This window comes from Tenrec ecaudatus, chromosome 5, assembly GCF_050624435.1.
Source record: "Tenrec ecaudatus isolate mTenEca1 chromosome 5, mTenEca1.hap1, whole genome shotgun sequence".
Taxonomy (NCBI): domain Eukaryota; kingdom Metazoa; phylum Chordata; class Mammalia; order Afrosoricida; family Tenrecidae; genus Tenrec; species Tenrec ecaudatus.
The window spans coordinates 19,437,868-19,582,046 of NC_134534.1; the positions used below are offsets into that span (position 1 = coordinate 19,437,868).

General features: G+C 44.4%; 1 protein-coding gene across 2 annotated transcripts; it reads left to right on the forward strand.

Annotated features, from left to right (window-relative positions):
• The first annotated feature begins 15,780 nt into the window (after nucleotides 1-15,780).
• ENPP2 (ectonucleotide pyrophosphatase/phosphodiesterase 2) lies at nucleotides 15,781-103,406 on the forward strand. Of its 2 annotated transcripts, XM_075549332.1 has the most exons (26): nucleotides 15,781-15,898; nucleotides 16,353-16,455; nucleotides 29,813-29,968; nucleotides 31,857-31,982; nucleotides 35,580-35,640; nucleotides 38,151-38,248; nucleotides 38,471-38,550; nucleotides 39,635-39,754; nucleotides 50,596-50,651; nucleotides 56,665-56,730; nucleotides 57,405-57,477; nucleotides 62,047-62,202; nucleotides 64,340-64,448; nucleotides 67,625-67,750; nucleotides 73,702-73,733; nucleotides 74,352-74,479; nucleotides 76,123-76,210; nucleotides 76,350-76,437; nucleotides 77,497-77,669; nucleotides 83,335-83,386; nucleotides 92,351-92,487; nucleotides 93,340-93,475; nucleotides 94,623-94,700; nucleotides 97,748-97,880; nucleotides 99,549-99,705; nucleotides 102,823-103,406. In XM_075549332.1, exons 1-26 carry the CDS (start codon nucleotides 15,866-15,868, stop codon nucleotides 102,991-102,993), a joined length of 2,736 nt encoding a protein of 911 aa, XP_075405447.1. In that variant the 5' UTR covers nucleotides 15,781-15,865; the 3' UTR covers nucleotides 102,994-103,406. The 2 variants fall into 2 exon arrangements, with proteins under 2 accessions (XP_075405447.1, XP_075405448.1); XM_075549333.1 differs by lacking the exon at nucleotides 62,047-62,202.
• Nucleotides 103,407-144,179: the final 40,773 nt, after the last annotated feature.

A 144,179-nucleotide genomic window follows, 5' to 3' on the forward strand; every position in this document is an offset into this window, starting at 1 on the left:
ACCAGAATGTTGGCTAAAGTAGGTATCCCATTTAAAAATCTTAACAGTGATATGAAGGCAAGATTACCTCCACTAACCATGCCACGGCTTGGTGGGTTCATGCTGCTAACCTGTCCCTGAGGGTTTCTTGTCCCTGAGGGTTTCCTCCATGTGGGCACTGCAGGCTTAATTCCTCTCCAGTGTACATTGTGTGCAGCCAATGTCCCTCTCCCAGGGGAGGCCGCTGTGTTACCAGTCTTGATGTTGATCAGATTTCAGTGGAACGTGTAGACCAAGATGGATCGGAAGAACGGCCTAGGGATCTACTTCCAAAAACTGCCCAATAAAAACCGTATGAAGCATTAGAGACCAATCTAGAATGGATCGTGGGGAGGGTGCCGGGTTGGGCAGGGGTTTGTTCCTTTGCTCCGTTCTCTATGAGACACAGGTCAATTCAACACCAGCTAACGATAACAATAGCGAGCGACCTAAGATCTCCTTGTCGGTTTTTGACTTGCATTTGTTGAGCATCTTTCACAGCTTATTGTGTGTATTCTTTGGAGATATGGCTGCTCATATTTTTTGTTCTTCTTTAAGTTCGGCTGTCTTTTCACTGTTGAATTGTAATAATTCTTTATGTATTCTGGATATGAGAGTATATATGATTTTCTCATATTTCTTCCATTCCACAGTACTTTGTACTTTCTTACCAACTTAAAAATACCATCTTCTGATCTATGAACATGTGATATGTTTTTATTTATTTAGGTCAATTATGTTTTCTTGCTTCTGGTATACATTTTACATGCTCCTATTGTTCAATTATTTTAAAGTATTTATTCTTTTTGACAAAATTGATTTTTTTTCCCCTAATTCTGCATTGGCGGAATACAGAAATCCAATGAATATTTGTTTATTTGTCTTGTTTCACACAACCTTACTTAACTGGTTTATTAGTTATAATACTTCTTTGTTAGAATCTTTAGGATGTTCTCAATGACAGATTTTGTTATCTCTGAATAGAGTTCATTTTACTTCTTCCTTTCCATTTTCAAGGCTTTTTCCTCTGACTTGTTTCAACACTATAGCTAAAAGCTAGGTCAGTGCCATTTACCAGATCTTAGAGGAAAAGCATTCAGTCTCTCACCATTAAGAGTGCTAGCTTGGGAGTTTTGCATTGAAGATTTTACCAGGCTCTTATGCAGGTTCTTATGCAGGCCTAGCACTGCCATTGTTTAATTTCCAAGAGAAGCAGTAGGAATGGTAGTTTTGCTTCCTCCCTGAGAGTGTATCACAGCACTTCTGAGCATGGGACTATCCCTTTTCCAGAACAAGCATAAACTTTCTTCTAGGTTTGAATTCAAATGAATTTCATGAGTTGTTTCTCAACTTCTTGGGGGCTTTCCAATGCAAACAGAGGCTTTTCATGACTGTAGCTGAAACCTCTAGGTCTGCTACCACCCCTCCCCCCTTCACTCTGCTCATGTTCTCTTGAGTCTGTGCACAGAGGGTGATTTGTAGCAATTTCAGCTCTGCTCCCTGTAGGATCTCTGCATAGATACAGGACATTTCCCCAGAGCCTATGCGACTACTGAGCACCTACTATGTGCCCAGAACTTTGTTAGACGCAGGTGACGTGATAGCAGATAATACCATCGTCTTTCTCTTCTGGATGTAGTAGTGGCTAGTAATGGTGCATTTTCATGTTTCAGACATCCTGCTATTTGATTAGTATGCCCTTGTTTATTTCATCTGCTTGAGAAAACTTTGATAGCAACTAGTGTGTGTGTGTAAAAAGAAATTTGAGTTTTAGATATATTTCAAAATGTCTTTTTGATAGTAGCAGGCAGTGGTAGAGCTTGACCAAGGGCAATGTAACCGAGAGAAATTACTGAAACCTAAATGAAGGATGAACGTGATAGTGGGACAAGAGGAAAGTAAAAGGAAATAGAGGAAAAACTAGGAGGCAAGGGGCATTTATAGAGGTCTAAATACAGGCATGTACATATGCAAATATATTTATATATGATTTTGGGAAAATAGCTCTATGGGCATATATTTATGGGTTTAGTATTAAGGTGGCAGATGGACATTGGGCCTCTACTCAAGTGCTCCCTCAATGCAAGAACACTTTATTCTATTAAACTGTTATTCCATGATGCTCACATTCCCAACACATTTGCTGAAGACAAAGCAGGTGCATAAGCAAATGTGGTGAAGAAAGCTGATGGTGCCCAGCTAGCAAAAGATATAGTGTCTGGGGTCTTAAAACAAAGCCCACATGGAAGAAGCACATCACCCTGTGTGATCACGAGGTGTCGATGGGATCAAGTATCAGGCATCAAAGAACAAAAAAATCATATCATTGTGAATGAGGGGGAGTGCATGGCAGAGACCCAAAACCCATCTGTAGGCAACTGGACATCCCCTTATAGAAGGGTCATGGGGAAGAGACGAGCCAGTCACAGTGCAGTATAGCAACAATAGAACATACAGCTTTCCTCTAGTTCTTTAATGCTTGTCCCCCTACCCCTACTATCATGATCCCAATTCTACCCTACAAATCCAGCTGGACCAGAAGATGTACACTGGTACAGATCAGAGCTGGAAACACAGGGAATCCAGGAGAGATAACCCCCTCAGGACCAATAATGAGAGTAGCAGTACCAAGAGGGGAAGGGCAAGGTGCGGGAGACAGGGAAAACCGATCACAAGGATCTACATATAACCCCCTCCCTGGGGGATGGACAAATGATAATAATTGATATATAATTATATATTAATATAGAATAATAATTTATAAGTTATCAAGGATCTGTGAAAGCGGGAAGGTGGGGGAGGGAGGGAGAAATGAGGAGCTGATACCAAGGGCTCAAGTAATGATGAGGGCAACAAATGTACATATGTGCTTGACACACAATGGATGGATATATGGATTGTGATAAAAGTTGTACAATCCCCCAATAAAATGATTTAAAAAAAGAAAGCAGCAGGCAGATCCAGATCTGGCAACTTTAGAATTCAGACACGAAGATGCTACACTATGCGATTCCTTTCTCTTGTCCAAAGAAGCTAATTCCTATTATTCTATTGAATTTTATTGCTATTATGACTTCTCACTGAGAAAAGAAATATTCAAATAAGACAAGGAACCCTAGAAAGACAAGAGATAAGTGTCTTGTTAGACTCGGTGGACGCTTGTATTGAGGGTGGTGACGTGGTAGCTGGTGACTGGTAGATAAGTGAATCCCTGGGAAGATGCTGAGTCCTGAGGGCAGGCTGTGGATGGAGTACGTGTGGCTAAACAGAATGAACGAGGGGAACTTCTGGGCTAAGGAAATAGCATAGCAGAAGTGTGGAGGCCGACATGAGTGGGAATCTTTGGGGAAGAGTTTGGAGTGAGACCTGCTGCTCATAAATGAAAGATCTGCTTCCTCCCCCCAACTACCATGATCCGAATTCTACCTTGCAGGACTGGATGGGGCAGAGGTTGTACACTGGTACATATGGGAGCTGGAGGCACAGGGAATCCAGGGTGGACGATACCTTCAGGACCAGGGGTGTGAGGGGCGAGGCTGGCAGAGTGGAGGGTGAGTGGGTTGGAAAGGGGGAACTGATTAAAAGGATCCACATACGACCTCCTCCCTGGGAGATGGACGACAGAGAAGGGGGTGGGGGAAGGGAGACTCCGTATAGGGCAAGATATGACAAAATAACAATCTGTGGATTACCAAGGGCACATGAGGGAGGGTAGAGCGGGGAGGGAGGGGAAAAAAAAGAGGACCTGATGCAGAGGGCTTAAGTGGAGAGCAAATGCTTTGACAGTGATTAGGGCAAAGAATGTGTGGATGTGCTTTATACAATTGATGTATGTATATGCATGGATTGTGATAAGAGTTGTATGAGCCCCTAATAAAATGTTAAATAAATAAATAAATGAAAGATCTGACTTGCAGACAATTTGGGTCAGATTTTAGGGCCTCTGCATGGTACAGGAGAACGCTTAGATTTCAGACAGTATTTAACAAAGGCACTGACTTAGTAATTTTCGTGTGTCTTTACAACTTGTATCCACTGAATTTCTTGGTTTCTGAGGAGGTGTTGAAGAAGAAAGAGGTAGCTAGCTGGTTGGATAGCATTCTGGATGTGCAGCTCCACCTTAAATGGAATATTGGGATTCGTTTAAGATTTTACTTTAAAAAAAAGGTTTTCATATTGAAAATCAAGTTAAAGATATTCGGTTCTCTCAATAACCTTACTGGACTGATGAAAAGACATGGGTTTGAAGTCTCTTAATGCCAAGTCCTCCAATCAAGCAAACTTTATGGGTGATCTGTTGTCCCCAGTGAGGCACTAGTGGTACAATGGTAGATTCTCTTCTCCCTCATGGGAGAACCAAAACCAGTTCCTGGCTAATGACATCACCGGAGCCATCTCTGTCAGTGAAGCCTTAGGTGTTGATCTGATGATGAACAGGTTGCCTGCAGAGTTTTTAAACTAAGACAGACTAGAAAGGAAAGCTCGCTTATCTATTTCTGAAAGCCAAACAGGGGAAAAACCCTTTGGATGACCTTGATTTGATCTGTAACTGATCATGGCAACCTTTTGTTGTGATGCCCAGACTTCCCATGAGACAGAGCCTGACTCGATGATAGATAACAACAACAACAACAACAACAACCAAGACACCATGTCTCAGAGGGGATACAAACTCTTTGAAGTATAAAGATGAATGGCCCCTACTTTCAGCAAAATTCTAAGGGATATAGTTACCTGGGAAAAGATTACAAACAAGATGGGAATGGAGGGGAGGCAATCCCTCCCTCCACATGGACAGAGCAAAATCAGGAAGGCTTCACAGAGGGAGGATGCCTGGCCTGGGGTTTGCCAGGGAGATTAGGTAGAAAAGGGCATTTGAGGCAAGAAAAACACCACATATTAAGGTTTGGAGATATGAGAGAGTACAAATCCAGAAACAGCCGATACTTTCCCAAGAAAATCTACCATTTATTAAACATGATTTTGTGCCAGGCCTCATGCTAAATGATTTGCACGGATTATTTTAGGTAATACTTTCAAGAATCCTAAGAGATGGAACAGAAGAGAAAATTGAAGCTTAGGGTGGAGAAATAATTTGCCTAAGGGTCATGTAAGGTCTCATAGTTGAGGATTTACAGAGAAAATCGGGCAGCTTAATTCCAGATTTGGGGTCCTCTGTGTCCTGTTTAAAGAGCCTGCGTGGCACAGTGGTTACCAGTTTGGCTCCTGACTGCAAGGGCAGCCGTTCAAAACCACCAGCCGCTTTGGGGGTGAAAGATGAGACTTACTACTCTCGTGAGGGGTTACAGTGTCAGAAACCCACCGGGGCGGTTCTATCCTGTGCTATAAGGTCGCTAGGCATCGGCCATGACTTGATGGCAGTGAACGTGGTTTTGGTTCGGAGCCTTGTTAAAGGAGCCCTGCTAGCACAGTAATTAAGTGCGAACAGGTGAGGGGTGTGACCCCCCTGGCCACGTTGTGTGAGAAAGACGAGGCAGTCTGTGACCACAAAGATTGCAGACTTGCAACCGTGGGGGAGCAACGCTGCTCTGTCCTGCAGGACTGCTTCCAGTTGGAATATACCAGACAGCCATGGGTTGGGTTCGGTGCCTTGCTAAGGAATTTGGATGTTTATCTCTCGGCCAGTGGTTCATAACCTTGCCTCCAAGTCGTTTCTGGCCTCATTAAAACCCACCTTTGGGGCTGGGGCTGAGATAGGCTCTCAGGAATTTGCCTTGCTGGCGACTCCCCAGGTCATTCTGAGGCTGCAGGTCCGGAACTACCACTTTCAGAACCTTGATGACATGGTTCTCAACCTTCCCAACGGCGCGACCTTTACATGCAGCTCCTCATGGTGTGGGGACCCCCAAGCATAACATTATTTTCACTGCTACCTCATGACTGTCATTTTGCTACTGTTATGAATCATCATGTAAATATCTGATATGCAGGATGTATTTTCATTGTTACAAATTGCACACGAGTGAACATAATTAAAGCTGAGTGGTTAGCCACAAAACAACATGTAATTATATATTGTGAATTATTTATGTTTTTTTAAAATTATTTATGTTTTACGATGGTTTAGGTGACCCCTGTGAAAGGGTCGTTCAACCCCCCAGTGGGGTCGCGACCCGCAGGTTGAGAACCACTGCTTTATGACAATGAGTCCCTGAAAGGTTTTACATTTGAGAGGAAAATATGTCAGTAGATATGAATTTTATGCAAGGCTCTTTGGGCAACGAATGGGAATGAGTTACGGGTTGGAGACGAGTGGGATTATTGAAACGTTGTTTGGAGAGGGGGTAACCATGAGACAACCTTCTAGAACAATGATGACCACAGGAACCACTTCAAGTAAGAAGGACATAAGATCGTTTCCATGGCTCCTAGCACTCATCCTCACCAAGCTCTGAGAAATACCGGTCACAGTTCTAATTAACCACCCTCCCCCTAACTAATAATGAACAGACGTGGCATTCGTTTAGAAACCAGAGACGAAAGGATCGCATTTGAACACAAAGAAGGTTGAAGGTTTCCGTGACCAGAAAGGGAGGTGGGCGGATGAAGGCTTGTCCCGGTGGCAGATTTGGTGAGAGGAGGCTCTCATGTGGGGTTGTGGAAAGAAATGATTCTGGGGTGGAAAGAAGACGATGTTTGCTTCAGGGGACTTACTTTCTAGACACGGTCCCATCTCTTTGTCTGTCATGTTGGAAACATCCCATATTCCTGGAGGTTTCATCACTTCATCTTCAAGCGGCATTCTCAGTAGCTTCCCTGCCTGCCTCTGTGAGATTGGGAGCAAAGAATGAGAGTCTTCAACCTGAAGGTTAAAAAACGAACACTTCTCCGGTCATGTCCCCACCTTACTCCTGCTTACTGACTGATGCAGTCACGTGCTAACGCTGACTTAGAGATGCAGGTTTTCTTGGAGTCCACATGTGTTCTGCTGAGCCCGAGCTGTGACAGTCCCTCTCCACTCATCAGGAACATTAGAACGCAGTTTCATAATAGCCGGGGGGTGGGTGGGGGGGAAGAGGGTTAGTTAAATTGAGTTTTAAAATGTTTTATGATAAGCTGGAATTAAGCACAAGAAATACTAATTCCTGAGACTAATTACAAAAAAAAATCAAAGGATTATGCATTTTTAAAGTTAAAGTTCAATATAATGTAACTTTAAATCACTTGCTATAGTGAAAATTTAAAACTACTGAAAAGTACTTTCCAAGCTATTAGCCATATCTGATTCTAGCTATTTAAGTCCGCAATTCTGGAGCGTTAGCAAATGGGTATGCATCTGTATATCTTTGCTATAATCCAACGAGGAGGAAGAGGCTTAGCAGGCACATCTGCCTTCCTTTCGCTGCCCAAGGGGGCGAGTCCATCTGCACACCAGCTGACCGCCACAAGGCCGCCACCCGCCACCCTTCTCTTTCCTATTCTGACACCAACTGTTCTTCCCACGCCGCTTGTTTCCCTGCTGGGCTCTCACGTCTGTTCCAGTGGTCACACGGAACTCATAGGCTCACAGATTTGAGGGCTTATTAGGGAAGTTAGCAGGTTACCACAAGCCAAGAACAGAAAGCGTTAGGATACAGTCATTGGCCCACAGCAACACCTCTCCTCAGCCAGCTGTCAAGTCCCTCTCTCTGGTCCTCAGCTTCTGTCACAGTGCCCTTGGCCTCTGCCCCTGTAGGTCAGGGAACCAGCCCACTGCTCTGCCTCACAGTCTCAAAGCCTCAGTGCCGCTCCTCGGCTCTGCCTCGTGATCTCGTGGCCTCAGTGTAGCGTGGCCTCTGCTGTCCTGCCCCTTCAAGCAGGGATTTTGAATGCGCTGCCCCGTGGGTCCTCTGCCATGATAGTCCCGGGAATTCTTTCCTCCTCCTTCTCAGATGCTCAGTTCTTATAGCCAGGGCACGCAACCCTGGCCAATCCCTGAGCGAGAGCCCTCTACACCTCATTTGAATGGTCCAATCTAATCATGGTGGTGGGGTATAAAGGAATGGAGAAAATAGTCATATTAAGAAATCGCCTTTCATCATAAATGAAAATGTAAGGAGTGAGTTTACTGAGTACATAGTTGGCCGCCCTAATTATTAAATAGTCATTAACCCAGAGGGAGTATAGCCAGAATGCTCCTTAGAGTTGAGAATGGCGAGACTTTGTCTCTTGTACGTTGGACATGTTCTCAAGAGGGAGCAGTCCCTGGAGAAGGACCTAATCCTTGGCAAAGTACAGGGTCAGCCAAAAAGGGGACATCCCTCGATGCCATGGAGTGACACGGTGGCTGCACCAATGGATCCCAACCTAACAACCCTTGTGAAGACCTCATGGAATCCAGCCATGCTTGGTTCCGCTGTACGGAGGGCTGCTCAGAGTCAGAGCCAACTGAAAGGTCCCCAACAGCGACAGCCATCAAGGAGTCACCCTGCACGCCTCAACCTCCATAGCCAATTCACGGCCAAGCCTTTCATTTTCAAACTCACTCCCAAGTTCTCCTTCTCCGCCCTCACCCCAACTTCCTTATGGCAAGCTGCTTTTATCTTTGGTCTAAACCAGGGGTTCTCAGCCTTCCTCATGCCGCGACCCTTTCATACAGTTCCTCATGTTGTGGTGACAACCCCCAGCTCCAACCATGCAATTATTTTTGTTGATACTTCATCACTGTCATGTTGCTACCATTATGAATCAGGTGGCCCCTGTCAAAGGGTTGTTTGACCCCCAAAGGGGTCGCGACCCACAGGTTGAGAACCACAGGTCCAGATCATTGCCCTGGTTTCCTCGCTGACCTGCTGGGGTCATTTGTGGCTCCCTGCAATTCCTAGCCACACAGTAAAGAGATTAATGCTTCCAAATCTGATTATCCCTTTAGGCATTTGAAAGACTTTCCACTGATTTTACAATACAGAGAACACAGCGACCTGATCTGCAAGCCCCCCCACCCCCCACCCCCTGAGCTGGCCTCTCCTCACCTCTGCAGCCTCATTTCCCACCACACTCCTTTTCCCTCTCCCTGCGCCAGTCCAAGGATCACTTGGATGCATGCCGGCCGCCACCCTGCTCCATTCCTCATCTAGAACGCCTCTCTGCCTCCTCCTCTTAATCGAATGATTTCAGCCTGGCTTCCAGATCACTGCTGACTGAAGCTTACTGCAGCGTCTTTCTTGCCTTCCCCACCCAGTCGACTCAGCTCAGCTCTGAATTAATGCATTCTCAGGACACCTTGCGCTTCTTTCTGCACTTACACAGTTGCAATTTTGTATTTATCTCAGTGTGTCTCCCATCAGCATATTAAAAAATATATCAAACTCAATGCCACAGTGTCCATTCTGGCTCAGAGCGGCCCAACAGGACAGGGTAAAATTGCCCCCGTGAGTTTCTAAGACTGTATGTAACTCTTTACAGGAATTGGAAAGCCCCGTCTTTCTCCTAAGGAGCAGCTGGTGGTTTCGAACTGCTGATCTTGTGGTTTGTGGCTGGATGTGTAATCTGTTCTATCACCAGGGCTCCTGTCCTGTCAATGTACAGGGCCTCCTTTGGCTCCCTTGTTAGTATGGATGCTTAGAGCAGTGAATGAATACATGTGCAGTACCCAAATAGCTGCCATGGGCGGAGAGCGTGTGGATGAGTTCCTCCTCCCAGTCCACTCGGAGTCAACGAGAGGCATGGCAACGTGTCACATGACATGATGTCATAGAACCGCATGATTGCAGGCTTCAATCTGGGCATAACGGGTGGCACCGATCCTGTTTGCATTGGACCAGTCCCCAAAGTCACTATGGGGATTCCGTTCCCACTCACAGCATCTCTGAGTGCAGGAACAGCACCCGCTGATAGTCTTCCTGGTCTCTGCTTTCTGTGAGACCGTGGATTCTCTTCATCGAGGCTTGGGGACAAGGAGTCGGAGAATCGCTTTTTGAAAAGACAGGCTTTCGATGACAAAGCCGAACTGCCCCCATGGCTTGCCAAGGCTGGCAGTCTTTGTGGAAGCAGGCTGACTGGCACATCTTTGTCTCATGGAGCGCAGCTAGTTGGTTCCAACTGCCACCTTTCTGGTTAGCGGCTGAGCACTTTAGTGACTGCTTCACCCTGCATTTGACTAGGTCTGCTCTCCTAAAAATTGACGGCCTCTGAAATTCTCCAAGGGGTGGCTATGAATTGGAACACACTGGGTGACAATGGACGTGGGTGTGGATGGTACCCCTCTGCTGGAGTACACCCCCCCACCCCTGGAGTCATCCATTAGCAATATTTTTTTTGTGTGTGATTTAGATGTTTACATGTTGGGTTGTCTCAAACAAACCTGTCTACAGCCCTGTTCTGCTGGCGTAAAGACCAAGTTACGTGTCTGCGGCTTTTGAGCCAGCTTGTTCCTATTAACAGTCATGGTTTTCTTCTCAGTGTGGACTGGTCAATCCCTTTAACAAAGAACAGTGCCCACTTTAAAAAAAATTAGTTGGTATTTAATACATATGTCATATCATCCCAAATTTCAATCACATCAAGAGCCCAATTTTTAAGAGCGCATTTTTAAATTCTGAATTTTCTTATAGTCAGGAGAGAACTAGCAGACAAGACCTAACTCTGAGAATTTTACAACAGAATAGGAAGAATATATGTAGTACTGTGTTCTTGCTCTCAGTGGGCACATGGCGAGTCAATCCCCAGTCCCGGAGACTCCATGTGCACAGAGCAGAAGTGCTTCCAGATTTCAGGAAGCGGATTGCCAGGTCTGTATTCCAAAGAACCACTGGGCAGGATCTGATGACCCACCTTTCGGCTAGTGGTTGACTGCTCTTCTCTTTGTGCTACTTGAAGGCTGATAATGGATATTGCTGAGAATCAGGAGGCCCATAATGGTCTAACAGCGTGGTCTTTGATGTGTTCTGGGAATTGTGTAGCCCTGCTAATTCTGCATAATGCGAAATGGAGGCTGGTCAAGTTTTGATCAATTTGGGAAAATTTGTCATTGCTGAGGAGGGGGCTAGCCAGCAAGACAACCCTCAGTCATTTCAAATCTCCCCGTTAGAGCTTGGGGTCCCTTATCTTCATCAAGGCTTATGAACAAGGAATCATAGAGTCATGTTATGAAAAGATAGACTGTGCATTTGTATAAAGGCATCTACTGTACTGCAATTAAGCAAGGCACACACTGCGGTTTTGTACCACCAGCAAAGTAAATAAAATACTGTTCTGCTGCCTACAGTTTGAATGTGTTTCCCATACAGGCACAGGCGTAGTGTGTCATTAAGAGACCTCAACTTTAGTGCCCAATTAATAGCGACGGCTATTAATAATAGCGCAAAATTATATTACGAATCAGGCCAAGCAACTCAACATCCCTGGCACAAACAAATGGATCCAGAATATTTAATGTTCTGTTTCAACAAATGGGTGCTCATGTTTCTTGCATCATCCAGCTCTCGTCTCTCCTTTTTCTCTCCAACCTCCAAGACCAGAGGAATCTAAATCTTGTGAGACGACACATACAAACCAACATTTTAAACAAGCTCCCCACCAAGCTTGGGGATCACGGAGTGTGTGCTGGGGCTGAGCCTGTTGAAAGATTTGTTTATAGTTCTCAGTTTTCTTCTGCCAGGGGGCAGTGTTCACTGAGACAAAGCTGGATTAAGAAACCAGGCTGCATGTTAATTTCTTCAGTCTCTCGTGAGGGTTCCTTCTAAAAACCGTTTACATCTGATTTCGATGACATTTTACTGAAGAAATTGGGTTTGCATGCAAGAATTCATATAAATTTGGTTCATGAACTTGATTGCAATCTTCAGTGTGACAACACCTTTCTGCTCTCCTCTCTTTGTTTCCATTTCCATTCTTTCCTCCCTGTCTTCTAAACTTTTTCCCTGGGCAAATGCTGTCCTTTTAATCTCCAGGAATTGATTGTTCTCAGGAGCAGTGTACCTCTCTGGTAAACCTATGGTTGTTTTTTATTTTTTGCCTGAAAGTTGAGCCAAAGGGTGAGTTCGGTTCCAGGGTTAAAGGCTGTCTGAAGGCCATGGTCTTGGGGGCTCTATCAGTCCCTATCAGACCAATAAGCATGGCCTTTTTAGTATTTGGCGTTTTGTCCCACATTTTCTCCCCTACCACTCTATCCAAGACCTTCCAAAGTGATCGTTTTCAGAGCGGTCAGTGCAGTAACTGGGCACCATCTAGTTCTTCTGGTCTCAGGATCACGGTGGCTGGAGTTCACATGGACCATTAGTCCTTTAGATCAATTGTTTCCGTCAGTCTTTGATTGTCTTCACCCTTCTCCGCTCCAGACACAAGAGACCTTAGCTTGCTGCTCACTAGCTTTTAAGATGTCAGTCACAACTCACCAAGGTCGAGTGTAGAACATTGTTTTTGTGGACATTATTATGGCAATTGGTCTTGACGTCCCTAGCGTTATGGTCCCGAGCCGAGCCGACAGCCTTGCTGAATTCACTCCTTCAAGGTGTTTGGGTATGGCTAAGTGGTTTCCATCATTTTGCCCTTTGTTTGATCTGCATAAATATCCTCTGATGTAGAAATATTCTTTGTCAAACACCTCATACAGTTCCCTGTTTAATAACCCATCTACACAGGGCCTTCTGTTAAAATCTTAAACACCGCAGCAGGTGAACTTGCTTGTTGATTTCGTAATAGAAGGCTTTGGACGGTATTTCAGTGCTTCTCTGCTTCACCCGTTTCCTTTCTTTCTTTCTGTGGTACAAATATATATGCTACAAAACATCTGTCATCTCAACATTTTCTATGTGTACAATTCACTGACATTAATTATTCTCCTCATGCAGTGCATTCCTCTCATTAGTACTTGAGTTTCAAGACCTATTGTAAAATCCAGGGGACTTCTTGGTTTTCGCAGGTCTACATACTGTGGTTGTTTGCCTTCAAACTTAGGTTCAACTTCTATCGACCTGATGTGACGAAGGAGAACTGCTCAGTCTCTTTATGGGAGCAGCTCGCCAGGGCTTTTCTACAGGTGGGTTTGAACTGCTGACCGTTTAGTTAGCAGCCACGACCTTGTAAACCCTGTCTTTCCAGTGCTCCTTCAGCTCTACATAATTAGGGGTAACCCTGTTTTGTAAAGGGGCTCTAGTGCCACTGTTGGGTGAGCATTCGATTGCTAACAACAAGGTTGGCTGTTTAAGACCACCGGCCTCTCAGTGGGAGAAAGATGAGCCTGTCTGCTCCCAGAAGGATTTGCAACCTTGGAACCCTTAATAGGGTGGCTATGAGTCAGAATGGCCTGATGGCAGTGGATGCTTTATTAGGAACCCTGGTGGCACCGTGGGTTAAGCATTGGGCTGCTAACCACAAAGTCAGTGGCTCAAATCCGGTAGCCAGCCCTTGGAAGAAAAATGAGGCTGCTTATTTCCATAAGGATTTATAGCCTGGAAACGAAGGGAGCAGTTCTACTCTGTCCTATACCGTTGCTACGAGTTGGAATCGACTCAATGGCAGCTTTTCTGTTATTTTGTAGTTTATTTAATGCCCAGGTTAAAGTCTTAAGTCAATCTCTTGACAGTTAGTGTCTGATATCTTGTAGTAACATTCTGCATAAGCCTGCCTATGCTTCGGTGGGGTGTGCGGAACAAGCTCCTGATGTACAATGACCTGGATGAAAATAAGCGTTTGGCAGTGCAGGTAACATAAACAGCGACTGGACTCAATCTTCCAAGATCATGGAGAACACGTTGTGTTCAGGAGTCAATTGTAGATCAAAATGCCGATTACATTCAAGGGCCCGTCTCCCCATTCCCCTCAGCCCTGCCTACACACACACACACACACACACACACACACACACACACACACACACACACACACCCTAATGTGGATGGTGTTCAGCTTCTGAACTCCTTTTTTTTGGCCTTGGTTTTCTCAAGAGACGCTTCTGTGTTCTCCAGCTGGGTTTCTAAGATCAAATCTCTGACTGAATCTGAAGTTGCTGGGCGCGGAGGGAGGGGGAGGGGGTGGTGGGGGGATGGGGAGAAAGAAAAGCTGCCTTTCCTGCACCTTTGAGGAATGGTGGCCTAAAATGACACCAGAAAGTGGCCTTCATACCGTGCTCTCTGGGTTTGCATTTTTCCTCTCTCTACAATGGTAGACCTGTCTCTTGAAGTACTACAGAAATCGTAGAAATATCTTCCGCGGAGTTAACATCTTTTACAAGCCTTGCTAAACACCCAGCCCCAAATCATTTCAGTATGGCCCGAAGACTTCAGCAAGAGACTTCAGTCTTAGCCGAACAAGAAATAAAGCAAACCCACCCAGCAAGCCTGCCAGGCTGTTAGAGCGCAGCACTAACAGGCTTTCAGACAGCGACTGCATGTTGGCCCGCGTGTTTCCTTTCTTCAATTAGCTGTTGCTAAACGCGAGAATCCATAATGAAACCCAGGCCTAGTGTGCAGCCCACTGTAAACAAGCCCTTGCTTTTGTGCCCTGCATTCTGTGCCGAGCTGCTGCTCCCTAAGTGATTTGTTGCATCCTGTATCTGTTTATGCGCGCGCGTGCGCGCGCGCGCACACACACACACACACACACACACACACACACACACACACACACACACACACACACACACACACCCTGCGGCTAAGAAAGGGGGCCACCAGGCCATGGGGGTGGAGGTGGGGACCACAAATAAACCTTCTTCCCTCAGGCCTCTTACTCCTAAAGGGCCCAGGCGATTGAAACAGTGTTCAGAGTTAGAGACCACAGTTCTCCTTTACAAAGTATCAAGAGTTGATAAACTGCTCAGTGAGGGGACTTAAAAACTCACAAAAGCCTCAAAAGTCCCGGGCCCTTCCGCGGGTGGATGATAATTTAATTGGGGAATCGGACCCAGAGAGATCGTCGTTAGAATCGGAATTCGCACTGCCATTGTGAGTTCCTTCCTACATTCAATTGCTAATCGAGCTTCCCCGTTGTTCCCCATCAAGTGGCACTCCCCCCCCCCCCCCCGGGGCTTTGGGGGTGGGGGGTGGGGAAGAGGCAGACCCTAAGCTGTTGGTGTTCTTTCTCCTCACCCCTACCCCTCTCCCCACCGCCCAGCCTATAGAGCTGGCCTTTCTGCTGCTTAGTTGGCATTCCCAGCAATTTGATAAAAGTTACTTCTCTAAACTGGGGCGGGGGTTGGGGGGTGGAGAAAGAAATAATGTATCTTTTGCCTTCGTTACAATCCCGGGCGATTTCAAGTTGAGAAAACACTTGAGGAGTCCGAGGTGCTGAGGATGTGTCCCAGAGGGCCAGGGAGGTTTTTAAGCTGGCAAATAAAGAAATACACGGGAGAGACAGGGATCGTTGTTAAAGTTTATGAATTTTACAGCTTCCTTGGTTGAAGAAGGGAGAAAAGATGAGGCGTGGGGGCGCGATTGGTTCTGAGCATGGGACTACTGTCTTTGTCAACTTTGGAAGCATCAATCAGCGACTTGGCTGGCTCCGCGGCTGGGCTTCATTTTGCTCGGGTCAAAGGCATTTGGTTTCTGTTTGGAAGCTCCTGTTTTTGCAAAGCGAAGGCGAACGGGCGCGCACGGACGGCCTGGCCACAGCTCCGTGAGAGCCCCATGTCGCCAGCGGAAACCACATGAAAGAGTCTGTGTGTTGGGGCGGGCCCGATAAGGGGGAGGCAGGGGGAGGGGGTGCTGCAGCCCCTTCGGCTCCGCGCTGCGATTGGGGGACCGGCTCTGATGACATCAAGCCGCGGACCAATCAGAGGAGCCTGTCAACCTCCCAGGTGGGATTACTTGTAGTTAACAGTCTGGACCCACAGCCCCAAAGCAGTACGTACATTCAGTGGAGGGCAGCGCAGCCGACCGGGACGCACTTTGCAAGAATCCGCTTCACCATGGCCGGGAGAAGCGCTTTCCCATCGCCCCAGGTAGGGCTGCCACGGCCGGGGACGTGCTTGACCGTCAGGGTCGCTTTCGGAACGACTTTGGGTTTCGTGATTTTAATTTTAAACATAATTTTAAACGAAGACAGCGTTTTTGGATGCCTTTGGGAAGTTGTAGGGCTAGGTGGTGATGGAAGTCATTTGATTCGTCTTCATACCATTTTATGAATACTAAAGTGTGGATCCAATCAAGTGCTATGAAGGCGATCCATGTGATTTCAACATCACCCCTTAATCCTACAATTTCTCAAATGCAGCAAAATGTGCTGCCTTCGTGTTTTGTTATTTTTTAGAAAACCAACAAACAAAATCCCTAAAAAATGTCCATGGGGGTCACTTCTACTCTGTCATACGGAGTCGCGCTTAGTCAGAATGAACTGCAGGGCGCCAACCTGCAACAAAAGCTGCGTTTGACCACCTGATTCCTCTGTTCCCTTAGCTGACCTCCCTGTTCACTTTTGTCATTGGAGTTCACCTCTGTTTGGGGCACACACTGAATCGGATGAAGCGCACAGAAGGATGGGACGAAGGACCCCCTACAGGTAAGTGCATACGCACGTTAAGAAATCCGTCCGTCGTTGCGCTAGTCTTGCAGTTTAAACTCATTTAGTCCTAGATTTTTGTGGCATAAGATGAGCTTCGCGGATCCTCCAGGTGAGAGAATGGTTTTCTTGAAAGAACAGATACGATTGTTTCACGATCGCTGCCTCTTTAGCTTTTCCACACTCTGAAAAATGTATAAACGTTCGGAGAAAGTCTAAGCCCTTCCTTGTTGATAGACATCTAAGGTCAAGATGGGAGCGATCAAACCAGGTATTGGTTTAACATTGGAGATACCCAAGCGGCCGGTTTGTTGCCATGTGTCAGGGCGCACTATTTGCCCCCAGAAAGTTCGATGTGGGAAACAGAAACAACGAAATGAAAAGGGCATTCTGACATTTCAGAAACTCGGGCTCCGTCAGATTCAGGTTCTCCCTGAGCATGAAGCACACGCGGTCTGGAGCGGTGCTCATGGCAGGGCTGACTTGCTCCCATCTTTCTGTTGGCAAAGGGGGTAACCTTGATTAAATGCCGGGAATGAAAGAGTTGCCTTTTACCATCGGCAGAGTGGGGGTTCTCCGGAAGGAGCGCCTGTGCGCAAAAGTGAGGGGGATTTGCTCACCAGCTCTGCAGTAGTGAGTTGATTAATTTCCTGGACATTGGAGCTGCTGATGGTTTTATGAAGAAAACTTTACCTCTTCAGTAATGGCCACTCGTGTGTGTGTGTGTGTGTGTGTGTGTGTGTGTAGTGGCCACTCTAGTGCTATATACACACACACATATGCATATCTACACATATAAATGTATATATACGCACTCATATACACATCCCTATTCATATATACATCTCCATACTTTTTCCGACGTCCCGGCCTGCTCGTCCACCTCTCTGTACACTTTGTGTTTCTCAGCATTGCTCGACTTGAGTGCTAAGAGAGATTACTCCTCTTTTCAGCCAGCACCAGCTTTTATGATTAACCAAGTTACGATACACTGGTGGGTGGAATACTATGTCTTCCTCACATCAAGTGCGCAGCTTTTGAGTCAGGCTGGTGTGTTGGAAGAATCCTGTTCGAAGCCGGTTTAGGGAGGTGATGTGGGGTGTGGAGTGAGAAAATAAATCATAAAAAATGGAAGCCCCAGGTAGCCAACTGGACAAAATGAATCATTGTCTTCTTCTTTAAAAAACTAAACCCCAAACAAGCGTTTTTGGTTGTGTGTTCCGTGAAAATTTACATGGTATATTAAGCTCTCTGATACAATTAAAAAAAAAGTAGTTCCATGCCACGGCTTGCCATTTTTACAGCATGTCAGCGCTCCCATGATTCCGCTGTTCCCGTGGATCAAGCTTCTCTTCCTCTCCTTGCTGTCTCATCTTTGTTTCTCTTGCTAATTGTTCAAGAAAGCAAATCATTCCTGGGTCTTATTGTTTACTTTATAAGCCAGTCTAATAATAGTTGGCTGAAAGGTGACCTGCAGAAATAGCCATAATTCCAGGTTCAAAGGGTACTTTTGGGTATAAAGGTTACCATATATACTCGAGGATAAGCCAACCCAAATATCAGCTGAGGCACCTAATTTTACCACAAGAACTGCATAAAAATGTGCTGAAAAACTTGGCTTATGCACAAGTACATACGGTATCATGCCTCCAATCTCTGTTTGCCCGGTAGGTTATGCCCTTTTTTTAGGAGTTTGAATTTTCTGCTTCTTGATTTCACCCTATCCAGGACTTTCAACTCTATCCCTGGTCAGAACAGTCGGCAGTGGTAGCAGAGCACCATCTAGTACTTCTGGTTTCAGAGTAGAAGAGGCTGTGCATTGTGTGGGACATTCTTCTTTGTACCTTTGATTTCTCTGTTTCTTGCTCTTAGAATTGTATCTTGGATGACCATCTTTCAAGCTCTTACAACCCCCTGTATTGCTCATCAAACTGTATTGCTCATCGTGCTCTGCCAGCACGAGGAGTCTGCATTCTCCGCTGAGATTATGGTCTCAAGCCTTTTAGCCCAGAAAAGCAATCCTGTGAAATGTTTGGTTATGTCTACTAAGCCCCTGGGCTCCCTATATCTGCGTATATTGATGGATGTAAAGCGGAGGAGCTCAAAGAGTTGGAAAAATTGTATGACTTTTCAACTCCATCTTTCCTTGAACTTTCTTAAGCCCCTTCATAGATGCAGCGCACATCAATGTGTCTCGACATATACCTACAGATGCATTTGCACATGTACATAAATTGTCTCACATATGCCTCTTTATGCCTATATATGCATCCATAACTACCTTCGTAACCACACACCCATTTTTGCTTGTTTTTCTGCGTTTGGTGTTGTGAAAGTATCTATGTTACAGCACTCACTGAAACTGTCCTTTTTCCTCAAGTCCTTCTGAGTGTCTATTTATCTTGGTCAAGTTGTGCTGACTTCAACCACAGTTGGGGTTGTCTTTCCATCACCCAATGTGACAAGTGTCTACTATGTAGAAAGTGACTCCTCCTCCCTGTCCCTCCCTGGTACCTTGGACACCATCAAAGAACTCTGTTTTCTGTGTATCTCTTCATGACTTTGTTATAATAGGGGGTCCATGCGATCTGTGTCTTTTTATGAGTGATTTATTTCACTGAGCATAGTGTCCTCTGGATTTCTCCATGTTATGTCTCTCGCAGACTCCTCCTTCTAATGTATCATTTTGATGAATTTCATTGTACATGTATGTTTATTCATTCACAGTGTGTTTATTCATCCACCGAGGGGCACTTCGTTTGTTTCCTTCTCTTTGGCTCTTGTGAGTGAGAACACAAGGAACATTGGTGTGCACACGGCGATTCATATTGACTCCCTTATGTTTCTGGTACCTATGCCCATATTTCCAGGACATGTGCCCATGAGTGAGTTTGCTGGGCCCTATGGGATCTTTGTCTTGTTTCTGAGGCCACCCCAATCTGTTTATCATGCCATCTTATAGCCCTGCCAGCAGTGAATGAGAGATCTCACACACAGAGTTTTGAAATATTAAAACATGCAAATCATTCCCATTTTTGCTAGGGCATCTCATGATAGTTTTGATGGAATATGAATTGTCGGGGTGAGGCGGGGAGCCCTGGTGGTGCAGTGGGTGAGCTGCTCCATTGGAGGAGATGAGGCTTTCTGTTCTCATCAAGAGTTACAGTCTCTGAAACCCAGAGTGGCAGGTCTACCCTGACCTATAAGGCTGCCATGCGGTTATTGTTGATTTGGAGTTTATCTGGGGTAAGGGGAGCCCGTCTTCTGCTCTGGAAAGAATGCTTCCCAGGGCCAGAGAATCCTGTTTGGATGGGTAGCACTGGCTGCCTTCAACGCCTCTTCCTGGTGAAGATAAGCATAACTCCCATTGATACTGACCAGGGCTGCGCAGACCAGGAATCGGATCCTTAGTACGTCATGTAGGAAAGATAGCAGCACAGAGGCCACTGGGCGGGCTTTTTTGTGCACCGTTGAAGGGGCTGTTTTGTTCGCTGTGTTAGATTTTGTGGTGGTTGTTTGTCACTGTAGAATCAGCCCTGGCTCGTGAGGCCCCTGTGTGTGCAGTAGAGCTGCCCTCCGTCGGACCTCCTTCCATTCCACCTCAGCCTGGCTTTGAACAGCCAACCTTTTGGCAAGTAGCGGAGAACTTAACTGCTTGTGCCACGCAGGGTCAGTCTTCCTAGATGGCTTCAGGGGCGTGAAACGTGGTGTAATGATTGTTCAGTTGTTCTCAACCAGCTGAGTCACTAGTTGTTTTCTAAGTTAACAACATCAGAAAGCAGTCAGAACGTTCCAGACTGGCATCTTGGTGAATCGTGGCCTCATTTTGGATTCACGTACTTGCTGGGAAAGAGCCTGGTGGCCTAATGGGTTCTGAGTTGGGCTGCTAACCGCAAGGTCAGCAGTTTGAAACCGTCAGCAGGGCCACAGGAGAGAGGGGAGCCTTCCCTCTCTGTTAAAGAGTTACAGTTTTGGAAACTCACCGCCGCAGTTCACAAAGGGTCATGGGGTCACTATGAGTCACCATGGACGAGATGGCAGTGAGTTTGGTTTTGTGGTATTTTCACATGATAAACAGTTATTAAGGGAATTCAGGACAGGTGATCCCTTCAGGACCAGTGGTGAGCGTGGTGATACCTGCGAGGGTGGAAGGAGGGTGGGGTGGAAAGGGGGAACCGATTACAAGGATCTACATATGACCTCCCTGGGGAATGGACAACAGAAAAGTGGGTGAAGGGAGACATCGGACAGTGTAAGATATGACAAAATAATAATTTATAAATTATCAAGGGCTCATGAGGAGTGAGTAGTAGGGAGGGAGGGGGAAATGAGGAGCTGATCTCAAGGACTCAAGTAGAAAGAAAACGTTTTGAGAATCATGAGGGCAACAAATGCACAAATGTGCTTGACACAATGGATGTATGTATGGATTGTGATAAGAGTTGTACGAGCTCCCAATAAAATGATTTAAAAAAAAGAAACAGTTATTTGAAGGGATGAATCCATGCCACTTTTGGAAAAAACTATATTGATATTATTATAAAATCTCAGTGGTCAGGAATATATTAGAAAACACTGACTTCTGGAAATGCCATTTAATCAGGTCATTCATTAGTTTGGCCTTTGCGGTAACTTTAACACTATCATAAACTTATACCTAAGGGAGCTTGCACTTGCCAGCTGACAGGTGTGGAGTCTGAGCTTTAAGGGTCTCCATCAGCAGGCATGACCTTTTAAAATTTGCTGTTTTTTCTTTGGATGTCACTGACCTGCTGTTTCAGGTGCCCAGCTTGGTTTCTCCTGAATAAGCCCCGCCACCCCCACCCCGCAAGGTATTTTGAAAACTGGGTAAAAGCCAAGAATGGAGTTTTCAGCACTTCATGTTTTGTAAGGATGCAAAGCCTAGAAAGGTTTTCCTGAAAGCGCCACCTTTGGTTGTTCAGCCGAGTGGTGGGCAAAGCCTTCACACCAGAGAAACGGGGTTAACTTTTTAAGAGGCCACTGGGAGGGCAAGGGGCCCTGGTCATTTTCAACAACATTATCAGGCTCCTGAGAAATTTTCAGAAGCCCAGTGCTTCAAGGGTGTTTACCCAAGTGGAGGACACAAAAAAGACCTCCATCAGTGGCCAGCTCCAGACTGATGGCAAGGGGACCTTCATTTAAAAGCCTGCTGCTCCGTCCGTCCGTGCCACTGCGTGGCGTTCTCCGCAGGGCCCGAGGATATTTGGCACATCTCTCTGTACGCTGTCCTAGGGACTGGGCTGGCGGTTTCAAGGCCGCGGTACTGCAAGCAAATGGTTCTAATCAATGAACTGGCACACTTGTTAGCGGATGTCTTGGTGGTGCCTAGGAGGGATCTGTTGGGAGGGCTTCTGGGATAAGATTGTGTTTCTACCTGATGCTGAACAACCTGCAGATGTGAGAAGGACCTTTGAAAGAAGCCTAGCGCGTGAGAGTTTGGGGGATAAAAGGCCTGGGCACAGAGGTACATACATTGGATGGCTGGGAGACTCTTTCACAGGGAGTGCAAGTAAGAAGTGTCATGCATATGTCTAATGTGGCCGATTCAGTCTGCCTTTACCTCTGTGGGCGTGCTCGTGAGTGCACACTCATGTGTGTTTATGGGGCGGCGGGGTGTGTATTTGACTGAAGGTGGATGGTCTTCAGGCTCCTCCCTCTTCAAGGGAAAATCCCTCTTTGATTTCTAGGCGGTCTCTTACTTGAAAGACCAGGGGACATTTGTGAGCTTGTGAGCAGGTGGTTGTTAATGGCGACTTGAAAGCTCATCTTCGTCATCTTCACTTTTAGTAACTTGAAAGGGAAGTGTCAAAGCGGGTGTGTGAAATTCATGCATCCATCTGAAATGAAGAGTGTCCGCCTGAGTCAGGCGTTTTCTTTGTGAATCACAGAGGACACAGACCATGGAACCGGGGTAAGGTAGAAGGCTTCCTTTTACCTGCTGCCTTTACTAGTCTCCTTGTGCAATGCAAACTGCAGCAGAGGGACAGCAGGCTAGAGAAGACTGCAGTGACCGATGGATAAGCCTTCACACTCGGAACCAGTCTCTGGACTTTATGCTAACTCTTGAGGCAGAAACCAAGGGGGCATTGAACTCAATGGAAGGAAATGATTGGAGTTTAAGTTAATGGAAAGGATCAGAATTTGAGATAAATGATCTGGATTTACATGATCTGTCATATTTTTATGGACTATATAAGATCACTACATTATAAGAGAAAAGTGGTTTACACATCAAAAGAGGGAGGGGAGGGGAGACAGAAAATGAAATCCATTAAATAATAAATTAATAAATCCATTAAAAACAGAGAGACACCTAGGTGGGTCAGTGGTACAAGGGATGACTTGTCTGGCTATGGGTCAGAAAAAGAGAGAGACACAGATACACAATTGCCAAATACACTTTTTTCCCGTGATCATAAATACATAAATGTGTATGTTCTTAGACATAGAAGAAGAAAAGGAAGACATCATCTCGATTTAAGTCTAAGGACTTACGTCCCAGATGTTCCTCATTCCTTGAGAACTCCACAGCTACCGGGGTTTTGAAGTAGCGGGTTTTCGTGCATCTTAAAAACCGTATGGTCCCTTTTCTCATTCTTGTACCCAGACAGCTCAGCCTTCAATAGGGTTTCATGAGGAATCTGGAATCAACAAAAATTCACCAGTCTTCCCCTTGCTGTAAACAAACTTCTAACCTTTGGAACCTGTGAACCCCAAAGAGGAAACAGGTTAATGGAAAAGATGTTGTAATTTGGGCCGATGGCCTTTTAGCCAGGCCTTTGCTAGCTAGGGTTAGGTCTGGCTGGTAAACGATTGTTCCTGCCACAGGATGCTGCCACATTGCCACGTGCTTCCGAGTCGGACTGTGGTCCCAGGGCTGTCTGTGGCTGCTTGTTTAGGACGGAGATCGCCAGGGATTTTTAAAATCTGAGATGTTTCTGTGTGGACTTGAATTTTAGTGGCTGAGCATGTTAACCAGCACCACCAGGCAGAGACTTCAAACTGAAACTGAGAGCCCTGATTTTCCCATTTGGGAAATAAGAATAAAGTCGCCTTTATGTTTTAAAAAAAAGTGTGAAAGAGAAATGCCATATTAAGACTGATGAGAATGAGGAGATATAAATGATAGATTGATAGGGTTGACTTACTTTCCATTATGTTGGGAAGTCTGTGGTGTCTGAATCGATATCCTGTCAAGTTAACCAGACCTGCAGTTTGAAATGGTAACTTTACTGTGTTTGGCAGCAGATCTGCAAACCATTCAGATGTAGATCACGGATTACCATCATAGATGGTCTTTGAGTTGAATTAAGAATTGTACTGATTTTTTTTAAGTCACATTGAAATCTGTTTCATTTTTTGTTTGTTTGAGAGGATGTTGCATTTATGAATTTCTCTCCCTGCCATGGAATTGACTCTGAGTCCCAGTGACCCTGAAATACAGAGAAGAGCTGCCGTCCCTGGGGGTTTCTGGGGCTGAAAATGTTGACAGAAGTAGAGAATCTCCTCGTTCTCCCTCAGATGGGCTCTTGGTTTCGAACTGCTAGCTTTATGATTAGCAGTCCAACCCATAGCCCACTGTGACACACACACACACACACACACACATACACACACACACACACATACACACTTCCACCTAGAGGGAAATGTATATGTATATATATATATATATACACATACATATATGTATATGATATTTTTCAGATATATATGTATATGCACTTCATAGATTTCCTTCTATTTCACAGAGTATATCTATGAATTCTGAGCCAGCAGTGAAGAGAAGGTGACAATAGCGATGGCATGGTAGTGAGTATTTATAGAAAGTGATGCCATGTGTTCAGGGAGAAGAGACATTGACATGTAAGTGTGGATCTAAGTCCCACTTGGCTGAAGGATGAGGCTAAAGTATCAAAAAAAATTTACAAGGAAGTAGGATCAGAAAGCATGAGTCATGTACCTAAGGTGAGGCATGATGTAGAATTATGTCAATCTTTTTAAAAGTATGACCAGAAAACAAGCGGCCATCTAGCTGAGAAGCAACAAAGCCCACATGAAAGAAGCACAGCAGCCTGTGTGATCATGAGGAGTCAATGGAATCAGATATCAGGCATCAAAGACACAGAACAAAAGTCATATCATTGTGAATGAGGGGGAGTGCAAAGTGGAGACCCAAAGCCCATGTGTAGGCAATTGGATAATCCCCTTACAGAAGGGCCGTGGGGAGAAGATGAGCCAGTCAGGGTGCAGTGTAGCACTGATGAAACATACAACTTTCCTCTTACAAATCTGGCTAGACCAGAGCACATACACTGGTACAGAGTAAAGCTGGAAACACAGGGAATCCAGGACAGATAATCCCCTGAGGACCAATATTGAGCGTAGCCATACCAGGAGGGTAAGGGTAAGGTGGGAAGAGAAAGGGGAAATGAATCACAATGATGTATATATAACCCTCTCCCAAGGGATGGACAACAGAAAAGTGGGTGAAGGGTAGCATTGGTCAGTGTAAGACATGGAATAATAATAAGAATTTATTAATGGTCAAGGGTTCATGAGGGAGTGGGTGAGGGAAGGAAAGGGAAAAAAGCAAGGAGCTGATACCAAGGGCTCAGGTAGAAAGAAAATACTTTGAAAATGATGATGGCCAACACATGTACAAATGTGCTTGACACAATGATGGATAAATGGATTGTGATGAGTTGTATGAGCCCCCAATAAAATGATTAAAAATATATAACCAGAAAAAGATGAATCATATTCTTAAGCAAAGGCATAAAACAGCATTACATCCTCAAGTTGGACAGAATCATCATCTCTAAACCTCCCCTCCCCGTAGCAAGTACTTCCCGCAGGGCAGGCGGACCCAGAGAAAAATGGCAAACCGGTTGCCCGGTTGCTGTTGAGTTGCCCCCTAGAGACTCCATGCGACTCAGAGCAGAACTGTCCCCCATGGGTTGTCTGAAGCAGCTCGCCAGACCTTTCTTCCAAGGCATCTCTTGGTGGGTAGCCAAGTTCTTAGCCATTTGTACCATGTATGGACACTTGATAGAGGAGAATCAGTCCTTTAAAGAAAGTGACAAGACCACAATCTTTAACCCCTTTGAGGCTTTATACTTACATTCTGGAAACATTTGGGCCCCAATCCAAGAAAACAGGAGGAACAGGTAAGGAGGGGGATCTTAGACCCTGAAAACAGGAACAGACAAAACTTAAAAGAAAGTGCCAGTCAGCTTTTGACTAAGAGAGGTGCTTTCAATTTTAAATAGTGTTTCCTCTTTGGCCAACAGCCAAATCTAAATCTCTGGTAGGTGAGGGATTTCACGGGAAACATGGTTGGAAGCCTAGAATGAAATAACTCTTTTCCTGAATTGGGTTCTTTCTGATAGTTGAGTGGGAGGATTGTTTGCTTCCTGGGATAGATGTCTTCAGAGTCTTACAGTCCTACCTCTCACGATGATGGGTAAGAGGGAAGATTGTAGAAATAAGGTTTTACTTACATAAGTAGAACCATCTTCACCACAGGGGCGATTTCTCCCTACGTCATGAATCTGAGAGAAATCAATGCTCAGTGTATGGAGTTGTGTTTCATACACATGTGCACACATACACACATACACAGGAGTGGGCTTTAAAAAGTTTGTGTCAAAAATGGAATTTAGGGATAATAGATTTTCCCCACAATTTTTTACGCATATATATATATATATACTGTTGTCAGGTGCTGCCTAGTTGGCTCCGACTCATAGTAATCCCAATTCCAAGAAAACCAAACATTCCCGTGCCAGCCTCACAATTGTTATGTTGGAGTCCATTGGTGGAGCCATGTGTCCATCCATCTTGTTGAGGGCCTTGCTCTTTTTCGCTGTCCTCCGCTTTACCAAGCGTCTTCTCCAGGGACTGGTCTTTCCCAATCACAACATATCCAAAATATGTGAGACAGCATCTCACTGTTCGTGCATTCTGGCTGTACCTCTCCTCAACCAGATCTGTTTACTTGGCAGTCCGTGGTACTTTTCAGTATTTGTCTCCACTATTATAATTCAAAGGCATCGATTCTTCAGTCTCCTTATTCACTGTCCAACTTTCACATGCATTGAAGGCAATTGAAAAGACCATGGCTTGGTCAGGTGCATCGGAGTCCTCAACCCTTTAAAGAGACCTTGTGCCGCAGAGTTGCCCAACGCAATAGGTCGCTTGATCTCTTGACTGCTGCTTCCATGAGCATTGACTGTGGGTACAAAGAAGATGAAATCCTTGACAATTTCCATCGCTTCTCTCATCTTTTCTTTATTAAATCATGGAATCATATTTCTGTGAAAAATAAGCAGTGCATAGAATTGTGTGGCACACACACACACCCATACACAATAGGAAATTTTTAAAAGTTTGTGGAAAATGGAATTTACAGCAATGGGACTTCCCCATGAATTTTTCTAAGCCTCCTCACATATACCCTTAAACACACACACACACACACACACACACACACACGCATGCACACCCACCCACTGTCATTGTGATACCTCTGTCTCAGAATGGCCCTATAGGACAAGGAGGAACTGCCCCTGTGGGGTTTCTGAGACATTAAGTCTTTATGAGAATCGAAAGCCTTGTCTTTCCACTCAGAGTGGCTGGTGACTTCAAACTTCTGACCTTGTGGTTAACAGCCCAACTTGTAACCCACTATGCCACCAGGGCGCCTCCTATATACCCAAACTCATGTTTTAATTGACGTCCTCTCATGGAAAAAAGTGCCTTTCGCTTTTATGATCTCAGTTATGAGCATAGAAAAGCAGATCACATCTGCAGCTGAGGGGAAGGCGTGCTATTCAAAGCGTATTGAAGGACTTTGGAATAAGTCTATCTCTGCAGGACCCCGAATAAAAAGAATCATTCAATGATTCAGTTTTCCCCTTGATCTTGCTGTCCCCCTGCTCTCCACCACCCCCCTGCTCTCCACCACCCCCCTGCTACTTCTCTCCCTCTCCTCCGCAGTTTCTTACCGTTGGTATGTTGGCCAAAGTCAACAGAGCCATGTGGTTTTCAGATCAGAGGCAAGGCACCACATTGAAAACCTGGTGTTATTTCCTAAACTGAACTGGTGCGGTTTGTATGTATTTCCACATCCCAGAGTCAACCATGCAAAAACGTTTCACGTCTCATGGTCTAGTGACTGTTTGCTTTAGTTGAACTGATCTGTCGTCATCACAGCTAGGGCTAGGTGCTTCTCAAAGGACGGAGGACTCAGGGGGAATCAGGATATCCAGATAAATGGCTTGGCTGAACCTAGAAATTCCACTTACCATCTGTTTTCCCCATGCCTTTTTTTGGGTCCTCCTGGACTGTAAAGAGAATAACATTCATGGTAAAGAATACATGTGTAGATCCACGAGAAAATGCCCATCGCGTGTCATCAAGAATATAGGTTAGGACATTTATTTATAATACACGTGAACATTTATTTATTTCCGTCAAAGGGAGAAGGCACCCTGGGTGCACAATAGTTACATGCTTGGCTGCCCACTACAAAAGTTCCTGGGTCAAAGCTGCTGTGGGAAAGACCTCTCTGCTTGTGGAAAGATTACAACTTGGAACATGCTGGGGGGTCAAACTGCTGAGTCAGAAATTGACTTGCTGACACCTAACAACTACACAACGAAGAGAGTGAGAGAGATCGCGAGACAGAGAGCAACGGACTCGCAAAGAAATGGAAACATGAGCCAATTTGCAGTGACTAGTGGATCGAGTAACACATGTGAAAGTTGGAGACTTAAACGACACAAAGGCCCCTTTCTTACTGTCGTTTCCCCCGTGAACATGCCTGAAAGCAGGCTCTTAGGGGTGAAAACAGGCGTATATCACACCTGGACCTTTAAAAATGACACACACTTGCCCCCTTTCTCAACCTTTCTACCTCTCCTTCCCCTCCTTCCTTCCTTCCTTCCTTCCTTCCTCATCTCTAGCGGTCATTTCATTTAAATTCCATCTTTATCTCTGTCCTTGTTATAGTCTTTACCTCTATTTTAAACACAAAACATAATATTTACTACTCTAACCTGATTCTGCACTTTGTTCTTATAAAAAAACACCACAAGCCCCTTTTATATATTTTGTTCCGGCTTCCATCGTCGACTTCTGGATCTAGTGATTCTTTCTGGATGGGAGCATATAGATTTGGCTAATTTCACATAGTTTCCCCATTCCTTACAAAAAGATGGCAATGACCACATTTTGTAGATATAGCTTAGAAACCTTTTTAGAAATATGCATGAGAGCCAAATTTCTAGCAATGGAATTCCTGGGTCAATAATCTAAGTCTTTTGAAATACTGATGTACATCCTACAATACAAACAAATATCACGCCGAAACCTAATTTTATTGTCATTGCATTACGTCTTTAGACTTAGTTATGAGTGAACATTTTTATCTCCTTGATAGATTAACTTCCAAGATGGTGTGCTATTTAATTCATCCTTTTGGAGTATTCTTTTAGAGGATTATTTTCCTTTATTTTAGAGAGTTTTAATGTGTTCTTCACATAGGTCATACACGTCTTACAAATTTATACCAAGATATTTACCTTTGAGGCGGGGGGTACTGTGAAGGAAACGTGAATTTCATTTTGTACTGCTATTTACTTGTGAAATTTTCATCTCTCTGAATTCGTTTTAAAATGTTTTAGTTGAATGTTGGCCTGTGTCGATATGCAAGTTCTAGGCCCTGAAGGTAATCGCAGAAGCATTGCTTCGGACAGGTCGAGTCTGGGCATTGTGTCTGAGGAACTCTAGCTTTATATGTAGGTTTTACACTTGGAAGGGAACTTATGTCTTCCATTCCATTCTCATAGGCTCAGTCTCTTCTCAGGACACGTGGGTTCAATTTCCCTTCTAAGTAAACTGTGGATTTTAAAGAGGCAAATGAGCTCTTGTTTCTAAGTGTTGGGCCAAAGTGCTATTCCTCTGGGCGTCCTTAGCCACCATGCACAACTGTACAATTACAATCATTGTTCATAGTAATAAAGCCAAGAGCCAACATGGGTCTGCTTTCTAGAACTCTGACATTCTGCTAAGTGTTTTTCATGGGTTGTTTGAGTTCATTGTCATTACAACTTCGTCTTACTTTTGTAAATCCTCCACTTTACAAATGTGGAAGCTTCAAGATATTAAGTAACCTGTCCAGCATCCATTGCTGCTGGGTGCTGGGATGAAGCCAGACCTTTAATCTAGAGTTGGATCACCTCACCACACTGCACTCCTTGCTAGCCCCTTACCTCATGACGACAAGACTCCCCTCTCTGATTCCCATCTCCTATCATCTTATTCCCGGCAGTGCTATCAGATTCCCCTTGGGTCAGCACCTCTGGATCCTGCAAGGGCAGATGCTACGAACTTCAAGAGATGGAACCCCCTGATTGTCGGTGTGACAACCTGTGTAAGAGCTACAGCAGCTGCTGCCATGACTTTGATGAACATTGCTTGAAGACAGGTATGGACTCTTTCTGTTCTCCCGACTCTCAAATAAATGATGCGTAGACCCCCGCTGCCCTGCACTTGGCGTTGCCCCTCTGTCCTGGCCTGTATCGCCTGTGGGTGTTGACCTTTCCTGGAGGATCATCCATCCTCTGCTGAGCACACTCGGGAAGATGAATGAAGACTCCTGCACCAGTCAGTGTTTGCTTCTTTTTTATCTTCTTGCGTCGACTCTCTCTCCGCCACCTCATCATTCTGTCAGTGCCATCCTGCTAGTTCCTGTACAGCGCTCAGCACAGTCTGGAATGACCTGGTTTGCAGGCCCTTTACTTGCTGATGGTCTGTCTTTTACAACAGGAATGAAGCTCCCTGGAGACAGGAAACTTGTCTGTGCCATCCTTTGATACACCCCGTCAACCTAGACCATGGGAGACCCGGCATAAATATTTATTAAATGACTCACCATATGGGGCTTCTCAATTCAGCAATCTTAAGTTTAAGGAACCATATTCTGTTTTCCTGGGATTGCCAGTGACATTTACTAAATATTAATGGAGTACCTAGAATGCATGGGACACAATCTGACGCTGAGATACAATGTTGAAAAGAGAGATTTGTTTTTTTTTGTTTGTGTGTCATGGAGCTCATTGTTGAGTCCAGCAAATGGAAAACAAACAAGACTAAAATTGCAGTACTTTAAAAAAAAACGAGACTATTACTTTTCTGAACCTGTCTTCTTGGAGGGCCGAGTTATGAGCTCTCTGCTAGACATGTTCCCATAGAAATCAGTAAACCCACACACCTGCCTCCTGGAATTGTCAGATCTCGGACTTGCATTGACAGGTTTGTCACTGGTTGGCATTTGAGTATTGTTTTTTGTTTCTTAAAAAATTTTTTCTTGTGATTTAGGTGAATGTTTAAAGAGCAGGCCACCAGTTTTATCGTAAGCAATGTGCAGCCTTTTTGTTTCAGCTCTTCCATTCCAATGCCCTCAGTGTATCCTGCCTTCTCCTGCCTCCTCCCAGGGGTTCATGTCCCTCTTTTCCTAACCCTCTGTCCTGGGTAAACACTGCCCTTTGGATCTTAAATGGTTGATTGTACTAACCCACGGGTGAGTTCTGATCCAGACCTGATGGATGACTTAGGTCAATAGTCTTGGGTGGTCCCACCAACCGCTAACTGACAAAAAGCCAGTTTTTTAAAAATAAATCATTTTATTGGGGGGCTCTTACAACAATCCATTGTACTTCAATTCTATCAAGCACATTTGTACACATGTTGTCAGGATCATTCTCAAAACGTTTTCTTTCTACTTGAGCCCTTGGTATCAGCTCCTTATTTCCCCCCCCTCCCTCCCTCACCCTCTCACTCTGGTGAACCTTTGGTAAATGGTAAATAATTCTTATTTTCATATCTTATGCCATCCACTGTCTCCCTTCACCTGTGTTTCTGTTGTTCGTCCCCCTTGGGGGTGGAGTTATGCATTGATCATTGCGAGCAATTTCCCCTTTCTCCCTCTTCTCCCCACCACCTCCCTCCTTACTCTCATGGCATCTCTACTTCCAATATTAGCCTGGTCTTTTTAAGGCCTTCTCTAGCCTCATGACATACGTCAGATTGGTTGAGGACTTTACCCACTATGTAGACATCTGACAGTAGGTAGAGGCCATTTCACTGTTCCATCAGTCGTATTTAAATTAAAGCTGATTAAAGGTAAGTAAAGCGATTCCCGGTCTTTGTAAATCCCCCAAATTGTATCTAGGCCTCCGGGCAACTCACAATTCCCAAGCAGATTCAAGGACTTGAGAGGCAAGCTCTGGCCATTGGCAGCATCTGCAAGCAGTTGTGGCCTCTCTCATTTGGTTTGTGCGTGGCAGTGACAGTGGTCCATTGGATGCTTTCAGCTCGCGGCTGGGAGTGCACTAAGGACAGATGTGGAGAAGTACGAAATGAAGACAACGCTTGTCACTGCTCGGAGGACTGCTTGGCCAGAGGAGACTGCTGCACTAATTACCAGGTGGTTTGCAAAGGTATGCGTTTTCTCAGAATGGCTTTGAAAGATGAAAAGATGGAGATGCTTCCAGAGACCCCGGATATCACAGTGATCGCAGCTTAGCTGGGAGGAGGGACTGCGGTTCACGATCCCCAACGATAAGAAAAGAACCCCCCATTCCATAATTTGATAGAACCAAAAAACTGATGAGATTTCAAAAGATCTCCTCCTATCAGTCTCTGGGTGGGTTCCCTAGATGCAGAGCTTGAGACAGGGGTTCTGGGCACGTCGTTTATTGAGGAGCGTTCTGCAGGAAGACCTTAGTAGGAAGCAAAGGAAGTTCAGAAGTTGACCTGGGGTGTGTGAGCTGGGTCAGAAAGAAGGACCTGGTTTCAGGTAGAGTCTCCACTTGGCCTGCTCTCCCCTGGCTTCTGGAAAGCTGTGATTCTGAAGCCAGGGCGCACAGCCTTTGTGTGTGTGTGTGTGTGTGTGTAGGGGGGGTGTCAGCCGTGAGTGGAGACCTTGGCTGTAACTTAGGGTTAGAGGGAAAACATGTTAGTGTACGGAATCAGGCCCCCAGCAGCTCCGCTTATACCCCAAAGCCAGACATGCATATGTACTGACCTCCTGCCGTTGAGTATAGATTATGATGCCTTTATTGGAGGCCTGGCGCCACTCTGGGGAATGTGTTGGACTGTCAATTCTAGGTCAGGATTGAAACTCACTAGCTGCTCCCTGGGAGAACAATGGGGCCGTCTGCTCCCATAAAGACTTAAAGTCCTGGAAACCCTGTATGGGGGCCCTGTGATTCAGGCTGGACTCAACCGTAAGGGGTTTAAATGGGCTTTAGATAGTCTTCTAATTAATAAGAGTCAGTAATATGCAGGAAACCAAAAGATGTAATTCCCACCTTTAAGGAATTTGCTGCGGCACCTACTTCATAGAAGGTGGACCTTCATAGAAGGAAGACTCAGGAATCCTGATATAATGCTCGCAAGTCCCTTGTAATCTTGGAAGCAAGCCCTTCTTCCTTTCCGCTCGCTGCAAAGTGCTGCGGAAAGTACTAGAAGGGGGTTCTGTTACAAGACTTCAGGAAAGAGCAACTCACCTGTGAATTCCAGGTAGTGCCCAGTCTTGGCCAGAGGGTGTGATATGAATCCTGAATTTGAAAATTCCCCAAAACCAAAACCAAAACCAAAACCCACAGTTATAATTGTTGACAAAACATAGTGTTGACTTAGAATTTGCTTTCTGCCTTTTCTTATCTCCTTGTGTAGAAGTGCCCAGCAGCCACAATGGCTAATTTAAAAATAAACTATTATGAATTGGCTTTTAGTTTTTGGCTTTAAAGTCTAGTTCCGATACTCTGTTGGAGCTAATCTTTGTGCTCTGGGTTATTACAAAGTCTGACACCAGCTTTCCCCTTTTGCTCCCTGCCGTAGAGTTGATTCCAGCTCAGCAGAATAGGACAGGGCAGGACTGTTCTGCAGGAGTTTCAAGCCTATAAATAGTCACCGAAGCAGAGTGTCACACCTTCCTCCCGTGTGACTGGTGGGTTTAAACTTAAGCCTGTTAGTTAGCAGTGGAGTGCTTTAGCCGCGGGGTTTCTTCTCCCTCTTTTTAGGAGCATGGTCGTTGCGCACACAGTCATCAGTCATTAGAGTCCAATGAACCGGGGCAAGTTCCCAGGGGTCTTTGCGCTGGTGTACTTTCTCCAGAGTGTGGGGCCCAAAGTTTTCTTCCACTTAAGAATCTACTTTTCCTTCACCTAAGGGCAAGTTAGGGCAACTATTGCTATTATTATTGTTCACAAGTTTATTTTTTTTCTCCATAGGCAGTCTTATTTTAAAACGATAGCCCTTTTCTCTATCTAAAAAGAAGTAACTTACAGAACACTTAGATTTATTCTCTGGGTATTGGTGGAAGATCAGTTTAGATGAGAGCGTTGGCTTTTACTTCAAAGTTCAAGTACTGTACGTAGGGTTCATTGAAAAGTGATTCTCTAGTCCAGCCGCCCACCTCCCATCCCTGCTTGTTCTAAGTCTCCTTTTCCGTCTAGAGGAAAGTCTTGTCGGGGTTTCCCTGACTCTTAGCTGCTCTGTGGCAGGAACGGATATTCCAAGCAATGATCAGTTTGTTTCTGGAGGGAGACAAACATTATATAGGGCTCACTCACGCCACGGTGGCGTTTGTTTTTGACGACTCTGCTATTGGGCTTTAGGTGAACATTTACACAGCAAATTAGGTTTCTCTTGGACAATTTCTATACCAGTTGTTCTGTGACATGGGTGTCAAGTTTTATGATGTTCTCAGCCTTTGCACGATTTCCCTTCCCTGGGCTCTGTTTCCCCTGCTCTCACTTCCCGTTCTTTTCTGACCGTCTCATCTTTGCTTTGGGGAAACTACTCACCATTTGCTCCCACGAGTTTTAAAGGAGCCCATGCCTCACGGGAGATTTTGTTTATTTTATCAGCCCATCGAATGTCTGGCTGAAGTCACTTCCAGCTCCAGACATAGCTTCAATTCCAAGTCCAGAGAGTGTCTGAGGCCAACAGTTTCCAGTTCTCCCTCCCACCCCCCGGTTTTTGTTGATCTAGTAGATCTAGGCTTTTTTTTTTTAAGGAATTTGAGTTTTCTCCTGTCCCACACTTTCTGTTGTGCCACTGATCAGAATGGGTGGTCGTGGCCATTCTCCTGGTTTCAGGTTTGAAGACCTGGTCCTTGTGAATGGTCAGTCGGATGCACCAGTTTCTTCTTTGAGCCGTTGATGTTTTTCATTCCCTTGCTCCACGGGAGTACAGACCAGTAGATGTAGCTTAAGCGGCTGCTTGCAAGCGTTTAAGACCGCAGCCCCTACTGGAACATTATCCCGTGGACTGTGAAGGCTTGCAGAACCAGCACTTGAATTATTGTGGTGGTGTCAGGGGTCACCGCGTCTGTTCTGATTCACAGTGGCCCCATGTCCACAGCACCGTAACACCACCTGGTCCTGCACCAGCCTCACGGCGGTCCTTATGTGGGAGCCCACGCTTGCAGCCACGGTGCCGCCTTTCTTGTCCAGGCCTTCCTCTTTTAGGGTGTTCCTTTCCCTCTCTAGGGACTGGTCTTTCCCCACAAAATGTCCAAAGTACAAAAGAGGAAGTTTCACCCCTTTGCCTCCAAGGCAGCGGTTCTCAACCTGTGGGTCGCGACCCCTTTGGGGGTTGAGCGACCCTTCCACAGGGGTCACCCTGTGAGCAGTAGCAAAATTGTAGTTAGGAAGTAGAAATGAAAATAGTAATATAGTTGAGGGGTCACCACCACATGAGGAACTGTTTGAAAGGAAAGGGTCCCAACATTAGCAAGGTTGAGAACCACTGTTCTAAGGAGCATTCTGTCTGTACCTCTTCCAAGACAGATCTGTTTGTCCGGGGTTTTTTTTGGCAGTCTGCAGGACTCTCAGTATTCTTTGCCTTGATGTAGGTGTGTGTTTAGACAATCAAAGATGTTGCTAGGTTTTATTTCAGAATTTCTTTTTAGATAATGTCCCATAAGCAATAAAATCCAGATTATTGGTCCCAGAAGCTGCTATACCAGGCTCGGAGTGGCATTTACAAGTCGTCTTACCAATGCATTTACTCTCTTTTCTGTATAGGAGAGTCACATTGGGTAGATGATGATTGTGAAGAAATAAAGGCCCCAGAATGCCCTGCAGGGTAAGTGTATTTTGTGAGTACCAGGAAGTGTTCTGTATGTATCGATAAACAGGAAATTGGTGGGTACATGGTGACAAACACAGCTCTGCCAACATGGTCACAGTTTGGTGATCGACTTCAGAAAAACAAACTATTGGAAAACCCGTGTGGAGCACAGTTCACTCTCACACCTCCGAGGTCAGCGTGAACTCCGAGTTGACTTCCTGGCAATCTGCATATTCCGTGTATCCCACCTCCGCTGGCTCTTCCACAAAGCACGCCTCCTAGCACTGGAGAGGAAGGAAACACACATCCCCTTGACTTTTATTTGCCTTCTTGCTTTCTGGAGTGCTGCTGTTTTGCCTTTTGTGGGACTAGATCCCTTCTGAAACATCATCCAACATGCGAACACCTGTCAGATGCTGCAGAAACTTGACGGTACACAAGGCACCTCTTTGCTGGGTGCCAGTTGATGTTGAGTGACATCCCACCCAGCCCAAGTGGGACAATCCAAGGTACTGAGGACGCCTACCAGGCAGCTGACAAAAATGCACGGAACCATAAAATACCTGGCAGGAAATTTTTTCAACTAATGTGTTTTTAGTAATGCACTTGTTTTTTCATGTTTTTTTTTTAAACAGTGCAGTCCTGGACACAAAACCCAAATATTTCGATATTCTCTTTATTTTTGCCTCCTGTTTGAGTCAGTGCACCACTGAGTCTTTGGACTTGTATCTGAAGAGTGAAATGTCAAGTTTATGGCTGTTTAAAAATGTACTCAGCTTTCTTTTTTAAAGGAAAATATAGTCTGCATAGTAGAATTTCTTCCAAATGATAATAATGCCTTCTTACATTTTCTTGGTATTCTCAAGTCTGATTGAACACTTGAGAATGAGCTAAGGGGCCCATTTCATCAGATCCTGGCCTGGCTACATGGCAGCCTTGCCTTTTATTGATTATGCTTTTTAGTGATTGTCAATAAGTTTAATTATTTAAAACAATCTTTTTCAGTAAATAGCAGGAGGATGAAGTAGGGGATATGCATATCTGACCTCCTATGGCTTCCCTATTGCTACAAGGTGGGGGCCAGACATGTTTCCATTCTCTGTCTTTCTGTACCCCGTGTGCATACCAACTCTTCTTCCCCCGACACTCCATGTCTGGGCTGGCTTTGATAATTCACTGCAGTGGTCACATAGACAGTACTCACAAGTCAGGAACCCTGGTCCTGGAGTGGTTCCATGTTGGACTGTGATCCACATGGTTGGCAGTTCGAAACCACCAGCAGCTCCGAGAGAGAAAGACGGCTCTTTGCTCCCATAAACAGTTCCAGTCTCAGAAACCCATGGGGTTCACTCTGAGTCAGCATTGGCAGTCACGGCAGTGAACATTTTTTTTTAAATGAGGGGAGTTAACAGATTATCACAAGCTGGGATAAGCAGATGGTAAGGATACAATCATTGGCCCACAGCAGCTCCTCTCCTCCGCCTCTGTAGTCCTCAGCCTCTCAGCCACGTCACCCATTGGCTTCTGCCTGAGCAGGCCGGGAAGCCAGCCTGCCGCTCTGCCTCACTGACCCACAGTCTTGGTGCTACTGCTTGGTTCTGTCTCCTTGCCCTGAGTCTGGGGCCTCTGGACTTTGCCTTGGCGACTTCAGTAGCAGCCAGAGGTCTCGAACATGCCACACCAGCGGCTGGTCTTCCATTGCTCCTGAGACTTTTCTCTCGTCCCCTGCTTCAAAGATAGCTAATCCTGATCGCCAGGGAGGTGGCAGCTACAACTGCCCAAACCTCGTTTGTTATTCAGGGATGACTTGCACAGCCCCAGCCAATCATTTGGTGGGGCTTCCAGAGCTGTTTGTAGAAGAGCCATGTTAAGAAATTTCACTCGACCACAATTTTGTAAACACATTTAGAGGAGTTTCATTTTGCGTACTTAGATCTCGTGATAAGATTGTGACTGCTATTAATTTCATATCCATCTGTTCCCAGCCATTCATTTATTAAAGTATTTCATATTTATTGAGCTCATACTAGCGGTCCCCAACATTGAAGGACGAATAAGATATCAACTCTGTTGTGAAACGCATGGGGAAGAGAAACATGCTAACTGATCATTGCAGCAGCATTATGTAATATAGATCATACAAGAGGTATGAATTAATATCTAGAGGCGTTCTGAAGAGGATACCTCGGGCTGAGCTATAAAAGAGGTGTAGGTTTACCAGGTGTTAGTTGGGCGAATTCCAGGTAACACTACATTGTGAAGAACTTTGTTTAAAACGTGACAGGCAACAGTGGTGGACGTGTGTAGAGTCAAGTCGCTTCCATGGACCATTGGATGACTTTGGCCTTGTAACCCTTACACTTCGATAGCCTCAAATGCCCTGTGGCTAGATACTCAGCATCCTACAGATGGCCTTGCTTGAAACTGCAGCTTAGAAATGACTGGCCCAATTACTGAGGCTAACTGGGAGCGATGGCAACTCTGCCGTAATCACTTCCTGAAGCTGAATGTTGTTCTTGTTGAAGGTTTGTCCGTCCTCCATTAATCATCTTTTCTGTGGATGGTTTCCGTGCCTCCTACATGAAGAAGGGCAGCAAGGTCATGCCTAACATTGAAAAACTAAGTAAGTAATTTTCTCATTCAGTGTTCTCACCTGTCACTCGTGATCTATGTATGCACTAACGACTGTGACGGGCGTGGAGGTCTATGGGCACGTCCTTGTCAAGGTGCTTTATCATCTGACACAGGAAGGCGCTGCCTGTCTGGTAGTTTGTAAAGTAGTTCTCCACACCTGAGTGGATCTTGTTGGTTCTCCTGATTCTAATACTTGGAATTCTGTCCCCAGGATCTTGTGGCACGCATTCTCCCTACATGAGACCAGTGTACCCGACCAAAACCTTCCCCAACTTATACACCTTGGCCACCGTAAGTAGTTTTTCCACATGACAGATACTCAGAGGACTGCCCGCATTCTGGAATGATGTAACATGGAGAATTTGTAAAACTGGATCCTTAGTGTTCAAAGAACAATCTCTGCGTTAGCCGTCTTCTGCAAATGCTTTCTACAACTCTACGGCTTGCAGCTATACTTCTTTGCAACTTCAAAACTGAAATCTTCTTTCAGATGCAGTCTGTCCCCTTTCAAGGACCAACAGGTCTGTCCATTACTTGTGTTCAGAGGATGCCAACAAAAATGCTGCCTTTCGAACCGCTGTGCTTTAGTGTTTGCATTCCCCCAGTTCCACCTCTTTTTTCTTCTTTTAAAGGAGCCCCGGTGGCATAGTAGTTATGTGTTGGGCTGCTATATGCAAGGTCAGCAGTTCGAAAACACCAGCTTCTCAAGGGAGAAAAAGGAGGTTTTCTATTCCTGTGTAGAGTGTCAGTCTCGGAAGCCCACAGGGGCAGTTCTCCGAGGCCCTAGAGGGTCACTAGGAACCCAGTTGACTTGATGACAGTGAGTTTCGTTGGTTTCCTTATTTTTTCCATGATTCCAATAAATTGTTTAATAAAAATAGTAAGAGATTGCTCGTTACTGTCCTTTCTCTTCAGAAGAGACAGTTTAGTGATGCTAGGTTTCTAAACATTTATTAAATCACAACATAATTTCAGGAAAATTTGAAATAAAATCCTGTACATACTATTCAGAAAATGACTACACAAACAAGACATTGTATATAAATATCTGTGTCAATTTGGAAAGAAATGGATTCTGAATTCAGGCAGGTTTTCTTCTTTAAGAAAAATGTGTCATTTATTATCATGACAATTTTGATACTTTTTTACAGAAGAGTAGAATTTAGATAGGTAAGTGCCTTTAGAAATACTTCTTTAAAAGTAAAAATGTGAATTTCAAACTAAAAGTGGTTCATTGTACTGAAAGTTATGGCCATCTTCTTAAATTACAACAGTTAAAAACAGAAACAATCATACCTAGTTTATTATTAGTGCCATAGATAACATTTATGTTTGCTCAGGCGGACACTCACAATGACTTTGTTTTTCCACCAAGGGGCTCTATCCGGAGTCACATGGAATTGTTGGGAATTCTATGTATGATCCTGTCTTTGATGCCAATTTCCATCTTCGAGGACGAGAGAAATTTAATCATAGATGGTGGGGAGGCCAACCGGTAAGTTCTATTCTGTGTATGTGAGCTTTGAAACTTTAATCCCCAAATGGAACTTTTGGGGAGTCTATACGTGAGGGACTTTCAAAAATTTGTGGAAAATGGAATGAAAAGAGAATTGAATTTTTCCATGAAGTTTTTCAAGCCCCCTCTTACATGCATAAGGAGCCCTGGTGATGCAGTGCTTAAAGCACTCCGTTGTCACCTACAGGGTTAGGGGCTTGACCTCCCCAGCCATCTCATGGTACAAAGCCGTCATTAGCTACCTGTCCTTATCAAGCTTACCGTCTTGGAAGCCCTATGGAGGAGTCCTACGCGATTGCTATGAGTTAAATGGACTCAACAGAAAGTTTTACAATATAGATGTATATAGGATATGAATAATTGCATGAATATGTCTGTGCAGGTAATGTTTTTGCCTATGCAGGTATGTATAAACAGCTATCACTGTATATGTCTAACATAACCGTGTACATGTTTATATATGCATTTATATGTCTGTCTATGGACGTATGAGATTATGACTACAAAAATGTGAGATGTTTATCCTAGGGTGTTTATTGGTGAAATGGTGACATAGTGGTGAGTTTCAGAAACGTTTTGAGGATGAAATAGTTAGGCCTCACTGATTCTGCTGTACCGAAAAAGAAGCCGATGACTTCCTTACGCGTTAGGCTGCTGTGTCCCAATGAACGGAAACAAGGAAACCTGCTGATCACAGCGGTGCATGGGCAGCAGTAGTGAGCCAATGGCTTTTTCCTGTTTAATCAATTCTTGAAAAATCGTGGAGGTTAAATAGAACCAACAGAGTCCGGCCTTCCTCTGGAGTAGCAAAGTAGACTTGAGAAGAAATTAGTCCTGATTCCTTCAGACCAACGACTGAGCAGAAAACAAAGAGAGACGTGTCTGCTTTTTACAATGGTGGGTTTCCCGGTGTTTGCCTGTGTGGTGGGTAGCCTCCTTTGGTCCGGTCTGGGCGAAGCAGCGCTACAAAGCCGCGGCGATTGAGTGGACAGAGCTGCCTGGCATGCCCAGCGGAAGATACCCCGGAGCGCACACTCAGAACCCAGGAGAAGAAAGATGGCGATGGCGCCATCGTCTATCAGCTCCACTTTAACATGGTGGCTCCGGGAGCCCTGGCCTGGAAGGGGGCTCTGATTCTTCTGTGCTCCCTGCCATGCCAGGAGGCTCGTGGAGTGTGCCTCTAACCCCCCGCCTCCCATCCCTCCAAGATCTCAGAACCGGATGTACTTGCTGCTGGCAACGGGGAGAAGAGAGACTATAAAGTAGGAAGAAGGAGAAGAGAAACTATTTTCTTCCGAAGGCTCTTTTGCTCTTTGTGAAAATGTCATTTATGATTAGAAATTCCTATTGCATAATAGGGAACTCAGTGTGCAGGGGCCCAAAGGGGCAGTTCATTAAAAAATAAAATAAAACCATAACATGGGAAGGCTTTGGGGTGTCTGCAGAAATGCTTCCTTAAAGGGGAGGTGCCCACACTGCTGGCTTCTTCCCGAGGACTGTGGTGAGCCAGCTTCTGATCACAGTGCGTTTGTTTACAGGGCAGATTTCCCCAACTGAGTTCATGACAGAAGAACCTTCTATGAATAACTAAAAAGGATTGAAATGAGAGCTTTGGGAAGCCGCCGTCATTTGGCCATTTATGTTAATCTTATCATGGGGGTCCATTGGCCTGGAGAACCACAAAGTATATGGAGAGACAGTAATTTTATCAAATTGGATCACCTTATTCCATTTCCTCTAGGGTAGCATGACTCAGAGGGTGAGTCCACCTATTCATTAACCTCTGCAGAAACAGGGGGTGCAAGGGGGTGGGGTGCTGTTAACCAGCCCGATGAACTGACCTCTGTTTCACGCTGTTGGACTGCTCCTTGTTAACTCCCAAATTCGGGCGCACTCGACCAAACCCAGGCTTCCCCTAATCCACAGAGATTCATAGAAGAACCGATTTGTGTCTCTGTCTGTCATCTCCAATAACGTGTTCATCGTAAGAATTCCAAGTCATCAGGGAAGCCATCGTTTAAAAACCCCTTTTATGGAAATTTGGCATCGAGGAAGAGCAGATGAATCAAAATGTCTACACAAAAAGATGGGTCTTAATACGAGCCACTTAGAGGGTTATGTCTCATAAAGCCACCAGTGGAGGGGGAAAAAATGGAGGGAGTAGAGAAAAATATTTACAAAAGCTTAGACCAGTAATTAAATGAAACTCAACTTATTTTGACCGGCTACTTAACTTAAACCATGCGAGACATGAGACCAAGTGGTACAGAGGATCGAGTAAACAGGGAATGAGAATCACTTCTTGTCTTCACCGGAAGTCTCATCAGTGAGCTAGGGCATCTGAAAATAGACACTTACTAAGCTGAATCTCCTGATCGACTTGCAAGAACATTTTTCTATATAATTTGATTTCATTGTTCTTTTCTCCAGACTTAAATGGAGTCTGCTCTTACTTGGGGCTACAAATAAAGGCATTGCCAGAAGGGATAATCCTTCTCAGCAAGGCCCTGCCTTGCCTATCTATATCATCATGGAATTCCTTAAGGGGGGCTGTTTCTTTGAAAAATTCTCTGGGTCATCATCTTGCTGTCTTGAATAGAGGGAGGTTCCCTGCTCAGTCTGAACATGCGCCCCTGCAAGCTGGAGGACAAGTGGGACTCTCAGAGAGCAGAGAAGTGTGGGATTAGAGAAGCCAGGCCAACACCCACAGGATTTGAATCCTCTACAGCAAGCATTTCCTTGGCCAGGCATTCACAGGAGAAGCAGATGTGTCCTTAAGACTCACCCTAGAGGCCATTCTCCCTGCCGGTTATGGTGGTGGGCTGCCAGACCCTGCCTAGTGAATTGCTGCAGTGTAGACACCCGGGTGGGGGGGGGGGGAGAGAGCTGAGGATTGTTAGAGGAGGGGCGAGCTTCTGGTCGAAGGGGCTTGCTTTGAAGGGAAGGGAGAGTTGGTGATTCTACCTGCAGCCCTCCTCAAGGCACTGCAGTACAGAGTGGAACTGCTGCAGGACTCCCAGGACGGTATGGCTTTTCTGCTGGAGCAGACGGCCTCATCTTTGTCCTGTGGAAGATGAGGTGGGTTTGAACTGCTGACTGTGGCTAACAGCCAACAACCCTGTCACTGGGGCTCCTTAGGCACGGGCTAGTGCCTCTTTTGTTATTCTGGTAGATGAAGCCTTTTCTCTCTCTTCCCATTCTTTTTCCTGTTGATCTTCTCTACCCACTATGATGGATCTGTAGGAATTTTCTCTTCCTGCTGTGTCTCTCTCCAGGGAGGATGGATGGGCTTTGCTCACCGGTCCCTGGCTCCATTGCCACCAGGACACGATGCTGACACGCCAACGCCGGGTGTGCCAGGGTGAAACTATGTTCCATAGGGCTCTCAAAGGCTGATTCTTTTGAAAGCAGCTGGTCAGGCCTTTCTTTCCAGGTATCTCTGGGTGGATCTGAAACCTTAAGATTTCCACTAAACTGTTGGTACCACCTCAAGCAGTGGTTCTCAACCTGTGGGTGGTGACCCCTTTTGGGGTCGAACAACCCTTTCACAGGGCTGCCAATTCATAACAGTAGCAAAATGATAGTTATGAAGTAGCAACGAAAATACATTTTTTTGGAGGGAGGGGAAAAAAAAAAGAGGACCTGATTGCAAGGGGCTTAAGTGGAGAGCAAATGCCTTGAGAATGATTGGGGCAGGGAATGTATGGATGTGCTTTATACAATTGATGTATGTATATGTATGGATGGTGATAAGAGTTGTATGAGTCTCTAATAAAATGTAAAAAAAGAAAAGAGGAGAAAAAAATGATTAGGGCAAAGACTGTACAGATGTGCTTTATACAATTGATGTATGTATATGTATGAACTGTGATAAGAATTGTATGAGCCCCAATAAATTGTTAAAAAAAAAAAAAGAAAATACATTTTTTTACAGTTACTGAATAGTTTATTATAGATTTGAGGTCAAAACCATTTTTCTGAAAAGGTCCAGATATTAAATATGTTCAGTTTTGCAGGTCACAAGATCTCTGTCATAACAGCTCAAATCTGCCATTAGAGCTTTCGATCGGCCAAAACCAGATCAATTGCCATTATGTCAAGTATGACTCACCGTGACCTTATAGGACACAGGAGAACTCTTCCCCAGGTTTTCCAAGAATTTAAATCTTTTATTTAAATTTTTAAAAATCATTTTACTGGGGGCTTGTATAACTCTTATCACAATCCATCCATCCATCCATCCATCCATCCATCCATCCATCCATCCATCCATCCATCCATTGTGTCAAGCATTTGTACATTTGTTGTCATCATCATTCTCAAAACATTTGCTTTCTGCTTGAGCCCTTGGTATCAGCTCCTCATTTTTCCCCTCCTTCCCTGCTGCCCCCTTCCCTCATGAGCCCTTGATAATTTATAAATTATTATTATTTTGTCATATCTTACACTACTTGATGTCTCCCTTCACCCACTTTTCTGTTGTCCATCCCCCAGGGAGGAGGTTATATGTAGAACCTTGTAATTGGTTCCCCCTTTCTACCCTCCCTTCTTCTACCCTCCTGGTATTGCCACTCTCACCACTGGTCCTAAGGGGATCTTCTGTCCTGGGTTCTCTGTGTTTCCAGTTCATTTCTGTACCAATGTACATCCTCTGGTCTAGTCAGATTTTTAAGGTAGAATTGGGTTCACAATAGTGGGGGTGGGTGAGTGGGGGCATTTGGAAACTAGAGGAAAGTTGTATGTTTAATCGTTGCTACACAGCACCCCGACTAGCTCGTCTCCCCCCTGTGACCCTTATGTAATGGCATGTCCAGTTGCCTACAGATGGGTCTTGGGTCCCCAATCTGCACTCCCCCTCATTCACAATGATATGATTTTTTTTGTTCTTTGATGCCTGATACCCGATCCCTTCGACACCTCATGATCACAAAGGCTGATGTGCTTCTTCTATGTGGGATTTGTTGCTTCTGAGCTAGATGGCCGCTTATTTACCTTCAAGTCCTTAAAACCCCAGATGATATATCTTTGCAACAAAAATAATTTTAGGGTTGGGGGGTCACCACAATATGAAGAACTGTATAAAGGATAGGGTCGTGGCATTAGGAAGGTTGAGAACCACTGACCTAGAGAATCCACTCCTCTTTGCCAAACAAACAAACAAACAACAGAATCACTCCCAAGTATATGCTGACTCATAGCAACCCTATAGAACGGGGTAAAATTGTCCCCTGGGAACTTCCAAGACTGTACCTTTTAATGGAAATATAAACCTCCTTCTTTCCCCTGAAGAGAGGCTGGTGGTTTTGAACTCCCGACCTTGCAGTTAGCAGCCCAATGCATAACCATTATGCCACCAGGGCTCCTCTTTGTTGCCTACTAGCTGGTTACTTCCCAAGCGCATCTTTTGAAACTTTCTGTTCCTAGGGAGCCTAGGCTAAGCTTCGTGAGCCTCCACTGGACTTCTGCACTATTTCTGTTGTCATCTGCCCACCACCTCTGACATCGGTAGTTCCCATGAGTGCTTTCGATTGGGAGCCCCATGCATGTGGAGACTTGATCTATGCACTCTGTCTCCAGGGCCGGGCACATATGGGTTCTTGTTTGACCAGAGCTGCATCCGTTTCCGAGGTGTGTTCTGCCTGTGCTTCTGATAGGGTGTCTGATCCTGTAGGATAGGGCTCTATCTTCTCAGTCTTTCAGCTCCGGGCCGCATGTGAGTAGCTCCCTCCTGCGTCTCCCCTGGCCCAGACCACCCTGACTAGCTGTGCCGGTCCAGTCCAATCTGCCTCATCCCTGACCCTCCCATCTCCTGTCTTCTGACTCTGAGACTTGTAGTCAACTTGTTTCTGCTGATGTAGGGCCCCAACCATCCCTCTGGACTCCCAGAATCCCCTTGGTTTTGCTCTAGGCTTTTGAATGAAAAGGAGCCATTTTTCCCGTAAAGAACCTATTGCAAAGACTACAACAACAGGGCTTGTTTTTAAAGGAATACTTTTGTTTGTTTTTTCAAAATGCCTCTCCGTCTCCTGTCGGTGCACACTTCCCAGGATTCGGGGAAGCTCCAGTCTCCTCGTTAGGCGCTGGCGCTTGCAGCAGCGGGAGAGCTTTGCCACGTGCCTTCATTTGTTTATTGTGCTTACTCCACAAGGGCTCCAATTACATCTGGGCTGGGAGTCCACACGCAGGGATGAAAGCACTGGGCTGAGTGGCGTTATGTGAGGAGCGTTTCCGGGAAGAGGGCATTATTCTCAGTCAGCCATCAGGAAGGAGCAGGCTGTTTTTAACTTGCCTTCTTTGCCAAAGGTAGACTTGGGCGCAGACACGTTGACCACTGTCCCTGCAAGCTGCGCAGTCAGAGAGGAAATAATGGAGATTAAAGGCAGGAAGCTCAAAACCAGCATCACTGCCGTTTTGTTTTTGTTTTGTTTTTAAGCTGGGCTGTTTTGCCTGTTTCTGAGGATGTTTGTCTTGCATTCAAATTCAGAGAAATCATAATTCTCATTTCTGTGAATCAGCAGGAAAAAGGGGAACCTCCCTGCCCCCTACCACCACCCCAAGGCCTTCATTGTGTGGTTTCTTATTTTGTAGAAATAATCCAGCCAATGTTTAGCGCTTCACCCTCTCCCCTTAGCAATGACGAGGTTTAACTTCCAAGCCCTGAATAGGAAAGCGGCAGCTCTATAGGGGTCCAGCTCCCACATGCCTGGGCTGATTCCACCCAAGCCGTGTTTAGACGTGCCTACGACGTCAGCGGACAACGGCAGACAGTTCTCTCTGTCACGGGCTTGTCTTTGTCCCATCGGAGTGCGCGCAAACACGACACTGAACCAGACCCGTGGCTTCCAAGGGAAATCTAAGTCAGCCACGTCAGCCCGGAGAATGACGGTGACTGTTCTTTGAGATGCTGAAGGGATCACTTGGATAGATTTTTCCTGAAGGACACAGAAAAATCACAGGCTCTTATTAAGAAGACACTTGAAGAAAATGGAAACGGAATTAATCATTAAAAAAGAGAAACCATAGGAATGATGCACCAAGGAATTTTCTTCCAACCACAGCAGTGAGACTTGCTCCTTACTCTAGGTCGTGGGCATACTCCCTGTGAGCGTTTGGTTAGGAATCTCACTCTACCCACCTTCTGGCCTGGATCCTGCCCCTTCAGACTTCTTTTTGGTCCCCAAACTCGGAGAACATTTTCATGGAACAAAATGTACATCCTTCAACGGTTGCCAAAAACTGCCATGTTGCTGTGTGGTGCGAGTCGCCGACCAGCACCACACTCATATCAAGGTGGGATGAGAGACAGAAACGCCACCTTCAGAAGCTCACAGACCTAGAGAGAGGACGTGGTGGACAGGATGAGAGATAATACACATGTAACATTTTTGTATTTCTAATCACGACTTCTATGATTTTCTAGCAATAATTTGTACTTATGCCCATGGGGCCGTGACACCTGCCCAGGGGCCAGCTAGCTCTTCACTCTATGGTTTCAGGGTGCCCCAGTCTTGAAACGTTTGCTTTACACGGAGACAGGCTAGCTTCTTCACTGCTAGGATTCTGTGGTTGGAGATTTTGTGATGTGGTCTCGTTTCCAATATTTTCTCTTATTTGTCACATATACTTTTCTGACCATGCTTCCAACTATCTTTGAGAAAATATGGCCAACATGATTTTTAAAAAAAATTAAAAGTTCATTTTGTTGTGGGCTCTTACAGCTCTTATAACAATCCATACATCAATTGTACCAAGCATATTTGTACCTGTGTGGCCACCATTTTCTAAACATGTGCTTTCTATTGAGCCTATGGTATCAGCTACCCTCTCCCCACCATGATCCCTTGATAAATGATAAATGATTATTATTTTCATATCTTACACTGACTGCTGTTTCCCTTCTCCCATGGTTTCTGTTCTTCGCCCCCTGCAGGTGTAGTGTGGTTATGTGTTAATCATTGTGATCCGTTCCCACTTCCTCTCTTCCTCTTCCCACCTTCCCCCTACCCTTCTGTTATCGCTACTCCCATTTCTGTTCCTGGTTCCCTTATAAATTTCAGATTGACCTTACATTTCCTAGACTCTACATCCTGCCTAGTACAACTCCCTTGAAAATAACGAGATGCTGAATTTTCTAGGACATGTGAATCTATGCAGTTTGTGTCAGTACAATTGAAATAAACATAAAGATAGCTCATGACCTGTAACACTGGCACTCTCGTGACCGGGCCTGGTTCGGAACCACTGCAGGTTGTCCAGGACTCCGCTTGAGGTCGTCTTCTTGCGGGCAGAGGAGCTGGAACAAGACGGAATCAAACTCACATGGAAACAATTAGTTCCAAAGACAAATGGATCATGTAACCCTTGTCCTGAGACCAGAAGAGCTAGAGGGTGCCAGACAACCACGACTGACAGCTCAGAAAGTGGGAGAAAAATGTAGAGCCAAAGTCAAGGTCATAGAAAACACCAAGTACTTCCTGGTTGGATTGGGGCGGCTGGAACCTCGGTGGAACCCTTACTCACTCTTCAAGCCTTGAAGTGAACTTTGCACCGGTGGTTCAACTTTTAGCCAAATAATAGGCCTATAGGATGGCCAATAATACCTGGGAGGTATGCCCTCCTTAGACCAAGCAGAAGGCAGGAAGGAGGAGTGGTGCGGTGACCACAGGTGGGTAGTGGGAAGAGTGCCGGGACCTGGGGAGGATGGCCAGCAGTGCCATACCCCAAGATGTGTACGAATGAACCGAATGGGAAGACCAATCTTCTCTTTAAACCTCCACTCAAGTCATAATGAAAAAACATTAAAACAAAACAAACAGAAAACTATACCCCCTTCTACCCCACCAGGGGAAAACCACAAAAGAAAACTCCCCAAAAGGAAGGATTTGAACTGCAGGACATTTTTGTAACCACTTGGGCCGGGGACACCACAGCTGGCCAGAGCTTGCCCTTGAAGCATAAGGATGTGTTAGACCATGCCAAGTGGAGTGTGCTCAGAACGACGAGTCCGTTCTCTCTCTAATGCATTGCAGAGATTCTGGTAAGCCAGCTCCAGTCCATCACCACACACCGGTGAAGTCCACCAGCCGCCTGGATCTGAATGGGTCTGCCAAGGCTGCGCTCCCGCCCCATTCCTGCTGACCCTTGACAGCAGCTGCGATTCTTGGCTCTGGGAACTTCCAGAGGCACAACAATGACACGTTTGCCTAGTAACTGAACACTGGACTGTCTGAAACACCAGGCGGCTCCATGGGCCAAAGACTTGGTGGTCTGCTCGCATAACAACTGTTGTTGTTAGGTGCTGTGGTTAGATTGTGGGCCGATGCACAGCTGAATGAGACACTGCGCTGTCCTGCGCCGTCTTACCAATGGTTACTCCGTGCGAGCTCATTGCTAAAGCTGCTGCATCATCCGTCCCATGACGAACGTGCCACTCACCAACTCATGGACATTTTCAATCACTCATGAAGAGAACAGCTTGGAAGACCCCACGAGTCAGTTCTACTCTGTCCCATGGGGATCAGCGTGCACCGAAACGGACATAAGGATCAGCAGTTACAACCACACAGCGCTTGCTCCTTAGACTCTTACCGAGCTCTCCCAGGCTCGATGCCCCAGGCCCTTCTGCAGCCATGGCCAGATTCCTGGGTGCAGCAGATCTCTAAGTTACCCCCTTACACAACTCACAGCACCAAGACAGTCTCAAAATCTAAGAACACTGAACTGGAAAGAGATAACCGGCCGATCTTGGACCCTTTTTGTTTGGATCTTAGAACAAATCAGCTACCATCCTCTCGTGTTTGCCTGCGTTCTCTTCCTTAATGTGAATGAAGTTCTCTTTTGCACGTTTCTGTGTGAGGAGACACTGGCTTTTCTAGAAATCGTTTTTCATGTTCCTAGAACAACTAGATTATTTTTATTTTTGTTCCTGTGTAATAATACGACTAAAATCGATTGAGTGTTTAATGAACACTGAGAGACTGTGGTAAGCACTTGATATGTCAGAGCTCATTAAAGTTTCCAATAATCTTATGTGCTGGCTGGTGTGATCTGTTTGAAAAGAAAGTGACGGACAGATTATCCAACTTGTGGGAGGAACATGTGGCTAGCCAGGCACCGGGATAAGACTCAGCATCCAGCCTCTCTGGATGCAGAAGCCAGGTTCTTCACCAACGTATCCTTTGCCTCCCCATAGAATACACCATAACAAAGACAATTTCAAAAGGCTTCGTGAAATAGTTGTTTTGCCCAATTTATTGGATCCATCCATTTGTAAAATGTCATTTGCTGGAAGATCCAGGGAAAATCCAGATTCAGGATGGACCCTGTCTCCTTTTTCCTCATAGGTGCAAAACCAAACAAGAAAGCGAGGTCCAGGCTCCGAGGGTGCTGGTCTTGCTGTGCAAATCGAGGTCGCCTCTGAAGACATTAGTTATCTTGTGGTCCCCTCCTGGATGCCTTCATGAGCAGCCTTTGGTTACACAAACGAAATCTAAAACAATGATGAGAAAAGTCAGGGGTAGAAGAGAGAGATGCTCCAGGTGAATTAAGATTCGAACCATATATGCCATTGGAATCCCAGGGAGTCTTTTGAGAACGCTGGCATAAAACATAATGAGTAATGGTTATGGAGATGCTGATTCTGGTTTCCAGATGTGGGAATAAAAGAGGTCGCAAATGAGGTGACATGTGTGATTGGGGCGTAGGTACGATGTAAGTGAGCTGATCTAGTGCATTTTAAAGCCCTTTTCTCTTTTGACCAAAACACAGATGTAAATAGTTTCAAAACATGTATTCTAAGCTTCTTCTGTTTTCCTCCTTAGCTATGGATTACAGCCACTAAGCAAGGGGTGAAAGCTGGGACATTCTTCTGGCCTGTGTAAGTTACCTTCATTTTACGACTGTTCGCGAATTTATGACACATCCGTTGAAGGTCGGTTTCCTTTTTGGTGAAATGTAAAAGTGTCAGGATTTTGGGAGATCATACATCGAAAATAATGTTCCAGGTGCTTTTTCAAGGGCCCTTCCTCTTCTCCTTTCTTCCAAGTCCTCCTCTTTCCTGACCCGCACCCCCGACCCCCCCACCCCACTTTGCCATTTCAGTTTAGCAGCGTGTAAGTCAGGAAGAATCGGCTGCTCTTCTTGTCATCCTTTAGACTTTCTGTGACTAGGTTTTTTTTTTTGGTAACCTGCCACCCAGGCCATGTGTATCTCTTCTAGAGTCTCTGTTTATTGCTGTAGTTTGCATCTTCATTTCCTAGAAACACGTTCACCAAGGCCACCCAGCCAGTTCACCCTGACACTGAAAGCCCCCGTGGGACTGTAAATCTTTACTAAAGGGAGCGGTCGGCCTGATCCTTCTCTTGTGGCCTGGCTGGTGGGTTTGAACGGCCGACCTTGTGGTTAGCAGCCCACCACCTACCCAGAGTGCCGCCGGGGATTTTTATAAATAGATTTCTTTACAGCATGGTTGATTTATTTGGGTTCATAGCTTTCAAAAGCCAGTGTGGTTGCAGGAGGCAGGATGGTTGAGGGAGTGGTATAGAGATTGGACCTTCTTGGCAGTGGGGATGGGGCAGCCTCTGATTTCCCACCACTTGCCTGCCGAACTCTGGACTGTTCGTAAAACAGCCTAAAGACGAAGTTTACCTACTGAAAGTGTCAGCACGTTGGTAATTTTTAAGGTTTTTTCATAAGAACGGGGATCTCTTTCAATTTTCATGAGGAATTTCTTCCCACCAACATGTTCTTGCCATCCTTTGTTATTTTTAACAACTAAAGCTGTTTTCATATTTGCCTCTTATTCCTTAGACACCTGACCGTGTGTTGCTGTTAAAAGAAGTAGCTTGGCGGGGAGGAGGCGAGCCAGTCAGGGTGCGATGTAGCAACGATGAAACATACAACTTTCCTCTAGTTCCTAAATGCTTCCTCCCCACCCACTATCATGATCCCAATTCTACATTACAAATCTGGCTAGACCAGAGGATGTACACGGGCACAGATAGGCACTGGAAACACAGGGAATTCAGGGCGGATGATCCCTTCAGGACCAGTGGTGTGAGTGGCAATACCGGGAGGGCGGAGGGAGGGTGGGTTGGAAAGAGGGAACCGATAATAAGGGTCTACATGTGACCTCCTCCCTGGTCATGGACAACAGAAAGTGGGTGAAGGGAGATGTCGGCAAGTATGACAAAATAATAATTTATAAATTATCAAGGGTTCATGAGGGAGCGGGGAATGGGTAGGGGGAAAAACAAGGAGCTGATGCCAGGGGCTTAGGTGGAGAGCAAATGTTTTGAGAATGATGAGGGCAATGAATGCACAAATGGGCTTTACACAATTGATGTATGTATGGATTGTGATAAGAGTTGTATGAACCCCTAATCAAATGATTAAAAAAAGAGAAAGAAATAGCATGGCTTGTTTACAAAAATACCTCCCTGCGGGTGGGAGTGGCTGGTGAACAAATGCCAAAGATGCGCGTGATTTGAGTGAAGCTCTGGCAGTGTGTCATGGAGTGATGGGAGTGAGTGCACATTCCCGTGCTCTGGAACAGCACGAGTGCCCTCAGCATCCTCTGGGTAAGAAAGGAAAGTCGCCGTTTCGGATTTGAAGAGCTCAGTTGCCATTGGGTTTTATGACTTGAAGCTAAGGCACAGCTTTAGTTTTCTTTGAAGAGGTTTTAGGGGGTCGAGGGACAGATATGTTAGCAAGAACACTGCGTACCATCAATGGCATGTTGACTTACCAATTTAAATGTATGCATTCATCTATATAATCTATACACATGTATTTTAACCCCTGTCTGCCAAAGCTGCTTATAGAGGCAATTTCTTCTGCTCTCCACACATCATTTGGCTAGCAAAATGGAGAGAAGCCAACAACATAATTAATACTTAGTGCCTGCCCTTACCCCCCTGAAACTGCAAAGCTTCGTTGAAAAGGCACAGTGTTCTCGTTTGAATGGCAATTTCTCCACCCATTTCAGACGCCTGCAAGAAGGTGGCTTTTGTGCTCTCCCAAGACGCCTCCGGCATTGCTGTACTTCTCAGGATTTTCTCTCTATATTTTGGAAGTGACTTGGATCCCTTTTTTGTTTTGAAGCTCCTTTTAATTAAAAAAAATCTTACAATACTTCCAGTTGTTTCATCGAATATAGAACAAGCAAATCCACACGGAATACCTTTGGAAAATATTTAAATTTAAAATCAGATCCAAACTACAAACCTAGACTTTGAAGACCATCTCTCCCCACTCCCCCTCTCCCCCTTTCTTTTTTAAAGGGCAGTTGTCCTTCTGCCTTGGAATTATTCTGTGTAGATGATGGCCATTCTTTCTAAAAATCATCCTTAGCCGATGTTCCATTATAGCCTCTCATGTTAATTCCTGCTTAAAGGCAAAAATTCCCACTAGGTCGCAGTGTTTGGTGGTCTGGTGGTTATGTGTTAGGCTGATAACCAGAAGGTCAGCAGTTCAAAACCACCAGCAGCTCTGCAGGAGAAAGAGGAGGCTGTCTACTCCCATAAAGATTTAGTCTCAGAAACCCACAGGGGCTTTAAGTGGATCACGCCCTCTTGTGCAATCTCCTTTACTCTTTCCAACAATCTTAGGAGGTTATGGTAATTAAGCGTCTCAATTTACAGAGGCATTAGAAGGGACCTATGGGGTTGTGTGAGTCAGCATTGACAAGATGGAAGGGAGGCTTATTAGAGTGTTCAGATGAATTCTGATGCCAGCCCTTCAGCTCATTAGCTGGATGACCTTGGCAGAGACTTAATCTCCCAATGCACCAATGTTCTCATCCTTAAATTAGAACGATAGCATTTGCATTATAGAATATTGGGAAGAGTGAATGAATGAATATATTGAAAATGTTCACTGGGGTACCTGGTACACGGAACAATTAATAAGTGGTATTTGTCTTCTTACTCGTTATCTCTTTCAATATTGACTAGACAGTGTCTCTGTATGTGCCCTGGATTATGTTCTTTCCTGTTACCACTAAGTAGTTCATCGAGCTTTCCATTTTCCTCTTAACCCCCCAGCTCCACCCTCATGCCTAATGCACTTGGGAAGAGCCCTGGGAGAACCAATAGCAAGGATCTCAGCTGCTAACCGGAACCCACCCAGTGGCTCTAAGGATCTGCTCCCATAGGGATTGTAGTCAAGGAACCCTGTGGAGTAGCTCTACTCTGTCACGTGGGTCTCTTTGAGTTAAAATCAACCCGGTGGCCCCAGTGTACTTGGTTTCATGACAACTTCTGTCAATCTACAATGGAAAGTCCAACAACAGGGGCCCCATTCCTGTTTCCGTTTGGACACACACTCTTCCTTGGACAGACGTGCTTATGCTCTACCTGTATTGTATTTCAGATATTAGCAGCTAAGGGTTGTGGAGTTTTGGTCTTGGAAGCCATTCTTAATGATAATATAGAATTTCCAGGGAACTTAGAGATCACCTCCGAACAGGGAGATCAGGAGTGGTTCGGTGCACCCAAGGACTGGCAGGGTTCACAATCCTCATCTTCGGTTCTTACCATTCTCCTGTTCAGCCCACAAATGATAGTTGCCTCCTTATCATTCCAAGAAAAAGAAAGCAATTCCGCCATCCTATTTTTCTGGGGGAAGCAGGGTGTAGGAGTATCTTGTATCGTTATTCATACAAATGCCTTGAACATAATATGCTTTGAACATGGATATTTTATGAACGAGTTATCTTGGTGGGCGAATCTCGAATGTAGTGAAGAAAACAAGCATTTTTTAATAGCTTAAAGCATATCAAGCCCAGTTATGTCTCCTTTAATCTTTAATCTTTTTGACAATCTTATGAGATCATCATCATTATTCTGCTCATTTTATAGAGACACTAGAAGGGTAAGGGGCTTGCCAAAGCCTCATTACAAGCACATGGTGGGGTAAGGATTCAAATCTGGCGATTTTGACCTTGGAGATGCTACTCTTTTATTTTCTACCCTCTACCGATCAAATACCCCCATCCTATACAGAGCTTGATTCAAATTCTGTTAGCTTGTATTTCCCACTGACATGACGTGGGTTTATCACAGTCTCACCTTTGAAACTTAACACCAATTACTTTAAAAAGAAACTTTTACGTCGGTAGTGAAATAATGCAAAATAAAAGTGCAACTGTGTTTGAATTTTTTAAGTTAGGAAAGAATTTAAAATATCTAATTATTTTATTCAGATGCAGAGGCTTTCTAAGGCTGAAGAATGAAATAGCTTCAATGATTAACGTGGCTTTGTTATGCCTCCTTATAATTCAGTTAGACATGACAATAAGCAGGACCCCCCCCTTATTCAGTGGAATCTGACTGCATTTAAATTAGGACTAATTTTATGCTACACCTGATTTTCCTGGTTATTACAGTTCTAGATAGGGAAGGGGCGAGCAGAGTGACAAATTCACAGTCAGTCAGTGACAAATGGAGTGGCAGGGGTGGGTTGGTGGTAGTGTTGATGGTAGACATGGTATTTGTGGTAGTGATAGTGGTGGAGGTTGTGGTGATGGTGATGAGTGTCGGTAGTGTTGGTGGTGGAGGTGGTGTGGTGATAGATGGTGGGTAGGTGCTGGTGGTGGTGACAGTGGTAATGGTGGTGGAACTGATGGTGGTGATGGTGGCGGGTGGTGAGTGGTGGGTGGATGGTGGGTGGTGGTCGTGATGGCAGAGGCTGCTCCATTGGAGCTCTTGTCAACTCTAGCCATCTGAAATGACTCTGATAATTTGTCTTTCTCCTTCCTTGCTTGCCAAAGTTCAGCAAGACTTACAGATGAACTAAGTTGCCCCAAAGCCAGCATTATTTGTACTAACCATCAGTAAGCTGGTGTTAGTTTGAATCTTCGTGAACACGCCTCTAACGCTCTGGTCTTGGAAGGGTCTTGGACGTGTGTCAATAAAGAGCATTATACTCCTTCTTGGGAAAGAATACATGAGTTCCCCAAAGAGTAAATATAGCCCACAGCTTTTGAGCATCTTAACGGAAGTCAGTCCAGGATGCAGAACCATCGCATTAACCCAGGACTCTCAAAACCAGTGCCAGCGGTAGGGCAATTATATTTCAACAGCAGAATGAGACTTAAACAAAAGTCATTGTGGACAAAGATTATAGCCTTTTTGCCAGTCCCATAATTATATGTGCCTCTTCTTGATTGATTTTTATAGAGCCGGAAGAGAATTTCATGAATACCTTTCCTAACCCCTTATTATTATTTTATTTTTATTTTGAGAAGGGACTTTTTGGAGACAGATTCAGGTTAAATCATTTTCGGTGCCACAATTAACTAAATTAATTCATTAAAAATAAGGTTTTAGGTTTTTTTCTCCCAATTTTAGTATTTTAGTACTTACTATCTACCAGGCACTGTCCAAAACACTGATCTGACGCGTTCCCTGCAGCAGAGCTGGCCAGTGGGCTTTGACACAATATTTATTGCACTGGTGAGTTAACTGACTGTGACTCTAGGTCAGGAGCCCCCAGAAGTCAATGACAGGGTTGCATTTGCGTGCTGCTCAGCCTGTGGTCAAGCTCATGGCCTTCCCCACTGATCTGCTGTGGTTCTGAGCCCCAAGGTCCCTGTCGCCACATCCAACTGCCGGAGTGGAATCAGTCTCTGATCGGCAAGGCAGGCACCTCCTTTGACTCTGAATCAGAGTTTCCAATCCCATCTCTGTGGCAGAGGTTGGGCAACGTAACATGTTGCAAATGGAAACGGAAGTTTCAAGGCTGAAGAGGGCCTTTTACTTGCTCTGAAGTGAAAACAGATTGTGGGAGACCAACTCCCCTTGGCCTGTGTGCAACAAGGGCAGCACTCAACCTCTGGGGTTGGTGGGGATGCAACTTAACAACACGCTGTGCTTGTTCTTGCCCTGCAGGGTCATCCCGCACGAACGGAGAATATTAACCATCCTGCAGTGGCTCACCCTGCCAGACAACGAGAGGTATCTGGGATTTCCCTCTCCCACCTTTCCCCCTGCTGCCTTCAGTGCATTTCCAATTAGGCCAGAGTTGGTGACCAACTGCCTGGACTGTGAGATAGAGCTGCAGCCAAGGCTTGCCATTATGAAACCTGTAATGGTTCTTGCCTGTAAGCTTTACATCTCTCAGAAAGATGCAAGGAACTTTGGTTATTGGGGACCGTCGAATTACATGGATACTGCGACCATCAATCCTAGGCACGGTATCAGTGCTTCAGGCTGTTTTCTTGGCTTTGATAAGGGAACCAGCCAAGAATTAGGGAAACAGTAAGGCTGAGTTTCACCTTGCAGGAGTCATTCTTCAGCCTCTGGATTGACTGTCCCATGTGAGTTATCACTGGACTAGGCTCTGTTTTCTTAAGGATCAGAGACCTGACTGCCCTTGGGTAGACACTTCTGGGGTTTTTGATTCTTGATGGTGGTAAAAGGCAGTTCCACAGTGAGGCTAGGGAAGGAGAGGCTGGTAATTGTGGAAGCAATAGACTAAAAAGAAATAAAGTAAAAAGGGAGAGAACAGTTTCCCACTAGATAAAGAATAGTGGTTGGGAGATTACTGCCTTTTAAACGTGTGTAAAGATAGTTGCTGTTCTTTGTCGTGGGTGCTGTTGGAGAGAATCTGATCGCTGGCTCCCCCACAGGCCTTCTGTCTATGCCTTCTACTCGGAGCAGCCTGATTTCGCCGGACACAAGTACGGCCCCTTTGGTTCTGAGGTTAGTAGCTTCCCATGTGCCCGAGGAGAACCTGTGTTCCCAGGCTCCCCGGTCTCCGGGCCTCATTCCAGGATTGCTGCAGCATCTCGTGGACAGTTTGTCTCTCTAAGGTTTATTCTTAATCAATCATTACAAGACTAAACATTTAAAAAGTCCGAAGCCTGCCCATGCCTCCTGCACGGACTTGCTTGTCAGATCGACTTGGTGTTGAGACGTATCCTGAGCTCGGTGTGCACGGGAACTGAAGTGTCTCCCAGCCCAGTTGGGCTCAGTCATCAGGTGGAAGGTGGGTGGCAGAGGAATCTGGAGGTTCAATGGGCAACAATGAACATTTCGTTCCCTCAGAGTGATTATGTGAAGTAGCTTTAGCAAGTCCAATCAACTTGCCATATCTTAAAGCATTGGGCACTTTTATTTAATAAACGTTGACAAATGTCTATGCCTGGGAAACAATGAACACAATAAAAAATGTAAACCTTTTCATCATTACCCTCCCCCCAAAGTGAAACGAACTCTAAATTGAGAGGAATACACTATTTAATAAATCTATTTAACAGCATCGATCAATACTCAGGAATCATAGTAGATAACAACCTATGTGCCAGGCAATGTCCAATGTAACTTTAAATTTAAGAACTGTGTGTAATGTTCTTTTTTCCATCATCGAAATGGAATCTTTCTGGAAGGGAAGCTGAACTTATTTGGAAACATGGTTGACTTTGCACATGTCAACCTTAGCACATTTTAAAGGACTTTCATCCTTCTTAATAGGTGGTGAGGTCTACAGCAGTCCTAACACTTGCTTTTGGATGAGAACTTACATTCAAAACAACGAAAAGACTCTTGGTTGATGGAACCTCCAGTCTTCTAATAGTCTATGACAAACGTTGACCACCGCTCACTTCACTGTGCTCTGCACAATGATGAGTTAGAGAAATAGACATATCTTGGTCTAAGTACTTCTGAGAAAACTGTCGTATGTCTACATAAAACTCGTAAATACTGAGGAGGCATACGTTTTTCTGAGTACTTAAAAAAAAAATTTTTTTTTTCTGAGTACTTTTAACATGGTCTAAAAATAACCAGTTCTGTGGTGATTTGGTTTTTAAGCACTAGAAACTAATGTCTACACAAAACTATTCTTAGTTTTTCTTAAATCACAGGGGTGGGGAGGGGGTTCACTTGAGGCCAGCCCTCTTTTCCTCTAGCCCTTTGGTGTTCAATTAGTGTTGCTGTTGATTATGAAACAAAAGTGATAGATGAGATACATAGTTGCCTACATGAAACACATCTTATTTTACTGTGAAATATTAATCTAAAGCGAACACAAGGACCACTTTTTAAAAAAATGTAAGACAACAAAAACAAAACACAGTCGAGCAGTTCCATGCACCCGATTTAAATTTCAACTTTGGTGATAAAATCTCCTAAAAGACCCAGTGAGGCAGGCAAGACAGAGAGAGCTATACTGGTTCTTTTATAAATTATCAAGGGTTGGTTCATGAGGGAGGGAAGGAGGGAAAATGAGCTGATATCAAGGGCTGGAGTAGAAAGAAAATGTTTTGAAAATGATGGCAACGTATGTACAAATGTGCTAGGCACAACAGATGTGTGTATGGATTGTGATAGGAGCTGTTTGAGCCCCAATAAAATGATTAACCAAAAAAAAAAAAAAAAGGAGGGAGAGAGGTATTTTGAGAGGTTTGAGGGCTGTTCAGGTCATGTGGCTGGGAGTGGTAAGCTTGGAGACAGAGCTTTGGACCTTCAATTCCCAGATGAGATTGCTCCTGTTGGGACCAAGGTGTCCTTCTGCAACCTATATGCTTGACCAAGCGGTCAGCCAGTCAGTACATATGTTCCAACGATACTGACGTTTTCTTGGTGTCAGAATTGGATTTTTCACAATCCTGATGTGGCATAACTGTCACGAACTTCATTTCCTTTAAAATGTTATGTTTATGATAAAAAACACCTGGCCTTTTCCTAAGCAGCTTCTTTGGATTTCAAATGTGTATAATGAATTGTAATGGCTTATTTGTGTGTGTGCTTAATGAAGAAATGAAATGACAGTCCTTTTTTTTTAATTCCTTAAAATACTGAGCCATAACTAACTGAAGCACGATATTGGATGTTTTAATTTGCTTAATTGATGATTGTATGCCCAGGGCAGCTCATAAATCAAACCGGAGTCCCCTGCCGTGGTATTCTGAAGTAAAGCCTTGGTGATGCTTTTCAATATCACTGTATGTTGTAGCCAGAGATATGTTCTATGATAACCACTGGGTAAGACACTCTTGTTTAGATACCTTTGAATGTCTTTGATGGTGTGAACCTGAGCAATTGCTTGTCATAAGACAAAGGCTGTTTCCAGGTTTCAACCATTTCTCACTGGTTCCTAAAATCTTATTTTCAGGAAAAAGATAATCAAGATAGTGTACATATTTAAAACACAAGACCAAAGCAGAGGGACAAAACTTTCTCTTCCGCAGCTGACCAACTAGCTTATGGCACTATGTTTGTGGCATGTGTCCAGGTTATGTAAACGGAAAGGCTATTTGAAAGTATTTTATAATGAAAGAAAATGAGAAAATACCTTGTGTTTGACGTTTAATCAAAATAACTCTTTCTAGCAAAATGCTGTGTGCCACAGTAAGAGAGCGGACCTGTGGGCCGTGCGCTTTTGTCGTTGTGCATTGTTTTTCTTTTTTCCTGAATATGCTCGAGGGCGGTAAGCTGAGACGACCAGACTTTTGAGACTGAGCGTCAAGAAATGCTGTGTTGTTCCTGGTTTCATAGTGTAATGGTGAATGTTCCAAAACTAAGCTTGCTTTCGATTATTGGCACAATCTTTTTTTTATTTATTTTTTTTTACGTTGTATGCTTTCTCTGTGACCCCCTCATTGGGCTGCTGTTCCAGGTCTGGAGGCAGAGCTTTGGCTGGCTAGTTCTTAGCTTCAGTTGGCAAAGGATCCTTGTGAAAAGCAGGGCAGTTTGCCCCTCTCCCTCTCCATCCTCAATAACCGCAGGCTAAACTCTTTTCAAGGCAGGCTAAAGTATGGCTGGTTGATGAGAACTTTGCTTTCGTCCACCTCTAACATTGGAAGGGGGAAATCCGCGCCATATAATCACTGGATGAAAACCCATCTGGCTAACCCCCCCCCCCGCCCCCCCTGCTGCTCCTCTAACCCGCTCCCCTTGGAGGCTCCCGGAATGTTGAGGTCTCTTACATACAGGCCTAGTGTCTGTTGGGCGCTAGCGGAATGTGTTCAGTGACCATGTCACGGAAGCCCCTCTTCCTCCTTCTGCTGCTTCTTCCATGGAGATTTGCCTAAACCTCGAAGCATTCGAAGCGAAACCAAAGCCAAACTAAACCAGAGTCTGTGGGGCGGTGCCTTTTAATCGCTCCGCGGGACAGAGAGGATGGGACAGAAACGGAAGTGCCTTTGCCGTCGCTTTGCCTGGGAACAGTGCGAGACCGCATGGCCCGAGCCCCCCTCGGGATCCACTAACCCGTTACTCCGCCTGGCCGCCTTGCATCTGAATGACTTGCTGAACAGCTCCGTCAGCCTCGAGAAGTCAGCTAGCTAGAGAGCAGAGCTTGCGGCTTCAGTTCACCTTTGCACCATCAGCAAATCAGGGGCCTGATGTCCTCCAGCAATGACAAGGCGCCAAAGGCCGTCTCCCTTACTCCCAGTCCGTGTCAGCCTGTACTGCTGTCTGGATTTAAAATTTAAAGAAAAAAATTAAAAAGCATAACATTGCCTCTCCCACACCCCTGTATGGGGTTTCTGATAGCATGTAAGCAGACTCTCGGTCTGCATACCAAGGCCAAGAGAACTCGAGGACTTTTTAACTTGAATTTAATTTCCAAAGAGAATTTTCAAGGGAGGTTCGACCTGTGGTCATCCCTTGGCTTGGCCTTCCTCTGGACTAGAAGGCGAAATTCTCAGGATTCTAGAAGTTCTCTAACCTACAAGTCCCGATTTGTGACGTCCTATCATGATTGAGAAAGGTTGCGATGCTTCCCTGCCTCATTGGCCTTTTAGTTTCCTCCCTGATATCTGTCAATGAAGGTGACCTTGCTTTGGGGGTGTGAATAGATGCCCGCCATATTCCAATTGGGAACCTCCCTACATGGACCTCATTGTCACCTTGAAGTGACTAAAGTCCTAGTATTCTGCTTCTGTTTTAAGCTAGTATTTTGTACACGGAGAACGTTTCAAAGCCAAGACCAGTCTCTCGCTCCTGTAGGAAGAGTTAGGGAGTGTAGACCCTCCAGGGCATCTGCCAGTCTGCCCAGGAGTAGGCTCGTAGCCCGCAAGTGACTGGGTTCTCGTGAACTATGTTCTTGTTCTCAGCGATGAAGCTGTGATTGCAGCGGCAAGATTGATTCGGGAGAGTTCTCTTTACTGAGTGCCTAAGTCACCCCGAAGGCTAGCTTCTCCTCACCCGAGGAGCCTTCGTTTGCCCAGGACTCTGCTGACCCCAGGTAGCAAAGCGTGAGCTTAATGATCTGCCCCAGAGGGACAGACGACCTCTGAGCCCAGACCTCTCTGTCCGCCAGTACAGGAGAGTAGTTATGGCTCATCTCTTACTCCGGCTAAGAGACCTAAGAGGAAAGTTGTTCCTAAGAGGAGACAGGAAAGACCAATTGCTCCTCTCAAGAAAAGAAGAAGAGCATTTCATAGGATGGATCGTTACGCTGCAGAAGCTCGTCAGGACAAAGTAAGTTTATCTGTTCTTCCCAAGCTTTGTGGCGGGCAGGCCTGAACGACGGTTTCCTTCGGTTCTTGGCTTGACAATCTGCTGAATGAATACATTTTAGAAAAATTCTGGTGTGTTGTCTTTGGCTACAAATCCAGAAGAATCTGGCACTTCAGAGGTTAACACTGATTCAGACTTCCTGCCCTCTGAGACAAAAAAAAAAAAGAAAAAGAAAAAGGCAGGGGGTGGGCCGGGGCCATGGGGGTGGGTTGGGAAGGAAGATCTTCTATGTTCTCTGGAGTTAGCTGTCCCCTTACTAGTATTAACATTTAGACTAGTGTACATGTTATGATGCTGTTGGTTTTGCCATGTCTGGAAGATGACCCAGCTTGGCACTATGCAAAGACACCGTAGGATAGAACTCGCTGAATGGTCCGTACCTCCAGAGGTCAAAAAAGTTCTTAGATTCTGCACAAGGGGACAGCTGAGATAGCAAGAAGAAGAGAACAATGGCCAGAAACCATTGTGTGTTTTTGCTTCTCACAGTGATATGAGTAATCGATTCTTTCTAGTTCCTATGCATTGTTGCTTTTCCTGAAATGACCAGCTACTTCTGAAGAAATGTCTTATTTACGATGGTCTGATTTGATTCCTTAGAAGAAGGCACAGCATTGTCTTACTTGAGTCGCCCTGCTGAGTAAAGCAGAGGAAGCCCTGGCCAAGGATCAACATATGTTGTGCATTTGGGATTACTCTGAATAAAGCCAAACAACTTCAGACAAACAGGGTTTTCTCAGAAGTGAATGTTGCTTGGACGCATCTGCTAGTCCATTCAAATTACACTTCGCACATCGTTCTGTAACTTTCAGTTGTGGAGTACGCGTTCCAGGAGGATCTGAAATACTGGCTCGTCTTGAAGGAATACTTTGCACCTGATCTCTCTGTGATGATCTTGTGTGTTGAGAGGTCTTGCTCATCTGAGAAGACCCTAGTGGAAGATAAAGGGCGTCCGAGCAAAATGACGTGCGAGCTCGTGCTTTCTTAGCACAGTCATCTTGGGTGTTTGTGCCTGGTTGTAGCGAGGTTGTTAGTTTCATCTGAAAGTATGGTCCATTATTTATTTATCTGCCTGGAAAACCTTCCCGTGGCACACTTGGAAACGAGACTAAAGGAAGCCTCCCATATGTGGGAGTGTAGGAGCGCACACATGGTTACAAGCTTCCATTTGCAGCAAGAAAAGGAGAGCTGGATCATGTTTCTGAGGCTTTGAAGTTGCTTCTTTTTTTTTTTTTTTTTTTACAGGGAATTGAGTTTCCTTTCTTCTTAAGGCTAAATCAGAAACCTTCTAGAACAAACTTAATGGTTCACTTCATTTAAGTTAGAATTTTTGTAGCCTCCCATTTTGCTCAATGTCTCAATCTTTTAGAGGAAGGAGTTCATTTGAAGACACGGCTCCTTTCTTAGAGCTGAGGCTTTCCTGTCAAGAATCCACTCTCCAGAGATCCCTGGGGGAGTTCTTGGAAACCTTGGGTGGATCGCATTGTAATGATGGGGTCTTAGTTCAGCATCCTGTAGCTGCTACCTTTGCATCCTCTCAACTGCTTTTGATTTACGTGGTCTTCCTCTTCAGGCTGTGATTCAGATCCTCATGTGATTTCACCATGGGCACAAGAGGATTCAAACTGTCTGACTTTCGGCTACTCTCAACCTTCTTGTCTTGAAAGCACATTGTCATCATCTAAGAAGGCCACTTTGTCTGTGAAAAAGAAGATCCCTATGTAATGCAAGGGGGCATCAAAAAAAGGTTCCTGGAAAAGTGGAAGTAAAAAACAATGGGATTTCTTCCCAAAGGTTTTGAAGCCCCTAGTATTTGTTACTTTCAAATCAAAATGAAACTTCAAGGAGATATTTTAATCCTCTGGAAGGAATGCTATGGAAAATGGTGAGGCCAAATTCCTGTTAAGAATGGCAGGCAATCTCAGACAAAGCTCTGCCTTGGGCCCTGAAGTTTGTTTTGTTTGTTTGTTTTTGTTGTTTCCCCCAACCGTCCCCCCCCCCCCCCGAATATTCAAGGGTAGAAGACAATCGTGTGAGAAACTGAGAAACGGAAAGGGGAAGGAAGGGAAAGCTCTAGGGACTAACTAGCTTCTTTTTTCAGATGACAAACCCTCTGAGGGACATTGACAAAACCGTGGGGCAATTAATGGACGGACTGAAACAACTGAAGCTGCATCGCTGTGTAAACGTCATCTTTGTGGGAGATCACGGTAAAGCCTTGTTTCTTTGCTGGGAGAATGGAGCCATCCACAGTCTGTGGAACTTGGAAAAGGGGGTTGAGTGAAGGAACGCTGCTCTCTGAGCCGAGCTTTGGCCTTCCTTTGTCGGGGTGTGGGAGAAGCAGTCACCAAGTCCCGGCTCAGAAGTCTGCGAGGGACTCAATTTGATCAAAAGCAGGCACAACCTGCGTCTTCCTCTTCTTTCCAGGAAAGCTTCCTGCACACAAATCCGTCTTTTATTAGAGTGTCAAGGGCCATTTGCTGGGATGCGGACGGCTTTTCCGGTGGATGTGACTTATCAGGTGGTCGTAAGACAAATCCCCAAAGATGTGGCTGCAAAATCCATGTCGATATGATAAGGAGGCAGGCACATAGGCTTCTTGTCTGGGAACTTATGGTCCAGCCGGGAGAGATCCATGCTGCAGTAAGAAGCAATGATTTCTACTGTGTGGTGTTGAATTGCAATTCCACCTCATGGTTTTTCTAAGCCAATTTATATTAAAATAGAACTTTCTGTTGTTTGTGTTAATCGAGAGCATCGTAAATATTACTCGGTGGTAGAGCTGGGGCAGGGACCCTCAGTGAGTTTTCTTTTTTCCCGGGAATAGAGACTGAGTTCTAGAGGACCAGAGTGAAGTCGGGGCCCTGGAATGCTGGGGCGCTGCCTTCTAGCAGAAGGCTTGGGAGAGGGGAAATTGGCTGGCTCTTTGAGTGGGAACTGTGATGCTTCTGTCAGGAATGGGGGTACACCTGGCTTAAGTGTCAGCTTCTGGACTTAACATTTCCCCTGACAGCACAGGGAATGCGGAGCACACAGCACAGCTGATTCTGTTTAAGGAGCCCCGAGGGCCCGGGAGCATGCGGTCACTTGCTGGACCAAAGAAGTAGATGCGTGCAATGGAGTCTACTGGAGCCGTGTCACGGCGCTGATTGATTAAAACCTTGTCTTGCCCATGTGTCGACTCTGCATGAGTGGCTCTTTTTTTGTTTGGGCAGGCCAGGCCAGGCCATCTCTTTCTTAAAAGGCAGCATGGTCTTGTGTTAAAGTATGGGCCAGGGAGTTCGAATTATGCTCAGCCTCATAAGTAGTGCTCAGGGACATCTGGTGCATTTATTTGTCTCCCAGAGGGCTTCAAAGTTAAAAGTCAGACTACATTTCTCTCTCGCCTCTTCCTTCCAATTAGATTGGAAAACAATACAGAGGGTCTGATGTGGTGTCCCAGGATGTAATGATTTAAATTTTTCCAGATCCAGGCTACTCTGGGTTGCGCAAAACCCAAACCAAACTCAGATTCCTTTGAGTCAGTTTGGACTCAGCCCGACTCTATAGGACAGGGTAGAACTAACTGCTTCTGTGTACAGTGTCCGAGACTGTAACTCTTCGCACTTGATCTTAGCCAAAAGGTCGAGAAGCAATTGAGACGGTAAAGCTTTATGAGAGGAGAAAGTCTCATCTTTCTCCCTTGGAGCAGTTGGTGGTTTTGAACCAATGGCCTTGTGATGAGCAGGCCAGCACATAAGCCACGACACCACCAGGGCTGCAAAGATTCTGGGAAAAGCTTCTGGAAAAATATCATGATCTTTTAATTCCATCCACGCTCCCACTCCCGCCGCAACTCCTGCGAAGAACTTTATGAAGGCCCCTTGGGTTTGCTTATTTTATAATTTTAGGATATTCCTTTACAAAATAATTTTCCCCATTTTGAGACTATTCAGAGGAAACCGGTGGTACAGTGGTTACAAGTTGGGCGGCTCTCTGCAGCGTCAGCGGTTCGACGCCACCAGCTACTTCTCGGGAGAAAGACGGGACTTTCTACTCCCCTAAACAGCTAGTTTCAGAAACTCACAGGGGCAGTGGCTACTCCTGCCATTAGATATCGCCAAGGGACAGTTTGAAACCTTCCCGCGGTGGCTGCCCGTCGCCATCAAGTTGATTCTGACTTGTGGGGAGCTCATGTGCTCAGAGTAAACCTGTGTTCCATAGGATCGTTAGGGCTGGGGCTCTTGGAAGTGGATCTCCAAACTTTTGATAGGTGCTTCTGGGTGGGTTTGAACTGCTAGCCTTCCTGCTAGTAGGCAAGCATCTAACCTCTTGTTTCACCTTAAACTTTCATAGTTCCATGTAAACGTAAACTTAGAAAAATGGCAATACATGTCACACCCAGTGTCTATTGCCTCTGATTCTTACCTTAAAGAACAAAACTCAACAAAATATTGATCAAACAATTTTCCTTGGGGCAGCAAGAAATTCATTTGGTGGGGAGAGGAGGAATGTTTACTGGTTAGAAACATTTCCTGGTAACTTTGTGCCTTGTGCCGTAGTTCAAGCACTCTGCTGCCAACCAAAAGGTCGGTGGTTTGAACCCGCCAGCAGCTCTGAGGGAGAAAGAGGAGGCAGTGTGCTTACATATAGATCTGCAGCCTTTTAAACCCAAGGGGGTGGTTCTTCTCTGTCCTGTGGGGTCACTGTGAGTTGGAACTGACTCCATGGCTGCTCTTTTGAGTCCTGTCCACCAGCTCTTCAGTTCTGACTTAGTACATTGTTGACAACTTTTTGTCAGGGTTATTTTGTTTCTCAGTTGGGATGGTGTAGGAAGTGACCTTCCCACCCCCCTCCCCCCACCCCCACCTCTTGTGGCCAGTATTGCTTTGTCAGTAACATCCAAGGCCACCAGTGGAGAGAGTGCGGGACTAGTGATTATGAACTCAAGACAGGAGACACATTAGAGAGCAAGTTGGAGAATAACATTTTGTAAACGACACACAGAACTGTCTGTTCCGTTTGTTTACACCACCCCAGCTGGGAAGAGTTTTGAAGCAATTTAAAATTTTCTTGTAGCAAATAGATCTTTTTCATAATGACTGGGTAAATAGATGATCCTTGACAATCGCGCTTACTTGGCCTTGGCAGACCTGGTGAATGACTTCAGATGACCAACAGGGGCTGCGTTATCAGTCTTCTGGCGCTTGCAAAATGAGGTGGCCAAGTGACAAATTCTCTTGAAAGCATCGAGAAATGATAAAAGTCAGGTTAAGAAATCTCAAAAAAGAAGGAAATTTCAATGAAGTTGTTAAAAACCAGCGAAAGGTCCAGAATCTTTAGTGCCTGGACTAAGATTTTAATTTTAAGTATTTTCAACGTGTTGTTTTTTTTTCCCTCCCCGCAGGAATGGAAGATGTCACATGCGATAGAACTGAGTTCTTGAGCAATTACCTGACTAATGTGGATGATGTTATTTTAGTGCCTGGATCTCTAGGACGAATCCGTTCCAAGTTTAGCAATAACGCTAAATGTAAGTTGATTTGTAAAATACTGAGTTGTGATAGTGGTACTCTAGGGGATTAAGTAAGGCTGTGTCTCCAAAATTAGGGTATTGTTGTTGTTAGTGCCCTTGAGTCAGTTCTGACTCATAAGGACCTTATGTATAACACAGCCCTGTCCAGTCCTGTGCCATCTTCACAATTGTTTCTATGTTTGAACTCATAGTTGGAGGTGCTGTGTCCATGCCTCTTGTTGTCGGTCTTCCTTTTTAAATTGTTTTTGATACTCTGCTACTTTACCAAGCCTGGTCTCCTTCTCCAGGGATTGGTCCCTCCTGACAACATTCTCAAAGTACGTGAGATCTCACCATTCTTACCTGTAAGGAGCATTCTTGAGACCTGTTTGGCGGTTCTAGCAGGGGAGCGTAGCTATTCATATACCCTTGACCGAAGGACGGTCCTCCTTCTATGGGAGGAAGGTCGCCTTCTTCAACGGAGCATGCGGCTTCGGGAGGGATGCACATGGAGCGGTGAGGGAGGAACGGGACACCCGCCTAGCCCCCCAGATCAGCCGAATCAAGCCTGGCGATCAATGGGATGACAGATGTCGCCGCCAGATTGCCCTCATATCCAATGTAAGGAGCCTCCTGTCTTTACTTCTTCCAAGACAACTGTTCGTGCTTTTGGCGGTCCCTGGCGCTTTCCTGATTCTTCCCCAGCACCGTACTCCACATGGACCCATTCTGCTCTGTCTTCTACTTTGATGAGCGACCTTTACTCATTTAAACTCCTTCAGCCTTAGTTGGACAATCTGACAAATGGGCATGATCAGAGCATCGTGGACATTAACCGGTACCTATCATGAGAATGCTTCCTAGTAGTTAGCAGCCTCACAAAGTGTTTGCTATTGTTCTGATCATGCTAAAATGTCCTTAATTTGAAGGATATTTAAAATCGGGAACTTCTGTTTACAAGAAAGAAGCTTTTTAACAAGAGGGTAGGTCTTACCCTTCAGCTATCCATGACAGCTCAGCAGAACACTTCGTCCCTGAAGGTTCCCCAGGAGGGAAACATATTAAAGCGTTGGAAGATGGCAGTTGTTTGAAAAGATTAGAAATAAAATAAACAGGAGTAATAGTTTTCCATTCTTTTTATTTTTGGTTTCATTTCCTTTTATTTATTTTTAATTAAAAAATCATGTTATTGGGGGCTCGTACAACTCTTATCTTAATTCACACATCCATCCATTGTGTCAAGCATATTTGTACATTTGTTGCCCTCATCAGTCTCAAAACATTTACTTCGTACTTGAGCTCTTGGTCTCAACTCCTCATTTTCCCCCCTCCCTCCCTGTTCTCCCTCACGATCCCTTGATAATTTATAAATTATTACTATTTTTTCATGTCTTACACTGTCCGATGTCTCCCTTCACCCACTTTTCTGTTGTCCATCCCCCAGGGAGGAGGTTATATGTAGATCCTTGTGATCAAGTCCCCCTTTCTATCCCACCTTCCTCTTCCCATCCTGGTATCATTACTCATTATTGGTCCTGAGGGGTTTATCTGTCCTGGATTCCCTATGTTTCCAGTTCTTATCTGTACCAGTGTACATCCTCTGGTCTAGCTGGATTTGTAAGGTAGAATTGGGATTATGATAGTGGTGGGGAGGAAGCATTAAAGAGCTAGAGCATAGTTGTATGTTTCATCGTTGCTGTACTGCGTCCTTACTGGCTCGTCTCCTCCCCGCAACCCTTCTGTGAAGGGATGTCCAGTTGCCTACAGATGGGTTTGGGTCCTGCACTCCCTCTCATTCAAAAATGATATGATTTTTTGTTCTTTGATGCCTGATAACTGATCCTATTGATACCTCATGATCACACAGGCTGGTGTGCTTTTTCCTTGTGGGCTTTGTTGCTTCTCAGCTAGATGACCGCTTGTTTATCTTCAAGCCTTTAAGACCCCAGATGCTATATCTTTTGATCGCCAGGCACCATCAGCTTTCTTCACCACATTTGCTTATGCATCCACTTTGTCTTCAGTGATTGTGTTGGGAAGATGAGCATCATGGAATGCCAGTTTAATAGAACAAAGTGTTCTTGCATTGAGGGAGTACTTGAATGGAGGCCCAGTGTCCATCTGCTTCCTCAATACTAAACCTATAAAATATGCATATAGATCTATTTCCCCATCATCATATATAAATCTATTTACATATGTATGTGCCTGTATTTAGACCTCTATAATGCCCTTTGCCTCCTAGTTCTTTCCTCTATTTCCTTTACCTCTATTTTATTTACCTCTTGTCCCACTATCATGTTCAGCCTTCATTTGGGTTTCAGTAATTTCCCTCAGTTACATTGCCTTTGATCAAGCCCTACCGGGTCTCCTACACCCTTCTCGCCATCGATTTTAGGTCACTTGTTGTTCTCTTGCCCCTGGGTTTATTAGCACCCGTTTCCTTTCCCCTGCCTCTCCCTCTCCCATGTCCCCATGGAACCATTGGTCTCACTGTTTTCTCCTCCAGATTGTTTATCCCGCCTATCTTCTCTAGATAGACCTGCAGAGATAATAAGCAACAAAAGAAAACAAAACAACAAAAATGAAAAGCTTGTAAATAGTTCAAGGTCTGTTTGTTAACCTTTAAGAAGTGTTTTCTGGTCAAGTCTGATGGGGTGCCGTGCCCTGACTCCACAGTCTATTTTTGGTATTCCCTCTGAACTTTGTTGCTCTGTTCCCCTTCCATTTTTTTAAAAATTTAACCGTTTGTTGTGTATTGAGTCTTCACAGAACAGATGGCTTTTCCATTCAAGAATTCTTACACATCTTTTCATGCCATTGGTTGTAATTCCCGCAACATAACACCCTTCATCCCCACTTCTCCCTGTGCTGCCCGTTTCCATTCCTCCTCTCTTAGCCCTTCCTGCCTTCTGAACGTGGTTCTTGGGTACATGCTCCTCCTTCAGTCTTGAATAGTTTCTTGTCCTAAGGAGTGTGTCCCTCCCTAGTGTTATTTCTTGTCTTATCAGTCTATTATTTGATTGAAAATTGAGGGGTGAGTCAAACTCCAGGCCTGAAGAGTGGCTGTGGGCCATAGTCTCAGGGGTTCCACACTAGTCTCTATCTGACCAGTAAGCCTGGCCATTTGTAGCATTTTGTGTTTCGGTCCACATTTTCCTCCCACTCTATTCACACCTTTCTAATGTGGTACCTCTCTGAACAGCCAGAGTGGTTGGTCGCCGTCACCATGTACTTCTTTGGGTCTCAGAGTTTCGTGTATTGAGGTTTGTAAGGTCCTTTAATTCTTTGGACTAATTGTTTAACAGGAGTAATCTTGCTGCTTATGGTGATGATGGGCCACTGACAGAGTACTGATTTGTTAACTAAGATGTTTCAGGTGCCAACTGCCTAGCATTGGAGAATGCATAGTTTTAGAGATACTGCATCTTGAAACAAGCCCTGGGAATAAGAAATCTTTGGCATCAAGTGTAAATTTTTGCAAATTTAGGTTTTCCTAAATGACGTTCCTAAGTCAGTGCAACTGGGAAATGTTCCAGGTTCTCCTACAGGCCACTTGTGCTGTGTCTCTGTGTGCTCTCTCCTGTCCTCAGTGTCCTTTCTTCTTCTCGGTCACTTGAGGGGGCCCAGCCCGTGCCACAGACTGGATGCAGTCAAGTGACCAGGGCACCTCTGGGTTTTTGCATTTGCTAATGGAGAATGGTTCTGTTTATTTGGAAAGGCCTTGTAGACAAATGTACTGAGGAGGTTTTTTCATAGTGGGTGAAAACGTCCCTGGGCCCAACATATCGTAACTTCCAGCAAGGAAATATTCAGCAGTTTAAAAACCCTTTCTACATAAGGAGGCTTCCAGAAGTTTGTAGCCGAATTCAAGGATCTTTGGGTTCCATTTTTCAGTGAACCTTATGAAGCTCCCTTGTATGCATACTCATACGTTAGATTAAATTTAGATCCATGCACAGCACATGGTCCAAGATATACACATGCTGTTTTGATGAAATTTTAGTTACATCACTATTTCAGCTAGATAAAAAATCACATTGAAATCCTTTTAAGAAAGAGCCTGTCTGATGAATATTATTGCCCTTTACAGAGAGTAGAAATCAAGGTTCAGAAGGAAGTGAAGTAACTTGCTCGAAATTCAACAGGTAGTAAGTAACACAGCTGGGAATTTGAACCCCAACCTGTTGATTCTTATCCTCCATGTTATGCGGGGTGGAGGGGGGCCTCTTCCTCACATATCAAGAGCACAGGAGAGGATTTCAGGATTAAGGATTGGCCTCTTTAATATGGAATCGAGAATTTGCCTAGGTGCCATAATGTCCAATACCCATTGGACTGCTACCCACCAGGTCAGCTGTTCAAACCCACCAGCTGCTCCATGGGAGAAAGATGAGGCTTTTGCCGAGGGTCTCTGTGAGTAGAACTGACTCCGTGGCCTTGAGTGTGTTTGAGTGAGCCTCAGGGGTTTATCTGAGCTCTAGATGGCCCCATGCTGCTTATCAAAGAACATGAACTGAATTCTGTTTCATCCCGTCCTGATTATGGTTACGAGGCCAGAGAGCGCAGGAGATTGAAATGGTGCCTTGCTCAATGAGATTGCCGGTGTCCTGGTTCTTAATGCCCGTACTCTGAGCGAGGAGTACTACTACTTGCTGCCGAGGCAGTGTGAGTGTCCACAGTGTAAGTGCCTGCACAGCTCTGGTAGGAAGTTCGCCACAGTACAGTGTCAATTCATTCATGCCCGACGCTCACCAGTCTTACTGACCTTGCTTTCCCTGCACAAGTGATGGACCTAACGTGAAGTCGGATGGAATCTACAACTTAGCTGCAGAATTCTTAGTTCTATAACTTAATGTTTTGGGCAGTGTCTTTGGGGTGTGCATATGTCTCCCCCAAGGCAAATTTGTTTATACATTTCCAATCAATCTGATCAAACCTGTTAACACAAATGCCTACTATGCGCCGGTACCAGCCAGACAGCATCCCATGCTGTCGGCAAGGCCTGCTCCACTGGTCCCCACAACCCAGGGCCAACCACCTTACGGCATTTGGCTTCTCTCCTGAACGCTGCTTTCCTTTGTGCTGTTTCTGTAATGATATGCTCAAGCAAATGATTGGAAAACAAAGCAAAATCCAATCAACCTGCAATCTCCTCCTTTCCCCACACTCCTTTCCACAGGGGCCCTTAGGATAGGAGACTGCTACCCACAGTTTATGCACAGCCAGCATTTACATGGTTTGGGGGTACTGACAAAAATATCCTTGTTTGCTGTTAGTAAAAATGAACGGGCTCACACATATGCATATGGCTGGAGAGGTCCGTAGCTCCGTAATTGCTGCTGTTACTGCATTCCATGGAGTTATAACACCCGCATCTGGCAGACTTCAACTGCCCTTTGGGGTGTTTGAGGCCACCACCTTTACGGGAGCAAACTGTCTTCTGGGTTTTTTCCTATGAGCCACCAGGTGGGTTAAAACCAGCAACCTTTTGGTGAGAAGCCGAACGCTTAACTATTACACTACCAGGGTTCCTAGCTATGTCTGCAGATAAAGAGAAAATGACATTGAAGAGTCCTTGATGACCAGTTGCGTTCCCAAAGTTAAGTTGCAAATAAACCGCGACCAGGCTCCCGAGAGACCATTTGGAGAATGTGAAGAGACAGTTTGCCGTCAGAATCCCGGTGCTGCCAAAGCAGGAATTCTTCCCAGAAGGGGAAACCCAGCTCCAGCCGGGATGTTGTTAGGGATTTGGTCCACAGGCTTAGCTGCATGTCACTCAAAGAGCCATTAAATACCACATACAAGTTCATCCATATTTTAAATATGTTCACATAGGTGTTTAAGCATTGCAGTGGTGGCCCTTCTGGGGGAAGAAACACGAAAGCACTGAGTCCCTGGCCATGAAAACGATTCCTCTCAATGTGACCGTCACCTCTTTGAAATCTTTTTCTCCTCTTTTTAAACAGATGACCCGAAAGCCATCCTAGCTAACCTCACGGTGAGTAGTGCAAGTCTCCTGGCCGCCGGCTGCAGCCTGTGGGCCCCTGGCCTGCTGACAGTTGCGGGCATCCTGATGGGTTTGGCAGTGTTATGAACTGAGAATATTTGATCCTTCCACTAGAGCTGAAAAGTCGTCATTCATGATTCAACAAATCTTGACTCTCTCTGAGCCCGATCTGCCCGCCAGCCTGTTCCATGGTTCCTGGTTCAGGACGGAGGCCTGAGAAAGCACATGAGCATATACTCATTTGGTCTCCACGCGTGCCGCCCCCGCCCCTGCCTGCCTTACTTCCTTGAATTGACTCCACGCAGATAGAAAAGGCCTTGGAGTTTGAGTGGTTCTCCGTGGTCTCCTGGGCCTGAAATGTATCTGAAAACTTCCTGACGCCTCTCTGATAACCTTTCCCAAAGTATCATCCCCGAAGTCTTCTGATCGCTTTGTGAGCCTATTTGTTTTCAGTTTGTAGTAGTTGATATGGAGTTAAAAGATTCCCCTTTATTCGCTAGTCAAGCTTTGGTTTGGGTTAAAAACTCACGCAGCTTTCGAACGAGAGAGTTACTAGGGCTTTTTCTGGAAGACAGTCCTTGTGAAGTGTACTTTCTATTTACTTTTCAGTGTAAAAAACCAGATCAGCACTTTAAGCCTTACATGAAACAACATCTTCCCAAGCGTCTGCACTATGCCTACAACAGAAGAATCGAAGACATCCATTTACTGGTGGAACGCAGATGGCATATCGCAAGGTAAGTTGGGTGTTGACTAGTCCTTTGTCAGTATCATATCAGCTGGAGTGCTTTTAGGTCCTTAGCAATCAGAACAAAAAAGTCTCAGTGGGAAGCCTCTCACTGTTTCCAAAGATTTTGAATGCCAAGTAAACAATCAACACGGAGACAATGGGTTCCTGTGTTCTGGATCTCAGCCTCTCAGTCTCTCTCTGTAGCATCGGAGCATCTTGGTGTGGTGTTCGCTTTTGTTTCTGTGTTGTGAATTTGCATGCTCTCCTCTCTGCTTGTTACTTCAAGAAGTCAAAAGCATCTTGCCCTGGCACACCAAGAGGACTGAATTTCAGCTGAGGGCTTTTGAAAATGTTCAACCTAAAATCTCTGGTTGTGGGGAGGCTTCCAGCTAGCTGCCTTCAGGTTGGCTTCCAGCTAGCTTGCCTCTGACTCGAGGGGATGTGCATGTACAGAGACCTGTTCCACAGGGTTTCCACTGGGCACGCAGGAGCACCTTAGTAGAGACCGGGACCATGTACCTGATTTCTGCTTTCTTGAATTGTCATAAATTGAAGGTACTCTTTATGAGTGAGTGGACTGTGTGTTATATGCTTTTTTGTCGATCCTAAAATATCATACCTCTGTGCTTTGTGTCTCGTACGAGGAGGGACATATTCGTATTAATAAAATGGCCATATGGCATTTACGGAGAAGCTATCTCCCTGCCACAAGAAGGAAGCTCAAATAGTTTTGATGTCTAGAGAACATAGCTTCTATTTTTTCTGTCTCTAAATGCAGATTCTTTCTGTGAGTTCAGGATTTCAAAATGTGGTGAAGTCTAGCTATGTAGATTTGCTACTTGTTAATCTGTCCTCTAGTTAAACGATGCTGATGGTTAAATTGTAATGCAACTGTTTTTATAGAGTACAGATTTAAGTGACACATTTAAAGATCACCTACTGCGTGCTTGGCACTGTATCTTGCAATGAGTAGATCAAAGTGTGCCAGACTAATAGCCTGGATTCCAAGGATCTAATAGCTTTGAAGCAAGTTTGGTAATGAAGCAAATAAGCCAAAAGAACATGCCTGCGATGAGCTTGGCACTCAGTGGCGTCAGGTGTACCCAAGGGCTCCGGGCTTCTCTCCCTACTTCTCTTTTATCCTGAGGGGTTGTCAGAACAGAGCCTAGGGGACACACTCAGGGTCATTCTCCCCCGAGCACATGGAGGATAGAAAGGAGAATTGAGATAAATATTGAGTGGACTTCAAAAAGTGTGTGGAAAATTCCATTGGCTCCTTTATTTTATTTTTTATAAATCATTTCTTCCAGCTCTTATAACAATCCATATATCAATTGTATCAAGCCCATTTGTTGCCATGATCGTTTTAAAACCATTTTCTTTCTACTTGAGTATCTGCTCCTCTTCCCTTCCCCCCCCCACCCTCGGAAACCCTGATAAATTGGAAATTATTGTTATGTTTATCTTTACACCGCCCACCGTCCCCTTATCTCTTATGCCACTTCTCTTGAGCTTTATCACAAGCCATCCCTTGCTTTCCAAATCCGCTCCTCCAGAGATTTTCCTGTGACTGAAATTTGTTTGTTTCCTTTTTTTCGATCAGAGCGATTTCCTGAGCACTCCCCACTAATTATGAAACTTTCACTGCAGGAAACCTATGGATGTTTATAAGAAGCCATCGGGGAAATGTTTTTTCCAGGGAGACCATGGATTCGATAACAAGCTCAACAGCATGCAGGTATAGCCACAGACTGGCGGTGGCTTGAACGCGCACCGGGACAATCTTGAGAGCGGCAGTGAGCCTTCGTGCAGAGAGGGGTGGGGTGCAGCCACAGATCGGCAGTGCCTGATTTTGGTTTCTTTTCTTTTCCTGGAAGACGGTCTTTGTAGGTTACGGCCCATCATTTAAGTATAAGACTAAAGTCCCTCCGTTTGAAAACATCGAGCTTTACAATGTCATGTGTGGTAAGTCACTTATTTAACACAACCAGTCAGGCAGCCTTTAGTTAATACACGGGCTTCCTCAGTGTCAGAAGTGAGGTGCCTATTTTATGGGAAACCCTCCCACCCCAAATGTTGTAACTCGTCCATTGGTTGGAGGGACAGAATATCAGTCCCTTCTAAGGCGTCTTTGTCTTTCTTCAGCAGTTGACTAATGAGAGTGTGCAGTGTTGCTGTTGGCAGCCTTGGGCTGATCCAATATAACATTACAGTTTGACACTGCTGCTCCGAGACCCGGTGAACCAAGAGTTCGGCACTGAGTTTTCTCCCACCTCCATCTCTTGCATCGCAGCCCAGCATGCCCCTTGGCCAGCTATTTATGTGCTCCCAATTATTTTTCTCCCTTGAGCTTCGAGTTGGTGAATGAGAACAACTTTTCCTATTTAGCAAGGGAGTGCCAGTCTGGTGGTTAGAGGGAGAGCCTGCAAGTCGGGTCTCCTAGGTTCTTGTCCCATCCTGGCTGCTGGCGCTCCCCTGTCCTGCCGCTCAGCTTAGGCAAGCCACTGTGTGCCTGCTTGGCAGCCATTCACCTGGGAGGAAATCAGCCTGTTCAAATCACAGCGGCGTTTCAAGGCAGAGGGCCAAAGCTGCCTCCTGTGCCTGTACTTCTGTGGAGGCCATTAGAGGGCAGGCTGGTGCTTATTTATTGATTACCGGCTTCATCTCAAAATTCACGATGATGCATAGCGGTACAGAAAGGCAGGGATTCTGTCCCCAACAGCTCTTGAGTTGTAACTATCAAAGACGTAGGCCAAAGTCAAGGAGAGCCCTGCGCGTCGTCATTCTTCCTTTGGGGGCATATCTCTTCCTATGGTCAAGGAATGAGCGTGCTGTTGCAGAAAGCCCAGGTGCGGGATGGTGAGGCTAGAATGAGGCAGGAGGTAAGGAATGCCCGCCATCATACTGTGGTTTAATCCTACTTTAATTGGTTGGAAGCCCAGTGGTGCTGCTTCTCACCAGAGCTCAATCAAGTACACGTGAGGCACCCCACCCCACCCCACCCCTTTTCTCTCTTTCCACCAGATCTGCTGGGGCTGAAGCCAGCCCCTAATAATGGCACGCATGGGAGTTTGAATCATCTCCTGCGCACGAACACCTTCAGGCCGACCATGCCAGAAGAAGTTACCCGCCCCAATCTGCCGGGGGTTACATATCTTCAGTCTGATTTTGACCTGGGCTGCGCCTGCGATGATAAGGTAGCGGAGCGCTCCACGCGGAAATAGTCTTAATGTTTATCATGGAGGACTTACTGAGTGCTGGGTAATGGAACTTTCTGTGATCCTGAACATGGTCTATTTCTGTGGCCTTCAAACTGGCAGTCATTAGTCACATGACACTATGTGATGGAGGAACTGCTTTTTTAATTTGATGGCTTTGAGTGTAAATGGGAAGAGGCCCACGGGGCTCGCAACTACCCTATTGGATGGCACAGGAAGGAAGAATGAGGAGCGAAAGGTAGAATTTATGATGCTCTTTAGGATTCCCAAAGACTTTTTTTTTTTGTGCTGTTTGTTTGTTTTCCAACCATGGGTCACATGTCAGTTAGATTCCCAACGGAAAACTGGATGGTTCACCCAGAAGAGATAGGTTAAGAGAGTTTAAAGGGATAGTTTCCATCATTTGGGGGGAAAAGAGGATTTTTTTACAAGGCTGGAAGGATGGAGGGAAGCTCAGGTGGGCTGATCACCTTGGGGCTAGCAATGGCCTGAGGCTGAGAGGAAAGACGGGGAGGCTACTAGGAGGATGTCGTTGTTGCTGTTAGGGCCTGTTTAGCCAGTTCTGACGCCTTCTGACCCTACAACAGCACGAAGCACTGCTCGCTCCTGCACCCGCCTCACAGAGTTCCTAAACTTGTTATGATCTACACCAGTGAGTCAGTCCATTGTGGCAACCGCTCTGTCAATCCATCATGTCGAGGGTCTTTCTCTTCTCCAGGCCACCCGCCCCCCGCCACTTCACAAAACAGGATGGCTGCCTCTAGGGACAGGTTCCTTCTGATCACCTGTTCAAAGTCCACAGCACAGTCTAGCCACACTCACTTCTAAAGAGCTTTCTGCTTTACTTCTTCCAAGACACACTTGCTAGTTCTGCCAGCAGCGCGAGGCTATGTTCAGGGAATCCTCCATCACCGTAATTTAAATGCCTCCATTCTTTGTCAGTCTTCCTTACTAACTGTCCAGCTTTCGCTTGCATAGGAGGTGATGAGCTAGGCCACGGCTTGGCCAAGGCTTCCCTTGTTCTCAAAGTGACATCTTTGTATCACAGCACATTTTCCCAGTGCAGTTTGCTGTGTGACTTCCTGACGGCTGCTTCCATGCTCCAAGTGAAAGGAATTCCTTGGTGACGTCAGTGCTTACCGTATTTATCACAATACTGATTCCTGATCCAGCGGGAGGGTTTTTATTCCCTTTTATGTTGTGGTGCAGCCCATCCTAAAAGCTGAATTTTTTGTATTTTGAGCACGACGTGATGGTGGTTCTCTCTCAGTGCAAGCCATATTGTGTCACCTGCAGATGGCAGGTTGTTTGCGACCTCCTCCAGTTCTAATGCCACATTTTCCTTCACAGAGTCTAGCTGCGCCATTGTGTCAGCGTGCAGCTGGAACCAGTGTGGTGGAAGGCTACCACCCTCACCCACCTTTCCTGGGGTTAAACTTGCAGGATTCCCTCGTTCGCTTTGGACAATGGTTCCTTGGTCTGTGTAGAGATTCCCCGGGAGCCCAAGCAAGTGTTCTGGAATATTCCCATTCTTTGCAAAGTTGTACATAAGTATGTATCGCCTGCCTAGTTGAAGGCCTCGGCCTTGTGAAGAAGATGCAGAAAATATCTTTCTATTCGTCTCTGCCTTCCGTTAAGATCCATTTGACATCAGTAATGAACTTTCATTCTGTGTCTTCTTCTGAATCTGGCTTGGCTTTCTGTCAGTTGCCGGCCGATGTACTTTTACAACCATTCTTAAACGATGGTTAGTAAAAATGTGCTTGCTTGTCATAATAAAGATATTGTTTAGTCACCCCTGCATTGGGTTCCAGGGTTCTTTCCCTGGAATGGATGCACATACGGAGCTCTTCCAGTTGGCTTGCCAGGTAGCTGTCTTCCAGTCTTTTTTTTGCAGAGATACACAAGTACATGCTTCCAGCATTGCATCCATTTGATAAACAAGTACATGCTTCCAGCGTTGCATCCATGTGTAGAAACATTTTTATTGGTGTCATGTTCCTGGAGCCTTGTTTCTCATCAATGCCTTCAGGGTATCGTGGCATTTTTCTTTGAATCCTATTGGCTCTTGATCCTACGCTACCTCCTGAAATGCTTCAATGCCAACCAATATTTTTTGGTATAGCGGCCCTTGAGTAGTCCTTCCATTCTTCTTTTGATGTTTCTGCATGGTTGACTAGTTTGTGCAGAGAATCCCTCAGTATGCCCACTCCAGGCTTGGCTTTTTCTTCAGCCAGTGTAGCTTGTGAAATGCTGATCAGGTTCTTCCTTCGTTTCTGTAATTCTGGGCCTTTGCATATTTCATGACATTCCTTTTTGTCTTCTCTGTTCAGCTCTTTTACTTCTTCATTGCTTGCATCTGTTCTCTGTATTCATGAGCAAGCTTCATGACCTCTTCTGACCTTCATTTTGGACTTTTCTTTTTTTCCTGTCCTTTTAATCAGCGTTGTCTGTCTTCATGCATGGTGATCTTGATGTCATCCCACCACGCCCTGGTCTTTGGTCATTAGTGTTCTAGTGTGGAGATGGAGTCTTAATTCAGGTGTGATAGACGTAAGGCTATATTAACTCTGAGAACTTTTCTAATTTTCTTCAGATTCAGCTGGAACTTGCATATGGGCATTTGTTGGTTCTACAGTCAGCACCTGGCCTTGTTCTGACCGATGACATTGAATGTCTCTGTTATTTCTTTCCACAGATATAGTTGTTTTGTTTCGTCTGATAAGGTCTACATGTATACTCCTTGTTTATGTTGTTAAGAATATATTTTCCTTCAGTGTGATCTTACAAAATTCTGTCGTATGATCTTCATCATCGATCCTATCACCAACAGCATATATTCCAATTAGTGATTGATCTCTGTTTCCTACTTCCACATTTCAGGGACCAGTAATTATCAATGCATCTTTATTGCATGTTTGATCTGTTTCAGACAGTACATATTAGTAAAAATCTTCAGTTTTACGTTTGGCATTAGTGGTTGATACATAAATTTAAATAGCTGCCTCAACTGGTCTTTCTTGTAGGTCTAAGGATATTATTTTACCACTGTTATATTTTAAGATCGATCTTGAAACTTTCTTTTTGGCCAAAAATGCAATGCCATTCCTCTTCGATAGGTCATTTCCAGCATAGACGGTCATAGGATTATCTAATTCAAAATGACCAGTGCCGCTCTCTTTTCAGCTAATTAATACATAGAACATCGATCTTCCCGGTTCCTTTTCAGAACCTCCAATTTTCCTAGAATCTTACGTTGTACACCCCATGCTCTGATTACCGATGGACGTTGCAGCTGGTTCTTCTCATGTGAAGTCGGCAAATGGAAGTCCCAAAGCTGGGCTCCGTCTTCATCGTGAAGGTCACCTCTACTTTGATGAGGCAGCAACTCCAGAGGTGTATTATGCGTACCTTCCAACCTGAGCCGCTCATCTTCTGGCACTCTATCACACAATGCTCCTTTGTTATTTAGAAACTTTTCATTGTCATATATATATATATATATATATATATATATATATATATATATATATATATATATATATATATAATAACCCCAAGTTCTTCTTCCTCGTTTGTCTTAGTCTGAAAACTCCCCTAAATCCTGTGCCCCATGGGCGGTACCTGAATACGAGTGGCGTAACTTTTAACATCACAGCAACACACAGTCCACCACAGCAGGACAGACTGACAGATGCATTGTCATTGCTGCTCATACTCTGCAACTTAGCAGGGTGGGAGCTGTAGGGTAAACACCCCCATCTTTTGGCCCCACTTTCTAGCTGGCTCTTACCCTTAGTGAAACCCCAAAGGAAGCCAGGGGCAAGCGTGCTCGTTAATGCAGTTCGCCAAGGTTAGCCTCTTCAGCACAGAAGAGTGGGAATAGTGATACCAGAGGGGAGGGGGAGAGGAATGGAGAAAGGGGAAGTACAATGGTCAACACATAACCATCCACCGTCTCCAAGGGGAAGAACAACAGAAAACATGGGGGAAGGGAGGCAGCGGTCGGTGTGAGATATGAAAATAATAACAATGCACAGTCTATCAAGGGGTTATGGGGAGAGAAGCTGATACCAAGGGCTCAGTAGAAAGTAAATGTCTAGCAAAGAATGAAGGCAACATATGTACAAATTCACCCGATGCAAGCAATGTATGTATTGTTGTGAGAGATTCCCTAATAAAATGAAAAAACAAAGCAAAAAGAACCAAAGAAGCTAGTTAGCAGAAGGCAGGTCATTTGGAGACCTCACCTGGAGCCGAGTTGCTAGCATCGCTGGGGAGAAGTGGTCTGAAAAGGATCCCAAAGTATAATATTGTAGACCTCTCTGAATTGTAACTTGTTTTCGGAATGACTTTTCTTTGGAGGACAAGAAATCTTTTGGATCTTGTGTCCTGCATTGTTTCAGAGAAATTCTGGGGTTTGTTTTTGCTGATGGTTCTCTCCAATGACAAGTGTCCCATTCTGTAACAACAACACACATGGAGAGAAATGGAGAGATTAATACAATGGGTGACTTCATATGCATATCAAAGAAAAGAAAGCATTCAGTCAGAACTTCTTTGATATCTCTTGCTCTGTCCCACTTCCTACCCCAGACTTAATACTGGTATTCTGAATAACCCAATGCCACGGAGTAGTTTCTGAACAGGGTCTAGAACTTCCCCTTTGGAGTTGCCAAATTGTAACTCATTATGGGACTAGAAAACCTCTTTCTCCCTCAAGGCTCCTGGTGGTTTCAAACCACTGACCTAGTAGCCTGATAACGTAACCACTACATTTCTAGGGCTCCTGGTGTCCTGACAATAAGCCTATACTTCTCACACACGCTCTAACCATATTTATCTTTTCCTTACATAGTTTCTTTATATATTATAAGCTATTCCTTTAACTATTTTGCATATCGTGTATTCTATATGCAGGCTATTATATATCCTGAATGAGAAGCATTTTTGAAATTGTTTTAGTCATCAATATGTTTTTGAAAGTTTTGCATGTTAGTGCCGATGCTTTGGTTTATTCATTTTACTGCTAATATTTAGTACCTAACGATGTCACTCTGTCATGCTAATTTTGTTCGTTTTCCTATTTGAGAACATCTGGCCATTCCTAAATGTGGACTTTTAGAAACAGTGCTGCAATAGACGTTACTGCCGATGTCTTCTTGCCTACAAATGCCGGAGTGTTTCTAAGATGTATAGTGGGGGCACAGTGGATGGGGCATTATTTTCCAGAATGGCTGGTACACTACACTTCAACTTTGGAAAAAGTGATGTCATAAATTGTTTTAAGAACCATTTTACTGCACTTTGGGACCAGTCTGAAATAGACGGGTCCAATTCTAATTAATGCACATATATGGTCTGAAATAATCATCATTATCAACGTATGAGGTCAGCATACAATTATAAGAACAGAAACGTAGTCATGGGAGATTAAGAGAGTACGCTGAAGGCCAAAAGTTACTGGAAAGTGGAACTTAGAATGAGTTAGAGACAGAAGAGGATTTATGATAGTTGATGGAGATTAGACTCTCCTTTTAAGTTTGGCAGAGTGCTAAGCAGAAAGGGGAATTCAGGGAAGAAAGAAAATGTCTGACTTACTTTCCTTTTTTTTTCTTTCATTTTCTGGTTTTCACACACCAAGAGCAAATTGGATGAACTCAACAAACGCCTTAATACAAAAGGGTCTACAGAAGGTAAGGGGTGGATGGAAAAATCAATCAAGTATGTTTTTTGTTCTTGTTTTCAAAACACTGAAGAGAGTTCTTATTTACTTTATGGTGTAATCACAGTATTTTAAAAAAGTTACAATTTGGATTGCAAAGTGATCTTTATATCCATCTGGCAAAGGGTGCTGGTTTTATTCTATGTACACAAGATGCCAGCTGCCAGCTGGGTAATCAGAAAGTTTCCATGAGCTCTTTTCCCTCCGTAGTTTTTAAGCTCCCTGCAAAACAGATGTTCACTCTGTAAGTGAGGGTCAGCACAAAGTAAGGTGGTGTTGGGAGCTCATATAAAGTGAGCTCATAGTTACAGTCGTAAATAATAACAGCCGGCACCTTCAGTGATGCTCAGTTACCTGGGAGATGGTAGAGAGAGATTCACAGAGCGGTAGAAGGAACCAAGAACGCGCTCTTGACACGAGACCTTGTACCGGCACTCATTCTCTCCTTATATACAATGATAAGAAGGGCATGATAATCAACTTTTACAATTCTTTTAGGTCCAAAAAAATGTCCCCAATTTCATTGGTTTATATCAAGAAAGATGTGTCTCTTGCCCATATTTCAGGATACTGCCTATGGGTGACATGTGGCTCTGCCTGGTGTATGCTCTTTATTCTGGAACCTACAGTGAAGGCGTCAGGGACATGCCCTTCCCATGGAAGAGGGAAGTAGGAATCACAGACGGCACAATGGGTCTTGATGCTTCTATTTTTATGAGGCATATTGCCATTTCTCTTCACAATTCACCGGTCAAAGTCAAGTGCAGGATGCCAATGGCAGGGGGGGTGGGGTGGGGGGGAGTTGATTCCGCCCACCTGGAGTGGGTGTTGGTATATAATCCTCTGTTGAACATCAGTGAACAAATGAGAATCATAATATAGTGCCCCACACAAGCTCCTGCTTCTGATTTTGAAATTTAGAAAGTTAGAAAGAAATAAAAGAGGCGGGAACACTCTCTACCGGTGATTACAGTAGATGGGGTAGCAGGTGATAATAAAAGAGAATGACTCTTGTCATTAGTTGCCACCAAGCTGTCCCCAGAGTAACTGACAGTGTACTTAAGGGTGCAGAGCGCGTAAACGCAGGAGCCATCGCCAGGTTTAAGGACGCACACAGTCCAATTCTCCCAAGAGCATCCTTGCGTTGTTAGCTTACATATGATTCTGTTTATCGTGTGCGCTGCTTCCAATCAGATCAAGTCCACTGGGGAAACTGTTTTCAGATTTTCCTTACTTGACTTCCTTCCCCTCTTGACAAAGATCTTCCCTCTGCCTCCTCCTCCCCCTCTCTGCATCGCCACGCGGCTCTTCCCCTCTTTGATCTTCGGACACACAGACCCTTTGGCAGATAATTGGATGAACACAGCTTTGAAGATGGGACTCCGTTGGTGGAAGGGCACACAAATCCTTTTCATGCCCCGTCAGAGGTTTAGAACTGTGCGACCCCCGCATCTTGTTGGCGTAGAGTGTCACTAATTAGAAACACCGGAATGTTGCTGATCCCTGGGGTTGAGGGGTCCTGTGATTTCAACTTTTCACACACTCACTCACCAAGACAGCGAAATGATCCCGCTGCTTCTCTTCCAAATGTCACCAAGGAAACCAGTGATTCTCACGGCATTTTAGGGACTCGCTGTGCTTGCTGTTTAAGTTTTGGGGATTGATGGTAGGAAAATGTTTCCATTTAGGAATAAGTAAACTAGTGCATTTAATTTGGTAGTGGCAGTGGACTCACGGGACAAAGCCAGTCCAAGGACTCAGCATAAAACATCTCCTCAAACTGCTGAGTGGGAAGAGGCTTTGGCTGAGAGGCCCTGCGTCATTCAGCTCAGCGTTGCATCTCACTGTCCGTTTCAAGTTTAATCCCAGGCAAGGGCGCCATGCTTGGTAAAGGAGAAGGGCAGCACATACGAGGCAGCGCCTCCACGAGACGGGCCGACGCATGTTCTTAGGCTCAGGGACAGCGAGAGGACGGAGCTGGCACGCCTCACTCTTACACAGAGGGTCGTTCAGTGTTGGTTCACACTTGCCAGCCGCTAGCAACAGCATTTTAAGATGCTTGTCTATCCCTGAAACTTACCGTTTAGGTCCTGTCAAGAAGACAGAGCCCTGTGAATTCACTCAGTCCATGTTTGCTGAGCCCCTGTGCTGGGATGGGCACCCACTTCTCTGAGATATTTGGTTCTGAGCTGCGTCACTGACGTTTCCAACGTGGGACTTCAAAAGGGTGACATTAAACCTATGAGAGAACCCGTCCTGAATCTGCTCCTGGCCTAGGGGAATAGCTTCTAAGAGCCTTCAAGCCACTTATATGAAATGCAGATAAAACAATGATGTCATCGTGCTTTACTATGTGCAAAACATTTCCTAGTTTAGATTTGGGACCACATAGAAAGATCCATATTCTTTCTGTCCTGGTCTTTTGCTTGATTGGCCCTTGTTTCCTAAAGACAGGGGTCCTCAACCTTCCTAATGCTGAGACCCTTGCATACAGCTCCTCATGTTGTGGTGACATCCCAACCATAAAATTACTTTCGTTGCTACTTCATAGCGGTAATTTTGCTACTGTGATGAATCAGACGACCCCTGTGAAAGGGTCGTTTGGCCCCCCAAAGGGGTTGCAACCCACAGGTTGAGAACCGCTGCCTTAAGCGCTCCCTCTCAGTCACTTCTTTAACTGCAAAATTTAATTTTCTTGATCAAAGATCTTGTAAGCCTTTATGACATTTTCTAAATCATAAATGCAGCCACCCACTTAAAGCAATCAATATCTGCTCCGCTGGAGTGAGACCACGCAAGTACGTCACCGTGTGTGTGGGTGTGCACACGTGTGTTATATTCAGAGTCCTTACTCCCTCTTTCCGGGTACCTTCGAATAGGCAATGAGGTTTTCAAAGCACTTTGAACCGAACCTGGGGTTCCGTCCAATGGAATGCTGCTATTTTTATTACTGCAGCGTTTTCTAAACACAGATGTAGGAGCTGATTTTTTTCTTCTTCTCAGAATAACCCATATGTTCTCCACATCCCACTTGGAACATAAGTTTTAATGTCATATGCTGTAAAATGACTCACACATCTGGGCAGAATAGATGGGTAAAAGCTGTACAACCCATGTGGAGAAATACGCAAAGGAATATTTGAGGCAACAAGAGAGAGGTTTATTAGATTGTTTGGGTGCAATATTTTGCTCTACGTGTGTAAACTGTTATAGACTCAAGTCCCTCTGTACAACGAGAAGGAAGAAAATGTAATCTTCAACAACAGCGACAGAAACTACTTGCTAGAGTCTTAACATAGTCAGGCATTTAGTTAAACAAGTTATTGCATGACTGTTGTTTTTGGACCACGTGTACCCAATGTCTTGGCAAACTTGCTGCTCTATAAACATTCATTCCTGTGACACTGATTCACTGAAGGAATGAACAAAATGATCGATTTAAAGTTTACGTCCTAATTCTAGCACGATGTCACCCCCCATAACCAAAAAAATTATAACTAAATTCATTGCCATCAAGTTGATTCCAGCTCGTACAGGACGGAGTAGAACTGCTCGTTGTTCTCCTGGGGATTGGCTGGCAGATCAGGACGGCTGGCCTGTGGTAAGCAGCCCAACATGCAAACCACGACCTCCACAGGCCTTCTAGCACGATACCAACCCCAAGCTTCACGCACTGCCTGCAGGTCGATGCTGGCTCAGAGTGACCCTCCAGGACATGGTAGAATTGCCCCGTGAATTTCCCAGATTGTAACTGTCTACAGGAGTAGAAAGCCCCATCTTTTTCCTATGGAGAAATTGGTGGTTTGGAACTGCTGGCCTTTCGGACTGCAGCCCCGCTTCTAACCACTGTGCCCCTACGGCTCCATTCATCAGATACAATTTTCATGGTGTATCTTCACTTTAGTGTTTATCTCTACTTACATAATCATAAAAAGACTAGATTATCTAGGTTAGCACTCACTACGATCTTTGTGGAAAAGACAGTATCTTAATATTCACATACGTTTGGACCATGGTCATACACAAGGAGAAGGATGTTTGGGCAGAAAGGTGACATCAGCACCATGAGTTCCTGTTCATGTTAATGTATGTGGGTAGAGACAGAATCCCTACCAATTTTCAAATCTGAAATGTTTTTTGTTTTTGTTATCTTCACCGGAGTTGCTAATTGTGCTAAGGACAGGAGATGCACCTGTGTACCTGTGTGCACATGTTTGCGGATGACTTGGAAGAAATGAATACATAGTGCAATTATAGATAAATCATGGTAGAACTCAGCTTGAATTTGATAGACAAAGAAATAGAGTTTTAGTAATCTTTGCCTACATATGTTCTTTGCAGTTATTACAGCAGAGCAAATACCATTCACATCTGACCTACTATAGGTCAAGCCTGATCTAGTGGATGTACATATTTTGTCTCTAAACATTCAAATGTTCTAGCGTAACATGAGGCTTGGGGTGGTTAAGTTACTGAGTTATAAAGCTATGAAGAAATGAGGTGAGTCTTAACTCTGGCCCTATATGACTCTAAAGCCCACATGATTTCCTCTTAAAATGCTTCTTCTTCTAAGGGTTGGAACAAGGAAAACATACCAGGAGTGAATCTTTGTGCATGTCAGGGTCTGAAAGTTGTTTCTGAAATACTAGCTGCCTTGGTACAAACCACTCGTTAGCCTCTCAGTAGGCATTACTTGGACAGAGCCATGCCCAAGAGGAGTTGAATCTTCATTCCAATATGCTTCCCATTAGTATCACCTGAAAGTCAACATCTAACTGGAGACTGGCCACAAGCCTCAGGAGAGCAAGAGTGGCCCAGGGAGGGTGGTGGTAGAGACCTGGATTCTGGTAGAGAGCTGGCGTAGAGCATTCAGCTGCTGGATAGCTGAACAATCTTGTACAAATCCTGAGACTGCAGCTCTTCAACCAGGAAGCTGAGGATGACATTGCTACTTGCCCAGTCTACCTCTCCGGCCTGTTAGGCAGATCAGATGCAAAGAAGATCAGTTCTTGAGAGTTGTAAGGAATTGTATTTTTCCCTTTATTTTTTGAAACTTTTAATTTTGCATTCAGTGACGGTCTACAGAGCAGATCAGTTTTACTCCCTACAATTCATACCCATTTTGTGTCAACTCATTCATTGCAACCCCCTCAAGGTACCATTTCTTATCCCATTGCCTCCCAGTGTGTTGTTTCCATTCTAAACTCTTTCCCAACCCTTTGAACTTTGTCCTCGGATAAATTGTTGATTATTCTAACACAGGGTTAATCCAGTTCCAGACCTGAAGGGTGACTAAGAGTCTGTTGTCTTTGGGGTTCTCCGAGTCCTTACCCAACTTGGAAGAGCGGTCTTTTTAACGATTTTGAGTTCTGCTCCATTTTTAGGAATTGTTTGTTTTTAAAATAAGTCAATCATTCACATATTTGACAGATATTTACAGAACAATTATTATATATGAGGTACTTTTATAGACAGTGAAGACAAAATGGTGAACAAGACAGATGTTTTCCTTATCCCCATCAACATATCATTCTACTGTTGGTTTAATAATTTAGGGAATTACAACACAGTCTTTAAGAGTTGAGGTAAGAAAGACCAAAGTATATGGAGAGATGCCTAATCTGATCTTGGATGGGGGTGGTGATTGGAATGACAATAAATTACAGGCATTTGCAAGGCAAACTAGGGTGGGAAAAGACGCAGGAAAAGGAAAGAACTTGGGTAGAGATTTTGTGGTAAAATTTGAGAGCATCATTGTGGGACTGAACATTAGGAAAAAAAGAAAGAAAACATGGAGAGATTTTCATGTGGCTCTTTAGTCAGCCAGCTCACCCATGGGAATGTGAATCAGGAAGCTGAAGAAGGAAAAGAAATACAAACTCAACTCCAGATGACTACATTTTTGAAGGCTTTTAAAAAAGAATGAAGATTGGGGAAGTCCACACCACTTAAAAAGATACATCCTGCAGTGTTTTACCAAATGTGGTATCTGGGTGGGAACCTTGGAGTGCCCCCATAGGCCAGAGACACTATTTCAACAAGGCACTGGGCTCTGGAATGAAGACTCTGCATAGAATTGCACAGAGCAGGAACCCCATTGGATACTGGACCCTCATCGAGAAATGACGAGGAACGTGTTTCAGAAGCAGAGGCTCCCCAGCTGGTCTTCAGGGTTGGTGGTCTTGAGACAAATAGCTCACCAAGTCTGAGATTCCCAGACGCTGGTGTCGCCTTGTTTTCGACGTTTTGCTAAACACCAGTGGGTGGCTTGCTGAAAGATGTCACAGAGAGCAGAGTGAGCTTTGATCTGGAGCCTACATCTCTGATCATCTGAGAAACTGTAATCATCCAGTGTGAACCTTTTTCAGGAAAAGTTATTCTTCCTCAGTGCAAAGATCTTTTCACCTCTTTCTTTGCATAAGCTATTATGCTGCACAAAGGTCTCATAGATATTTTCAGCCACGAAGGAACTGTGGTTGGATTGTGGGAGGCTTTCAAAAACCCTATTTCCCCTCTCTCTATTTTATGATGTTTTTATCAGTTATGCCCAACAACATTTGAGAAACCATTAGGTAATGATAAATTTGTGCTCTAGCTGTGTACCGAAGTTTCGAGTTTGGGAAATATAAAGCCCAGATTTCTTAGGAGAATGGATCGTGTGTGTGTGTGTGTGTGTGTGTGTGTGTGTGTGTGTGTAGAAATAAACAGAGATGGAAAAAAATGATCAGGGAACTCTTTCAGGAGAAACTAGGTCTTAAAATGCCTCTTTCTTCTTGTCCCTACTTTCCTTCACGTCCCAATATATTTTTCCAGGTGAGCCGAACTATGCGCGGTTAACAATTATACCGGGACAATGCAGGCATATGCCAGGGCGTAGGGTTACCCTAGTTATACATCTTCTGTTCTGTGAAGACGGCACTGATGCCACCTCACCCCTCTCAGCACATTTGTCATCCTCTGTGGCCCGTAGTGTTTTGTAGCTATCTCTGATACTGTATATGCCTATGGTATTTTCGTAATTTGTGCCATTGCCTGTTTACTGGCTAGTAGCCTCTTTAAGGATAAGAGCTCGAAGTCCATCACCTTTGAACAATGAGCCTGTTCTGTCGCCCAGCGCCTGGCACAAAGCAGGTACTCATTCACTATTTGCTGAGTAAACACATTTGGAGAGCGAGAGAAAGAGATGGAAAAGTGTAGCATTGCTGAAAAGGGAACAGCGTTTGGAATGAAGCAGAGCTGCCAACAACCTGTTGAGCTCAGTCTCGCAGCCCCACGCACACCCGGCCTTTCGGGAATGGAGTCCTGCAGGGACTACTGAGGGCTGAGAAAGGCGAAAGGAGGACTCGGGGTTGGTGGAACATGTAGGTGATCCAGGACTCTGTTTCCTGGCTCCTTTAAGGAGGGGTGCTGCATGGGAAATTATGGCTGCCACTTGGGGATCGATTGATGCAGGTTTGCATTTGAGTTTGGAGGACTGTGCTTGGTACGCATCGATGCTGTAAAAAGAATCGTTTCTCAAAGCATTTTGATACTTTTGCTTCCAGCCGAAACCAGGAAATTCAGAGGCAGCAGCAAAAGTGAACCCAAGGAAAACGTTAATGGAAATTTTGAGCCTCCTAGAAAAGGTTTGGTCTGAGATTTGAAGGAAAGTCTGGGTTGGTTAACTGCCCCCAAGTACTACTGCTATGATTTGCTGGCGTCTCTTGGTTCATCGATTTCATCTCTGCCATGAAATCAATTTCTATTCGAAGTCTCAGACGTGGGTCCCTCCCTACATTTGACAGCTGAACCAAGGCTGGCAATGCGGATGAAGCCGAGATACCAGAAGAGGATTGTGCCATAGCCACGTGGGTTGCCGCGCCTCAAATCATCAGTTCTACTTGGGAGGGTCGTCCAAAGTGTTTTGCAAAGAATTTTTCTCTGTTACGTGCAGAGAATTATAGCACTTCCATTAAAGCAACATGTATACATAATAAGTGATTGGCAGAGCTGACTTGCTCCCATAGAAACAACATTAGCAAAACCAAATGTTTTCGATTATCCCCTAAGGAATTGTGAATTGTCTAAACCCCAGTCTCTAAATACTGTGGTCTTCAGGCCCCCAGCTGTTAAGAATCCATGGAAGTTCAGACTTTCATTTATCCCAAAGTGGGCAGAGCAAACCACAGGCCTGGCTTTTGGGTGTGGAGGGAAGGCGCCCACCTACGTCCTTCTCCCCAGACACCTGCTTCCTAAGAGGAGAGTATGAGTGTGTGTGAATCCGAATCTGCATCTTGGGGTCTTGACAGGGCTCCCGGGTAATGGATGGCTCTTCCTCTCGTCTATTAAGAGGACCCTCTTGCGTGCCCACTTATTTGATCTATACATGTTCCTTTAAACGCTTACCTAAGGAGTTTCCCTTCAAAGGGCAAAGCTGCCGACTTTCAATGCTCATTATCACTCACCTTTTTTGTGCTAAAATAATGCATATTTAAGTTGCAATAATGACCAAAGAGAGCCTTCCTCTTAATTAAATCATTGGTTAATTTGATAAGCCTCTTCAGGGGTCAAATGAATGAATCCCGCAGCCATTCAGTCCTATTGACTTTCCACTCAGCCAAATCATTCCAAAAGTTGCTAGGCAATGTTTCTTTCCTATGGAGACTTAAAATTCTCTACCAAAAAAAAAATGGATTGTTTTAAAGCTACCATTCAGGGACGGCCAGACAACATTTATGTTCCATACTTGATAGCTCCATGCCTTGACCCATGCTTGGGTGATCAGATAAACCAACGAAGGGTTTAGGAAAACTAACTTGATTGAATTAAAGAGAAGGCACTGCATTATTAATAAGTAAGCAAGCACATTTTGGACAGCTTGCCCCTCTTCTAATTAGCCTTAGCATCTGCTCTGGAGTTTAATATGCTTTCACTACAGTTCATCTTTTCTTTCCAGAGAGACACCTCCTGTACGGACGCCCTGCGGTGCTGTATCGGACTAGATACGACATCCTGTGTCACTCCGACTTCGAAAGCGGTTATAGCGAGATATTCATGATGCCACTCTGGACGTCATATACGGTTTCCAAACAGGTCATTGGGAATGCTGGGATTTCTGGTCCCCATTTCATTACAGTCCCTGCGGCCATGCCATGACTCCTTGTCCGGTATAATTCTGTCTTAGAAAAGAGGTTCATTTTCCCTGAGAGAGAATGTTGTGGTAACGCCACGGTAGCATGTTAACTATCGAAGTTATATAGCGTGAACTATTGAACCAAAATGTTAACTTACTCATTCTTGTAGTTTCTTGGACTCTGCTTAAAAGTCACTGCCCTATCGATAAGGACATCCTGAAGATTTGTTTGTCTGATTTTTAATAAAGGGTTTGTGCTAGGTTTTCCGTTTTGGTGAAGATGACTTGGTAGGCTCAGGTCAGAAATGAGAAAAATATGTCGGTGAAGGTATCTTTGTGATTTCTCCATACAACTGAAAGGAAGACTCCCTCAGGACACACATTTCTTGGTCACTTATATTGTGTGCAGAGGCACGCTTGCTCGTGCACCCACAGCACACGCCTGTGGTCGTTCACTTCCAGGAGCGGGTGGGTATCGCTCATCGTCTTTAGCGTGCTGTTTCTCCAACTGTCTTCTATGGAACCCTCTGGGGATTTCAGTAGTTGGCTCTCTGGTTTTTATTTTTACACGGTTGTTTCACTGAAGACCTCAAAAAAAGTCTTCTGTTAAAAAATGAGCATTTGAAAATTACGGCCTTCCTGTATTTAAAAAAAACTTTTTAGCGGAGCCAGAATCTGAGCCATGGCAAACACTAGAGGGGTTTTAATGTTGACGTTCCTATGACAGTGAGATGGCAATGTTATCCCCATGTTGGTTTGGTGTTGTCTCTGACCTAGAATTACTGAGCGTCTCTGCCCCGCCCCCCCTGTAGGCTGAGGTCTCCGTCATCCCAGAGCCCCTGAGCGACTGTGTCCGGCCGGATGTCCGGGTATCTCCAAGTTCCAGTCAGAGCTGCCTGGCCTACAAAAATGATAAGCAGATGTCGTATGGATTCCTCTTCCCGCCTTGTAAGTAATGGAATGTCAGCATCCGGGCACTCTAGAGGACGATTGTTTTTTAGAGCTTTCGTGACATGTGTGGTTTGCCAGGGATGCTAACCTAAAGGTTGGTGCTTCGGACCGATCCAGGGACTGCACAGAAGAAAGACCCGGAGAACTGCTTCCCCCCAAAGATGCTTACTGTTCTCCCTCATCTACTCAAGTCCCCCCCTCGGGTGACCCCGTGCCTGCAGGGGGTGCTGCGCCAGAGAGTTTTCAGACTCCTCTCTGTGGGAAGCAGTTTATCAAAGCTGTCTTCAATGGATGTGAAACATTGACTCTTAGATGAAGAGTTAAATGTTTAACCATTGTACCACCCAGAGAGCCCCAGGCCAAAAAAAAAACAAAAGAAAAATCCAACAAACCGGGTGGGTGGAGCAAACAGTTCTACTCTGTGATACACCGGATGATCGTGAGTCAGAGCCAACTCTATGGGAACTGTTTTGGGGCTTTGGTGTGAGTGTTAAACATGGGATTTCAGTGGCTTGGATATTTTTTCAAGATGAGGCTCCTCATGAGATTGTAGAGTGAAACTTCCCAAGTTGGCCCGAATTTACCAGCTTTCACAAACCTTTTTCTCCAATGATATTCCAAAGTGTGAAGGATATTTCCATGGTCCCACCCCTCAATGAGAATTTGCAAATGAAACAGTAAGTTGCTAGACACAGTTAGTCCTTTAAGCAATATTGGGAAAGTGCTCCCCCAGAAGCAGGTCAAGCTCTTTAATCATCTTTCATTACCTAAGTGACTTTCTAAAAATCTAAGTTTCTCTTGTACAATCAAGAGATTTTTTTAAAGATCATTTTATTGAGGGCTCTTAGAGCTCTTATAACAATTCACACATCAGTTGTATCAAGCATATTTGTACATGTTTTCTAAACATTTACTTTCATGAGAGTCTTTTACACCATAGACAGGAGGCCCAAGAACTAAGAAAGAAGGGGGAAAATGGAAAAAAAAACGGAGAGAGAGCTACTGAATGATGGAAGAAATTCAGTTGCTAGGAAGAGTAGAAAACGCTGTGTAAATGATTTCTTTGGATCATTGTAGACAAATACTTGCTTATTGATCTAGATTTTGCTAAGTGACGGGACCTACTTGTTTTCCAAATGTTTAGATCTGAGTTCTTCGCCAGAAGCTAAATATGATGCGTTCCTTGTAACCAACATGGTTCCAATGTATCCTGCTTTCAAACGTAAGTCCAACGTTTACCTAATGAGCCGTGACTGAGGAAAATAAACATTTCTACAAGGTCCACTTTTCTTCCTCTATATTAATCCCAATCACCATAATAATGTCTTTCATGTGTTTAGTTTTTGCCCCTGTTGAGTACTGTTCATGTGAGTCCTCTGCTGTTGATCCAGAATACGAGCTTGTGTGGCAGGCAACGTGGCACTTTCTCCTTCCTTTATAACGAATAAGCTGAAGTCCTGAGAAGTGAACCGTGTCACGAAAGGCAGAGGCTGGACTAAATCAGAGTGGCCCCAAGGAGCACTGCACGGTGACCTTTAGCTGTGTGAGCAAGAAATGCCAGTCAACCTTTCATTTCTCAAATACCTCTACGACGTACAGGGGCAAAGACAGGCTTCCTACACCAGTGAAGAGTTAGCAACTCACAGGGGGGCTCTACCCTGGGCCGGAGGGCCACCAGGAGCTGGCATCGACTTGAGGGCACTGGGTTTGGTCCAGTCCTTAGAAAGCCTATCATAAGGAGCCTTGGGGAAGCCTTGGACTTCTTAGGCACCGACTGCTTTAGAGGAGAACGACGAGGCAGTCTGCTTCTGTAAAGCTGTGTAGTCTAGACGTCCCCAGTGGGGCTCTTCTACTTTGGCCTGTAGGGCTGCTATGAGTAAGAACCGACTTCACGGCAGCGGTTTGGAGTTCTAAGGCTTATAAGGATTCATGATTAATTTTCCAATAGCCCAAAGAATCTATGTTTATGTCTGATCACAGAGAAACCATCCATCCTCCCATCCCTCTTTTTGTGCTTTCATTCAAAGAGTGAGAAAGCCTTAAAGACTAATTTACCTCTTTTTCGTTCGTGTGCAGTGAGCAGACCCATAGGCTTAGGAGAGAGGTAGGCAAAGAAAGCTTCCCAACCTAACCCCCCTGAGCCAAGGAGGACGGAGACGTGTGACAGGACTCTTGGGACTGAAATGAACCCTTGCAAAAGGGACGGGTGATTGCAGAGTGTCGCCTGTATGGGCAGACCTCCTTGGCTTGACGCTGGTGAAACGGCCCACAAAGTTTATTTGATGTCTTAGTTAATAAATGGAGCTCTATTCAGAGCGGGAATTCATTGCTTATGAGTAAGACATGACGATACTTTTAAAAGGAGGTTTCCTGAAGGGGTCACAGACCCGAACGAGAAACAGTTCAGAGACCCAGGGGGGTGGCCCACCTCACAGGGTTCCAGGAGATGCTGCTGCGTCCCGTTTCCACGAGCCAGGGCTCAGTCGATTCCTTTTCCCTCGCATGCAACCAGGCGGTAATAAAAGGGACACATGGTACCACCCGGGGGTCGGGGGAGGCAAGTGGCAGTTCACAGAGGGCTGGCTGTTCTTTTTCCCTAGGGGAAGGGCTCTTTCTTGCCACATTTCTGTGGGTTTGACCTTTTGACTGTTCCCATTGTTTCTTTGCTTTCCCTGCTTCTCCCCCTCTCTCTCTTTTAAAGCTAACATTTGAACTTCTCTCCTCTTTCTTTTTTTTTACTGCAACTAGTTATCCCAGGTATTTCTGGCTCTGGCGACTACTGTGCCATTCTCATTCAGAGTAGAACATCTGAAAGTATAAAGAGCGGCTGTTGTGCTATGAGAGAAATGTTTTTGTTTTTGAGGGAGCTGGAAGAAGTGTTATCTGGCTGATCGAACAGACCATGATGAGCTGCATCCAGCAGTGCACATCCAACTCGTTACCTTTCCTGACTTTCCTGTTACTTCCTCACCTGCCTTTCTTCTCCATCGCTCTCTTTCTGCTCCTCTGTTCTCCTGACGGCCTGTGGTCTCCACTGGCGCTGGAGTGGACAGATGTTCAAGGAAGTCTTCGCTTAAGGGTTGTATTTAAACTGAGAAACTGACCATGGGGAGGATAGTGGGGCGAAACCAGGCAGGCACAGACCAGGAGATGAGTTTTCCAGGGAAAAAGACCATGCAAGGGTATAAACCAGAACAAGTTTTCAAGTTTAAGGAGCTTGCAGAGAGTCATGGAGCTGGATCATTGTGGAGGAGGGGTGTGGGAAGTAGAGTCATATAGCTGCTCAGGTCCCAGAGTGGATAGTTGGGGTTTTGTTCCCAGTACAATGAGAAAGTACTTGAACTGTGAGAAGTGTGTGTGTGTGTGTGTGTGTGTGTGTGTGTGTGTGCGCGCATGCGCATACATGCATGTGTATGTAAGATCTGATTTGTGGTGTGAATGCTCCTATCTGACTGCTATGTGGAGAATGGGCAGTAGGGAAGTCAGAGTTTCTTAGAAGAAGTAGCCTTTTTCGAAAGGTAGTTGAGTGCAGGGCGGATGGTAACTTGAAGCAGAAGAAGTGGTGAAAATGGTGAGGCACGATTAGATTTGGAATGTCTGGGACGCCCTTTGGAGGTAGTACTATAAGACTTGTTTCCGTGAGTAGAGAGTAAGGAACGGAGGCAGGAGCGACTCCTCACTTTTGGCCTGAACACTTGGCTGAACACTAATTCCATTAACGCTCCTTAAGAAAGCTGGGGTTGGAGCAGGGTTGGAAAGGACCATCAGCACGCTCTCTGTATTTTTGCGGGACTAGTCTTCAGGTAGATAGTAGAAAGAGTGGTTGGATAAGAGCCGGAGTTGTGTAGAAAGGCCAGGGCTATAGACATAAATTTGGGAACTTGCATATCATGAGAGAATTTAGACATTCACTAAGACCTTTTTCAATTTCTCAGAAGTTCTATACCTGGGATCTTCTGTCTCCATCCCTTTTCCAGGGAATGCTCGCTGACTCATCTTTCCAGTCTCATTCCTTGATTCCGAAAGATTTCCTTGACTTTCCGGACTAGGCTGAGCTGCCCCGCCATTATCGGACAGTTCTTTGTCTTCGTATTTGCTGGCTGATAAATGACAGACACAAAGAGATAGTATTTTAGAATGGACTTCCTCCTGAAGAAAAGCATCTCTACTGTCTGTTGGCTCGTGTCATTTGGCTTGCAGAATATGTAGAGAGGATTTGGCCAAAGCTGGGAATTTTGTTTATGAAGAATTGACTTTGTCTTTACATAGGAGTCTGGAATTACTTCCAAAGGGTACTGGTGAAGAAATATGCTTCGGAAAGGAATGGCGTCAACGTGATCAGCGGGCCCGTGTTTGACTACGACTACGATGGCTTACATGACACCCAGGAGAAAATCAAACAGTAAGGTTTTCGTTTCCAATCGGGGCATGCTTCTACACTCCAGCGTCTCCTGCAGGGCTATTTTTCTAGAGCATCTTTTGCAGATATTTTTCTAGAGCAGATGTAATGCCCCTTAAAAACTTTGCTCATGCAATTGTCCCAGGAGGTTTTCCCATTCTTCAGATCTCCAATTCAAACGGAGCCTTGGGGGTTGAAATAGAATTGCATTTTGCAATGAATGAATACACATTTTCATTTTATGAAAGAAAATATATCAACACTTAAAAGAAAACCAGTCGTTTGTTTTTCGGCAATTCTTCAATGGGGAGGTGCTTATTTCCACTCATCTCCGTTAGCTAAGGAAACCCCTAGATTTTCTGAGCTAGTGCATCTCAGTAGGAATTTGCACACGGACATTGACCGAATCCCTGAGTGAACAAGTATGGTGGACCTACTGTGTCTCAGTCTGTATCTTTGGTGCTCTTGGGGGTGTAGAAGGAGAAAACATACTTTGTACTCACAAGGAAACCACAGTCTAGTGGGAAATATAAGCAGATACAAACAGAAAGACTCATTTAATTTCACACATGTAAGAGCATTCAAAGAGAAATAAAAGAAAGAATTTAATTGTAACTTATAGAGGATTAGAAAACAAAATGCTAATTGTTTGCATGGATAGCTAATACAATAGACTTGATGTTTTACTTGCTTCTCAGTTACTCAGACAGAAATCTTGTCTTCATTGTTCAATTTTTCTTTATCTTTTTCGTGGATCATTTCTCTTACTACAAGCCAACAATTCAGCCATAATTTTATCAAATTAAACCATAATTTCAACATTGGGGAAAATGTTTAAAATTAAATTCATAGGGAACTTGGTAAAGAATTGTGAATTTTTATACTTCCCTCTATTGGAAAAGACTTTTGATACCTGTCATTTTATCTTAACATGCACTGGTGCTACAATAGTTAAAGCTCTCAGCTACTAACCAGAAGGTTGGGAGTTTGAATCCCCCAGCAGCTTTGCTGGAGAAAAGACCTGACAACCTCTTCCCATAGGGAACTCCAGGGGCACGTCCACTGTGTCCTCAGGGATTGCTGTGGTCGGAAGGCATTTGGGGACATACAGTCACAACGGCAGGCTTGCCTTTAGCATTCAGTACTCATTCTTTTGGGTAAATTCCTTCGCCCTCCACGCAGTTCAGGATCTCTACTGTTCGTTTAAAAGGCTAGTCCTCCCTTAGAGCCTGGATTTTCGGCCTTTGATTCATGTTATGGATTTTGCAATCAATTCCATGAAAGCAGTCTCCCTAAGATTTCTTAGTAGGAACCCTTCAGAGGACTGTGACTGTCCAACAATCAACTCTAAGATCCGTACCTTGCCCCTCCAAACTTCCCACAATGGGGCTGTTATTGGCTCTTCTAGACTTAAGTTTCTGATACATGGATCATTTCCAACCTCCAGCTATCAAATCAAGTTGACTTTGGCACCTTTCAAGGCTAAGGGACAGAGGGTGTCAGCCAAGCAAACGGTGTGGTCAGAGATAGAAAGGCAGGCGAATGTGAAAAACGAACAGTGACACAGCAGGGTGGGAATTCATTGTGACGATGTGAGAAATATTCAGTGTCACAATGTTTAAAAGGAAGGTCTCCATTGGTCATAATCTTATGGTACATTTCCTGTTCCAGGTACGTGGAAGGAAGTTCCATACCTGTTCCAACTCACTACTACAGCATCATCACCAGCTGCCTGGATTTCACCCAGCCGGCTGACAAGTGTGACGGGCCGCTCTCGGTCTCCTCATTCATCCTTCCTCACCGCCCGGACAATGAGGAGAGCTGCAATGTGAGTGCAGAGAGATGTACTTACCATGTTACGCTCTCTTTATTTAAATTTCCGTGTTACCTAGAGGCCGTTTATGATCGGACCTTTACAGTCTCCATCACAGTGAAAACAAGTCACCCAAATCAAGCTTTTAAATTAAAAAAAAAAGACCCTTGTATCTAATAACTTATTTTTATGTGAGGGTTTGTATGTGTTTCAAACATCGTTGTGCATACTTTGTAAAAAGAAAGCCAAAAGTGGTAAATAACAGCATTTCGAGAATTGTTGAAACCCAGGCACGGGTTCATGGGAACTCATATTTTTTTCTCTCAAGCACCATAATGTCTGCACACACACACACACACACACACACTCGATGTATAACTTACAAATAAAGCTTTATTTTCCCCTTCGCTTCTAATAGTAGGGAAGATGTACTCTTCTCCCCAATCTGAAACTAGTCAGTTGACTCCTAATTCACTGATTTTGATCTGGGGATCTGACCGGAGGTCTTAGGCTTCATGAAAAAGCCCTGTTCAGGAAGACCAGAGACACGCTGTCCTGTGTGGTCCTGGCCTGGTCTTCATTCTACACCGTGGGAAAGGTGTAGGTCACATACCTCTTTGGACCTCTTTAATGTGATGGAAAGTTCCTATTCCAAGCCTGGTTTTGGAAATAATAGTCTCAATGCTTTTGTTTCATACAATTGAAGAGAATTGCTGGTGGGGAAGCCCTGTTCAAATTCCCCATCAAGGAAGGAACGCTGGGAGAATCTGTAGTTGCTCCTGGGACTCCAGGGCGAGGATACAAACAAAGAGACACAGACTCTGCTGCATGTCAGGGCGAAGAGCAAGAAGAACAGCTTGAGCAGAGATTGCCGGGTTCCTGGGCAGGGGAGCTTTGGGGCTGTGGCTTCAAATATGGGTATAAACCAAAAAAGTTTTATTAGGGGTATAAATAAACAAACAAAAATCCAAACTCACTGTTATCAAGTTGCTGCCGATGCAGTGTCTGTACAGGGCAGAGGCGAACCACTCCACGACTCTGGGAGACTGTAGCTGTTCCCAGGAGTAGAAAGCCCCATCGTGCTCTCAGGAAGCAGCTGGTGGTTTCAAACTATCGACCTTGCAGATCACAGCCCTACTGCGTCACCAGGGCTCCTGGATGAGTCAAAGCAAAAGGCAGGATACAGGCGAAATGGAAACTTGAACTACGACAAGAAGAGCTGATTTGATGGCTTGACTATTAGAAGCAATGCAATGGCTGGTTTAAGGATTAAAAGGTTCTTATAGCCACATAGAACCACCACCACCGCTGCTGCTGCTTCCATTGCAACTGAACTTGGCAAATCATTTCCCACTGGGGGAAAAAAAGCGCATGAGACAGATTTTTCCCATGGATGCCTATGACCCCAGCTGGCTATTATGCAAATTGGGGAAAAAGGAAACTTCTTAGCACACTCCAAATGACTACTACCTTTATAAAGAAAATTTTGAGCTTGTCATTGAAAAAATCAAATAAATGAGCTAAATATGAAAAGCCTTCCCAAACACCACTTCATGCTTATCCTTCCGCCGCAGAAGGGGGCCTGGCTTGCTCAGAGACCTCCTGCATCGTTAATTAGACGGTCACACGGAGGGTCTGTCAGCCTCGTTGTGGGGAGAGTTATATTTAGACTTGTCCCTTGCCGTGAATTGCAGAGCTACTGGGGAAGTTGGAAGAGCAGGGTTCAACGTCCTTACTTCTCTGGCCTGCAAAGCCACGTCCTCCTATTTCTTCATTTGTCTGGGAGGACCAGGCATGATTTTCCTGAACCAACCCCCCCTCGTGGTGCATGTTTAGCTCTGGCAGGAGCTGCTGTTCCTCCTGTCCAGGTCTGTGTGGGTTGGAGCTTTCCGAGAAAACCCATTGCCGGTTCTCGGGCTTTGGTGAATAGTTGAGGGAGGCCACTAGTGGTGAGGAGCTGGGGAAGGGCAAGTCTGAGCCCTTTAAACCCAGGGGCACCCGGGCGCTCTGCACCTAGCTGAGAAACTCTTGGAAGCCAAGGAAGCGTAGGGGAACCTTTGGAAATGACATTATTTGTAAAGACCCTTTTACCCTAGCTCAAGTGATGAAGGTGGTCGTTTTTAAATAATTCAGAGGTCTCTTAGGTCCCCTCTTTTTCTTCAACTTCCATTCAAAGTAAAAGGACGTATTCTTAGCCCGCAAAGGAATGCTTTTGAAAATCATTTTTCAATTTCAAGTTAGACGCGGCATTGTACATTTTTTTTTTACTGTGGGACGTATGCATTCCTTTTCCTGGGAATGTGCACCGAGGAGACAATTCTTGACAAACAGTTAAGAAGCGTTTCTTCCTCCCCACCCCACCTCCTCCTCTCTGTCTTCTCTCTTACCTCCTGCCCTTCTCCCTTTCCCTCTGCATTCTCTGCTTTACGTTTTTCCTCCTTTGTTATCTCCAGGCTTTAAGCATTATTATCCCTGCCTTCTGATAAAGACACTGAGACCAGGGAGGTCCAGTAGCTTAACCAAGGCCAGATAGCCTAGAAAGGCTGGCGCCACAATTCCAACTCAGCTTACTTGAGGCCCCAAATCCCAGGCGCATCAGTGGCTCTTCTTCAAGCCAAATCTGTTATTCAGAGATAAGTTCACTCCAATCTAATAGATGATATAGTTGGTGGGGCAGATTCTCCTAAAAGTCTAGGAATGCACACATAATTATAGGCATTGACCACAAACTTTTCACTTGACTTAATTGGCAGAAGAGCGTTCTGAATGATTTTGCTCATTTCTCCATGTTAGTCTGAGAGCTGAGAAAGGAAACAAATGACTGAATTCTAGGGCCTTTGGTTTTCTTAGTTCTGAATTGTGTTCTGAGAAGCTGTTGAGGCCAATGCTCGCTCACACCACATGTCTCCTTTATTTGGGACACTTCATTGCTGTTGACAATGTTTACAGTCGAGGGCAGGTATTTGGGCTCGTTGCAGGAGATTGGCAAAGAGACCGAGAGTTAGGAACACACATTGGCTCTGTGTGCAGGAGGGCATCGAGGTCATTTGTGGACTCGGAGCAAAAGGGTCCCTGGGAGAAGCAGCGCCTGTGGAAAAGTCTAACTCTGCCTGTGTTCTCTTTCCACTTCAGAACTCAGAGGATGAGTCGAGATGGGTCGAAGAACTCATCAAAATGCACACGGCACGGGTGCGGGACATTGAGCATCTTACCAGTCTGGATTTCTTCCGGAAGACCAGCCGCAGCTATCCAGAAATTCTGGCACTAAAGACGTACCTGCATACATATGAAAGCGAGATTTAACTTTCTGATCATCTGCAGCGCCATCTTAATAACTGGTGTATATTTTTCTATGTTTTTGTATTTATTAATTTGAAACCAGGACATTATAAAAAAAAAGTTAGCATTTTAATCCTGTCCCGAATCTGACATAGTGTGCCTGAATGACTCCACTGTTTTTCGCTAATGCTTGATTCAGTAGTCGTCTTCTGAGTAGAGCTTGTGATAAAGACTGCAGCTAGCGTTTTGAGTGGCAGCTTCTAACCAGTGCTGCAGATTTGATATTTGCATTGAGGAAGTATTAATTTTCCAATGCACAGTCACCACATTTAGTCCTGTACTGTATAGGAATCCTGATTTTGTAAAGTTGCATTCATTTACTGTTAACTATGACAGACATATTTAAACCTTCTAAACCAATCTTAAATATAATAAATCACACATTCAGTTGTTCTTGTTTTATTTGGCTTTATTTCACATATATACATTAAAGGGGGTACTTACATTGTATTCATGCATGCAAACCACACATTTCCTCTACTGGGTCATCTGACATTTTCAGTGTGGTTGTCAAAGCCAAAGGGGTATCCATGATGTTCCACTACAGTGTCCTGGATGTGATGGTTTAGATGCCTATCTGTGAGAAATTAGACGGGCATGAGGTAACGGAAACCAGAATTCCAGAGTAACTTCTCACTACCTGTTTCTTAAAAATACTTTGAAGTTTGGTGGAATTGTTTGTTTGTTTTTGAAAAACATTTTATTGAATTTTTGATGAAAGTTTACACAGCAAGTTAGGTTCCATTTTGACAATCTCCAGACATGTTGTTCAGTGACTGTGTTGGGCTGGGTTCTCGAGAGAAGCAAAACCATTGATGCATATACACAGACAAATAAAGAGAGAAAATTAGGTCAAGAAACTGGCTCACACAGTTGTAGAAGTGGGTGAGGTCTGTCTCTTTCAAGTCTGTCCATCAGATATTAATTTGGAGGCGTCTCCTAACTTGTGTACCTCTATGGGCCGAGAGACTGCAGGATCTGCTGGAACACCACAGGTTGCGGAAATGAATGAGTCTTAGGTCAACAAGTCAGGCTTATTACTGGAGAGGTGACAGACTCCACAGTCAGAAGGCCTGATGAGAGGCTGATGATGGATGGCTACCAGGATTGGCAGGCAATATGGCAAGCTTAAATTCAAAGAACTGGAGGTCTATGAGCCAGATATCAAATCCAGACTCAGCAAAACTCAAGTGAGCTTTCTTCAAGTGTCCTTGGGTAGGATGTAGGCCATAGCCTTAGGGAACTGATTTTCAGTCGCGTCGAGGCTGTGATATGGGTAGGGATTGCAGACCACTCGAATCTTAAAACTGCTTGATTGCACACAGCACATCTCATTCTGGAGCTGATTACATTGTGTTAGGTCACATCATGGGGTGATTACTAGGCCTCAACTACCAGTGTTGTATCATTGAGAACACTAGCCCAGTCTAGTTGACACAAAATCAAATTATTACAGTGACATTGTTACCTCTGTCACAGTGAGTCAACATTCTCTTTAATTGTGCCATTTGGTCCATTTGTAGTACTCTAGTCTCCCTGTCTCTCTAGCTCTTCATCTGTACTTTGGAATAACTGCTTGCCTTTTGGTCTCATACTGATGTTTTTCAGGCAGGGTACCAATTTTACAGACATTGGTCTCTATTTTGTGTGCCAGTCTACTGTTCCTCTAAAAGGTGATCCCAGGGATATGCTGACTTTGAACTTTAAAGAGTCTCAGGGTGGTAGTCAAGATAGGCTCTTTAGATCACCTTAACTTCAAACTCCTAATATTAGACTCAATGGAAGTTATATGAAGCTTATGTTTTATATGAGCTATCAGCTTGAGAACCACAGAGGATCTCAAGAGAAATAGAATTGTGGGATAACAAAAATTCACTGCCATCGAATCAGTACTGACTCACAGTGACCCTAAGGGATGGGATGGAACTGCCTACTGTGAGTGACTGTAACTTTAGAGTGTCTTCTACGCAGCAGCTGGTGGTTTCAAACTGTTGACTTGGCAATTAGCAGCCCAATGTGGAATCACTATACCACAGGGGCTCCCTTAACAGTGGGATAAGATAGACATACAATGATAATTCACCAAAGTAGAGAATTAAAAAATGTCAAACAAGAAGTGTTGATAACAAATACAATATGAAAAAACAGTCTGAATAATATATGGGGAAATTGTGGATGGGCAGATCTATGGTATTAAAAAGTAATGAGACACAGACTGAGGAAGTATTTGTTTAAAAGCTTTCATGTCTGCTTATATAAGATAGGCATGGGAAGCAAGCCTGAGGAGAAAGCAGTAGGATGGTGGGGGAAGGGTGCGTCGAGCAGGCAGCATCACAGATGGGAACAACTAGGGAATTAGCATCAACAACAAGGAGGAGATAGAGATCCTGGGGGTGTCGGAGCAACAGCAAACTAGCTAAGAGGAAGTACTAAGGCAGAAATACGGGGAAAGTGATGGTGGGACAGGAGGAAGGTCAAAGGAAGCAGAGGTAGGACTTAGGAAGCAAAGCAGTGGCTAGAGGTATAAGCATAGTTGTGCACAGATATAAATACACTAATCTACAAAAATAGAGATATTGACCTATGTACAGATATTCATGGTAATACACTGAGGTAGTGGGCAGATTTTGGGCCTCTGCTCCTACAATAGCACTTTGTTCTAACAAATCAGTGTTCTGAGATGCTGACCCTCCTGACACAATCACTGAAGACAAAACAGGAGCATAAGTAAATATGGTGAAGAAGGAGATGGTGCCGGCTATTAAAAGACATAGCGTCTGGGGTCTTAAAGGCTGGAAGCTAAACAAGGGACATTCAGCAGGGAAGCAACAAGCCCACATGAAGAAGCACACTGCCAGTGTGATCATGAGGAATCATTGGGACCGGGTAATAGGCCTCAGAAGACACATAAACAAACAAACAAACAAACAAACAAACAAACAAACAAAAACATTGTTGAGAAAGAAGGGGCATGGAGCAGAGATCCAAAGCCCATCTGTAGACAATGGAACAATCCCTCCACAGAAGGGCCACAGGAAAGGGATGAGTCAACCAGGGTGCAGTAAAATATTGATGAAACACATAATATTCCTCTGGTTCCTTGAGGCTTCCTCATCCCCCACTCTCATGACCCCAGTGCTTCTCAATTCAAACTAAGCCCGAGAATGTACACAGGCACAGATAAGAAACGGGGGCTCATGACACACAGAATCCAGGAACAGGAATGGGAATAGCGCTCCCAGAAGTGTAGGGGGAAGGGGAGGAGAGGAAGGGAGAACCGATCACAGTGATCAACACACAACCATACACCCACCTACAGGGGGGAAAAACAACAGAAAACATGGGGGAAGGGAGACAGGTGTCAACATAAGATATGAAAATAATAATAATTTATAATCTATCAAGGGGTCACGAGGGTGGGCAAGGGAGGGAGGGGAAAAAAAGGAGCGGATACCAAGGACTCAATAGAAAGTAAATAGATAGAATGAAGGCAACAAGTGTGCAAACATACCTGATGCAGTCGATGTGTGGATTGTAACAAGAGTTGTAAGAGTCCCCAATAAAATGATCTTTAAAAAATCATTTTATTGAGGGCTCTTACAATTGCATCAGGCATATTTGCACATATGCTTCCACCATCCTTTTCTAGACAATTACTTTCTATTGAGCCCTTGGTATCAGCTTCTCTCTCCCCTCATGACCTTTTGATAAATTATAAATTATTATTTTCTATCTGACACTGACCACTGTCTCCCTTCCCCCATGGCTTCCATTCTGCTTCCCCCTGGAGGGGTGTGTGTGGTTGTGTGTTGATCTTCCCCTTCCCCCCCAAAATGATCTTTTAATAAAAATTTAACCCCCCTCTTTTTTTTTTAAACTGTGTCCTGGGGGAATGTCCACATGGAAGCTGGTTTATCTCTAACACGAATCTCCTTAAAGAAGAAAAAAGGATAGTATATTATTTGTAGTATGCTAAAAATAAAACACACCATTTTTTAAAACAGTTTATTTTTTGCATGGTCAATAAAATGAGCTTTTCATTCCATAAACATTTTTTTAAGTGAATGTAAGCAAAAGAAGCTGATCGAATTGACCAAAGCTGCTGTTAGCGATTGTCAGATTGGTCGGGGGCAGAGGCCCTGTGTGGAACAAAATGAGAGACTGCCAGGCAAGCCGGTGTTTGAGAGTTGTCTGTCTCCTTGAAGGGTTTTCCAGTTTTTTTTTTTTGGTGGACTTTCTGTTGTAGTGAGCAGGATGCTTTTCCAGGATCTGGTCTTTCCTGATCACCTGATGAAGCACATGAGATGAAGATTCGCCCTTCTCCCTTCTTTGCTCCCTAATACTTTAATGAAGTCGGCTGCAGCTGATGTGCCCAAAGCAATATATTGTTTTATTTCCTGCCGGCTACGTCCATAGGTTCTGACCATGCATCCAAGTAAAATGAAATTATTGACAGCTGCAATCATTTTTCCATTTATCATGATGTTGCTTATTGGTGAAGATTTTTGTTTTCTTTACATTCAAGTATAAACCACACAGAAGGCTGCAGCCTTTGATCTTCACTCGTAATTGCTTCCAGTCTGCTCTGCTTTCAGTAAGACCGGTCATATACCTATCACAGGTTGTGAATAGGTCTTCCTCCAATCCTAAAGCTGATTCTTTAAATCGTCTGACATCACAGATCATTTGCTCAGCATACAGAGTGAGTAAGAATTGTGAGAGAAGACAATGCTGACACACACTTTTCCTGATTTTAAAGCAAACAATTTTCCTTCTGTGTGAACAATTAGCTTTTGCTCTTTTATAGGTTCTACATGAACCCAATGAAATGTTCTGGAGTTCCCAGTTTGGGGGTAATGTTATCCATTGTTTGTTTTGCTACACACAGGCAAATGTCTAGACATATTTGACCAAAACACAGTGAAACATCTTTCTGTTAGTCTCTGTATTCAGCCAACATCCATTTGATATCAACAATGCTATCTTTCGTTCTACATCTTCTGATTCCAGCTTGAATTTCTCTCATTCCCTGTGGATGTACTGTTGTGGCTGCTTTCAAATTATCTTCAGCATAAGCTCACATGTGTGGTATCAGTTATGTTTTTGATAGTTTATGCATTCTGTGGATCACCTTTCTTTGGAGTGGTTACAAATATGAATCCCTTCCAGGTGGTTGGCCAGATAACTCTCTTCTAATTTTCTTGTATGCAAGAGTGAGTACTTAGCCATCTTTGGCTGCAACATTTCAGTTGGTATCCTATCAGTTCCTGGAGCCTTGCCGTTATTTTTTTGGCCAATGGCTTCAGTGGTCTTTGGGTTTCTTTCTTCAATATCTTTAACTTCGATCACATGTTACTACTTAAAATGGCGTGGCCTGTGGTAGGCTTGGTTGACTAGAGAAACAAAACCTGAGACACTCATCTACGTGTACAAAATTGCTTAATATCAAAATTTAATTATATATCTCAAAAACATCCCAAGTCCAAAAGTTTGATACTAGCCCATAACTCCCTCTTCTGACTCACAGTCATAAGCAATGATGCTGAGTACAGGAATATCACCAGTTAGTGGGTGCAAAGTCTTGTGGATCCAATGGGGTGGCCACATCACAGGCCTTGCAGTGACCAGGATCCACCAGCAGGAAGGTGAAGCCAGAGAGAGAGAGAGGGGAGGTTCCCAGGACCCTCTTTATGAGAAGGCCATACCTACCAGGAGTCATCATCAGGCTGAGATCTGACTGACAGGTCAGAATCCACCCTGCACTTTCATTATATCTTCAAGTTGACATGAAAGTATGTAACTACATGATCTAAACCATGGTATTTTCAATTGCATCATATGCCTGTGAAAGTTGGACATTGAATAAGGAAGACCAAAGGAAAACCAAAGCATTTTGAACTGTGGTGTTGGTGTAAAATATGAACAAACAGATCTGTCTCAGAAGAAGTACAAGTACCAGAAGTATAAGTCAGAGTGCTCCTTAGAGACTTTGCCATGAATACTTTGGACTTGTTATTCGGAGAGACCAGTCCCCACAGAAAGGCTCTCACAAGGATGGATGGATTCTCTACCTGCAACCAGGGACTACACCAGAAGAACAATTGCGAGGACGATGCAAGACTGGGGGTGATTTTATTCTGTTGTATGTAGGGTCTGAGTCAGAACCTACTTGACAGCACCCAATAATAACAACAGCAACAGCAGCAGCAACAACAACAAACGAATAGTTGAATGTCAGCCTGTTCTTTTTGGTAGGGATTCTGTACATACCTTCCATTCTCTTTTTATTATCTTTGCATTGTTCAATAGTTTGCCCATAATTCACTGCCACTGAGTGGGTGCTGACTCACAGTGATCTGCAACATGCAACTCGAGGCTTAAATATTTTTTTAGTTCTTTTAGTTTGAAAAATGCCTGTGTGGTATTTCTGCTCCAGATTTACTGCAAATATCAAGTCACCCCTTGGAATCTTTTTTACTTTAACATTTCTTCCTTTAGCTTTAGTTAGTCTATGTTCAAGATCAAGTTTCCACATCTCTTCTGACTTCCATTTTGCTGTTTTGTCTTTTTAGTGGCCTTTTTCTTTCTTCGTGTCTGATGTCCTCAATATTTCCTCCAACTTGTCACATCTTGGATCATTCATGTTCAGTGCATCGAATCTGTTCTTGAGATGGTCTCTAAATTTAGGTGGGCTATAGACTTAAGGTTGTACTTGGACTGTGGGGACTTTTCTTCAGCTTGAACTTTCATATGAGCAATTGATGATCTGTTTTACAGGTATCCTCTGGCCTTGAGAGATGGATAATATTGAACGTCCCTATCATATCTTTCTACAACGTTATCAAATTGATTCCTGTGTATTCCATATGGCAAGGTCTACATATATTCCCTCTATTTATCATTGTTGAAAAAAAATCTATTTCCAATTTGTAAGTTGTTGGTCTTGCAAAATTCTAACATATGATTTCTGGTGTCATTTCTATCACCAAGGTCATATTTTCCAACTACCAATCCTTCTTTGTTCCTAAGTTTTTTCTTATAATCACCCATAACTATCAATGCATTTTGCTTTTTAAGTGTTAGACTTCCGAAGTTGGTAAAAGCAATCATCCTTGGCATCAGTGATCAGTTCATAATTGGAATAATGACTGTATTGGCTGGTCTTCCTTGTAGACATATGGCTGTGATCCTACTGTTAACACACTTGGTCTTGAGATATTCTTTTGACACCATCCTTCTTCAATTTGCCATCCTCTGTATGGTTTAACATAGGTCTGTGTCATCTCAAATGGCCATCCCAGTCCCTTTCAGATCACTGATGCCTCAGTTATCTATCTTTATGCATTCTATAGTATTTTTGATGAATTTCACTTTTTCCTGGGTTCATATTTCTTATATTTCTTGTTCTACTTATTAATTAAGGCTTGAAGGTGCCTCTAGTCTCATTCCGAGTTGTGTCACCTCAGAAACTGAAGATGCTGAAAGCGTCACTTCATCCATATCATTGAAGGTTGACTCCACTTGGCAAACTCTTCCCCACTTGTATTTTACATGCTTGCTAACCCGAGGGGCTATTTTCCCATCACTGCATCTGAGGTAGTTAGTTTATTGTGCCAACCTGGCCGATGAACACATGTGGGATTGATTGAAGGGTGGAGAGATAAATGGCTCAGTAAGCCTTGCCTTTCTAGTTCTCAGGTCTCTTGCTTTGTGATGGTCAGACCAGGGTACAGCTGCCTTAGCCACTTCTTGAAAGACATCCCTGAGGAGAAGCCACATGGACCTACCCCGATGCAGTCCTGGGTGCCGGAGCAGTCGTGTGGAGACCCCTGCCAGCGCGGAGATGCTGACACATTCATTAATTCGGCTTTCTTCTTGCCGTCAGCATCATTGTGTCTGTTTTGTGAGATGGAGGAGGACTTTTTGGATTAATGTTGGACATATGGGTTAATGGGTTAATCTTGGACTTGTGGGCTTGGGCAGCACTGGCTTGGGATGTTTTCTTGATGCGCACTTACCCTTTATATAAAACCCTCTCTTATACATGAATTTCTGTGTTTTTGTTTCTCTAAAGTACCCAGACTAGCACAACATCAGACGATCTTCTTCAGATATTCATAAGGCTTTCACTGGTGTTTAAAAAAATTATATATATATTTAAGTAGCTCCAATATGGAATTTTTTCCTAGCCTGTCTTGGTCTGGAAGTTTCATTAAAATGTGTCTACCAGTGGAGACCCAAAGCCCATTTGTTGGCCACTGGAGATCCTCTCACAGAGGGGTTTAGGAGAGGAGATGTGTCAGTCAGGGTGCAATGTAGTACCGATGAAGAACACAGCTTTCCCCCAGATCCTGGATGCTTCCTCCCCGCAACTACCATGATCCGAATTCTACCTTGCAGGGCTGGATAGGGCAGAGGTTGTACACTGGTGCATATGGGAGCTGGAGGCACAGGGAATCCAGGGTGGATGATACCTTCAGGACCAGGGGTGTGAGGGACGATACTGGGAGGGTAGAGGGAGGGTGGGTTGGAAAGAGGGAACCGATTACAAGGATCCACATGTGACCTCCTCCCTGGGAGATGGACGGCAGAGAAGGAGGGGGGGGGAGGGAGACTCCGTATAGGGCAAGATATGACAAAATAACAATCTGTGGATTATCAAGGGCTCATGGGGGGGGGTGGAACGGGGAGGGAGGGGAAAAACTGACCTGATGCAAAGGGCTTAAGTGGAGAGCAAATGCTTTGAAAATGATTAGGGCAAAGAATGTACGGATGTGCTTTATACAATTGATATATGTGTATGTATGGATTGTGATAGAGTTGTATGAGCCCCTAATAAAATGTCAAAAAAAAATGTGTCCACCACAGGTGATCCAACTCGTATTTGAAATATTAGTGACATTGCTTCCAGCCACATGTAAGTCACCACAATACAACAAACTAACAGAGAACTGGAAGAACTTTTTGTTTTTAAATTACATGAAAAATAAAACTAGTAAAAAACATGTAGGACAGATGGTACTGGGAATATGGGAAAAAATCTTGAAGGCAGTAAGAATACAGTTGTTGTTTAATAAACATACCTACATGAATCCATGAGATTGAGTGATCATGGTATTCCTAATGATATCTATATCATTAATTGCACTTTTATCATGCTCACACATATCTTTAGTACTTCACATGCCTGCCTTGTCTTTAGGCACTGAAACATAAGACACTCAACAAGGATTTTATGGAAGCAATGCTATTGAGGAAAATCTTGAACTGGGCATTGGAGCTTGGGGGTAGGGTGAGAATACAGTAGAAATCAATTGGAACAGGCTACTTAATCATTCAATAATCAGCAATAAGGCATCGAGCATCTCTTATGTGCCCAAAGCTAGACTTGTCACTGGGGATAAACTAGTGAATGAAATGAGCATAGTTTTTGATATTGTGGGCAAATTTAATGGGAGAAAGAGATCCCACACATTCAGAAAACAAATATGTAGAGCTATTTTCGTTGGACTCTGTACTGTGGAGCAATTAAATGGGGTTTGCGGTGGATGATGACAAGGGGCTGGAAAGGGAAGGGCGTTGGGTCCCAGCCAAGGCTGGAGGGGTGAGGAGTCTAGCCCTCAAAAAGACGGGCAGAAGGAACGCTGCGGTCCTGGACTGTGGGTGGTGCGAGCCGGGCTTGTGTGAAAGGAAACCAGTATGCTGGGAGCGTTCAGTGGGGGCAGCAGGGCCCGGGTCAGGAGGGTCGTGCCTAGCCATACTGAGGCACTTGGAGTCTAGACTTAGTGCGGTTCAGCAAGATTGAAGCTGTCAAGCAGAAGTGTGACAGGATCTGATTTAAGATTTCTGGTAATGACTCATTACATTGCTATGTATACCCAAACGCCACGTAGTATGATCTAGACGTAATTCTGTATCAGTTGCCTCTGCTCATCAAGGGTCCATCTATGTGGTACTCTGTCTTTCAACAGCAGTGTGACCAGAAAGAAGGGTCAATTCAAATAAAAGAAAATCATTCCATCTGCTTGCTGTGTTAGATTGCTATATTACCTCAGAGTGAACTCTTCTCAAAATAGGTTATAGCCGAAGTGACTGGAGAAAACGATTGGCTATTTAGTTGAATGGTGGGCTCTATTTTTACCTGTAGGCAAAATCTTTCTCATAAATAAACTCCACACCCACAGGGAACATCAACCACGGTATATTTCAGGTGAGTGGCTTTGCCGATAAACACATGTCATTAATTGTGTGGCTATTTATGAAAGCCCCGGAGTGGACAGGGACCCTATTAAAATAAGGTCCAAAAGACTATTTTAAGTTTGGCTATTTGTGTTTTTATACGGAGATCTTGGCCCATTCATTCTTTCATTGAGCATGTTGAAAACCACTTGCTAGCCCGGTGGTCCTGTTTTAGTGACTGCATCTACAAACTGACTCTCAGATGAGCTTGCCTCATTGGGATAGACCAGGACCGTGTCTACACAATTTCATAAGAGCAAGAGTATTCTGGGAGATTTTTTTTAAAAAAACAAGAGTCCCTCTTTTTCTTTTTTAAACAAAAGAATCACTTAGGTTTGTGTAAGCTGACCCAAGGGACGCAGCACCCCACTTCCTGTGGCCACTATTCCTTGTGGTGGTTGGGAAGTGGGTGGCTCCAAATGCGGTCCAGATGATGCCTTTTGTTGTTATTCTCTGTCAGCATTCTCTCATTATCTCCCTGCTGAGTCAGGATCAGGCTGCAGCGTGGGTGGGATGTGGGAAAGACAATGGGAATTCTCCTGCCTTTTTATCTTTTTTTTTTTTTTTAAGATATCTCTTACTTTTTGACTTAGCTTTGGTAGAGTGTGTCAAATCTGAATGTAGAGCCTCTAGTGACATCATCCCTTTCATTTTAGACCTCTGTTAATTTGTGTTATCTATACTTTCCCTTTGAACGACATTGTCTGTTTTACTTAACTAAAGTCATAGTCTTGAATTTTCTTTCTTTTTACCCCATTTTCGATCTCATCAATTCCCACTCTGGTTTTCATGATTTACTTGTAGCTTCTCACCGTGGCCCTCAGGAAGGGTCCCATGAGGAAGATGAGAACCTCACTGAAGAATAAGTTGAAACTTCATGTAAGCCACATCAAGTTGGCAGCTTAGATTAGAAATTTGTTTTAAGGATATGAAATCTTACTTCTTGTGGAATAAGCTATGAACCTGCTATCATTGAATTGATTCAGGCTCAAAGTGTGGCAGTCACATAATCTCCTGTAAATCGAGTCTAGCCTGTCAATCAGGTCATAGCCAAGAATGCCTCTGTGTGGGCATGGTCTTCTTCTGGGGATTCTGGGACCTCCAGTCTGCCTCCCTGGTGGTGGGACACGCTCTTGCTCTGCTTCATCTTCCTATTGACAAGACACATGGAGCCACTCTGATCCCAGCCAGAGCCCTGGAGCTGGAGGAGCCACATGGAGACCCATGCCAGAGCTGCGAGGATCCACCACCACTGGATCCACAAGCCTTTCCACCCACAGGCCTGTGATCTTCCTGCACTTGGCATCATTGCATATGTTGCGTGAGTCTGAAGAGGAAATTATAGACTGGTATTGGACATATGGGCTAATATAAGACTAATGGACTTGATCTGGACTGGGCCGGGATGTTTTCTTAATATCCAATTACTCTTTGATATAAAGCTCTTTCTTATACACCTATAGGTCTCTCTGGATTTGTTTCTCTAGTCTACCGGGTCTAACACACATGGGTGCCTGATGGGTGTCGAACTTCCCCATACAGTATTCTTGGCTGTGATCTCTATGGAAGCAAATCACCAGGCTCTTCATGACCACTGGGTGGGCTTGTTAACACTGACCTTTAGGTCTGCAGTTGAGGACAAACTGTTTGAATCTTGTCATATCACATGTTCCATACCATATGCCTAACTGAAGATGAGCCATGATTGAGGATCTGGGAATGGAATGAGAGGGTCAGCACCAGGAAAGGGAATTGTTAAACTAAAGGATACATGCACTTTCAAAATGGAGGAAGTGGTCCATGATGTCAAATGCCACAGAGAAGTTAGATGGGAATTTGACTAGATACATTGAGTTTTCCAATTAAGCGGTCATCAGTGCACTTCCTGGAAGCACATTCACTGCAGTGTGGTCTGGAAAACAGGCTGGCTGCCCTGAGGTGAGGGGAGAAGGGGAGACTGCACTCATTCATATGCAGTGAGTGGAAACTGCTCTTTGGTGAAAGTGGGCAAAGAAGCAGGAGGAAAAGACAGTAGTTGCCAAAGACGGGTGGAGTTGCGGGATGATTTTATTCTAGTCCGTGCAGGGAAAAACACTTTTATTGGCTGTTGGGAAGATTTGAAATTTCTGCAAAGAAACCAATTGGTAAAGCAATCCAATTAGAAACACATTTGAAATTAAAAGCCATTACATGAATGACACGAATAGAGGGTCAGTGGTCATAAAATCTCCTTCACATTAGGGAGCTGATTTAACTGAGACCCAAACTCACCACCACCAGGTTTAGTCTAACTCTCCGCTATCCTGTGTAGGGTTTCTGAGGCTGCAATCACGAGGACATCAGAGCCTCATCTTCCTGCTGGGCTTGAACCATCGATCGGAGGTTACGAGTTCAATGCTAACTGGACAGCAACACCAAGTTCCTTACGATTTCCTCATCTTCTAGAAATACCTGAGGGAAACTAGCCTTTGAAAAATGGTGGCCTGCAGGCTAGACAGATCATCGGTATTTTTATTGCATCTACAAGGCTTTAAAAAATATTCAAGCAAAAAAAAAATATATAAGTGTGTGTATGTATGTGTATTTATGTGTATATGTATATATGTATGTGTATATATATATTATATTAAATGAAGGGGGAAGTGCAGAGTGGAGACCCAAGGCCCAAGTGTCAGCCAATGGAGATCCCCTCATAGAGGGGCTTAGGAGAGGAGATGGGTTAATTAGGGTGTGAGGTAGTATCGATGAAGAACACAGCTTTCCCCCAGATCCTGGATGCTTCCTCCCCCCAACTACCATGATCCGAACTCTACCTTGCAGGGCTGGATAGGACAGAGGCTGTACACTGGTACATAGGAGGGTTGGAGATACAGGGAATCCAGGGTGGATGATACCTCCAGGACCAAGGGAGTGAGGGACGATGCTGGGAGAGTGGAGGGTGAGTGGGTTGGAAAGGGGAAACTGATTACAAGGAGCCACATGTGACCTCTTCCCTGGGAGAGGGACAGCAGAGAAGGGGGGAAGGGAGACCCCGAATAGGGCAAGATATGACAAAATAACGAGGTATAAATTACCAAGGGCATATGTGGGAGGGGGGAAAAGGGAGGGAGGGGGGGAAAAAAAGGAGGACCTGATGCAAGGGGCTTCGGTGAAGAGCAAATGCCTTGAGAGTGATTGGGATAGGGAGTGTATGGGTGTGCTTTGTACAATTGATGTATGTATATGAATGGATTGTGGTAAGAGTTGTTGGAGTCCCTAATAAAATGTAAAAGAAAAAAAAAAAAAAAGAAAATGATTAGGGCAAAATATGTACAGATGTGCTTTATACAATTGATGTATGTCTATGTATGGATTGTGATAAGTGTTGTATGAGCCCCTAATAAAATGTTTAAAAAAAAAAAAAATAAAAAATAAAAAATAAAAAAAAAAAAAAAATATTCAAACAGACACCTGTATGTAAAAGTCATCAACTCTTACCTAAAGAGCCCACCTTGGAAATGCTAACATATCTCTCACATCGCCATTGTTCACAGACAACGGGAGTCAAGGGTAGCTGGTGTGTCTTTGAGTAACCCTCAGGCAAAGTCCTTGGAGGTGCCCACAGTTTGTGATTGGCGGCTAACACACCGGTCAGCAGTGTGCATCTACCTAACAGCAGCGCGGGAGCCAGACCTGTCACTGCCTCCCTAAAGACTGTAGCCAAGAAAAAAAGCCACAGGAAGCAGTTCAGGTTTGTCACATGTGGCTCGCCATGAGTTGGCATTCACTTGGTGGCCAGGTGTTTGCTGCTCTCCTTTTCAGATAAGACCATCATTTGTGCGGTCAGAGTTGACACACGACTTCTGTAAGGGCCAGTTAATGCGTATCTGTACCTCGGTCTCCGACTACTTGACTCTCCATTCTAAAACAAAAGCACCAGAGAGCACACGTAAATGAGGGGATATTGCTGGGCCCTAATATGTGCAGTGTCTAATATTTAAGAACCCCGAAGTTTCAATTGTATATAATTTTTATGTTTAGATTCCCCCACTCCCACCCCGGACCATTAAAAACTGTACTAGGCAGGCTTAGCAGCGGTCCTGACAGAAGCAGGCAGTGGGGTGGATTTGGCCTGTGAGCAGATTACCAATGTACTGATCACCAATCCTATTGTTCCCTCCTCTGTCCTAGATGGAGTACGCATCACAAAGGAAATAGCACATGCATCATGTAGGGGTCTTGCTAAATTTTTATAACCCCCTTGAGTGTAGGTGTTATGTGTGTTATCGATGAAAATGATAAAAAATTAAAAAAGAATAACTTATCCTTTCATTGTCTCACTCTTACTCTAAATCATTACTATTTTTCCATGTTGGCCTATAGTCACTTGACAGGAGCCCCGGCGGCATAGTGGTTATGCATTGGATTGCTAACCCCAAAGTCAGAAGTTCTAAGCCATCAGCTGCTCTGCATGTCCTGACTCATAGCGAACCCCGGGGACAGTAAAACTGCTCTATCGGTTTCTGAGACTGTGAATCTTCATGGGAGTAGAAAGCTGCCTCTTTCTCCTGAAGTGAGGCTAGGGCTGGTTGTTTCAAACTGCTGACCTTGTGGTATGTAGCTCTCTGCTGAACCCACTGCATGACCACAGGGGCAGTTCTATGCTGTCCTAGAAGGCCACTATAAATTGGAATCGACTCCATGGCAGTGAGGGGTGGCTTTTGGTATAGTCAGTTGATTTTGACTCCAAATAAGATGACCATCATCCCCATTGTCCTGAGCAGAGTGGATTCCAAAGACAAGTCATCACGGGTCCGGCAGGTGCAACTGTACAGCTACAATATATAAAGATTATAGTCAAGTCATGGAGAATAAAAGAGACAGGAGAAATAGTGAAATAAAGGCGTCAGACACATTTCATAGTAGCATGCTCATCTCAACTCCCTTTGATGGTCCACGTGGGGATCTGGGACCAGAGAGGAGTGTGAGGGAGGGACCTGGAGGAGCGGGAACAGGGCCGGAGAGAGGACCGGAGAAGAGGGTGTTTTTATTGTTTGGGGGCGTTTATAGTCATGCATATTCAGGAGTCATAAGGTGGGTGGGAAACACAGTTAAGTCCCTGAGCCCACAGGTGAGGAAACTCAATACCTGCATTGGGGGGATGAGGGAGCATGGGAGGAGACAATGAAGGAATGTCTGCCTGTACAGAAAGACAGAATCAGCATAGCTGTTGGGGAAGAATCTGCAGGAATGACATTTGTTAGTTTCCCACACCAAGGAACTTTCACATATGAAAACCACAAAACTCTGCACAAATTAGATCCCTGGCAGCCATGTCAAGTATGTGTTGGACTGCTAAGCACAAAGTTGGCTGTTCAAATTCACCAGCCAATCCATGGGATTAAGGTGAGGTTATTTGCTCCTATAAAGCTTGACTGCCTGGGGAAAACCTGTATGAGGTTGCTATGAGTCATAATTTACCCAATGGTGGTGTCATGCTCTGCCATCCAACTGCTCCCAACTCACAGTGACCCTATAGGACAGGGGAGAACTGCCCATATGGATTTCTGGGACAGAAACTCTTTACAGGAGTAGAAAGCCTCATCTTTCTCCCATGACAGCTAGTGGTTTAGAGCTGCTGACCTTGTGGTTAGCAGACAAAGGTACACCACTACAGCCAAGAACACATTATGGGGCCATTTGCCCCATATGGTTGCTGTGAATCTGAATCCGCTCCATGACACCCAACATCACATTTCTATCAGAGGTTTGGAGCTGAGAAATGCAATTCTACTTAACAAGTTTATGATCACTCTGCTTTCCTCCCTTAAGGCATTGTTTGTTTTCAGTAGAACTCAGGCCACGCCTATACTTTTAACACCTTTATGTCCCTTACTTCAATGTCAGGAACCTTGGTGGCTTAGTGGTAACCCACTGAGCTACTAACAGTAAGATCAGCAGTTCAAAACACCCCGTCTCCTCTAAGGGAGATAGCTGGGTCTCTACTTCCAAAAAGAGTTACAGTCTCGTGAAACCCACAGGGGTAGTTCTGTCCTGTCCTGCAGAGCCGCTCTGAGTCAGAATCAACTCAGTGACAACGAAGCTTTTTGTTTTTTTGCATTTACCTCAACATCAGTGGACCTTGTCTTGTCCGTTATTATATGCAGAGAACTTTGCATGGTAACTGGAAGATATTTGGCTGCCATTAGGTGATAGATGAACGAGAGACAAGCTTAAATCTAAAAATCTGCTGAGATAGTTGTAGTCATTGGGTGAAAAACCTGAGGCTGAGATGCAGGTAAATTGGTCCCGACATCCTCCACGGTCCTCACAACACCCAGTCTTCTGGCAAGACAATGGTGTCTGCTCTGGGTGCAGATGGCAAGCCCCCACGCCGGTCACGAGACCATCCTATTGGGAGAACTGAACTTACGTTTGTCCCAATCGCCACTCTGCCTGTGAACACTCAGTAGCCCATTTGGTCAGACTTCCAGCCACTCTGCTGCTCTGTTCACCATGAAAGCTTCAGCCTGCAAGGCGAGGGATGGTTCAGAGGGTTGGCATGAGACCAACATGCGTTCAAGCTTGGACTCTGCCTTGTTTTGGTTTCTGGGCCTGCTCTGGAAATCGGGAATGGCTTACTCATAAAATAAGGATGTTCTTATTTATCTCATTGCATATTTGTGAACACATTGAAATAGTGAATGTACAGAATCTAGTATTATGCCAGGTTCAAGATACTTGGTATATTCACGGAGAAGAAAAGCAAGGTCTGGCAATTGATATGAAGCATGCTAATGGTTTGAGGGAGCTCTGGTGACGTAGTGGTTACAAGTTGGGCTTCGATCCTCAAAGTCAGAAGTTCAAAACCACCAACCCCTTCTTGGGAGAAAGACTGGGCTTTCTATTCCTGTAGTTCTATTCCTGTAAACAGTTACCGTCTCAGAAACTCACAGGAACTATTTCCCCTGTCCTATAGGGTCGTCACGAGCCAGCATTGACTCACTGGCAGTGAGATGAGAATGTTTGGAGAATGTATCATCTTCCAGACGAGATGTGCAGAAATGTTTGCGATCCTTACATATTTTAGGGTGTAAGGGAACACTTGTAATGTCAAGACAGTCCCAGTACATTGAGATAAATTGCTTCCCCGAAAACTTGCAAGGCAACCTCCTCATGTGTTCATGTTAAGGCTGAGGAAGCTAATGGTTATGTCTTCGGCAGAGCTGTGATCTCAGGTCGTGTCTGTTCTGGGTCAGACCTCGGCCTCCCAAACCTGATCTAATTCTTCCTCCCTGCTTCTAGCTGCAGTCCATAGGGGAGCACTGTGCTGTCCATTCTGCAGCCTCCATCTGTGTAGGAAGCTGACTGACCACTAACTTCAGAGAGCCGGGTCTTTTTATTTATTAATGTAGGGTAGGGGAAGAGGTGGTTTAAGGTCAATCCTTTAGAGTAGGTGAAGGGTAGCATTTTGGGGGGCATTGATGAGTAGTTTAAACTGTTGCATACAGAGTATTCTGAAATGTAACCCCCCACCTAATTTGCAATAAAAAAATAAATAAAGGCCCTCCTTTTATTTAATGCTTGAGTGAAAGTTTTTTTTTTTTAATTGGGATTGGGAGTGGTGTCTGATCTCTTGTTTGCACGCTTGGTTGAAACATAAGAGAAGCTTGGTCAGTTCAGGGTCATGGTAAACAGAGCTCCATGGCTTGGGCAGACCCACATGATATGCATCTGCTGACCTAAAAAGGAATTCTGTTGCTGTGGATCTGGGTGAATAAGGCATCCTTTTTCGGCATTTACAAGTCAAAAGGTTTATCCGGAGTGAGGTCAATGGTTTTACTGGATTTGAACATGAAAGTGTTGACTTAACTTATGCCCAAAGCCCCTGCTTCGATAAAGAGAGAAGTACAAAGACTTGAGGGCAAAATCAATTCCTTCCTGCAATATTTTTGCTTCAGGGGAATATATATGAAAAATAATAGTAGTGAAAACATATTTTCATTGGCCCACGGATGGGAATGCTCAATGGGAGAGTTTACTTGCCCGCTCCTTAAGGAAAACGTGCCTTTTTATTTGTGTTTTGTGCCTGTGGTGACCCCAGGAGAGAAACTAAACAAGAGGGACCTGAGCACAGAACTCTGGAGGTCTGCAGCATCCTGAAGGGCAGAAAGCAACTGGTGTATTCTTTTAAAAAAATCATTTTATTGAGTGCTCATGCAATTTTTATCACAATCAATACATCCATTCATTGTGTAAAGCACATTTGTACATTCATTTCCCTCTTCATTCTCAAAACATTTGCTCTCCATTTAAGCCCTTGGCATCAGCTCCTCATTTCCCCCCTCCCTCCCTGCTCGGCCCTCCCTCATGAATGCTTGATAATTTATAAATTTTCATTTTGTCATATCTTACACTGTCCGACGTCTCCTTTCACCCACTTTTCTGTTGCCCATCCCCCAGGGAGGAGGTTATATGTAGATCCTTATAATCGGTTCCCCCTTTCCACCCCACACTCCCTCCATCCTCCTAGTATATCGCCACTCTCGGCACTGGTCCTGAAGGGATCATCCGCTCTGGATTCCCTGTGTTTCCAGTTCCTATCTGTACCAGTGTACATCCTTTGGTCTAGCCAGATTTGTAAGGTAGAACTGAGATCATGATAGTGGGGGTGAGGTTGGGGAAGGAAGCATTCAGGAACTAGAGGAACGTTGTATGTTTCCTCATTGCTACACTGCACCTGGTGTCTTGATGGCAAGTCTTTTCTGGTCTCAAGAGGTAAAGCCATCTTGCATATGGCTAGGTGGGAGGTGCTTCGGAAGAGCAGAAACCCTCCATTAGATAGATACTCTCTTCTATTACATTTCTTATTTGGCTCGAAGTCTACTTTTCACACCACATCTTCTATCATTATTATGTAAAATAACACCAAAGTGCTACTTTTGACATATTATGAACAAAACTATATTCATATTTTCTGGAGCCATCGAGGATGAGTGGACCCCTGATAATTTTTACAGAAGACTCAGATCAACTTTAAACTGTAGAACAAAAATATCCCCTGAGATCTTTACACCATAGATTAGTTTAGCTTCCTTAGTAAAGTCTGTCTTTCTTGAATATTGTGACCTTTTACTCTCTATCTGTACTTGTCAACTTGGATAACAGCTTCTCAAAAGAGGAGATAGAAAATTTAGGGAGCAAAGAGGGTAAGTTAATGGAGGAAGAACAACTTGAAAAAGGAGGATGAGAATGTTTGCACAACTTGAAGAGTGTAGTTAGAGTCACAGAACTGTACGTGCAGATGTTGCTTAATTGGTGTATGTTCTGTCATGTATCTTCTCAACAAGAACACAAATTTAAACAAATATTTAAATGTGTGCTCAAGACTATGCTGAAGGGAGACTATTTGGTCCTTTCCCATTATCCTTCTCTCCCATAGCCTAAGTGTCTGGATTCAGAGTTAGGGACCAGAGCATTCATGCGTCTCTGACTCATGGTGGGTTTCCAGTTGGGGCAATTGGAGCTCACCCAAAACGATCTTGGTAGCCCTGGAAGTATGAGGATGATTCAGGATAGTGTTCGTGTCCCCTTGTACCATAGCTCAAGCACTGCAATACCATGTGAAAACCAACAACTCATTGCTGGCCCACAAATGGACTGGTTTCTTTATGGGAAATGTGAGCCAGTATTACTCCAGTCAATTCAAGAGAAAGGTCAACTTCAAATTTGCTTTTTCTTCTTCTTCCCTTGGAGGGTTTCTTTTGGAATTTCTCCTCTGAAGGAGACGGAGATTACTCATTCCCGTAATTGGTCAGGCCTGGAAGGAAACAGAAGGCATACTCAAAGACGGTAATTCAAGAGAGTGAAAGGAAGGGCTATTTGCAAAGGTGTGGGCAGGGCTAGGGCAACCAACCAGGGATGCTGAAGCTTCCTGGTAGTGGCTGGGGGAGGGGGGTGTCACCATGCCCCGGCCTGACAAGTCATTGGGAAAGAGAGGTCATTGGAACCTTGAGAGAGTAGGAACCGAGGCCTTTGGAAGAGGACACCTCTAGGGCCAGCATTGGCCTGACAAGGAGGGTCCCAGGAGAAAAACAAATATCATGAAACTGTCATTTCTCTTGCTAGTGCTCCGCACTGGCCAAACCCAGTTGGACGCGAAAGACCAAGGAGTTCTGTTGAGGCGTCCATAGTCTCCAGGTGAAAAAATCAGGGAGAAGAGTGGAGAATGGCCAACAGAGGTCCTAAAGCATCATTTTCAGTGAGGAAGATGTGTCTTTGTTTTCCCCATTGATGGATTACCCATTGGCCCCTTCTTCCCCTGACTCCTGTTGAAGGGAGTCTTTCCTGTAGAGCTGGTTCTGGCTGCTTCTCCCTTCTCAGCCACTTTGCTGCCTTCTTGCCCTGAGATTCCAGTAATCATTCTTCTACTTGCAATATTCCTTCTCCGTGACAGATTCCATCCTAGATCTGAGCTTACCAGGATCCTGGACTGCGCTTTGTTCAATGCTGGGCAGTCTCAGGTTTAAGCATGGTATTTAATCCACAGTGAGTTATTAGTACATAGGTGCTGAACTACATTGGACTAGGAGAGCAAGATGATCCCCGTGAATTCAATCATGACCTTGAAAACCTAGCTGCTACCTGTGTTCTTGGGCAGCTACTAACTTTCTGAGTGATCAGACACTCAGAATCTCAATTTTCTCAAGGGCAAAATGCAAGTGAGTTGGATGATCACTGGTATAATTCTGTGATCAGAATCTTGTAATGTTGTTTAATTTTTAGAACTTCCCATTCATTTCATCCCTGACCTCTTAATGCTTTGGTCCATTGAATCCAAATGTAAAGTTCTTCCTGAAGTATTCCCTCAGCAGCTTGCTCCAAAGTCAGGAGAAAACTAGTTATTCTAGTCTTTGAGTTCTCTTCACAATTTATCCAAGTGAGAGTAATATTTATCGTTTCGTTCTTTAGTTAATTGCTTGCCGAGGTCATTTCCTGGCTGCAATTTAAATGATTCGAAAGGTATTCCCAGTGCCCACTAAGTAATTGGTAAAAAATATCCACGGAATGGAAAAATGCATGAAAGGACAATGACCTGTAAACTACTTTTTAATAATAAAATGATCTTGTTTAGCTAGTGTGACATAAATTATTTTCAGGTTCATGCAAGCCAAGGAATTTTCTAATTGCTGCATGATTCAAAGTCCATCTCGCCTCCCTCTTCTGTCTCCACCTCTACTCTTCCTCCATGTTTTTTCTTCTTCTTTCTGCTTGGAGAGACTTGGATAGCCCAGGAAAATGAACTATACTCTTGTCCATAAGACGTGATCCCACTAGATTTGATCCCAAGAGGAGATCCAGCTGGTCTGTGATATTTACATTTCTCCAGGACGGGAGATGCCTGGTATTATTATAGTGCAAACAGAGATGAGTAAAGAGATATTATGTCTTTGCAATCCAACCTTTGCTCACATTTAACTTAATTTTTTTTAAATTTAAGAGATTCTTAGGACTGAACTGACGAGGTATCACGGTTGTTATATGTAACTTCAATATACATGGGCTCTTTTATAAAAATTATTTACTTTGTTATTATGGTTGAGAATATACATTGGTTCTTATGAGAACCTTCTCTTTCTGTTAGTGGGCAAGATGTTTTGTATCTCAGGGTTTTTTTTTTTTCTCAAAAAAAAAAAGAACCCCAAGTCTGATTTTTATGATCCATTGAGCTAAAGAGGCTCAAAGACAAAGGTGCAAGCCTCTCTGAAAATTTCCCCTTGTCTACTAACCTACAGATTGATGGTCTAGACCGACTCAGCAGCACTAAGGAAGAGACACCTGACAATCTGCTTCCATAAAGATTGCAGTCAAGGTACACCCTACGGAGCAGTTCTACTCTGTGACACAGCCAACTTGACAGCCACAGGTTTGAGCTATGTTGGGATTGTGAATATTGACTCACCCAAGGAGACCTTGCCATAGGCCCTGTGCTGTGCTTCATTTTCCTGCCTGTTAAATGGGGTTGACAAAGCACCTACCTAGCAGAATTGCTGGATTCTGAAGGTGTAATTCAGGCAAGTGCTTGCCATGAAGGTGAGCATTTTATCACCGAAGAATTCACGCCATCATACACGGAGCCGTTGAATTCACTCTAGTTGATTTCTCTCGAAGCCCTGGTGTTCTTAGGTGTCTCCAAGTCTGTTTAGATTCTTAGTTTCCCAGTGCACAGCAGAACAAGCCACTGTCCGGTCTACCACCGCCCCACCAACTATTGCCATGTTTGAGTCCATTGTTGCAATCGCTGTGTCGATCCATCTCCCAGAGGGGCTTCCTCCTTTTCATTGACCCTTGGATTTACTAAGCATGATGTCCTTTTCCTGGGATGGATCTCTCCTGGTAGCAGGTCCAAAGTACCACAGGCAAAGTCGCACCATCCTTACTTCTTGTGGTAGTCACCTCATCTGGTGTCAATTTGAGGATTAAGCATGTAGGGCTGGAGTCTAGCCTATCAATCTGGACATAGCTAATGAAGCCTTTGTGTGGGCATGGCTTTCTCCTGAAAATTCTGGGAAATCTGGCACTTCCTCCTTGGAGGTGGGAGGTTCTCTGCTCACATCCTGGGAGACACAGCAGCTGACATGTCACATGGACCAACCCCTGATGCAGAGACCCCTGCCAACGCAGAGATGCTTCCAATGACACTAGAGCCAAAGACTTTCTATCCACTGGCCTGTTATCTTCTATATTCGATATCATTGCATGTGTTTCCTGAGTCTGAAGAAGACTTTGTAGACTGGTATCAGACATGGGCTCATATCAGACATATGGAGTTGATCTGGACCGGGCTGGGATGTTTCCTCAATGTTCAGTTGCTCTTGTATATAAATCTCTTTCTTACGCACATATGTGTGTCCGTGGATTTGTTTCTCGAGTCTACCTGGACTAGCGCACTTCTGAAGATCATTCTATAGAAATCATCTCAAGGGCCCAGTGAGCTTTGAAGGAAGTCTGCAGTGGCTTGGCTGCTCAGCATCCATTTTACTCCCCTCGCCACTCTTTTGAGCAAGACTTCAACATCCTTCTAAGAAACTGCTTTTGCTAACCCTTCTTTCAGTTGGTGCAGTCTGAGTGGTACGGATCCTCTCCAGTTCTGTGGACATGCTTCTCAGATATGACTAGCCATTGATTTGCATTTCCCTGGGCACCGTGAGTGGTTCTGAAATGGTGTGGGACACTGATCTGGCCTCTGAGTAGAACTACACAAATAGAGTAGATGCTCATTCCCACTAGACTTGATCCCAAGAGGAGATGCAGCTGGTCTGTGATATTTGCCTTTCTCCAGGAGGGGAGATGTCTGGTATTATTATAGCAGAAGCAAAGATGAGTAAAGAGAAAAACCTGGGCTTCCTGCCCAAGGCTATGCAGTTTGTTCCAGCCTCTACTATTAACCTTGCAAAAGGTCCTCACTTGCAGAGACTGAAGCAGAAGGGAAGGGTAAGAGGATTGCTTTTTCATAACACAGGCCAACACATGTCTTATTTTGCTCAAGCTGAAGGAATTCTGGTAGCACATGGTTAAGCAATCAACTGTTAACCTAAAGGGTTGTGATGTTAACCTAATCAGAAACTGCTTTCATAAAGATGAAAATTGTCACAGGATTGATTCTGACACTTAGAGACCCTCTTGGGAAGGGTAGAATGGCACCTGAGAATGCCCAAGCCTGTAACTCTTTACTGCAGGGAAACAGCCTATTGGGCAGCTCCATCTACTCTGTCACATGGGGATGCTGCGAGTCAGAATGGACTCGATGGCACCTAACAACGGTGTGGGCTGAATTTTGATATGTCACTGACAGCGCTGTAGCTCACATAGAAGTTAGAGCTGGTCTTTCCCTTCTAACTGCAGAGTAAGGCCTGTGGACCCATCCAAGATTTGGAAAACAAGTTTAGCCGCCCATAGCCCCTCCCTACGCATCATCCTTTGCTCTGTTTCTGAGCTCTTGTTGCAACTGCTTTCTGGTCCACATGGCTTAGAAATTGACCTACGCACCCCTTCTCTAAGATGGGGTGTCTCTCAAGACTGGGCTGCCTTGTTAGTCCCCATGGGTCCCTGACTGGCTGTGACTTTGTGTGGGTGCCCTGCCAAGGGCTGTGATGAACAGGAACATACCCAGCACTGTGTTAAGGGTCAGTCTCTTTATAGTCCTTTGGAATTCTCACTCACAGGACTGCACCGGACTATCGTGAGTCTGTGTGAGCCTGGAAGAGACCTGGTTTCTTTTCTTTTCTTTTTTTTGTGATGCCCAGCAACCAGCTCCTTCAGCCAAATGAAATGAGAAAGGGCTACAACTCCAGAAACCCTTGTAAGGTCCTCACTTGCAGAGTCCAGGGAAAAAGGGAAGGACAAGGAGGAGAGAGAATGGTTTGATTACAGTATACTTTTTCTCCCATGGGGAGTATTGCAAGTGTACCCTCCAAATGTCAGGGAACCAATGACTCATCAAACAGCCGAGTGTTGGTTTTGGAAAGGGGAAAGGAAGTCACCGCTTGGGAGCTCAGCAATAGATTTACACTAAGGCAAGATCTCATCTCACCAGGGGGACGGAAATGTTGGCAGCCTTCCCTGCTCCTTTCAGAGTCCGGGAGAGGTGCCATGGACCCCAGATCCCAGGAGTGAGGTGACACGCTTACAGCCAGGAAACCTGGAGCCCGAGTCTTCTAATAGGAACACATGTCCTGTCTCTGAGCTCCTGGGACTGAGAATAGCGACCTTAGGACAGAGAAGCTGTACCGTCAGTGCTCGACATGGGTGAAAGTCACGATGGGGCTAGAGTCTGATTCTGGGGAAGAAAAGCAGCTGCAGGAGAGAATCTTGGCTGAGTTTTCCACCCTGATCTCTGCCCCACTTGGGGGCTGAGAAAGCACAATTATTGGATGAGCACGGGAGAGGGACGAAGGCTTGACAGGGAATACAAACCACGGAACAGAACGATCCAGGCCAAACCACAGTTTCTTCGTGTGAAATCAGAGGGCAAGTACCATATGTAACTGGTGTGTTGTAGAGACAACATGTGATTGCGGTGGAAACACACATCATGACCTTTTCTTTCCTCTATGCCTTGCTGACATCTTGGGGGAAAACCCTAACCTTGGGCCATTTTTGCCCTCTTGAAAAATAATCTACAACACTTCTGTGTCCTTCTTTTATTTATTTGAAAAGGAATAAAAAGATGACTAGCTGTCCATAGATGCATGTGTTTGTTTCGTGGTGCTGGTGGGAGTTTGGGGATGCAGTCATCTGGTGACATGTCTTCTTCCTAGGAAGTCTTAGTGGTGACAGTCAAGAGAAAGGGCAGGCAGCCAATGTTGGAGGCTCCCGTTGCAATGTAGAATGTAGCTTATATGTGGGATCTTTAGTCCTCAGCTTTTCCTCTTAATTGCAATTTTGGGACACTTGTGGAAAAGGACCATTGAGGAGCTGGTCACACTTATGTGTGAAAAGAGAGCTTTCCCGGCAATCTTCCCATGTGCTCTTCTTCCATTGCCCTGGCTTTTTCTCACAGTTGTCTGTCAAAATTTGAATCTTATTTTCTCTTTTTCCAGGTCATCTCTGAGCAGCTCTGGGATGTGAGAGAAAGTCATCCCACAGAGCATCATGGCTTGACAATGAATCTGGAGTACACTCTCACCCAGGCCTGTGGTGATCTAGCACCTGGCTCACGCTCAGCATTCGTGCTTGCCCTGAACGCCCCACCCCTTACAACACGAACATCTGCCTGAACATCCCCCTCTCACTCTGAGCTAATGACTCCTCCTCTTACTTCCAGACGCAATTGAAGCCACTGCAGTGGGATTTTCTCAAATTCAGGGCACTAGATTGGTCTCTATAGTGGAATCTATCAATATCTCCAGCTTTATTATTGAACTGTTTTTTAAAAAAATCTCTCTGGAGCCTTGGTGATGCTGTGGGTTAAGCACTGCGAACTACAAAGTGGGTGGTCCAAAACCACGAGTTGCTCCGCAGGAGAAAGAGAAGGCTGTCTGCTGCCTTACAGATTGATGGTCTCAGACCATCTTGGAGGGTCAGCAGAGTTGGAGTGGACTCAGTGCCAGTGGGTTGTTTTCACTTTGTTTTGTTTTAAATCTATGGCGTACCTTTCCCCAGTTCTTCCCAGTCTGCCCTGGCTTTTCACCTGCACATTGCACTCTCAATGAGTTCCTTCAACTTACTGGATCTTTAAATACATACGGAACCAGGCTTTATTCTTTTCGATCTGTCAGCAAGCATGCAAGCACACACATAGATTCCATTAGCTTTTAAGTATGAGTTTCAAGGCCCCTTATACTTGTAGTTTTGTTTTTTTCCCTATTTTCTACTTTTCTTCTTTTTTCATCCTGAGAGTCAAATATCGCAAAAGAGTCATCTGGGCTTCGGATCTTTCATTTTCTCCTCCCCTATTTGCTTTTTCTTTTCTTCTCATCTGTTCCTTTCACTCATCCAACACATCCCTGAAGGCCACTATTAATCTCCATGCCATTGAACCCAACGAGCCCTTTGCAGTTCACCATTTCAACTAACAGCAATATTTGCCGTCCCTGGCATCTCCCCTTCATGGGACGCTGCCTTCCGAGCTTCCTCTGTATCTTTGAATGAGGCTTTCTGCTTTTTGGATTCTTTCTTCTCTAACTCGTGAATGGATATTAAACTTCCCCAAGGCTTGGCTTTGGGCTCTCTTCTCTCTTTTTTTCTATGTCCTTGACAAGGACCTTGCATTCCTGTTCATGGCTGCCAGCACTATCCAATCAGGGATGGCCTCCTACTCTGTTTCAACCCGTCGCCCTCTGAGCCTCTCAGATGTACATCCCGATTTCAGCTTGCCATCATGGCTTATAGGTTTCATCGGCTGCACAGACGGAATGTGGTTGAGGGACTTAGAAGCTGCCCCTAAGCTCTCCTTGCCCGTCAGTTGTTGCTCTTTCATTGAATCAACAATGTCTGCCAGAAACAGGAGCTCTTCTTCCTGCTGTCTTCCATCCAGTCCACCATCACCTACTCTGTCCACTTCACCTCTTCTTTTCACATACTTGCTCTTTTGCTGTGTCTACCCTAGTCCAAATTACCCTCACTTCCCACCTGAATGACTACAAGAGCTTATTTAAAAAAACATTTTTGTTCAATAAGTTTTTATAATCCCATAGCAATTATTTTTATAATTCAACAGTTTGATCATATTTTAAAAGTTGTGCAATCATCACCAAAATCAATTTTAGAATATTTTCTTCTTTCTTATACTCATTGTTACCACATCTCGATTTCTCCTGCCATAAGCCTAAGACACTCTTTACGTTGTTACTGGGTCTACAGATGTACCAGCCTGGATTTCACACACAGAAAAATTTACAAAGAAAGACAAAAACAAACACCCAACAATAAAAACAAAGTAAAACAGGAAAATCTCAATAGAAAAGAATATGAAACACCAGAACAAATTTAAAATGGCTCAAAGGAGAACATATGATAAGGTATTAAATTGTAACCGAACTACACCTGCATTAATCTACTTTCCATTGCTGTCATTCTGAGGCCAAGGGTCTTCACGTCCCTGGTCCATGGTCAGAGCGGATTCACCAGAGGATTGGTCCGTGTAGGGACTTTGCGAATGGATTTTGGTCTTTCACTGTCATACATCACCTTCTGCAAGCAGGCTGCTCAGAATGCAGACTCTCATACGCCTCCCTTCTTTGGCCTTGAATTTAGTTATTTACACACTGTAGCAGTGTGCTTCTCCCATGTGATTTAGCTGACACCTCACTTAAATGGCTGCTTTTAAAAAAGATAGTCTGGATTGGATCAGACATTTTTTGCACTCTAAATAAAAGAGAATATTTGCTGGTGGGCTAGCTATTCTGACACATTCGATAGCTATTCCAGGAAGAGAAAATGGCTCGAGATGTAAATGCAAATGTTTTTAAAAACAGATACAGTAAAACATGACAGAGGGTCAAAATGCAGTACACATAATGTGAAGAACAGGGTCTTGGAGCGGAAAACCACTATGGGAATGGAAGGGGGACTACTTGGTGATGGAGCAATGACGGGAACAGCACTCATTCACTAGATTTTTAGCACTTGCTTTGTCTCAGATACTATACAGGGTGTTGGGGCATAAAGAGAAAACGATTGGCCACTGAAAGATAAAGTATGCTCAATCACAAAGAAGAAAATGTAGAGTTTCCCAAGTTTCCAAGAGCAAGCATCAGAAAGGGGGTAACTGACCTGAGGCTGAAAGAATGACAAAGGCAGTGGTTACAAATGAAAACAGTGTGCACAATGCCGTAGATCAGATCAGACCTCTGTTTCTATTCCCCAGGCCCAGCATGGTGTCCAGAAATGGAAGAACCAGCAAATACTGGTTGCCTCGCAGGAAATGGCTACAAACAGGGGCAGAGCAATGAAGCCGTGAAGGGGCGGAAGGACGTGATGATGACTGGTGTTGAACTTATAAGTCCGCCTTGGTGTCATCAACATCCTGAGTGGTGCCAGGCTACTTTGAAAGAGCCGATTTTGCCGTTGAAGGTTGCTAGTCTGTCATGAGGTGAGTTTAATGATCAGAAGAATCTGACTTAATAGGCAGAAATTACCAATTTCTATTCTAATTCCATCCAAAAACCTTAAAAGATTTGATTTTCTTTTGGTCTTCGGAAGGGACCACACATTTCAAGGAGTCAGAGTCTTAGTATTTCTGGAATCTTTTTACTTATCTTTAACTGAAGGGATGTTTACTTTTAAACTTTGTTTTGGATTAACCCAATTCTGTGTCTCTCTGACACATGCTCTCATTTCACCTTGGCTGATTGGCTTCATTCGACCTAGCCGTGGTGGGGTAACGGTAACATATTACTGCTTCTAAACTAGGCTTGCTTTGATGGGAGAGTTGGATGGATTTGGCGTGTTTCTGCTCCAAATCCAGACGTTTGGCTGAAAGCCTGCCAAGAGCGGGCATGACAGCTAAATGGGCTTTTCATATTCTGAGTGTGACAGTAGAGGTTTAGCCTTGTGAGGCTCTCTAAAAGCTTTTGGAAACGGATGATCTAGAGGTCCTATGAGAAATGTTCAAATGTTGTTATTGTTAGGTGCTGTCAAGGCAGTTTAGACTCACAGCAACCCCAGGCCCAACAGAACAGAACAGAACAGAACAGAACAGAACATTGCCTGGTCCTGACCCAGCCTCACAATTGTTGCTCTGTTTAAGCCATGGTGTCAATCCATTTCCTTGAGGTTCTTCTTCGTTTTCAATGACTCTCTACTTTACCAAGCACCACCAGAGATTATTCGCTCCTGACAACACGTTGAAATTAAGCAAGAAGAAATTTCACCATCCGTGCAGCTGAGCACCATTCTGATTATGCTTAGTCCAAGACAGATTTGTTTGCTTTTCTGGAGATATATGGTATTTTGAATATTCTCTGCCCACACCACAATTTAAATACACCAAGCCTTCTTTGATCATGCTTATTCATTGTCCAGATTTCTTATACATCTGAAGCGATTAAAAACACCATCATTTGAGTCAGGTACATTTTAATCCTTTCCTTTTTAACACTAGGAAAAAGGCTTTTGCTATTCAGATTTGTCCAGTGCGCTACATTGTTTGATTCCTTGACTACTGCTTCCATGGGTGGATCCAAGGAAAAGCTGATTGGGGATTGATTTGAGTAAGATGAAATCCTTGGCTTCTTTGATCTCTTTTCCTGTTTACCAGCTTATTGATTATTGGTCCAGTTGTAAGACTCTTGTTTTCTTTATGTTGAGGTGTAATACTACGGTTATCTTGTCCTTTCTTTTTGATTTTCTAACTCCAGGTCTTTGTCCCTTGCATGATAATCCTTTGTCACCTTGAAGTGGACTCTGAGACCGTCTATGCTCAGCACTTTTGCTTCATCAATTCTTCTGTTCACTTTAGCTACTCTGCTCAAGAGCAAGTTTCAGCTTGTCTTCTATCCCACAACTCACCTCGTCTTTGCTAATTAATTTTCCAATCAATTTTTTAGAAGGTAAGGTTGTACATTGGCTCTTGAGGACTTGTTTTAATTTTCTTCATGTTCAATTTGAACCTGCATATGAGCAATTGCTGGTCTGTTTCACAGATAGCACCCGGTCTTCTGTCTGATGACATTGAACTTCTCCATTGTCTCTTTCAACTGATGGGGTTGCTTGTATTCCATTGCTTGAAGTGCATGTATTTAGTTGCTGTTTATGTTGTTGAAAAGGAGCATTTGCAATGAATAAGTTGTTGATTTTGCAAAATTCTGACATGCAATCTCAGACGTCATTTAAAAAAAATCAAAGCCACATTTTCTAAAACTCATTCTTCTTTGTTCCCAACTTTTGCATTCCAATCACCAGTAATTATCAATGCATCCTGATTGCATGTTTGATCAACTGCTGACTATAGAACTCTATACAAATATTCCCTTTCTTCATGGTTGGAATTAATGCATAGTGCACACATTTGAATAATACTCATATTATTTGGTTTTCTTTGTAGCCAGATGGATATTTTTCTATCGCTGTCAGCATTGTATTTCTGGATAAATCTTGAAATGTTGTTTTTGTTGATGAATGTGGCACCATTTGTCTTCAATTTGTCATTTCTGGGATAGTAGACCATATGATTTTGCAATTCAAAAAGGCAAATTACTATTCATTTCAGCTCAGCCATGTCTAGGCTATCAATCTTTAAGTGTTGCATTTTCTCTTTTGAAAATTTCCAATATGCCTTGACTCACATTTACGGTTTGTGTTCTGATTACTAAGGAATATTTTTTAGCTATTTCTTCTCATATTAGCAAATAAAAGTTCTTAAAGCTTTATTCCATCCACACCATTTTGGTTGATCCTCTTTAGAAAGCACCTCTTTTCCCCAGTCATAATTTGAGTATCTTCCAACCGAAGGAGCCCACTTTCCCGCAGTATGTCAGACAATGATCCACTGCTACGCATAAGGTTTTCACTGACTAGTTTTCCTAGAGATAGGTCCCCTTTCCCAGTTAGTCTGGAAGTTCCCCTAAAATATGTCAATCATAGATGACCCCGATGATAATTGAAATGCCAGTGTCATCACATTGCAACAAGAAGCAAGACAGCACAACATGACAACTGACACCCAGTGGTGGTTTCTTAAATGTCTGTAGTTGTTGTGAGGTGCCATCAAGCCATTTCAGTTCTTAGTGACCTTATGTACAACCGACCGAAACACTGGTTGGTACTGAGCCACCCTCATTACCAGTCCAATGTTTGAGCCCTTGCCAATTCCAATCTCACCCGTTAACATTTGAAGATGAATTTGGTCTTCTCTCGCCTTTATACATGGTTTAATCTGCTTTGCAATGCAATCTACAGGATCCAATTGATCTTGATAATAATCCTTGGTTGTAATCCAGAATGGCATTTTTTTAAACACATGAGAAATAGGTTTAAAGAGAGAAAATGTTTTGTCCCTGGTTGCACTAACTATTTTATGTGAGTTAGGAATCAAGCTAGTTTCCTGAAAGTCACTGGCACTAGCAGTATAGGAAGACGACAGGCTGTCAGGAAAATATGAGAAATATAGGGTTATCTAGGTCACATAAAGTCAAAGGTAGTGCACATTAAGTTCAAAATCGAGATGGAAGTCTATAATTCAATGCTACATAATCGAGAGTGTGCTAATTTAACTGTCTCCGGTGGAGGTATCTCATGCAACAGAAGTATCACCTGTGAAAAGAAAGGAACTGACATTTATTTTTCCCACCCTTTAGGAGGCTAGAAATGTAAGCTGAGGACACCAGCTCTAGGGAAAGATTTCCTCCCTGTGAGTTCTGGGGGAAGGTCCTCGTCTTTCTTCAGATTCTGTTTCTCGGCACTCTTTGTGTAGCTTGGCTTCTCTCTTCCTCCATCTGAGCATCCTTGCTTCTGGGCCTAAAAAGAGGATCAGAAGAGTTGAGCACCTGGAAGGAAATAGGTGTGTGCTTTGCCATGTCACCATCAAACATAACAAACAAACAAAACCCAGTGATGGTTTAGACACAATCCACATGGTTGTGCCCTCCAGACTATAGCACAGAAATCCTAGGATTTTAATCACCCGCATGTCTATAGGTTATGATTCCAATTAATCCACAACACTTTCTAATCTGTAGTGAATTGAAGGCAAGTTTTTGGTGGACTATGTGATTAATGTCTGAGTATGAATAAAGAACACAAAGCATGGGAGAACTGTAGCCTGGGATGTGTATTATTTGGTGTTCTATCAAGAAAGAGATGGGGCACTCCAGTTGGGAACAAGTCGGCAGAGGCGTGGTTTGCAGTTGTTTGGGAAGGGAAATCCAGAAGGCTCCGTGGTGCAATGGCTGAGCAGTCAGTGACTCACGGAAAGTTTGGAGGTTTGAAATCAGCATCTCTGCGGAAGAAAGATCTGATCATCTTCTTCTATAAAGAATAGTATCAGAGATTGATTTCTTTTTTAAAAAAAATTCTTTTCTTTTTATTAATCATTTTTTTGGGGGGGGGCGCTCTTACAAATCTTATGACAATCCATCATTCAATTGTAATAAGCACACTTGTACATAGGTTGCCATCAACATTTCCAAAACATTTTCTTTCTACTTGGGCCCTTGGTATCAGCTCCTCTTTTGGCCCCTCCCTCCCCTACCCTTAGCACTTTATTTCTGAGCACCCAGTTTGCAAAAGGCTGTAGATGGCAGCAGAAGCCCCCCATCCATTCGCCGAGGCCCCTTGTGCATGAAGCCTCTGGCGAATCCCCTCTGACCACAGCGCAGGGATGTGAATTGTCTTGCTGTCAGTTGGAGAGCATTTGTAAGTGAATCATGGCAAATGCCATTAGGCTAAAATGTAGCTCTTTATCATATGAGCTCCCTTCTGACTCGTTTTAAGTGGCTCCAGGTTTGAATATTTTCCACTTTCTTTTTAATGTAGGTTTTTCTCTGTTTTATTCTGTCAGTGTCATTGGTTTCTTTGTTCTGTGTTTTTTTAAAATATGAAATTCAGAACAGGCAAGTCTATAGCGATCGTAACTGGATGAATACTAATCTGGGAATGTGGAAGGGGAGAGTGGGGGAGAGGGGCAGAGAGTGGGATTGTTCCCATTAGGGACAACCCTAGCTAAAAGAAAGAAGAAAATGTTCTGAAATTGATTGTGGTGATGACTGCACACACTTCTGAATGTTCTTGAACTACTGAATCGAACAGTAGGTGATGATATGCAAATTTTAAAAGAAAACAATTCCTTCAAAGTAAACTCTACGGGGACTGTTCTACTTTATCACATGTTGTTACTGTGAGTGGGAATCAGCTGGATAACACCTAACAACAATAGCAAAAAGGGAAATTACCAGGAATGGTGACTGTCTTAGGAATTTGGTCCATAGGCGCTCTTACTGTGCCCGTAATTGAAAGAGCGAGGGAAGGGAGCAGAGAGCGTGGTAGCTGCTGCTATAGGTGTAGAAAAGGACTCTCGAACTGGATTTTTTGTCTTTGTTAAAAGAATGGAGGAGCTTTTAACACAGTAGCCAAGGGAATACCAGCAGCTATGCCAATGCTCCAGTGAGTGTTCTCTTTAAGTATGGAAGGCTGAAGTGCATACTCATGAAGATGCAGTGAAATAAGCTCCCTCCTCCTGTTGGGGGACTTGAAGGATAACAGACACCAAGTCGCCTCCCTTATCTCTCAGAAGTAGGCAAATGGTCTTGCTACCAAAATAGACTGTAAGGCTGGCATGTCACCGTTTGTGAGCACTGATGGATCTTGAGGTCTGTTGCTCAAGGTCTTACTGATTTGGATCATCGCAGACTGATGAACCGAAACCAGACGTGAACCATTAAAATAGGGTCCTGGTCCTTCACGTATGATCACACGGGAATCAGTTAACAGTTCCACAGTCTCAGGGCTGGGTAGGAGGCAAAGAGTGCCAGAGAGAAGACTACAATACATTCAGGCGCACACGCCCTGTGTCTTTCTTCTAAACCAAAGCCAACCGAACCAAACCCAGTACTGTCAAGTTGATCCCAACTCAAGGTGACCCAGCGTCCGAGAGAGCAGAACTGCTCAGTAGGCTTCTCTTGGCTGTACTCTATAGAAGCTGTCTCTTGCTGTGCTAAGGAGGGGTTTGAGCTGTCAGCCTGTACGTTAGTCATTCAGTGCGAGCCTTTTGCAACTTCCCAGGACAGCCCCAGCCCCCACCAAATACGTCACTGTTGTTGTGTGCCATGGAGTTGCCGCCAACTTACAGCAACCCTGAAAGACAGTAGAGCGGCAACATGAACTTCCCAGCCTGCACATCTCTACACAAGAAAGTGTCAGGTCGTTCTCCCTCCTATATTAGCCCATATGTCCAATACCAATCTATACCCTTCAGACTCATGAAACACATGCAATGATGCTGAGTGCAGGACGATCACAGGCCAGTGGGTAGAAAGTCTTTTTGGATCCAGTGGTGTTGTAAGCAACTCAGTGTTGGCAGGGGTTTTCATGTGGCCCTTCCAGTTCCCAGGCGTGCATCAGGGTAGGTCCATGTGGCTTCTCCTCAGGGATGTCTCATTGAAAGAAAGAGTGTGTGTGTCTCACCTCCCAGGAAGAAACATAGCAGTTCCCAGAATTCTCAGGAGAAGGCCTTGCCCACAAAGAGGTCACATTGGCTATCTCAGGATTGACAGGTTAGACTCCACCCCTACCCTCTTCATCCTCAAACTGACACCAGATTACTACCATAGTGTGCAAGAGTTAAAAGCAAGGAAGGTAAATACTTGATAGACACAATCATACAATAATAGTGAGCTACATAGGAGTGGATGTAAGGACAGGCTCATAGGATGAGCAGATGTGGATAGGAGAGTGGGTCTCACTCTGCAGATATCTCCTTGATGGAGGATATCTATCTATCATCTATCTATCTATCTATCTATCTATCTATCTATCTATCTATCTATCTATCTATCTATCTATCTATCTATCTATCTATCTTTATCATCATCATCATCACTATCTCTCTCTCTGCTTGACAGAGAAGAGCTATCTGTGAGCAGTGGTGACACTCGCAGGTAAGTGTTCAACATTGGACTGAAGTTCAGATCTACCAAAGTGGACAGTTCAAACCCATCAGCCATGCTTCCAGAGCAGCGGTTCTCCCCCTTCCTCATGCCGCAACCCCTTAATACGGTTCTTCATGTGGTGCTGAGCCCCTCAGCCATAAAATTATTTTTGTTGCTACTTCATCACTGTCATTTTGCTACTGTTATGAATCGGGTGACCCCTTGAGAACTGCTGTGCTAGAGCATGTTGTTGTTGTTAGGTGCCATCGTGTCGGTGGCGGGCCTATGCACAACATAACAAAACACTCGTGCCATCCTCACAATTCTATGGTCCTGTGCCCGAGCCCAGTGATGCAGCCATGGTGTCCATCCATCTCATCAAGGGCCTTCCTATTTTTTGTTGCCCCTCCACTTTACAAAACACGATGCCCTTCTCCAGGGACTGGTCTCTCCTGACAATATGTCTAAAGCATGTGAGATGAAGTCTTGCCATCCTTGCCTCTAAGGAGCGCTCTGGCCGTACTTTTTTCCAACACAGATCTGTCTGTCCTTTAAGCACACTCTAGGGAGTCAATCATTGGAGTCAAAGAGACAGCATTTGTCCAAGGACAAGGTTCAGAAGTGTTAGGAAAGAAGGAGAAATGGAAACAGGAAACGCAGGCAGGAAGTGGGATAAGCGATGTTACATTGTGAGAACAGCAAACAGTGAGACGGAACATAATGTGTATGAGTTATTGAATGGAAAATTGATCGGCTCTGTCAACCTTCACAAAACAATGCAGACGGAGTAGTGTAGTAGCTCACAAGCTCACAGCTGTAACTGGGGAAGGGAACAGATTCATTGAGTTTGGGCTTCGCATCCTGAGGAATAAAGATTTGGGTTATCCTTCTGGATAAAAAAATTCCCGATCAGTTCAAGTGCTTATTGAAGGCATAGGCAAGTATGGAATGGAAAGAAGAGGAGGAAAACCACTCGTAGCAGCTATGGAGGGTACTGGTATACGACCCAGACCACCTTCCATCCAGAGTTATTGCCCCAGCGGATGGGAAGCTGTACAGAGGTCCTTCAGTTTTCATTCAGCCCCTCATGGACTGTGTCAGCTGCAGAGAACTGCCTCATTCACGTTCAGTTCTTTTTTTTTTTACTGGGACCCCCACTCAGTAACTAGTCACCTCAGCCATGGCTGGGTCATTCTAGTCCTGAAAGTATCCACAGAACTGACTAAAGCTGTCGAGTTTATGTCACAGGTGGAATCCTCTCTTCTGTGGGCTTCTTGCTCTGCCCTTCCTCCAGTGGCGGTCCCAAAGTCTTTCCTAAATAAACAATGTGCAAGCTAAATGCCACCTTCGAGCTGGCTTCCCATCAGAGCAGCCCCCTAGTTCATTTTCTTAGATGTATTACCCAGCTGATGCCAGACTTGTGCATACTATGGCAATGGCAAGACAGGGGTTACTTAGCTAAGCCTGACAGTGAGCCCAAACCTGTAATGTGTTGCTTTCTTTATTAAAAAAAAATCATTTTATTTGGGGTTCTTACAGCTCTTATCACAATCCATACATATGTCCATTGTGTCAAGAACATTTGTAAATATGCTGCCATCATAATTTTCAAAACATTTTCTTTCTACTTGAGTCCTTGGTATCAGTTCATTTCTCCCCTCCCCTAACCTCCCTCCCTCATGAACCCGTGATAATTTATAAGATACCATGTTTTTTCATGTCTCACAATGACCTCTGTCTCCTTTCACCCACTTTTCTGTTGTGCATTCCCCTGGGAGGGGCTTATATGTAGATCATTGGGATTTGTTCCCCCTTATTCCACTCACACCCCCACACCTTCCCCATACCCGCCTGGTATCGCTACTCTCATTATTTATTGGTCCTGAGGGATTTATCTGCCCTGGATTCCCTGTGTTGTGACTTTTAGCTGCACCAGTGTACATGCTCTGGTCTAGCCAGATTTGTAAGGTAGAATTGGGGTCATGATAGTTGGGGAGGGGGAGAAGGAAGTATTAAAGAAATAGAGGAAAGTTGTAAGTTTCATTGGTGCTATACTGCACTCTGACCGGGTCATCTCTTCCTTGTGACCCTTCTGTAAGGGGATGTCCAATTGTCTGTAGATGGGATTTGGATCTCCACTCTGCACTCCTCCTCATTCACATTGATATGATTTTTTTTTTGTTCTGAGTCTTTGATGCCTGATACCTGATCCCATCGAGATCTCATGATCACACAGGCTGGTGTGCTTCTTCCATGTGGACTTTGTTGCTTCTCAGCTAGATGACAGTTTTCTTATCTTCAAACCTTTAAGACTCCAGATGCTATATCTTTTGATAGCCAGGCACCATCAGCTTTCTTCACCATATTTGCTTATGCACCCATTTTGTCTTCAGCGATCATGTTGGGAAGGTGAGCATCACAGAATGCTGGGTTATTAGAACAAAGTGTTATTGCATAGAGAGAGTCCTTGAGCAGAGGCCCAATGTTCATCTGCTACCTTAATACGTACATATAGATATATGTACATCTATTTCAATATCATTTTTATAAATATATTTAAATATGTACATGCCTGTATTTAGACCTTTGTAAATACCCATTTGTCTCCTAGTTCTTTCCTCTATTTCCATTTACTTTCCCTTTGTCCCACTCTCTTGTTCGGCCTTCATTTAGGTTTCAGTAATTCCTCTTGTCTACATTGCCCTTAATCATGTCCCACCAGGCATCCTATGGCTTCCTCACCATCGATTTTAGATCACTTCTTGTTCCTTAGCCCCTGAGTTTTTGACACCCCCATCCATTTCCTCACCTCCCCCTTTCCCATTAACCCCGGGACCATTGGTCTGTTGTTTTCTCCTCCTCTGGATTTTTTCCCCCGCCTATCTTATCTAGATAGAGATGCAGAGACAATAATAAGTACAAAAACAAGACAGAGCAAAACAACAAAAAGCTAACGGCATAAAAATGAAAAGCCTATAAATAATTCCACGTCTGTTTGTTGACCTTTAGGAGTATTTTCCGGTGGAGTCTGATGGAGTGGCATGTCCTGGCTGCAAAGTCTATTTTTGGTATTCCCCGGGGACTTCATTGCTTTGCTCCCCTTGCTGCTCTGTTGCACATCCTTAGTGTTTTGCCTTGGTGTGGCGGGATCAGATAAAGCACAATTTCTGCACCGTGTCTCCAGTGTTGTCCCTCACAGTGTTATGGGTCAGTGAGGGACGTTGTGTCTCGTGGTGGGACCAACCCTATGGTCCTCTCTGTGCATTGGCAGCTCTGAGCAGGAATATCATCCTCGGGGCTTGGTGGGGCAGGTTGGGTTCCCCTTCCTCTCCATCTCTCTTCATTTCTCCTGTGTGCTTCTCTTCCCAAGCTGTAGCTTCAGTGCCGTCCTCTGAAGTGCATTCTTCTGGGGGGGGGGCAGGGGGTGTCTCCACATAGTCGGGATTGGGGCTGGCCCCTCAGACCTCTCTATTGGTTCCCTACTCCATGCCGGCATGTTGCATTCATGTCTTGGCACACCCTCGGTCCCTCTGCAGTGGAGACATAAACAACACCCTCTCCTTGGGTGGGTTAGTGCCCTGTTCTCCCACTACCCATGTCTTTTTTAAACTTATTTTTCCCTCCTTTTTAGTTGGCTGCCATATATGTCCCTGGATCGGGTTTGGTCGCTGCCATAGTACCTAGACCTCACCCCTGGAATGTATGTATACAGTAGCTTTTCCCCTTTGCCCCTTTTGCATTGTTAAGCTTACCTCAGTGGATTCATTTTGTATTTGTGCTTGGCTTACTTTGCTTAGCACAATTTCCTCCAATTCTTCCCATGCAGTGATGTGCTTCATGCATCCATCATTGCTTTTTAGCGATGTGTAGTACTCCATTGTATGTATGTACCACAGTTTTTTAATCCATTTGTCCGTTGATGGAAATTTGGGTTGTTTCCAAATCCTTGTGATTGTGAACTATGCCACGATGAATATTGGAGCACAGATGTTTGGTTGTGGCTTATTTCTTGCCTCTTCTGGATATATTGCCCAGTAGGGGGTTTGCTGGGTCATATGATAATTCGATTTCCATTTGTTTTAGATATTGCCAAATTGATTTCCATAATGGTTGCACATAACTACAGGTCCACCAGCAGTGGATGAGAATTCCTATCTCCGTACAGCCCCAACACTTGTTGCTTTCTGAGTTTTTGAATTGGGCTTTGAGTGTGTTAGGTGGTGCCTCATTGTTGTTTTAATTTGCATTTCTCTTATGGCTAATGATTGGGAACTTTTTTTATATGTTTGTTGGCCATTCGGATTTCTGTCCTTGTGAAACTTCTGTTCAGGCCAATTGCCCATCTCCTCAGTGGGCAATAAGGTTTGTTTCTTATTAGGAGCTAGCAGAGTATTATAGATTTTAGTAATAAGACCTTTGTCTGATGTGTCATTGCTAAAGATATTTTCCCAGTCTGTGGGCTCTCTTATTGCTCTCTTGGTGAATTCTTTCAATGTACACCGGTGTTTTATCTTCAGTATATTCCACTTGCCAATTTTTTCTCCTCCATATTTGTGTCCTTCCCTATTTCTGATAGCCTATGTATTCCTTGTGCCAAGGTTCTCAGGTTTGTCCCAATTCCCTCATTAATGGCCCTAATAGTTTACATCAAGGTTTGTGATCAACCTTGAGTTTATTTTTGCACATGGAGTGAGGGAAGGGTTTTGCTTAATTTTTCTGCAAGTAGATATCCATTTTTTTCAGTACCATTTGTTGAAGAGGGCATCTACTTCCCATTTAATATTTTTTGGGCCCTTACCAAAGATCAGTTGTCTATATGCTGATGAGTTTATTCCTGGGCTTTCAGTTCTTTTCCATTGGCCTGAGTATGTCATTATACCACTACCACACTGTTTTGACCAACGTGGCTGTATAATAAGTGCTAAAGTCAGGTAAAGCAAGCCTTCCCACGATGTCTTTCTTCTTGAGGAGTTCTCTGCTAATTCTGGGCTTCTTCCCTCTTCATATGAAGTTGGTAATCAGTTTTTCCTATTATTTGAAGTATTTGTATCAGGATAGCATTGAACTTATATAGTGCCTTGGGCAGAACTGACATTTTTACTATATTGAGTCTTCCAATCCATGAACATGGGATATTCTTCCATTTGTTGAGGTCACTCTTGATTTCTTGTAATAGTATTCTGTAGTTTTCCTCATACAAATCTTTTTTTGGGGGGTTTAGTCAGGTATATCCCTAGATATTTCAATTTGTTGTTGGCTATTGTGAAGGGTAATACCTTTTTGATCCCCTCTTCCATGGCCTTGTCTGATGTGTATAGCAGTCTGATAGACTTCTGTTTGTTAATCTTGTATCCTGCCACTGTGCCATATTCCTCTATCATTTCCAGAACTCCCCCTGTGGGATTATCCATATATAAAATCATATCATCTGTGAATAGCGATAGTTTCACTACTTCCTTCTCCAGGTATACCTTTAATGTTTTTTCTTTGCCTTATGTTGTTAGCTTGGACCTCCAGTATGATGTTAAATAAGAGTGGGGACAAGGGGCATCCTTGTCTGGTCCCCTTTTTCAGTGGGATTGTTTTAGTCTTTTCTCCATTCACTACTACATTGGCTGTTGATTTTTCCTATTTAGCTTGTATTCTATTGAGGAATTTTCCTTCCATTCCTATCTTCTTAAGTTTCTTAAGCAGGAATGGGGGTTGGATATTGTCGCATGGTTTTTCTCCATGCAATGCGTTTCTTCTTGATTCCCATGACACTGTGTGTTAGTCTGGGTACTTTAGAGAAACAAAAACACAGAAACTCATGTATAAGAGAGAATTTTATATAAAGGTTAAGTG

Bases quoted from the DNA above. Each gene is read 5' to 3' on its own strand.
- ENPP2 (XM_075549332.1), top strand. From the start codon at position 15,866: ATGGCCGGGAGAAGCGCTTTCCCATCGCCCCAG. The intron at 56,731-57,404 runs GTATCTGGGATT...GCTCCCCCACAG, and splicing joins ACCCTGCCAGACAACGAGAG to GCCTTCTGTCTATGCCTTCT. The intron at 93,476-94,622 runs GTAAGTAATGGA...CCAAATGTTTAG, and splicing joins TGGATTCCTCTTCCCGCCTT to ATCTGAGTTCTTCGCCAGAA.